The sequence below is a fragment of the Diadema antillarum genome, unplaced genomic scaffold (assembly GCF_040938485.1).
Source record: "Diadema antillarum isolate AM-2024a unplaced genomic scaffold, OU_Dant_1.0 seq00001311_RagTag, whole genome shotgun sequence".
NCBI classification, from domain to species: Eukaryota; Metazoa; Echinodermata; class Echinoidea; order Diadematoida; family Diadematidae; genus Diadema; species Diadema antillarum.
Genome location: NW_027272084.1, coordinates 331239 through 449972, shown reverse-complemented (window position 1 = coordinate 449972; position 118734 = coordinate 331239). Strand labels below are relative to the sequence as shown.

Sequence of the window (118734 nt, the reverse complement as noted above, 5' to 3'; positions counted from 1 at the left end):
GTATCTGATTTCTAATTGGCTGGGAGGATATGTACGAGAATGTTGTGTTTTGTGCGCATGCGTGTGCAAGGGACAGACGGTCATCTGTACGTGCGGGCTTGAGGGGCGAATTTGTCGAGCTGTTTTATAGTCGGTCGCTTGACTGTTTGAAAATATCTGAGATACAGTCCTTGGCCCTATTCACCAAAGCATAAAAGACATAATATCGCCGCATTTTTCTCTTTTTATATTAAAGAGGGGATTGTCTCTGGATATAGTTGTGGTAAGATTTGTAGTCATTGATTGGTAGCCATTCCCGAAAGAGAAAATGAAAAGATTAAAAAAAATGTAAGGAATCTAACCTTGGATGATGCAGCGATGACGGCATTTGTCAACGATAGTGGACCTCGTGTTAACACGAACGCTAATGACATTGCAGCTCACGACGAGATTAAACCGCACATAAGAGGTTTCCCTCTCAAAAAAGCACACTTTAGATGGGCAAATAGCAACGAATTTGTATTGTCATTTAATAGACGTGAGCTGTAACAGGCAACGGGGAAATATTTCAGATGATAGACGCTAAAAAGTGCTTCAATAACACGCAGGCCCGTAGCCAGGATTTTTCAAGGGGGGGTGCGGTCACTAAAAAAATGGACCTTCGGTACCAATACCAATGATGACACACACACACACACACACACACACACACACACACACAATTATATATATATATATATATATATATATATATATATATATATATATTCTTTGGACGACCGAACCACAAAAGTTGTATAAGAATTTGCGCGCGAAGCGCGCCGCAAATTGTGAATTTTGACTGTTTTAATGACGTTTTAAAGTATCGAGGAAATTTGTATTTTTGTCTGTTGCATGCAATCGCGTTACGGTATTTCATCTAGGAAATAGTAAAAACTCATTTTGCCAGGAAGTTGCAAAGTTTAATTGTGTTCGAGACTCTGCGCGCGTAGCGCGCCGCAAAATTGAGAATAGTGATTTTCCTGGTGTTGTTTTAACTTTTATTTTTTCTATTGTATACCCGCGTTAGCAGGCCTGAAGCCAGGATTTTTAAAGGAAGGGGGGATTGCGTTAATTAACAAAACGGTCCTTTGATACTGTCCCGGGAGGGGTAGCGACAATTAAAAGGTGGACACCATGCTCATACATGGACTTTCAAAATGGCCCCTAAACGAGTAATGATCATATGATTTTTTTGGGCCTTAAAAACAAGTATTCCTTAAATGTTTCCTGCACCCTAAAGAAGTACTTCATCATGATTGAACAATATACCATTTTCCCAAATTTCGGCCTTTTTGATACCCTTTGATTATATACGCTCGTACATCACACTTTCCATCTAATCCGTGAGAAAAAACGACCCCTATTACGCGTTTTCTTTAGCGAGTATGGTCACGGTGTCCACCTTTCAGTTGGAGTTTTCCATCCCATTGGATGCTGTTTGGAAGATGAAACATTCACTTTACTATACAGTATATCAGCCGTTGGTATGCGAGTTTGTCAAAAACGAAAATAAATAAGACAATTTTTAAAACAAAATGAATTGTAAATGTGAACCATTTATATTTTGCCTCCTTGTGGTAGGATATTTCCAGCATTTCCGAACTTTCAAATAATCATTTTAGATTTAATAATATTAAAGGTAGTAGATCCGATTCGCAAACATCTCCAATATCAGTCAAATGTCATATTAACCATCATGCTAAGAAGGTTTTCTTTGTGAAATTTGGAGGTCAGTGAAATTCAAAAATTAAACATCCGTTAGCCATTGGAAGAAGTTGAGTGCAAATTCAGACCTCAGGCTTAGTGCTCAGATGTTATCCTATTTGATTTGATCTGTCTTACTGTGCACACTAAGATACATACTGGAATGGTTATTTCTTATTTATTAAAGTAATTATAGTAGCATATTTGGTTACTAGCTGTCTCTAAGCATTTTCGAATTTGGGCTGCAAAGAGATCCACTACCTGTTAGAAGAGAGATAAGTAAATAATGATAAAATAAACAAACAAAAAAGAATGAGTTTCTTTTGTGATACTATCTGACAAACCTTTTACTTTACCATTTTACTTCATAGCTCAGCACTTTCCATTCTCTCTCATACCCTCTTACCCATTACATTTAAATGAAATACAACTAAAATGAGTTTGCGTGCCTGCATAATACTCTTTGGAAATTATAAGTGAGAATGTTCTTAAGTTTTGGCTCACTTTAAAATGAGAACCAATAGAACTGTCACAACATGAGAAAATGTATAAGTAATAATCAACAGTACATTTCCGAATTTGGCCTGCAAAGAAATCCGCTACCTGTAAGTTAGAAAAGAGATTAGTAAATAATGATAAAATAAACAACAAAAAAGAATGAGTTTCTACCGCCGTATCCAGAACAGAGCCTGAAACGGTGCAGGCTCAAGAAATCGTTTGTACTAATACGTCTTGAAGTACTGTGTGATACTGTTGACTCAGACTTCTACAAAGCTGTAAGTAAGAATTTTAACCCAATCCGGCTCATTACCTGTGTTTTTTATGAAAAAGATGAATAAAGAATGTAAATTAAATAACGACGCGTCACAATGCAGTCTAACGCTCTCACAATGTTATCATACATAGGGTTTTTCCCTGACTGTTTTTACTCCGGAGCTCTTGCAATATTCAGGCTTTTGTAATACTATCTGACAAACTTTTTACTTTACCATTTTACTTCATAGCTCAGCATTCTCTCTCATACCCTCTTACCCATTACATTTAAATGAAATACAACCAAATTGAGTTTGCGTGCCTGCATAATACTCTTTGGAAATTATAAGTGAGAATGTTCTTAGGTTTTGGCTCACTTCAAAATGAGAACCAATCGAACTGTCACAACATGAGAAAATGTATAACTAATAGAGAACTGGAGTAAGACAGGCCTTTCATTTTGTTTCGTCTCTCCTGATCGTTCGTAAGAAATGCTAATTCATGACCACCTTTTCACAATTTGATTGGAGCATGCATTCATAATGGAAAATAGTTGACATAATAATCTATCCCCAGGCATTATCATGCCAACATGTACTTATATGTACATGTACTATATCTTTGTGAGACGTAGATATAAAATGTCTCAGGTTTTCGATTATAGTAATTTCGAGGAATTTCTTTAATTTTTATCATAATATGTAAACTTGAGGCTATTAGATTTTCATCCACTTACCTCTGTACCTGTGAAAAAATGCAAGTGTCAACCTCAATGTCATCCACGAATCGCACGTACTCGGGCGGCCAGTGGAAAAAAAAAACACCGGTCACACGCGCCAAGGGCCATGGCATGCAGTGCCAATATAATAATAGCTCGCACAAATTGATACATAACATTTGTGTTTGTGTGCATGGGGACGATCCGATGGTTCATACAACAAAAGGGTTTCGTACAATTATTTTTAACATTGTTAAACGTACTCTTCCACATTTACGTAGCATATAATGTGTCTTTATATTTATTTGGATTGTTATCTTGAGAATTGCTAAAAACCGTTATTATGAAAAAGTGGACCTTTCAGAATTTGGGGGGGGGGGGTGCGTACGCACCCGACGCACCCCCCCCTGGCTACGGGCCTGACACGATTAGACGGGGTGCATGAACAATGTTTTCGTTGTTTGCTTGCTTATTTGCGCGTATATTTGCTTATATTTCTGTTCAGAATACTCGGCAAGAATGTTGAATGTGAAGCTATGTCATTCATTCTTCTTCTATTTCTCTACGTTCTCCTTCTTCTGTTCCTTCTATTCTTAATGTCTTCCTGATTTTCCTCGTATTCGCATTTCCAATGGATTAATTTTACCCTCATTCTACCATCACCTCCACCATCACCACCACCACTGGCAACACTAATCGACAAACAAACAACCAATATTACGACATCATTACCACTACCCATCATCATCATGCTAATCCTTCTGTCTTCTTCTTCGTTCTCTTCTTCCTTCTCATCATTCTAATCACCTATAACAGTACTATCAACTCCAACAACGCTAGCAGCTCTTAACTACTTTGCAATTCTCCCTCAATCATGTCAATAACTGTGTGTTTCTTCTCCTTTTTCTCCTGCTTTTACATCATCACCGTCATCATCACCACCTTTCACCACCACCATCAGTATTATTCCCACCATCACGTCCATTAAGTCCTTTGTTCTTTAAGGAACAATTCCCTCCTCATCCACATCTTCCTTTCTTTATTTCTCCCCCTCCTCTCCTAGGTTATCATCAACTCCAGCGTCATCGACAAAAATCACTCCTTCCCACTTAGGAGATTAACCTTATCCTTGATCTATTCTATTTTCTTATATAACATGGATCTACACTGTAGCTCCATGCAAATACCGTCAGAGGAGCCAAATTCCCGCCCCGTCGTGATCAACTTCATTATTGTCCCGTCTCCTTTTCCTCCTCCTCCTCCTCCTCCTCTTTCTCCTTCTCCTCCTCCCCTCCTCCTCTTCCACCAGCATCATCAAGTCCAACATCACTGGAGACATTCCCTTCCTCTCCTCTCACTGATCATTATCAGATCCTTCTTTACCACTCTGTTCCTTCTCTTCCCGTCCCTTTCCCTTCTTCCTCTCTCTATTCCTCCTCCTGCTGCATTATAATTATTATGATGATATGATGATATTATTATGGTGATATTATGACATTATGATGTTATTAGCCAATACTAATGTACGAAATTCTGCAATTTAGCCATCTGCAGGGCTGCAAATGAATTGTCAATAAACCATTACTACTCCTACTACCTGGAACATTGCCACTACTATATCATGCCACTTCCTCCCTTGCTAAAATCATCCGTTATCTTTTTTCTCTTATCCAGACGTCATCAAACCTTTCTACCTTTTCATCAGTCAGTTTAGCAGTCAATCTTCTCCATTGTGGCCCATTATAATTAATGTCATCCATTTCGTTCAGCTGATTCACAATACTTTAGCTTCTCCTTTTCATCTAGTCTACTTTGAGCTGGTGACGCCCTCGAGAACTGTTATGGTTTAGTTGATAACACCATAATTATAATCTGAATCTTGAGGTCTCTGGTTCATGTCCATCGTCTAGACATTCGGAGAGACCTTAGAACTGGTCACAAGATTGCTTTCTTGTTATGATCTCTTTATTACTTTCTCAATGACCTAAAATTAATCCAAACTCAACTCCGCTGACAAACCCAACTGATAGCTGCGCACAATAGATAAATTGATGAAGGAATTAATAGACAGATGAATAAAAGATTAAGAAAATGATAGTAATAGTAAGTAAGTCAGTAACACGAGTTGCAAAACTTTGTCCTAGATATACTTATTTGGTCAAGACAGTCACCCCTAAACACACACAAATACACAAAACAAGTTTGATCTGTTTTAATTTACTTCATAACTTGTGAAACAATCTTGTGAAATCCAGAGGTACTTCGAGGGCAAAGTCTGCCACATCTTTGAAAAAAAAAACCACACACACCAAACAAAACAAAGTCATCACAGTTAATGTTCCTCGTTATGCTATCAACGTACATGCCTCTATTCCGTTAAGGCTTTCAAACCATAATCAAGTTTCGTTATTCCTACAAAAGTGTTGCACAATCAGACACAGAGAATCCATCTCTTGTATTTGCTTCTTGGTAGTTTTAATCAATGATACTTGATGAATTCACATGGCCCTTTAATTTTTTTTTATTTTTTGAAGGGGGGGGGGTGGGGTACAGAGGCAGAGGAAGCTGACATTAAAGGAAAAGATAAGCAAATAGGCTATTCGTCAGCTTACATTTGATGAGCACTGTCGGTGTTTGCGTATCTAATACAGGATGATATTTACTCCCGCAAGAAAAGTTTTTACGATGAATTTTGACAAAGTAATGGTCTTCAGTGCAAAGAGTTTTTTTTTTCAACCTAAGGTGATAGCTAAAATGGAAATGTAGTGCCAACACTATATTAGGTTTGTTCTTTTATATGATATTTTGTGTATGACTGAAAGAACTGTGCAGGAAATCATCCTCTGAAGCGAGTCTAGTTTCATTGACATCTCGAGAATTCGTATATTAATGTTTCAATCTAATTTCGCTGGTGTGGGTAGACACAGCAGGATTCTAAGCGATGCGGGGTAAGATCTTAACAGGATATTTGTTGCAGTCACCCAGTGCTCGATTGTTATTATAATTAAGCCCGATAGATTTTCGTCGCACGCATAATCCTTCTTTACGTTCAATAATTCCAACAGAAACATGCGTGATTGCTTGAACAATGTTTACACGGTCATTATGATCTGAGGGGAGTCCCAATTTTGTATGGCTATCAGACTATACACGTCATCTGCTATGCGACACGAGTACAGTTCATTCGTTGTGATATTCCGCGAAAATTGGCGCGCTGTTGCGGCGATGCTGTCGCACGGACCAGCCTCCCGGCGCGTGGCGACTGGTGACAAGTCATTGTGATGGGACAACGAGAGCATTCGGGATGAAATGACAACAAGAGGCAGTGAGAGACGGAGAAAAATAGAACAAAAAAAAAAATACAACCGAAAACAATTAGAAAGATCTCGCCTCACGCTGAAGGATGCTACCTTGTAATGTTCAAATGTATACTCCGGGATTATTATAGCGAATAATCGAAATGTTCTACGCTCACAGGTGATCAGCGGGAGATGAGCTTCTCAGATGCCCACGACAGCCGACCGACACTCGAGCGGAAGTGGATGTCTGCTGATGCCGCGTGGTTCATTATCTTTAAAGCTTTGTTGCGCGTCTATTTCGTGTTATGCTTTTTTTTTAACCTTTTCCTTTCTAATTGGGGGAGGATGACTACATCCCAATATTTGCCCTCTACATCATGCAATATTTTGTTTGGTTCATCCTTGTCGGTCTTGCACTGTGCTGTATGTACCATATCTATATAGAGTGCACTGTCATGTATAATTGTACTTCGACGTTGACGTAACAGAGCATGATATAAGCTCAGATACATTGTATTTCTCTCTCTCTCTCTCTCTCTCTCTCTCTCTCTCTCTCTCTCTCTCTCTCTTTCTTAGTCAGCTATTTCTGTCTTATATGTTTATATGTTTGAATTATCTACCGTGGCTTTACAATCACTTCATGTGTACACACAGAAACACAACTATATTTACAGTTTCCTCTTTCTCTCGCGATCGTTACACACAAATACACGCACACACACACAGAGAGAGAGAGACACACACACACACATATATATATATTTATATATATATATATATATATATATTTATATATATATATGTGTGTGTATACGCAAATTCAGCATCATATTGCCTTCAATAACCATTTACCGATAGCTTATAGACACATCTTCAGTCATGCACGCATCTGTAGGCCTACATGTATCATGAGTGTGTATTCGATAGCCAGCTAGCTACAGAGATCAGGGGCAGACACAAACGAGAGGGAGAGAGAGAAAGGAGTACCCTTTAGCTTGTTTCTTAATCATTGACTAACGTTTTATAGCAAAAACTGACATTTAAGAACTAAAAAAAAACTCGATTTGAACAACACCAAAGCAAATTTCACCATAATCATGATATTCAGTGATAACTACATCCAGTGTCTGGTATGAGACCATGAAAGCTTCTCATTTTTTATTACCATTTGGTTACATTAACTTTCATAACGTAAGTGCACTGCAAAAAGTCCGGTGTTAAATAGTGAACACCGAGCTGGTGTTAAATTTTTCGGTGCTCATTTATGGTGTTAAATTAACACCTCCGGGTGTCATTTCCAAATATAAAATGTTTTTTGAAGAGTTTCTTAGTAACTGCACTTCTTGTTGATTTTTAATTTAAACAAGACGATCAAGAATTTTACATTAAAATACTAGATTTTTGAAAATATGTGAAAATAAATTTACACCACAGTAACTCCAGCTGGTGTGGTCTCTTATTGAAGCTGGACGGGTGTTAAACCATTGATATTAACACCAACAAATATCAAATCAACACCATGTGGTGTCATTTTTGAATTAACACCAGTACAGTGTCAAAATAACACCAGGTACAGTGTCAAATTAATACCACGAAGTGTCAGGTGAACACTTTTCAACACCATCACAGTGCATTTTCTACACCTGTAGGTGTGGTCCTCTATTGAAGTTTGATCGGTGTTAGATTTAACACCCATGGTGTTAAATCTAGCACCGATGTTTTTACAGTGTGGATTGAAGCTTGGGTTTCTCAATCACAATGTAGAAATGTTCTTTAAGGAGTAATAACGATCTTTGAACGTTGGCTCTAATCCGTATAAGGCTGACCCGTCGAAACAGTTTGTGCGCGCACCAAATTTCTGGCTGTACGCGGACGATAATTCTTCGTGAATTATGAGGCCTAATTTAAAGTGTATGGAAATAGATTGTCTCTCGAATGAGTGTTCTCGAGATGATCAATACCGTTTGGAAGGTAGTTAGCGACCGCTTTCTGCTCCTCTCAACTCCTGTATCTTAAGAATGATTAATATCACTCGGAAATCGATAGACGGGCATTAGGGTGCGAGAATAACTCAACGGGCGGACGTCAACAAAGGTGTGGGTCTCGGGCAAACTCGTTTAATCTCGCCGCTGAACAAGGTGTGAACTACGAGACGGCGAGCCGTGGTGATGATAGGTATGAAATTAACGACGTTGCGATATTAGCGCCCAGAAAGTCGTGTAACAATCGGTAATAGTCGAAGGCTATTCATTCCCAATTACCCGTGTCATAATTAAATTAGTTCAAAGGGGTGGGGATGGTATTACTCTGACCTTCTGTGCCATCAAAGAAGATGTCCGATTAGTGCGGCGTTATGACAGGTAAAAGGTAAATTGCGTCTCTTTGACACTGATACAAACACTGTTAATTACTCGCGAATCACCGTCGTAAAACCAGTGGCAAACTAACAATAGCTTTCACAATAGGGCGATGAATAGAGCGCCCCGCGGCCCGATTACGGCAAATATTGTTCACGACGAAATTTATTAAGCCCGTACAGCCTACCCTCACCAGCGTGCACCACACGGCGACCCGTCGGGCTGGATTTCCGCGCGCAAGCTCTAGCCGGATCAGGCATTGTCGGCAAAGCCGATTGAGGAAGAGAGTACGTGTGGGATGATAATGGAAGACCAGACCCAAACGGGTCCTCATTCGGCCACAGAGTGTGCTGGGAGAACAAACACTGTGGTCCCCTAATTAAAATGGTAATAGGCTGTCTGTTGAGGACGATACGTGAGTATTTACAGCCCTCTAATAAGCCTTAAATGGGTGGGTACGGAGGCTTCGCCTATTCTTGTAGGTGTAACTCGATGGGCGTTTTTTTTTTTTCAGGGAGAAGAAGTGGGCTCGTATTAGAACACCGTTACGTTCAAAGGAACAGGGGAAAGTAGGAGGTGTCAGTATTTAAAGAGCGGTACCATCTAAAGGTATACAGGTGGGTAAATTTGAACAAGCTAATAGGTGCTTAGCAAGATCCGGCGTTAAATCACTCTCGTTAAAAGAAGAAAAGAAAAACAACAGCAACGGTGCGCTGTTGTCCCAACGTTAGTGTAACAGGTTCGTATCATTTCTTCACCACCTATGTTTTGAAGTCCCCTTAACACAGATATGTATATAGGTCGTTATTAATCAATCAGTGGTATATGCAAGGGAAGAAGGGGAGAAATGAGAAGTTGAGCACATGAGGTCGGCTCGTTAGATTTTTTTTATTCAATCATAGACGAACTGATTTACTGTATAAAAGTATTTACTTGCTTTTCCTGCATTGAAGTATTCTTTATTCACTTTCCCTCAACACTTGTTGATAAAACTGAAACACGTCCAAATGAAAATATCAATCATCACTGAAATACATTATTAACACAGTCAGTGCTGCTCCTTATTCACTGGTATTTTCTTGCATTTTTCATCATTTAAGGTGAACGAAGACTGTTTTATACACATCCTTTGGCAAAAAAGATTATTATAAATATCTCCATGAAGACCGCTTGAAAAAAGAAGACTTTAAGTATAGGGCCTACATCAGAAGACACAATGATGTACTGTAAGAATACACACGAACGGGTCTGTATGGGAAATAACCATGCTAGAATTTCAACACGGTTTTTCCAAATAAGGGAAACGGACACTTCCAAATGATGACAAATGAAACAGCAAATGATAAAAAGAAACAGCCCATTGTTCAGCAAATGATGAAAAGAAACAGCCCATTGTTCAAACACCTATATAGTCTATTTTGTTACTTATTTCCACGCAGGGAAATTCATTCAAAGACATACTCTTCCGTTATAATATTCGGCGATGATTTACATTATTTGATGCGGTGTCCTAAAACATTAATTTTTTCCTGAATCCTCTTTAGATGATGAAGTGTATTTTTTTTGGGGGGGGGGAGGGGGTAGTAATCGGGAAGGAAAACGACGGTCCAGTTAGGTGCAACCTCTGTATGGTCAAAAGCTGTATTTTGTCGCATTTTTGCTCCGCGTATATACGATGCGACAAATTACCACGCCAAAGAGGTCATATGAAATGGAGGGGGGAAACATCTAGCGTTGTTCGATTCGCATCACGTAGTTTGCCGCCAACTGAGCATGAAGCGTTCTCTCAACCAGTGTTGGTAATACTCTAATGTTATAGCCAGGAAGATGAGGATAAGGTGTACGAGGCGAAAAAAAAAATATAGACGGGCTTGAGAAAGAAGAGAGGCAGAGTAGGGTTGGCGGTGGAGGGAAAGAGAAAAAAAAAGTCCAACGGAAAAGCTTTTAAGTGAATTAGTTTGCGGTAGACACCAAATGACAATGCAATAATCGCGCCCAAAACGGCTACCTGTTTGTGGACAGCTCATGCGTGCAACATACACTAATGCACGGGTATAGCACTTTGACTTAATTCCCATAAAATCCAAATCATATTGTAATTATGCGCATCCCCTCCCAGTCAGCAGCGGCGTGGAAAAGGCGGAGTGAGGGGCTTTGTTTTCAGAGAGAGAGATTGGAGCTGTGGAGCCAGGGGAAGAGCGACACGTACAACAGTGATGAATCGGCTGCGTATAGAAGAGATCGTAGATGACCTCACGCTTTCGTCATACACGTATACGTGTGTGTTTGTGTGTGTGTGTGTGTGTGTTTGTGTGTGTGTGTGTGTGTATGTATGTGTTTATTCACACACACATATATAAACACTTGTGTTTTCTATTATTTTCTTTATTTTACTTGAATTTCATTCGATATCAGCATCATAAACACAATGAAACAAATATCAACAAAACAAAGTAGCTATCGTCTTCTAACTTGTGTTGCTAAATCAATTCTTTTTTTTTACATGGAGAGAAACATTTTTTTACGTAAGTCATACCATGTATACAAAAGTAATGCAAAATTCTATCGTAATGCAAAAATCCACCGTGATCAATTTGATTAAATTCATCAATGTCTGCTTGAAATTAATTGTGCAAAATATACAAACGAATAGACAGTGAATATCCCTCCAGTCCATATCCTCTCATTCAACTTAAACACAATGCTCAATAAGGATTTGCCATATCGGCTTAACTATGACACAATGTAAAAATGAATGTGAATAAGTTTCCAATTTTAATTGACAATAGGAACAAAGGTTATCATTTGCAATACCAACTTTATAAGACGTTCCCTAGTGTATTTCACCCCGTGTAAGAACTGGAACAGAAATTCTCTGTGTTTACTAAGTAATGTTATGTTTATTGGTCTAATATAATTCTGATTTCTTAATCAGTAAAATCAAAATTCCCATCGTCATCTTTCATTTCCAAACTACACAATTCTTGTAAATCTGTGACAAAATACCCATAAATTATCTTTGACTTGATATTTTGAAAATTTGATATGTTACCAAAAATCCTCAACTGTATATCATAAGTGAATAAAAATCAACGTACTGAATTCTCAGGCTGCCTGTGGACTCTTCCCAAGTCATTGGGAAAGCATTAAAAATATAATTAAATGCACTATCTTCTGCAATACCTAAACTTTGAAAATACTAAACGGGTTTATCAAGACACCTTTATAAGATGTGGTGTACATAAAAACTACCCATTTCATAAATATGACAATAGAAATACTCTTCCCATTATTTTGCACAAATATTTTTGTTGTTCTATATCATTGAGTTCATCTGGGTCCATCCTCGGAATTCCTACATTACTCCATTTCCAGCCATGCCATCACAATTTCTATGTACACAAAGGTGGGATTGGGTTATAATCAGCGTCAATCTAGACAGCTCATAGTCGTATAAATTATGAATCTTCATCCTACTGGTCGAAAACAATAATCGAAATTCGTTTTCCATCCAGATTTCTTTTCACCGTACATGAACGTTTCAACCCCCATAATACGTTGCGTTAATAACAAACAACTGTCTCTTTAAAATTCCGCACCCGTAGTTTCCCATCAGCATAATCTTGATACATAATCATGCAGTTACATAGGTATATATATTTATATATGTATATATATATATATATATATATATATATATATATATATATATAGTTAGATAGATTGATTGATTAATAGATAGATAGATTAGATAGAGCGATAGAGCAAGGGATAAAGACCGAAAGTAAGAGAACCAGTATGACTGTGATGTATAATATATGTGTTTGTTTTATTGTTTGTTTGCATCCATTCTGCTTCTGAAGTCAAAGCCAACTAGAATTATAATGCTTTGACGAAATTACAAACAAGCAAAAAAAAATACATGTACACTGTATAATAACATGCAGTTTGACACTTATGGTCTTATAAATCAATAGAGGCAGTACATTTGAATCAACAAAGAAGCAGCAAACCATCAGCAGAAGTATGACTTGACTGGGCCGACTGCCTCATGGGCAATTTAGCTCAGGTTTACCTCTCACTAAAAGATCATTTTTGCAATACTGTAGTTGTGAGGGAAAGATGTAAGGTGGTGATGTACGAGTGTAGTATGTGTATTAGACGGTTAAATGTTCGTATTGGGGGCCATGTAAGAATCTAGACAGGGTTGCGTACTTGTTTATAGTAACAGGTGCATCTGGAATGCATCTGGAAAGAATCTCTGAGAATGTAGAAGCCGACGAAAGGCATATTTTGAGTATTGATAAGACAATAGATTATCGTGGCTTTTGGACTAGATTTAGTTGGAGACGACTGAAGAGTTCCCATAATTTCCTAAATGTGAACGTAAAACATGAAGAAAGATGAAACACTAGCACTTAGACAGAAATTATTCCTCAAGCAGCACGCGTGAGTAGAATTAATTACTCTTTTACTGTTTTATGTCTCACAAATTAATGTGAAACATTACGTCTTCTTATTCCTGTTACTCTGACGGAAATAACATCATGTCATTAAATTGTTATTGTCTTTGTATGTCGCTCGTATAAACCTTAATGGAAAGTACAGCTATGTTTAATGTCATTTTAAGACGCTGTTTAAGATGCATCTAATAATATGCTACTACCAATCTCTTTAAAGGAGGAAAGATGCCTAATCCTGAAGACAAGAACGATAAAACAAAAACAAAAACAAAACGCGCTTTTGATAGCATTTCGCGGGAGCTCTTAGGAGGTGTTCTCACGCGACGTCGTGATCATGCTATATGCATTATCATTGTCGTCGCCATCATCATCATCATCTTGTATTTGTAGGAAATCTGTGGATTTTTTTTAATGAGGTGACTATCAAAATCTAACGAGTTCAACACTAAGCAAAAAGGACCCAGGAGTTCGACACTAGGATAAAATGGCCCACGAGTTCGACATTACATCATTAATGGTCAATGTGTCCAACTCCTAGGCTTTGTTTGTCTAGTTTCGGACTCGTGGGCCTTATTTACCTATAGCGTCGAACTCATGGGGCTGTGTAACTAGTGGGCTGTATTACTCATGGACCTTTTTTTTTTCAGTGTCGAACTCGTGGGCCGTATATGACTCGTAGGTTTCAGTCTCGTGGGATGACACCAGGGGAACTGGGGTATAGCCGCGTATACGGCTTTGGCCTTTTGACCAATCAAGTCCCAGTCATGCCGTTAACTGCGCGACTACCGCATCTCTGTAGTTTGACGCTGAGTCTTTTTGTTATGATGATTTGTATTATTTTTCGTTAGTGGTTTATAGGGAAGAGCGAAAAATTCTCTCTTATGTGAGCTATTTCTTGCTCATCTATATTATGCTTTTTTCGGTTACAGAGGTGTTTTTTATCAGCTAACCTTGTAACTGATTATCACATTTGCATCACATTTTGTAGAAGACTTGAATTGCCTTTTCTCTCGCAAATTGGCAAATGTTTGTAAATTTGTTGCGTAGGTTTTTTCTACTCTTTCCCCAGGATGGAGTGATTCAATTCAATTCAATTCAATCATAGTTTATTTCCAATCAACGAAAATCAAAAACATAGTACAATGTATACATGTCATTAAATGATATTGTTCAAACGCTTGCAAAAGATTCATGTAATATACGAGACAAATTATAGAACAACATATATGTACAATAATAAAGAGGAACATATCTATAGGTGCTTATTTACGAAATATTAACGAAGACAAATTGATAATTGCTGTAGCAAAGTTTAACAAGGACATAAAGTCTTAAATAAGAATATATCATCCATGATGTCCCTCTTCATCTTTTTTTTTTTTTTTTACAAACGTGCACCTCTAAGGCATTATTTACCATTTGCAGATGAAATAAAAACTCAGCATTAGTGCTTCAAAATAATTCTTAAATGTGAGTAAGGGATATACACAACCAATGTAAGAAATTTTAATCAGTATAATGAACGTTAAATATTGTTAAATATACAAAATGTGAATAATAGTTATAATAGATATCATTTCTATAGACTGAACCGTCAACAGTTTTTATCTACTCTTTCCGCAGCATAATGTATGAATGACATTCATTGGTGCTTATTTTAGCGAAGACAATTATTGATAGTTACTGTACTGTAGCAAAATTGTCTAAAGCTACGGTCACAAAGGTTCGTACGAACGATGCGTTCGTACGAATGTCACTGTTCATACGAATTCTGGAGTTCGTAGAGATTCGTAGATGGGGCACAGATTCTTACGGCCTTCTTACGAATTTCGTACGAACGCTGTTTAATTCGCAAGAACAACTTAAGACCTATTAGAGAAACGAAATGATTTTCAGTTATACAATGGCCCTAGAATTCGTACTTTTTTCGGAAGAATGCCTTGAGTTATTATTTCGTCAGACTTACGGCCATCTTACGATTTCTTTTTGTCGTAAGATGGTCGTACGTGCAACTCACGGCACTCTCAAGTCATTCGTAGGAAGATTTTACGATTTTTTTTTTGTATATTCTGTCGGGTTGTTAAAAAGACGCTGACGTGTCCTGTCGAAAATTCTGTAACAGTTGAAAGTTTTATACTTCAAGATGGCAGTAGTGCTAAGGAGACTACAACTGCAGCTGCTCAAACTTTCCCCCTCTCGCTCCTTCATCCTCATCTCCCTCCTTTCTTTTCTTCCCCTGTGCCACCCTTTTCCCTTTGATTACCTTCCCTTTTGGTCCCATATTTAACAGAGATGCTTTCTGGTCGAACACCTAGAACAGAGTGAGGATTTGAACTTCGCGCGTTTGGCTTTATACCCCCTAAAACTCAACAGTTGCACATTTTTTTTTTGTACCTACGCCTTACGAGTCCCTTACGAACGCCTTACAAACTCGAAGAGTTGTTCGTAAGAACGCCGTACAAATCTCCGTTCGTAAGGCATTCTTACGAAAGACGTAAGAGCCCTCTATCAACGACTTAAGGCGTTCTTACAATCATCGTAAGAATTTAAGGCTTCTAGAATTGTCTTTCGACCCTACAAAATCTTGCGTAGTTCTTACGATGTTCTTACGACGTTCGTACGGCCGCCTTGGAAGACAGGATTTCGTACGAAGTTAAAAAAAAAATCTTGGACAAGACCATCGACCAGGCTACGAACTTACGAACGGTCTACGAACGGTCTACGAACGCTGGTTTCGTACGGCCTTCTCAAGAAGATCTTACGAAATTGTCTAAATATCGTTCGTACGGCGTTCGTAGCAGTTCTTGGTATTTGTGACCGCACCATAAGCAGTCAAGTGAGAACACCTCCTCAGAGCCCTGCACGAAATACTAGTAGTATCGAAAGGATGTTTTCTTTTTGTTTTTGCTTTTACCATTCTTATAGTCAGGATTAGGCGTCTTCCCTCTTGGAAATAGAGTGGTAGTAGCATATCATTAGATGCATCTTAAACAGCGTCTTAAAATGACATTGAAAATTAATGTAGCTGTACTTTCCATTAAGGTTTATGCATAATGCATCCTGGATTTTTATGCATTAGTCACTACCTGTTACCACGTATTATGTGCCAAACATTATTCACATGTGTTCACTTTGCTACGAGTTATGTGTGTCGACTTATGTCTCGGTCACAAATACCATTAAGAACTGCTACGAACGCCGTACGAACGATTTTTAGACAATTTCGTAAGATCTTCTTGAGAAGGCCGTACGAAACCAGCGTTCGTAGACCGTTCGTAAGTTCGTAGCCTGGTCGATGGTCTTGTCCAAGATTTTTTTTTTTTAACTTCGTACGAAATCCTGTCTTCCAAGGCGGCCGTACGAACGTCGTGCGAACATCGTAAGAACTACGCAAGATTTTGTAGGGTCGAAAGACAATTCTAGAAGCCTTAAATTCTTACGATGATTGTAAGAACGCCTTAAGTCGTTGATAGAGGGCTCTTACGTCTTTCGTAAGAATGCCTTACGAACGGAGATTTGTACAGCGTTCTTACGAACAACTCTTCGAGTTTGTAAGGCGTTCGTAAGGGACTCGTAAGGCGTAGGTACAAAAAAAAATGTGCAACTGTTGAGTTTTAGGGGGTATAAAGCCAAACGCGCGAAGTTGTTTAAAACTTCATACGAAACCCTCTGTTCGTAAGGCGTACGAACTCCAGAATTCGTGCGAACAGTAACATTATACGAACGCAACGTACGAACCTTTGTGACTGTACCTATAGTGAAATGTACATATAAGATGTTAATTGGACAGATGAATACAAAGGATGTAACGAAAAAAAAAAAGGATCATAGTTTGCCTTTTCATTTTGCTCTCTTCTTCATCGTAGATGACGGTATGGATAGAAATAAGATGAAGCAAGTTATGCAAGCATACATTTCATCAAAAAGCAAACAAACAGCAAATAAAAACAAAACAATCACATAAGAGGACAAAAGAAAGCAGGGAGACACTCTTTGATCCAGACAGACTACATTAGAACCCAACCGTGTACAGTCATACACAATGGAGATATTGATGATATCATGTATTGCAACTCCACACCATGCTCGTGCTTCACATCTATTCAACATCCAAAACAAAAATGGGAAAGACATCCCGACAAAAACGAGTTTTTGTCGGGACTTGTCGATCGGCATCTACTGTCGGTTGGAGCGGGGAACGACGGGAGGAGACGATCGAGCCACAAGCTGCCTAACTCCACGTCGCTCAAGCAAGCCGCTCAATCGTGCGCATCACAATTAGTATGATTAAAATCTTTTCAAATAGTGTACAAACGGGCTGTTCACACGGCTCATTGTGCGGAAGTGATGATCTGCTCCTCTTTGCTTTTGTGCTCTATTCACTATCCAAAAACATCCACTGTATTATATCCTCATTCCGTCTTTGTTTTCTTTGTTTCCTTTTTTTCAGTTACAAAAACTGAAATGTTCATCGTAATAATAATATGTCATGGTTCGGGAGCGAATCTCGACATGAGCGAAGCTCGTAACGTAACTGAAGAAAGGACGATTTCCCAACCTTGAGCACAGACAATCATGTACAGATGTTGTAAGATTTGAAACCATCTGCTTGATTTTCCTGAAAGCTTACATTGTATTGATAAAAGAACAAAAGACACAAGGAATAACGCGCCTTAAAACACAAAATACAATTCATAACAGGTTAGCCTTTCTTTGTGTGTGTGTGTGTGTGTGTGTGTGTGTGTGTGTGTGTGTGTTCAAAGCGATGACAAAATAAAAAAGAGTACTTCAAAAAGAGACGCTAGACGACAAGAAATGACTTTGCCGATGAACATGAATCAGACAGTGAAACTCGGTATAGTAGCTGAATAAAAGGGTTATAACAGCTTTATCGGATCTGCTGCAATAATTTGATTACACGTGTTTACATTCGAAATCATTTTCCGTGGTGCTAATCAGCCGGTGGATTCATGCATCGATGCTGCTTTTATTTTGAGCCACACCGATCAGAGTTATTATGTACGTAAATGAGGGCACTATAATGAAACAAAGTAAGACAAAAGCTTAGCTGATCATTGTGCCAATTACAATCGCTTAAAATTACAAAAGCAACATACATGTATTTCAAAATGGATAAAATATTTGGAAAGTCGAAGACGATACACGTTAACGACAGGTCCTTGTATATTCATTAAGCTCTGATTTGACATAGCATGCTGCACTATCAGTAACAATTATCAAAAGAAAAAGAATTCGCACGCTATGAGATGCACTTGCAAAAGTGTAACTGATAAGTATACAGTGCAGCAAACATGATATTGGTTACCCTCCGTTTTAAATGAATATAGATATCGCTTTGTTCGCACATCGTCTCTGCAAAAGTAAATCTATTACTTATGGTGTGAAGTGCATGGTACTGTACACCAGCGGAAAAACAGCAACGCAGCTATCTCTTTCTGATTAAGTACTCCTGAACCCCCCTCCCCTCCCCAAGCGTTTATCAGTCATGTTTTAGTAATACAGATCAACCTCTCGTTTGGGAAGGTGAATCTGATTGTCAAATATTAATGATTACCCTTTCAAAGCCAATACAAAATTCATGCCTAATGAAAAGTGATTCAAACCGCATGCATTTTATCCCACTATCATTAACATCTAGGTACGGTAACTACGGTATATGCATTGCGTATCGGCCTCCCTTTCGGATATAACGGCACAAAATAATGGAAAACAGTTATGGGGCCAAAAATATAACAGAGGTTATTGTTGAAAACAGGATATTTCTCCTGTAACGGCTGGGACTGACATGATATAAATCCCAACCATGACAGAAATATAACATATCATGGCACAAATGAAATGCAATCAAAATATTCCCTCACCATTATACCGGATTAAAAAAAACACAAACAAACAAACAAGCAAACAAAAAACCCTCAATCTGCCATATTTTACAATGGACCTAAATATTCTTTGGAGTAACCTTCTTCCATCAGTCAAAAATACTAACGCATTAAATCAAATTAAAAAGGTTTTATTGCAAAACAAATTTTTTTTGATGAAATGTAATTGAAATTACATGTATAAGTATGCAATGTTTCTTCGTCTGCCTCTTTTCTTCTCTTTTCATTGTATCTTCCAAATTTGATTTATCATCAAATTTGTCTGATTATTGTTTGTTTGAAATGTAATAATGATTGTTTGTAGGGGATCAGTTCCAACAGGCCTCGTGTGTACTTTTCATGATCTCTCCATTCAAAATGTATACATTGTATTTAACAAGGCGATAGTAGTTTGAATTTTGAAAATTTTGTTATGTATTGAATTGGAAATATATAAATGAATGATTTAAATTGCTATCAAACCTAAAATATACATATATACAATACATATAAAATACATACATATAAGTATATATATATTTCTAAGAAAAATACTGTGCTACAACTTATTTCTTTACTTTCATATCCAGTACATTTTGTTAAACCAAACATGATACACAAGTCGCTTCTCGATATATCTAAGGGTAAATCGGCGAAGCTTAAAGCACACAAGGCATTAAGAATTTGATGCGATGAATTGAAGGAATAAATTGTTGAGAAGAGTGGGAATTACAGCGATTGATGTTCCTTTCTTGTTGCTCTCTGTTTTATGTTTGCGTGCTCATGCCACGTTAATTGCATCAAGGATCACGGAGGAAGGAACGTGAGAGCTTGACGATTTTAACTGTTTATTCCCTTGCTGGCGTCAACGGACTACGTGTAATACGCGTGGAGACTGGCCCCCTCAAAATAATATGTCTTTGGTGATTATCATACAATTACTGACACGCTCGCTTACACACAGACAAACCACAATACACACACACACACACACACACACACACACATACACACATACTTTTTGTTTTCCTTGATATCTATTGATTTCATTCAAATCATTCATGAATTAACCCATTCTGGGTTGTAACCTGAACAAAAACAATACAAATACAATTCAAAACACAAACAAATCCATTTTTCAATTTATACTGCAAACAATCTCTCTTCAACATAAATATCTCGATTGTGAATCAATACCACTGATAATTCAGTCACGAGAAAATACAGACACACACACACACATACACGCACACACACACACACACACACACACACTCACATGTGTGCATAATAACTATACAAACCCAAACAAACGCGCACGCATCCGCGCATGCGCCTTTCGCTTTGTCTGGAATAGCAAATCCAGTCACTTTTTGGCACCAACCAGGAAGGGCTTTCAGGGAGAAGCAAAAGTTGCATGAACCCAATGTTGGAAATTTTATTACAGAAAAGAAAAAAAAATACAAAACAAAACACAGATCAAGTGTTTCTGTGAAAAGTGTGAGGTAACTGACATAGGGAAATATCGTGCGGGTACATTGCAAAAAGACACTCATCACTAACCTAAAGTCACGCTTGAGCATGCATCCATTTTAACCTCCAGCAAAAAGGGTTAAAAGGCGGGGGAGACAAACAAAAATGCATTACAGTGGTTTTAGTAGTTTAGCAAAGCATCTATGAAAGAGTTTACGCATTTTCTATGACTTTGTCTCCTCCATGAAAGTTCCTAATCATACCAGAGTACCTCGCAATTTATATCACCCGCTTTAACACTTTATTGTGGAGTAATTGTGCGTTGTTAATAAAAAGAAAACATGCACATCGTTAGATAAAGCTCTCACGCTGCGCCGTTCTGAAAAGTCACGAATTGATCTATCGCGAGAGAGGGTTTTCATGCCGGAAAACACGCGTTGCTATAAAGCGCACCATGTAATCTGTGAATTACATCGGGGCACCGGCACGTCCGTTCTGAATTATAAATGGTAGCGCGCACACAAACGCACGTAAGCTTGCATCCCGCACACGCTCATTTCTCGTCAAGATGGGGGGACAACAATAGTCGCACTAGGCATTTCCATGGATTAAATAACGACCAACAGTTTATTCGCCACTGCTGTGCCATTATAATATCTATGAACATTGAAATAATTGGATGTATTAAGCATCGAATGCGTAGCTGTTCGATGCAACCCTTTCGTAGAACATACACTCTCTTTGCTTTTATCTATTCTATAGGTGTATTCACATCACCCAATCACCGCTAAACTCGGGTAGCTCGCCCATCTGTTTTCTGTGGTGGATGCGCCATTGATAAGTCACGTCTTGTTTCACTCTTTTATGCTGCTCTTTTTCTTTAAACTGTATAATGACAGCCCATAAAACGAGGGGAGACATGTTGTGTAGCCACTCGTACTATCGAGAAGAAGATGGAAAGAACTGAGGCGGAAAGCTAATACATCAGACGCTAAGATGGCTAATTTATACAATTAACTGGCGACTGTGTTTAGCATCGGGTCAAAGGCCGTAACTATGGTCATTGCACAGGGTTGGCAGGAAGCTTGGTTACGTTGCATACTAGTAAGTTTTTCTTTTTTCCTCTCTCTCTCTCTCTGTTCGATATTTTAGTCCCTTTTTTAACAACCATCAGTGGAGAGCCATTCTTCTAAGGACTTATATCAATTATTGCCATTATACACATTATCAACGGGCTCCTTCTGAATGGAAAAAAAAAAGAATAATTATATATGATGGTAAAAGAAAAGACGGGAACAGAGTGACACCAATAACAATCGCTCGATTCTTTCACCTTGCTAAACCTGACAGAGTAAAGTTTAAAATACAACCATGTTCAAGAAAGTCAAAACGCTTTTGAGAGTTAGAAGGGATTACATTCACTTGCTAGAATAATTCAGAATACGAGATTCACGAAAAATGTATATATTCTTTCATTCTGTCATAATGGATGAATAAGTGGGTGCTGGTAATAATGAGTATCATCACAATTAACAATGATTCTGAAGACAAATTACAAACTGCAAGACTTCAAAATAAAACATGGGATTTAACTTCATCTCTTTCCAAGAGTTCATGCTATTTCTATTCGGCATCAATTCTTCTTGTATCTGTTGTACTTGTTTTCAAATGCCATTATGCCCCCCCCCCCAAAAAAAACAAAAACAAAAACAAAAACAAAAACAAAAACAAAACAAAACAAAACAAAACAAACAAACAAAAAAACACACACATAATATTATCATCAGTCTCATGTCAGTTCGTAGAAATTCTAATGTAACAAAACAATATCTATATTACGGGAATGTGTGTAGTGATGTTTTCGTGAGCAGTGGTTATACCTCATTACATGCATTATTATAGTAAAAAATTAAATTGCTTTACGAGAATCAAACCAATTCATATTTTGTAGGATTTTTGTGCACCATTTGAATCTCAAAAGCAAGAATAAAATCACTAATTATTAAAGGGATGGTAAAGTTTTGGTGGAGACGAGGATTGGGCTTTTAACTTTTATACCAAGAAACCACTAATGAAATAGTACAGAGCATGCTATTCTAAGAGGAATTGAAAGTTTATTTGATGAAAATCGGGTTTGGAATGGCTGAAACCTCCAAAAAAAAATGTAAAAAAAAGCGATCGTAATGAAAGTTTTATTACTATCGCTCTGTTTTGGATATCTCAGCCATTTCAAAACCAAGTTTCTTCAAATATCTCACCTCTCACAAAAAGAAAAAAGAGAAAAGAGAAGTTAAATCTTAACCAAAACTATACGATCCCTTCAATGTAATGTTGATATCAATATTAATTAATACGAAAGCGTAGATCTAAGAAAACATGTTTCCCACTGAGGAAATCTGACCTGTATATTATAGTTCCAAATATTAATGCCACCTGATAATGTGTTCATGAAGCTATAAATTATTGCTGTTCAAACTGAAAGCAAACGTGTCAAGAAAGTTAATACGCCTGTACATCATTTGTGAGTGACTGAATGTACCGTACACAATTGTTCCTTATTATACACATTAAAGGGATGGTACAGTATTGGTGGAGATGAATTGGGCTTTTTAACTTTTTGTGAGATACCAAGAAAATACTTATAAAATAGTACAGAGCATACCATTTTGAGAGGAATTCAAAGTTTATTTGATGAAAATCGGGTTTGGAATGACTGAAACATCTAAAAACAAAGTAAAACAAAGTGATCGTAATAAAGTGTGGGTCCCACACTTGTTAGTCGCTCTGTTTTGGATATCTCAGCCATTTCAAAACCAACTTTCATCAAATAAACATTGAATTCCAAATGGAATTACATGCTCTTTCATATTTCATAAGAGGTTTCTCATTATCTCACCAAAAATGTTAGAAACCTGAAATTAGGTCTCAACCAAAACTATACGATCCCTTTAAAGCTAACATTATACCATAAAATAAACACTGTATTGAATACTCAGCCTAAAAGATTCCAATGGGCATCTTTGATTTCAATATTGCAGGGAAAATCAATTATACCACGAAACCAATGTCCCTTTACTGATCCGGAATGTATAATTGAAGAGTATAGTTACTGCACAGATAACAATGTCAGTGCCGTGTGAAGGACAATACTGATTCAGTGAAGGCCTGAATATTTCGAATCTTCAAACAACCAGACCTATATTCAACGTATTGGGAAACTGAGTGCGCCCCGTTCTCTCTTCCACGGTAGGGGACAAGACTTGAGGATCAGGTCAATATTCTAGGCAACCGGTTAGCACCTTAAAGGGATGGTACAGTATTGGTGGAGCTGAGGATTTGGCTTTCTACTTTTTGCGAGATACCTAGAAACCATTTATGGAATGGTACAGAGCATACCATTGTAAGAGAAATTCACTTAACTTTACTCGATGAAATCGATTTTGGAATGGCTGAGACATCCAACAACAATTCCAAAAACAAAATAATACATGACGATCGCAATAAAATGTGGGTCCCATATTTTATTAGTATTGTTCTGTTTTCGATATCTCAGCCATTTCATAACCAATTTTCATCAAATAAACGTTGAATTTCTCTTGGAATTACATGCTCTTTCATATTTCAGTAGAGGTTTTTCATTATCTCACCCCAAAATGTTAAAAACCTGAAGTTAGGTCTCAACCAAAAGTATACGAGCCCTTTAATTTAAACAGCGCCCTCTTTGAATCCCGGACCCGTCTCCCTTTAAAGTTTAAAGGGAGACGGTTCCGGGATTCAAAGAGGGCGCTGTTGCATGTGCACCCAACTGCTCTCGCAAACAATGAACCCCTGGATTGAACCCCAAACTTTCTTATAGAAAATTCAGTGTGCGAGTTCAAAAGATCATGACTTTTCTGCAGCAAAGGTCACTGTCACGGAATAGCCTTTTAAGACGAAACAGACAACGAAGTTGAAGAACGGTCAGCACCATTAATGACTGCAACGGATCTGCAACATTTCACCTATACTTCCGGGTATTTTGGCGCAAAGAAGATTTTCCTTCTCACGCCCTGCTTCCGTATATCGGGTGTTTGTAACATGGTTAGGACATCGCCCGTTTCAGTGATCATTTGTGCAGTAAGGCTGGTTACCCGCCGTGTCACCTGTAGGTTATGTATAAGAAGATTACACTTGCGTGACATTCAAGGGCAGGAGACATGGTAAAGTGGTGAGTCGAAAAAGGCAAGACAAGGGGAACGAGGGTTCACAGAGATAGTCTGGTGTGACTTGGAGAACAGCTTGAACGTATTTCACGCCACTAGATAATTCTCAGACCAGGGGCCCGTTGTATAAAAGTCACCATTATGGTAACTTTGCCATCCCATGGTAACTTCATGGAATTCTCGATTTTGATTGGCTATTGAGTATTGTTGCCATGGTAGTTACTATTATTATGGCGAAGTTACCACAATAGTAACTTTTATGCAACAGGCCCCAGGTTTGTTCCTACAGTAGCCCTCTACATTTCAGTTTATCGGTCTGTTTTTGTCGGGAAATATGATCTCATTAGAATCGATTACGCAAGTACATTAGAGGACATGAATGCTAGTACACTAGATTGGATTAGACTGAAACAGATCAGATAAACTTAGATTACATATCTTAGATTTCACACGATTAAAGTCATATTTGAGTTTTACATTGAGACGAGGAAAACAAACACCATTGCCCATGCAAAGCACATTTCAGGAAGTAGCAATGAATCACTAGGTCAATAGTCCACATTGCTTGGAAATCGGATAGCACGAATAAACGAAATGTTATATCCGCATACCTCTAGATTAGTTTATAGAAAAGTTAAGACTTGCTTCCTTCTTGGCAATGTGATATACTGGGCAACACTTTGTACATTCACTCGTTTGTGTAATGAAAAACATTCCCTCGGTTTTTTTGAATGGATAGCGGGCACAGATTTCAGACTTCTTGCCATATCTAAACATCTTCAGCTGAGCATGCATAAAATGGACTTACACTTTCCATCATTGTATCAAGATCGTCCACGTGACTTCCGGCAAGGAACTCCTCACAAATTGCCTGGACGAACCAGGTTCCTTTCTCCTTGTGTCTTATCGAAAAATATCCTGTGGGGTGTAGGGAAAACCACATATCACAGGAAAGAGACGACAGTATGATGAATCCTCTGTGTGAACACACAAGCCGCACAACCACACACGATTCATAACAGCACACAGCGTTGGCCTTGCTGTCCGCACGTTTAGAATATAATGTTCTTTACGTGTGCCACAGGCACCTGATTAGAACTTAATATCGTAAGGGCAATTTGTTGCAAGTGCGAAAACGGCATTGGTTTTGAAAACGGTATTCTTGTTTAATTCTACCATGTCAATTTCCTGATAGATCTCTATTGTTGAGTAAAATCATTATTACCTTTATATTTGCGTGAAGTCTTTGAAAGTGAAAACAAAATGTTACCATTGTGAAGGAACGTTATTTCTATGAAAGTTCAAATGAAAGCGTTGCATCGCAGATGATGAAAATAACCATGATACAGAACACTGCCTATAACAAAACGTTGCCCGAGAACAATAATCATTACTTATACAGATTTAATAAATCATTACTGTATGTTCTCAAAGTCTGTATTTTCCCAACAATGAACATTAAGTCAACTTGATTCTGCTCATGGCGTTTAATGATTGAAAGAATTGACGTAAATGTTGTGAACGATTTCATGCTTTGGTTCACATGTAATATACTGAAGTGTCAATTTATGTGTTTCTTTACATTGTCATGGATGTATGTCGCAAATACAACACTGTATACTATAATTTGAGTGGAATCTTAATGCATGAAACGGTATCTTTGCGCTCATACCATCAGATGTCGCGAACGCAACGTAGATGTCGCTGTTGTCGGGGATACCATCGGTTACCAGGGGCTGATCTGTCTCGTGTCCATCGTACTGAATGTTGGCGCTGTTATCCGTGGTAATGGCATCGCCATCACCGCTTGCTCTTGGTTTGATGTTTTCGTCATAGACCATGCCGTCGAATGCACTTTCTTGCACATTGGCTGCAATATAGTATGTAACAAGAGACTATTTTCATTTCATGTTATTGAAAGAAAAAAAGTCATCAGCATTGAATTCACGTGCAGTTTCGAGCAAAGTGCTTCTCTTAGCCAAAGGACTTCATGAAGGATTATTCTATTTGTGTTTTAATGGGGGTAGAGGAATATGAATGAACCTGTGATTGACAGGGTTGAGACTACGAAAGGGTCCTTGCGGATTAGGGAATGTGAAGTCTAAGTTTTGACTAGTTTCTGGTTGTTTTCAGTGACGAAGCTGCAAGAAGGAATAATTTCCAAATAAGGAAACAAAAAAGGAGGGAGAGAAAAAAAGGCTCCTTGGAAATTATCAACGATGCTGTAGTAGAAGAGGTTTCATTTGCTGCAAACGGAAATTTCATACCTTGCGTACACGTTGTAAAGAACTTTAAAAAAAATACGTAGATGCAGTTTGAAATTGTGGTAAATTCGTAAATACAGTGCACTCCAGTTATAACAAACACGGTTTTAACGAATTGCGGTTACGACTGAATAAAAAATTAGGCTTCAACATTATCAGCTCTATGTTCTTTACTGTTTTTATTTTTTTTTTTCGGTTGTAACAAAATTTCGATATAACGAAAGAAAACTGCCGGTCCTGAGCACTTCGTTATTTTCTGAGGGTCCCATATTGTACAAGCTTTGCTTTATAGTGGGACGCTCCATTTCCATTCCCGTCCTTATTCAATTTTTACTTTAAAATTATGTTTTCTTCATATTGTTACTCATTATCACAAGTATTTTGTTAATTTACGTTTTTGCAATATCATCATAAACATTATGTTTGCTTATACATTGTATAATCATAATCATCTCTGTTTATCTGGTGGAAATGAAAATAAATTTGAACTTTAAACTTTTAACGGGAGTCCACCGTTGTTGTACAAATTGTACTCACATCCCCTACACGCCTGAATGAAGACCATCTTCGGCTTGTCGATGAGGGCTGGACACCGTTTTCCCGACAGTCGCGCCATAATTTCTTTGATGGTGACCACATTCTCGTCCGTTCCCAGAATACCGTCCTGCCTGCCGTGCGTCATCACGAATACGGCGGCAGAGCTGTGACGATGGGCGCCCTCTGCGTTGATTCGCAGAATAAAGGCATCCAATGTACTCCTGATCGCCTACATCAAATTAATAAAAAGTAGTGACTACTACTAGTCAAGATTAATAATCCGTGATAAAATTTCTTTAAAAAGAAGAAAAACGACAAGACCCACAAGAATCAAGAAATGTAGATTTTAAGTCATAGTAGTACATGAGGCGACTATAAGCACATGATAAGGAAGGGAAATCAAATGTTGATGATCTAAATAAATGGTCGTGATAGTTGGATAATGTGTCAGGAAGTCACTACATTTTAGTCTTACTCAAGTGACCACCTGAAGAAAATATCGAAACGTAATGTTGGGTCGAGGGAGAAACTCAGTCATCACAAGAACATTTATAGGTAGAATGTATAGTGTTTTACCTCATTTTGTACATGATAATGATCATGACGAAAATAATTACCATGTTTGATGTTACGCGGCATTTCCCCCTCAAGCACAGAATATGCGATAGGACATTATCAATGACGATGATAACGATAATGATAGAGAAAAACATGGATTTATAAAACTCAAAACCTATGTACATAATACATAAGATTCTGCAGCCTTGCAAGAGCTGTTGATAAATTTTGAACAATAGTTGCAAGACAGGATGCTTTTTCAGGTTTAATCTAAATTATGTTCAATGAATAAAATCTACACTCTATTTTGATTATGCTTTAATGTCTGTTATTAAGTTCTATACGGGGTACGATGTCAAAGTCGAACGAGTGTAAATCGTGTTTGTCTGAGGGGAAATAAACTTACATGGGTGTCCCATTTCGAGCGCGCGCGCGTATGTATGTGGGTGTGTGCTTGTGTGTGTGAATACCCTGTATATTTTCTAGACATTGCTATCCTGTCAGAGGGCGAAGGAGGGAGATTACTAGTAATGATGTCACACTCACATCAGCCGTCAGATCCTGGTGAATCACTGGCTCGTACCCGAGCTGGGTGAAAACGTGTTTGATGTTTTCGACGTCAGCCTTTGAACCGGTTCGTTGACGTGACCGCTCGTTGGGGGCGCGCTTGAAGAATAGGAAGTTATTGAGAATGTAGACCAGACCCTTTTGCCGGGAATTGTACAACGACGCATAGAACTGTCGCAAAAACAAAGAAAAACAGAAACAAAAACAAAATGCATCGGATGGTTACTCTGTATCGCAGACTGTGCTGGACTAATAGTGCAATTATTCTCGATACTAAATGGTTTTGACTCAATCGACTCCTCATTAACCGTTTCAGTTTTCGTTTTAGAAGCAGTTGAGGATTAGACAAATCAATCATAATCAAATAAAAACAAATAAATATAGAATTATGACTGATAATAAGAAATACTATGTCATGAAATGAATTCAAATCAGTGCCACAATGAAGGAAAAAAAAACTTTAAATAATTCTATTCTTTTTTTGAAAAAGGGAATTACTATATATTTCTATGTCTTGTATCATTTCATTAGTTTCGTAAGCTCTGTTATTTACTGAACTGTATACGAAAATGTAAGTATTATGTGAAATCGTGTCGATCATGTCGCAATGAGGGTGGTAATGTTAGCATTATGATAGGTCCAACCCCCCTCCCCTTGTCTCTATTGCAACATCTAATATGCGTCCATAGCAGCATCAATGAAACGATTCTGTTTATGTGTATTCGTGCGCACATAATCATGTGAGAGGAGGGGGAGGTCGAACATAGTGTGTTCACTGGCAGGTCTATTCTACATTGCCAAAACTAAAGGCCCTTAACTGAATTATTTCGAACAAAATCTGGATCCGCGCGAGTTCAGTATTAAAGCAAGAATACAGCACTGTTTACCTTGACTGGATTGAGCTGCTCTGTAGTCGGTCTTGCCGTTCCAACAAAGCGGTGTTCATATAAACCATTGCCATCCGGTTCAATATCAACTGCACAGAAGACATAATCATAAGCAAGTCTCAATCAAGACTGGTATTGTTATAAGTTTCTCTCTTCCACTCTCACCCACTCCCCTCTCCGCCCCCTTCTCACTCTTATTCTTTTAAGGCTCTTTATGAAAGTTGACATCGCAAAATAAAGAAGAAATAAACGAACAATGAAATGTCCACTTTGCTTACATATTATGGTCTGGCCAAAACATACATTTGAGACACAATTTACAAAATTACAATTGCCAATAGAAATAACACTTTACATGAATACGAGAACAGGTCCGTAAACTAAAGGGATACAATAGAAATAAGGATAAATTATATCAATACACTTAGTTTACCTGCAAGAAGTCTGGCCAATGATACCTGTAGATAAAGGGAGTCGGATAATAGTGTTAACTAAGGTCATGACGTGATAGCATGTACGGCACCTTAAAGATTATAGTATTAGGTTAATATAGGGATATTAGCCATCATGAAATTTAATATCATTTATGAAAATTACATACCAATAATGAAATAGGACCTATCATTTTTATAAATAGGAAAGCAACATTAGACTATTTGATTAATTTGTCTTCTGTTCACGAGCTCGAGAAATGACAGATTTTCAAAACATCTTTGGTAACTTTTAATCAGTTTTCAATGCAGATGGGTAGCTCTGGTTCTTATTTTTATAAGCACATTACAGTGTTGGTACTTTCGCTCGTGTGTCAATAGAATAATAAATGAATAATGAACTCTTCAAGCGATCATCATCATCATCAGTATTTTGGTTCTCACAACTCAAGTAATCCATTACGTACCATTTTGTGCATGCTCTCTTTACTGGACTTGGAATATCTCACGACAAGCCAAGCTATTACACACGATCCGATGAAAAGTGCGAATTCCTTTACGCCGCCCTCTACCGTCAAGTACTTCCAGAAGAATCGATAAACCGTGAACGTCCACTGACCTGTGAGATTATGAGATTTATATGCTATTTTGCTTGACATATAGTTACGTGGTCAAATTTGTATATTAGATAGAAAGATGGAGAGGCATAGTTTTATAGATAAATAGATAGATAGATAGACAGACAGATAGATAGATAGATAGATAGATAAATAGATTGATAAATAGATAGATAGATAGATAAATTAATTAATTAATAAATACATAAATAGACAAATGGAAAGGTTGTATAAGATGAATAAATAGATTATGGGTTAAAGATGGATGGACGGATTAATAGAAAAATTGTCACGTGTGAATTTTTACGGTCACTTTTTGGATATAGGGCCTGCCAAGAAAAATTAATGTACTGTTCACACTACGTTAAGTAGTGGTTGTAGACACGATTGATACAAGCTACTGAACTCGTCGAAAATACTTATGAAATAAAAAATGTTTCCGTCGTTTACAGGTATCTAGGACACATTTACACACACTCCCATTCCGACTATTAATCATATTACTACACCTCCCATTTGTTTGCAAAGTTTTTAACAGTTGGCGGTACCAACCTGACTCTTGGTTGGCTGTGTCGGCGACTTTACTTTGGTCCAGCGTTTGCCCATCAGCTGCGTCCTTTTGCCTGGAGTTAGGATCTGTCTGTGTATTGATGGGTGCTACGTCATCAGTTGGTTGTGAGGGCTGCCTGTCTGATGGACTTGACGTTGTTTGTGGGGTATCAACATCCGGGATATGGTCAGTCTGGGAACTATCGTCATGCACATTACCTAACCGCAAAATAGCGTGGAGAAGCACACAAAATAGCGAATCAAACGTGGTAAGCTTACGGCTGCCCCTCGACTGTCACTATTTTGCCCTTCATTACACTCTTCCATGTTGCTTTCCTCCTTCACTTCCTGTCTTTCTATTCTACGGACTTCTTTCGCCATACAAAAGTCCTCTTTCAAACCAAGTCTACATACATGCTGGCACCGCTACCCTCTCTTCCTCAATAACATACATCACCATGCAAACTTTCAAACACATCATGGCTTATTATACTAGTACCCCCATCATGAACTGCTGATCCCAGCTCACTGAAGAGTTTTTCGACAGCCTTCTCGATGGCGTCGCTCTCACGCTTCTCGTGTCTGACTTCCACTTGGGTGCCGGTGACGACGTCCTTCATTTTGCAGTCGAACACCCAGCCGTCGTCCCAGCTGTGCAGGCGGTGGTGCGTCTCGTACACAATATCACGCCCTCTTTTGACCGCCTGCATTGCCAGAGTCAACAACAACAACAACAACAACAACGATGACGAAATAATCATGTTAAATGAGTAGTAAATTACGGCAGTTTGCTCACTTCATGTTTGGTGCATATGGAATTAGTGACAAATATCTGGATGTACACTGAAAAGGGCGTGGCATCCAAAAGCATAGCTTGAATTGAGCACACCTTTTACAATTTAAATCGAGAAAAACGACAACGTCTTTTTGGCAGTCTAGTTGTGGACCAGAGTGAACAATGTGAAGATTATACCGGCTGTCTACGCTGAGAGTGTTGGTGCAAAGATTTGTGGGGAAAAGAGAGAGAGAGAGAATTCTACAAAATTTCAGTTTCTACGGCATTCGATTTTAACAAACTCCTTTACAGAGGATACTGGATGATTCTATCCTTGAAATATCTCAGTGACAAGTCAAAAGAATGTGTATGGGATAGATTGTTATTGTTGGAGATGAGAAATAGGCTTTTAACTTTTTGCGAGATACCACGAAACCACTTGCGAAATACATGTAGTACAGAGCATACCATTCTAACAGGAATTCAAAGTTTATTTTATGAAAATCGGTTTTGGAATGGCCGATATATCCAAAAACAAAGTAAAACAAAGCCGTCGGAATAAAAGGTGGGTCCCACCTTTTATTAATATTGCTCTGCTTTGGGTATCCCAGCCATTTCAAAACCAATTTTCATCAAATAAACGTTGAATTTCTCTTGGAATTGCATGCTCCTTCATATTTCATAAGAGCTTTCTCATTATCTCACCCAAAAATGTTAAAAATCCTGAAGTTTAGGCCTCAACCAAAACTATATACGATCCCTTTAAAAGGGGGAATCCAAAACTGTAGTAGAATTAGATAGGGATAGACTGTACTGACTTACTCGTTCGTTTTGAGGGAGAGGGAAACTGTGGAAGAGTTTCAATGTACAGGCACATTTTCTCAATGAGGGAAAAAGAAAAGGACACACACATAGCACATGCAACGGTAATCACGGTAACGAAGGCAATAAATCAAACTCACCTGTCCCCTCTTTCGCCCCAGGTTGCTGATCTGACCAGCAATTCCACTGAGAATATCAGCAACATTATCCGATTCACCAAAATCTGTGAAGATCAGAGATAATTGGGTGTGAAAAGAGTGTGAAAATTGCTTTATTCCTTCTGCGATCTGTAGTCCAAATAAAACGAGTCAGAAACGATTGATTAGAACAAATTACGTAAAGTGCACTAAAACGAAAATGATTACTGTCAGTGCAATATCGTTTTCATGCATATCAGAACGCTAGTGTGTTCAAACATCAAATTACATAAAAACAAGTCTGAATTGTCGGAAACTCACAAGGTCCGTGGGGTGGGGGCTACATTGTTAGAAGAGGATCTTATACACAGACAATAAGAGGTTATCGATCATCACAAATTTCTTGTTATTTTTGGGGAAAACAACTGATTAGCGCTGTGCTCAAGACGAAGACGATGAATTAAAATGAAAAGGAAGGACCATTTACCAGGAAATATGTTTCAAACTTTTTACTTTTTTATTCCTGGGAACCACAGTCACAATGAGTGCAGACTGTATGATGTAGACAGATAGATGAAAATACTATGTAATAACTTCTGCGCATACGCAATCGTCAGTAAAGGAAATAAAAATATGACATTTTGAGCGAATCTCTTTGCAAGAATAACCCTGTCAGGAAATAATAATATTATGTCATTTTTTTTTTCTGGGAACTACACTCACAATGAATACAGACTGTATGATGTAGACAGATAGATGGAAATGCTATTTAATAATTACTTCAGCGCATACTCGAACGGCAGTTGAAAAAAAAAATATCATGACCTAATTTTGAGGGAATCTTTCGCAAGAGTAGAGCCCTGTCAGTCAATATTCACCGTCATTCGCGCCACCTGTGATCCAGTTCTCCCTTTCCGAATCTCCTTTCCTAGACTTAGAAACTTTCTCCGAGAGTTCTCGAACAAAGTCAGCACTGAGCTGCGCTGACGTGGCAAAAAGCAATCCACCTTCATGTGAGGGAAAAACACATAAACGAACATGTCTCATATATGAGTCACGTTGGCACTCGCTTGGCGTACTCATGGTATTAAATTCATTTATTTATTTTCATTCATTTACTTTCATTTTCAACAAAGAATATAAATATGCAAAACAAAGGTAAAAAAGCAATGTTTATACATATTCGACATATATGGGAATAATAATATATACACACAATAAATTGAGAAGCCTAGATGCATGATATTTACAACAAAACGTTGGACATGTTTGAAATGTATTGATATCGATTATTTACTTGCTGCCACTCCGTCTGTTCATTTCAGAATACACATTTGATATTCAAATTGACATGTCTGTCAAAATACCTTTTTTTTTTTTAGTTTCCCTGGTGCTTGCATATATTATGCCATGTCAATGATTGTGTACAAACACTGAAAACATCAGTCTAACCGTGCATGCACCTTCGAAGATACAGGCAAAATAAATTGACAGGAAATAGAAAGGTAGTTCCTTAATGTCTAGTGCTGCTGCACTGTATGAGGACGGGTAGGCCTACCTACTTCACGTTACCACAAAACACTGGAAAGTGATGACTTACCAACGATGAATAACATACAATGAAGACCTCTCAGAGGGACCATGGTGAATAATGTAACACGCCGGCATTAAATATTTAGATCTCTCAGAATCACCACTTCATAGTAATGTCACAATACACACTGTCACACGACCCCATGCTGCTAGTGGAAATGAGAATGATGATAACTAACGCCGATGACGACGTGTATAGCAGCAAAGTACAGCCTTTCGCAGCAACTGAGAGCAATCTTTCGTGTTTGGTAGACCTACCACAGCGGTGTTTTATTTGGGAAGATAAACGCATGTGTTTACTACCACTGCTGCTGACTGGCGCATGGCATGGCGAGTACTTCCGCTGACCTACTCACAGGGCAATACAGCGTGCAGAATGTACTGCACCAGGGAGGTGACTGTAGTTCCACTGTAGTAGTCCCAGTAGTAGTACAGATATATAGCTACTGTGTATCCGTTTCATAGTGTACATACGAGCTTGAGTACTCAACCGTAACTTTCTAAGGGGAAACCCCTTTGTGTTGTAATCTGGTGCTCGTGTACATGACTGTATCGGTCACATATTGACGTAGGTCTACAGCTAAAACGAAGAAGAGCTCCCCCTTTAAATCCTAAAAAGACTGGGCTATTTTGATGCCTAGCAAGACTGGGGGCCGAGTGGGGGGCTGCCACCACCCCCCCCCCCCCGATTTGGCCGTTGACTGCGTGATCGCGAGAAAAATTGGCACGCGCGTCACCCACAAGGTAATCTACAAAACTGAATAGGTAATGATTCCGCAATTATTCAATTTCTTTTAAATAAATTAATTATGCGAATTTATGCATGAAATAGAAAAAATGGCTGTGAATCTGTAAATAGGTCCAAAATTGCTAATTCTTTTATCTAGGTACTCTATTTAAGATTCTTATTGAATGTACGTAAAAAAAAATGGCCGTATCAATTTTTTCTTATGTATTTTAGCGTTTTTATAATTTCTTATTTATTTGATTGTTTTCTACTTATCATTTTTATTGTTTCTTGGATGGAAATCATCGGCGACACTATTCCGATCATAAACAACATGAAATTAATTGATTTTAAGCAGTGAAAGTAAAAATAATGATACATTTATGAATTTTGGCTAAAAACAGAATTTTTGCATGGATTTGTACATGTTTTTACTTTTTTTTTAGGAATTTCGGGTCCGACATGCACTTGCGTAACTTCAGAACCGCGTACCCGGGGGTTGCAAATTTGGTCTCAAAAGTTGCGCAAGACTTCAAAGAAAAAAGTCACGAAACGTCGTGGCGCGAGATTTTTACGTTACTGATTTATCGTGAAAAATGTCGAGGGGGGCCAAAAGACCTATAATCTGCATTCTCTTTTTTCATTCATTCTCTTTGTTATAGAAATCATAATTTCTGTGAAAAAGCACCCAAGTTTCGTGTGTACATGTACTATTTGCACTGCAGTTGACCATTACTTAGATTACATGTGCTCATCTCGCAACGAATCTATGATGTAGTCTCTGAATGTATCCGTCATTTTGGTGAAAATCTGAACAGCTATTGCCCCCACAACATTTTTAAACCCCCTTTTTTCTGTATAGACTGGTATTACATTTTCAAGTTGTGTGATTAGTAAAGTAGCAAATTTAGTTTGCATTTTGCTTATGTCTTGTGTTTACTAATTACATTTCTTCTTATCCCGGTGTGAGAATAATAATAGGCCTACGTGGCATTATCCTGATATCTGTCACCCCTCCGTTCACTGTATACCCTTTCTTCTGTACTAAGTAAGTTATTGTGTATGCGAGCGCTATCCACCTCTGTAGACTTACGACACAGTGAAGATGCACATAAGAAACCAAATGTAACAGATAAAATTGTCTAGCCATTTTCCCTATTTTTTAAAAATTTTTCGTCCTTTTTGCTTTTCCACAGGGATCATGATTTTGTTAATATCAGTAAAGTTATAACTAGAAACTCTGGAGTCAACAATGAAGTGAAGGGTATTTTTCCTCGTCCTATTGTGTTCAAACTTAATTCTACTTTGATTCTTCCTCATTTACATTACAGACTTTTGGCCTGGGGTAATTCAGGTAAAGTTTTGATTAATAGAATAATTTACGTCTTACAAGAGAAAGTTCTCCATGTTATCTGTAACACTGACTTTTATTCACTCACCAAGCCATTATTTCATTAACATGAAATTCTCAAAACGTAAGATTTAAATGATTTTAGGACAGCTTAAAATGCTTAAATTCAGTTATAATGATCTTCCAATAATATCTGAAATGTTTATCAAAAATAATTCTGTTCACAATAACATTACCCAAAAGACAGTCAAACTCATTGTATTTACCTTTCATTTAACTACAAAATTAATTGGTCGGGTATTGTTTTCCGTGCAAGCTGCCAACTTACATTTTTTTCACCTAACAATTTCAAGATATTCCGCCCAAAGTTTGCACAAGGTCATTAAATTTCAATTCTACGAATTGATGCAGGAAGATCGCCGAGGTGGGAGCGCTCACCAAGGAAGACAGTTACACCTTCGAACCTGTTCATTGTCTAAATGACGTAGTCTGGTTTTTGTTGCCGATTCCATTCAGTGAAGTCAGGAATATCAGGCATGTTCGGCGAATTTCGGTAGGTTTTCGAAATAGAAACGAGAATGGTATTCTCCTCGACGATTTATTTTTCACAAATCTTTTCCGTGAATTCGGGAATTGTGATAACTTTAGCTGGCTTAAACTCTATTTGCAATTTCATGAAATGTCATTCAAATTTGATATCTTGGAATGGGCAGTAGCAGTGGACAACAATATTTCCATCCATCGACATCATTCTACTCGTTTGCTTTTTTTTTTTTTTTTTTTTTTTTGCTATGGTGGGGGGGGGGGGGGGGGTGGAGTTGCGCTTTAAAGGCGACCAGTGCTTACACCTTAATTGCTGCTATCACTTGCAGGCCTACCAAGTAACAATGAAAATCACGCCTCAGAGGCCTGTCTCACTCTCACAAGCCTTAAAAGTTTTTATCTCACCTCATGCGATGTCGATTTTCAACAGTCGTAATTTAAAATTTTTAAAAATCTTTATCTGTAATCAAACTAAGCGGAAATATTACATTTTAGTCTGCATAATCAGACCGCACGATTCAGAGCTTTAAAATTATAAAGCAATAATATGGTTAAGAGGGAGGGTGACTCCCTTCTTTCCTCCCGCTCTTTCCAGTCTCAAAATCTCACTCCTACTTTATAAGAAAAAGTTAAAACAAGTTGAACTTACTGTCAAATGTTGGCGTATGAGAAACCTTTCACTTATTGGGAAAATATGTGTGACTAAAACTCTTGTATTGCCACAATTTCTGTATCTTTTCTCGGTGTAAGGTATCAAAATCCCTTGTTTTTTTTTCAAAGAATTGAATAAGATATTTTATAGTTTTATTTGGAATGGTGGTAAGGATAGGGTGAAAAAGAAATTAATGTGTAATGATTATGCCCAATGTGGTCGTCGTATGATTGATCCCTATACATATGCCCTTGCTTAAAAAATGACATGGGTTAAAAGTTTATTAGACAAAAATTATGACAGTGTATGGAAGAGAATTGAACTCGCAGTTTAAAAAAAAAATTCACGCAAACATAGATATTTTGTGGATTTCTCATGCTCCAGCATCCATTCTGAGAACTCTTAATAACATCCAGTTGGCAGATTCCCTCCGAACTTGGTATATTTTTAGGGATGGGGCTTTTAGGGAAATCTTAGGGAGAACTTTCTCAGATATTGGGAATTGTCAGTCATTGTGGTTCAATAAAAAGATAAGATCCAAATCAAAACAATATCTGTATTATGATGGATGGTATGATAAAAATGTTTCAGATGTGTTGAACCCACCTCTCCTTGGACACAAATTATTAGAAGAATTAATTTTAGACTTTGATGTTTCTCGTAAAGATAGAAGAAAATATACATTTTTGTTGAAAAGTATACCAATTTTTCGGCTGGAATCCACTAATGCAGAAAATGCTGACAATGATGTTGTTGGTATGATTGTTGATAAGCTTGTTCAATCTAAAAAAGTCCCTAAGTATGCATATTATGTAATACAAGAAAAATGTACCCCAGATGACCGTTATGAATATTGGAAAAGAAATGTAACTATTCCACCAGACTTGAATTGGGAAGTGGTCCATCATGTGAATTTCAAGTGTTCAATCGATACTCGTTTACGCTCTTTTTATTTTAAAATTTTTCATAAAGCTATTGCTTTAAATGATTTTTTGTTTAAGATAAAGAGAGAAGATTCGCCTAACTGTAGCTTTTGTGGAATATTACCTGAAACAATTGTTCACTTGTTTTGCGAGTGTAATGTAGTAATGCCTTTATGGAATGATTTGTTGCAAATAATGTTAAAACATGATAGTGATTTCAGTCTGGATAATTTCAAGAAAATGTTTGGAGTTTCTTCAGATAAATTCTTATCTTTTTTGTTTTTGTCGTTAAAATGTTTCATTTATATGTAAATTTAAAAACATTATACCCAATTTTGAATTTTTTGTTACACTTGAAAATTAAGAAAGAAACAGAGTATTATGTGGCTAAGAAACGAGGTAAACTTCATCTTCACTTAAGAAATTGAAATTTGAGTTGTTAAAGCCAGGAGATGTTTAACCTGGACTGTATTTGTTAGGGTAGAACCTGCAAGATGTTATACTGGTGACTACCACAATAATTTGTGTATTGATCAAAAAGATACTGCGTTTTTATGTCTTATTGATTATCTTATTTTCATTTTCATTTTTTGTTCCATATTTTCTTGATTATTGTGTAATTTGTATTGTTTGTAATCAAGAAAATCAATAAAACATATAAATACAAAAAAGTGAAGGTTGAACGAAAGTTCAAGAAAGGGAACCTTGTCTCATGCGTAGGTCTATGATACACGTGCGCTCTCCACACAAGAACTTTGGTCCGACATCACCTATGTTTACATTTAAACGGTTGACCTCACCTGGCCTTGTAAGCTCTACCTATTACATGAAAGCAGATAACATCTATTCCCTAGGTCTATACTGAGACCTTGGATAACAAGCTCATTCTATTCGCACCAACATGGCAGCCACTCGGATCCTCTCTTTCGGCCTTGTAATCACATTCTTCGTTTGTCTTCTCCATCTTTCTTCGGCAAGTATTGAAGAAGACCGGCAGCCGATTGTGCAGGCTGGTAAAGCCACCTTTCGGGGGAAGTTCATCGATGTCAGGTCTCATCACCTACCCGATTTCAGCGAAGAAGTGGCAGCGTTCACTGGGATACCGTACGCGGAGCCACCGGTTGATGAGCGACGTTTCAAACGCCCTGTGCCGAAAGTAGTTGAAGGGGACTTTGATGCAACCAGAACCGACATATTTTGCGTACAAACCTTGCTGCCTATCCTTAATGCGGACTTTGAAGCGCCACAGACGGAAGATTGTCTTGTTCTTGATGTCTATGTGCCACAGCCTCAGGTAGAAATGGTTGTATTTGTGGTAAAATATGTCAATGATCATGTGGAATTGCCGCGTTTTTTTCACCCCTGTTATATATAGGCCTAGGTAAAACTTATAGGTCCTAGTTCTACAGAAGAACTCAAAATTCACCTTTTCTTATGTGGAATTTGTTTTCATATTTATGTCGAAAAGATCTCCTGAGAAACGTGTCTGGCTGACGCGATTTGCCGGGATACTGAGTTGTTTTGGAATATTTAGAGATCAAAATTGTATAATAATTTCGGTAGTGGATAACACACGACTTTCATTCCTGAGGAGTAGGTACTTAAGGTAGGTTGAACGTTACGTGATGATCGATTGTGCCCTAGTACATTGTCCTCTTAATAGACTGCATGCGATTCACTCTCGCATTGTAGATCGATGGATATTGCCATAGCGTGATCAATAAGCAAAGATGTACCAACCACTATCGGATATATTCTCAGATTGCAATTTTGTCGACGTACCTTTTTCGTTAACATATCGCATTTTTCGTCGTTGCTCAGTTGAAATCGTGTTATTACCGACAGTATTATTTCACACATTTGTTATGCATATTGTGTCCACTTTAGAACAAAAAGTGACAGTTTCTGCAGGCGAGTGGAAAGTGTGGTTTACCTTTAATTCTAATCTCCATCATATATTTGTTTATCTTGTTTAGTTTTATTGGGGATGGCACTATTCTCTGGGTTATAACTGGTGCTGTCAGAAGTTCAATAATGCAATAATAATTCAATAATTTTTCCCCTGCTATCTTCGCAGCAGAATTTGTGTTGTTACCAATTTACCTACCTAACTTTTCCTCGGGCCGGCCATCTTCTCAAGCAATGCTTACAATGGCGGCCCTCTGCATTATCGCTTCTTAAATATAATATTGTTATTGTAATCCCAGCTGCATAGACAGGCATACTGTAATACCATTAATTTCCTTTTATATCGTTGTTTATGCAAGTCAAACGACTCTGTTTCAAATATACTTTGTATGTTTTCCATGTTCATGATTATGCAATTTATGTATATATTGATTTGCAGAAAATAAAGTATCTACCAAACAAATAATGCTTTCATGCAATGTGACAATGTGACATACATTTTAAGGAAGTTTTGAGTTGATTTCTCTACTTCCATGCAATTGTAAATTTAGTACTTGAACGCTTTTGTGCAATATTTTATGCTGACAAACGTGATGACCAAGACAATATCCCGACATGCAATTTGCCCCTCCATGAAAAAAAAAAGTTTAGTACAAAAACAAAATTTCTTCCCAATATCTAGGATCTTTTGCTGAAATGTAATTTCGTACACGTCAGCGAATCATCTGTAATTACATGATATTACATAAAGAAATACTCTCAAACTTATAATAGATATCCTTCAAAACAAAGAAGGAATGCATCGTTAACCCTTGAGTAATTTTTCTCTCTTTGTCACTGTAACTTTCACTTGTAGACTATTTCAAGCTATAGAGGTACGTGACATTTATCTTGTTTATAGCTCAGTGTATAAACGTATAAAGTCACTATGCTCGGTTCTTGAAAGAAACCTTTACTACAATTCAAATCTTATGGAAATCATTTCATGTTGGATATCAAGGTACCGACTTGATCTGTACAATCGAAAGGTCAGAAATGTGAGAAGATCATTGATCCTAAAGTTCAGGGCAGACCTGGCAGACATATGACGCTCTGTTCGAAGAGTAGACTGTGAGCAAATACGGACTCTTACCTCGACAAAAACCATGAGATGGCAAACATTGGCAAATACGCGGAGATCTCTTTTTTGAATGTGGCAGAAAAATATTAAGAAAATTGACTGTAGAGTATAGTCTCAATGCATATGCACGATACACTTGATTCTCTTGCACAGAGAGAACATAATAAACGGATACACGAACCCAGAAGTGGTCTTGAGTGACGACTAGGTTCTGATGGAAGCCTGAAGTCTGCTTTGTGAATTTTGATTGCCGGATGACGTTATGACTTGATGTTTTGGAAATATATCTGAATTGACAGTTTCTTGATAAGAGGAAAATTGTATTCTTTCCCAAATTTTGCAAGACTCAATATTATAATGTTATGCTCTATACGATGTATAGATAAAAAAAAGTTACTCATCTCATGAGAATAAGAAAAAAACAGTATAACACTGACCAAATTTTACAAAATCGTAACAACAGTAAGAAAATGTGGAAGAGCTTGAGGGAACTTACGCCTAAATCATCACCCATTTCTCCCAATACCATAAAGGTTGATGATGCAGAAGTATCGGACAACGCAAGTATTGCTGAAGCATTCAACAATTTTTTCATATCTAATGCTACTAAAATTACAAAAGACCTGCAGAGGAATACTCCGCAAATGATATTTGATGAGGACAAAGGCTTTGTTCCATCTCATTCTCAATTTAATTTAAGTATGATAACGAGAGATTTTGTATTGAGACAGATCGAGCTTCTTGGCATAGATAAAGCAACCGGAGAAGATCACATCGGCTGCAAACTTTTAAAGATGACAAAGAATGTTATTGCAGAATCTCTTTGCGATATTATCAACAAGTCCCTGTCTACGGGAGTTGTTCCACGTGAATGGAAAAAGGCTCGGGTAGTACCGATATTTAAAGCAGGAGATATTTCTTCGTTGAATAACTACCGCCCCATCTCAATCTTACCAACAGTGAGTAAAATTATTGAAAGGGCCGTACATCAACAACTGAGCGAATTCATGAATGCGAATGATTTACTACACCCTAATCAATCTGGTTTTAGACCATTTCATTCCACATCAACTGCTCTTGCAAAACTTGTGAATCAGTGGTCTTTGAATATAGATAATAATCAAATTTCTGGAGTTGCCTTCATAGATCTTCGGAAGGCATTTGACACTGTAGATCATGACCTACTTTTACATAAATTAAAGTGTATAGGGTGTAGTAAGACGACTGTAGATTGGTTTAAATCCTATTTAAGTGACAGACAGCAAGTGACGCAATTCAAAGGAGCCAAGTCCCACCCTTCAACTATTAAATTGGGTGTACCTCAAGGGTCAATTCTTGGTCCCCTTTTATTTTCAATATATGTCAACAGTCTACCCGAGTGTACTTCAGAAGGTGTTATAGATATGTACGCTGACGATACGACCCTCACTGTCAGTGCTAATGACGCAACAGTTTTAGAAGAAAAGATAACTGTTGCACTAAATAAAGTAATGGGGTGGATTAAGAAAAATCGGCTCGTCCTTAACACTGACAAAACTTCTGTCATGATTATCGGCTCCCGTGCTAATCTCGGGAAAATTGAAAATTTCAGTATTTCATTAGATGGTAGTCGGATTAAAAGAGTTCAGTTCACTAAATGTTTAGGTGTTTTAATAGATGAAGAACTGAAATGGTCTAAACAAATCGAAAATGTATGTAAACGTACCCCAAAAAGTGTCTGCATGATAAAGAGAGCGAAGGCCTTTTTGCCCCAACAATCCCTAAAATTACTTTATAATTGTCTAGTGTTACCACAATTTGATTACTGTTCTGTTGTTTGGTCAAACAGATTTCAATACCATACAACTAAGCTAGAAAAAATTCAAAAGAGGGCAGCAAGAATAATTTTGGACAAAACATATGACACACCGTCGGCTGATTTATTCAAAAGTCTTAAATGGATGACACTAGACAAACGTTTTGATTTCAGCCGCGTTATGATGATATATAAATGCGTCCATAACTTAGCACCTTCGTACCTTCAGGTGCACTTAGTTAAGCCTAGTGATGTACATGAACATCATACAAGGCTAATAGACAGTGGAAATCTATGTGTGCCAAGATTTCGCTCTGATTGTCACAAGTGCAGCCCAATCGTATCCTCTGTACTTGAATGGAACAGGCTAGATCATTCAATTAGATCAGCTTCTTCCATATATTCATTTAAGAGATTGTTTAAGCAAATTTGCTATTTGTAAGTAACACACGAAATTCATTCTGGGCTTTATCATTCCTGTATAATAGCGTTTTTAATTGGTATTTCGGCATTCTGGTGAACTCTTGCTGTGGCATGTACTTTTTATGTTACTTTGCAATGTACAGTATGCTGGTATGTATCTACACTGTATTATGTCATCTTCTGTATATACGTTTTGCTATTTAATGTACATATGTTCATCAATATTATTCAGGGCTCCATGGAAGACCACTATTTATTGGTGAATGGACTACCCTGACAAAAGATTAGAAATATACACTGGGACGGGCTAAAATGGACAAAGAGAAGAAATTATCTCGATTGACATGCATAATTACTGCGCAAACACAGACGAAGAAATATTTGATTAGCTCATATGTACCCCATGATTAGTTTGACTGTTTGGAATTGTTGTTCTTTTTTCTTCACCCTGTATCGAGAATGTTGACCTGCCCTTCGCTCTCTCTACTCCCCCTCTCCCCCTCCCACCCTCTCTTTCCCCACTCTCTTCTATGTGTGCACAATGTATGTGTGTGTACGTGCGTGTGTGTGCGTATGTGTATGTGGGTACGTGTGTGTGCTTGTGTGTATGTGTATGTGTATGTGTATGTGTGTGTGTATGTGTATGTGTATGTCTATGTGTATGTGTATACATGTGAAAGCGTATACACTGTACTTCATGTAACCATCCGATTTGATTGAATGAAAACTGTATACTTTCAATGATTAGCTTGTACGGTACATGTATCGTTGTATTGTGTTATAAAGTCATATATAATTAATGTATTGTAGTAATGTAACGTAAGTGAGGGGACTGCAATCTACAAGTTCGCTTTTTAGCAGCCCCTCAATTTCCATTTCCATGAAGTTCTTTTAAGAACCAATATGTATTATTATGTTCCAATATATGTAATCATGTCAAAGTGTATTACCTGTGTTTGATTGGAAATGAAAATAAAAAAACATGCATGTGAACATGCATGTATGAAATGAAAATGAAATGAATATGGAAAAGAGCTAAGATTTACAGACGACCTGAGGGATAGCAAAATAAATTGGTTATGGCCAGAAAATCAATACAAATGTACTGATTTTCAGCGACAAAGCAGAAGAAAAAGAATTGTTAAATCTTATAAAAGATATATGAAAAAGAAAAAGAATTGTTAAATCTTATAAAAGATATATGAAAAAGAAAAAGAAGTTGTCAAGTGCTATAATTCTTTATAACTTTACGGTCTGTAACTTTTTGTCAGAAATTTCAGAATATGACGCAAAGCACTGCAATATTTGTTCCTTTAGTCAGTAATACGAACCCATTCCTCATTTTTTTTTTCCAGCCAAGATCGGCGGCTGTGATGGTCTGGATCCACGGAGGTGGTTTTCAGGCTGGGGCTGGGGCCATCCCGACAATGTTACCAGTACCGCTGGCTGCCTTGAACGATGTCATCGTTGTCACCTTTAACTATCGACTTAGCATCTTCGGTTTCCTCACAACCGGTGGGTTGACATAGGACATATGTTAAGGATCTCAGGGGAAGGGGCAACAGACACAGAATCAGACAAAGAATATCATCAATTTGCAAATGTGTTCGTACATCTACTCATTTTGGTTAATACCGTTTCTTTATTTGAATCTTGTTCAGTGGTATAGAGAGAACGTTATTCAAAGAAACCGAGATGAAATAATAAGATCTAGTATTCTACTCACTGATGATGTTTGATCATATGAATATGTTTACAAAAATGTAAAAATGACACAGATTTATGGAAAAAAGAATAACTGAAATGTTCGCGATTGATGCATTGATGCATGATGCATTTTTATCAACTTCATTATTTTTGATCGTAAAAAAAAAAAAATCATACATGCACGCACACGCCATACACATGAACACGTACACCCGTACGCACACGCACGCACAAAGTAACAAGTAAACAAACAACAGACACATACATATAAACACACATCCGGTCTTATACCCGGGATATACCATCGGTAGGTGCCTACCGTATAATGACAGCACTGCTTTCCATGGGGGTTAAGGGTCAAGACGGAGTGTAATACCTTCATTTAAAAGAGAATTTTTCTCATCGTCGGAAGCAAAGTTTGTTGCTTCCGGCCACCAACCGAAGTGTATCGGATAGCAGTCTGATGAATCCGACTTGTGTTGGTCGACTATGGGATCAGTATCAAGCATGTCGCGCCTCATGGGACAATCTTGCCCCGTCGGATCATACCCGACATATCCGACGCTGAGCCGATACTTTGCTACCGACGAGTGACGGAGGAGAAAGATATCAGTGGAACCTGGATATAAGCAAATACACGTGACACAACAAAACAACAGCATTTAACAAAGATGTAATAATTTTCGAGGTAAATAGTCACCAAACACCTCATATTATGAAGGGAGAACTCCAATTCATTTTGTGATGATTATGATAATTCATTCAGTACATTTCAATATAAACAGTTGCCTTTCCTGATGACCCCATTACAATAGCAGACATATTTGACAATACGTACGTAACAGAGAGATCAGTTAAACATGTTATTGTGAGGGAATTGGACTGGTTTGGATCGAATATAATCGTACTATTTACAGTTTTGTTTTCCAGCTTGATATTTTGATTTTGCCGGGGTAACATTGATTCATTTGTGTTGTGTGTCTCGTATTATGATATAAACGCACAACACAAACTCTCGTGTGTGTAACGTCTCTGGAAGCTTTTGAATGCTGGATCGTAAACAAGATCACTATTACGTAACAGAAGCCCCCCAAAAAGGAGAAAACGTTGTTATAATCATCTCTGTTTCTTTTTGATACAATTATCTATGGCTCTCTTCCTTTGTATGTGACATTTTCCCCGTTGTTTTGTCTTTAGGAGACGACGTTATCCCTGGCAATCTCGGGCTGCTTGATCAGCGGCAAGCGCTCATATGGGTTCAAGAAAATATCGCAGGTACAATTATCATTAGGCTGAGCCATTTTGCCAGTAAAGAAAAACAAAACAAAACAAAGAAGTCCCTAATCCACGTGATTGTTTGTCTTCATCTGCCAGGAAGATGTAAGGCCAAAAATATGTTTTGATACTAGGAAAGTGTCTTTGTTTGATTTTTCTCTTTCGTACATTTTTTTTTTATTCTGATATAATCATTACCGAGTGTCGAGGGGTGCAATGACAAGAAAAGAATAGTACGCAGAATATAGAAGACGGCTATACAATCCTCATAACAATATCTCGCCGCAAGGACTTGCGACAATACAGGCTTTCTGAAATAATTTCTTCGAATCTCTTTCTTTAAGATTGGCGAAGTTCAAACCTGTGTATTTATACATTGGCTGGAAATACTAGTATCATCTTTGTCGAAACACTTGTTTTAGTTTTAGTTTTATTAAAAATGGTTCACGGAGACACTGATGATTGACCTATCTTTCGCTCGTTGTTTCCAGTCTAAGGATATTATTATTCAATCAATTGTCTGAAGGCAATAGACAAAATTACATGATAGATAGAGGTGATAACCGAATAGGCCCTAAATAGTTTACACTTTGTAAGTAGCGAGATTAAAGACACTTATTTTCAACATTTTCAGAAAAAAAAACAGCTTCAGTGCTTCATCTAGTTCTAAAATTTGAGTTAGGGATAGAAACAACCAATGTAAAAACTGTTAACCACTTTAATCAATGCTAAGTATTGTTAGATATACAAAATGTGAACAACACTTTTATTAAGATCGGTTTTGTTATAAATCCTCTAGAAATATGGCTTTTAAGAAAATTAGTGATGTTTCTTTTTTTTTTTCATTGTGGCTATATTGTAATATGTTTTGTATGGTTGTATGCATTGTATTTTGTGATACAACTGAAATATTCATATCCGTGAAATGTGATAACTCAAACATTTTTATCAATCACTGCTCGAAATGGTAAAGAGTGCCTTCAAGGTGATGCTATATACAATATGAACGCAATATTACGTTTATTTTTGTCAGCCTTCGGTGGTGATCCCACTCGGGTGACTATCTTCGGTGAGAGTGCCGGAGGGGCGAGTGTCAACTTTCAAGTACTATCTCCTATGAGTGCTGGTCTCTTTTCAGGCGCCATCATGCAGGTAATGCCTCAGAAACCATTTATTTCTTCTTTTTTTTTCAAAGAGATCTATTAGAGTTGTAGAAACCTTGGTTTTACAGGATATCATTTCACATCATTCTACCAGAAGTAAATGTCACGTGTGTTCAGGAACGTTTACGCATGCAGTGCTAAAACACTATAACAGATGAATGAAACTTTTTTCGTATAGAAGGCACTTGCCTACGCATGATAGAGCCCTCCAAAATGCTACAAAATAGATTGAGAAACTTTAAATGCACAAAACATACTCTAGAAAATCGATTTTTTAGTTCGGGAATTCGTCATGTATGATGGCGGAAGTATTCAACTGATTCCCGATAATGAGATAATAAGATGAATAAGTCATTCTAATATGTTAGGATTTATCTTGAGATTATTCATCATGACGTCATTGACAGAGTGGAGTGGCGTCCGACTGGGCGTCAGGGACTAGAGAGGAGGCGAGAGAGAAGGCGTTTACCCTGGGCTCGGCGCTAAACTGCGACGCGGTAACAAGCGAGGAGCTGTTGGAATGTCTCAACAGCAAATCGGTGGAAGAGATCGTCGACCTCCTGGCACGAGTAAGTGTAAGGTGCCATTTGTGCAATTACACCAAGCACCTTACAAAGGAATAGAAGAAATTTTGCTAAGATGATATTCTGAATTGTTGGTTTGTTTGTTTATTTCCCCCCTGTATTTGAGGATAATACATTTTTTCAGTCCTTTCCAAAACGACAAGGTCAATTTTCTACGAATCCTTATATCACTAATGACTTGACGTACCACTTATAATTTAAGGATGTCCTCATAATTGTACAGACGTCAACCATACATTTATGACTTTCCGGATTAGAAAAAAAAATCACAATAAAAATGATAATACTAGAATTTTTAATGTTCATTTGTATTGGATTATTCGAAAAACAGAAAACATCAGAACAAAGCACACTAGCATATCCTAAGAAAACGTATGCATCCCAAAACTGACAGTAAACACACATTACTGTATACATTCACGTGTAGAATAAAAGCCTTGTATAATGATCGCTGACGAAAAGCTTCTGGTGTAATCCCTGTCCACGCTTTGCTAATGTCTTTATATGATATTGTAAAGTTACGATACATATCATACTAGCTTCAGAATTAGATACTGTGTTTTTTAATGTCCGTTAAATTATTTTCGTACTTTCGTTCCCCTCTCACGCTTTCTGCCTCTGTTCCTCTTTCTTTTTCTTTCTGTTTTCTTTTTCTCTAACTCTCTTCATGGATCCATGAAAAATCAGATGTGCCAAACATAGTGGCAGCCAAAGTAGGGCTATCTATCCTATGTCTTTCAGTCAGTACTTCGTTACATGGTGTGGACTTGTATATGATTTGCAGTATCCATTTACGTATGAGGAGATCAACAATCAAACAAACATGATACATACCGTGTGCAACTGGTCCAACATAGAAGACCAGCAGCACTAAATACAGTCTAGCATAATGGGTTATCCCGCTGTATTGTCTTGTCTTGTGTTCAACATGTTTCGCTTTCCAAACATTAGGAAAGAGCATGGTAAATACAAGTAATGGTAAAGGCCCTGGGCATAATGAAATTGGTACTCTGGCTGTTAAAAATTTATTCATATTCTTTGTATTCCTCTTTGTAAAATTTCTACTTTATTATCCATGTCAAGTGGTGAAGTTCCTAATGATTTAAAAAATGCATAAGTTATACCTATTTGTAAAAGTGGAACTAAGGAAGATGATATGTTTTGAAAAGATGATAATTTTGATAATATCTTTGTAAACTTTTGAAAATAAAAAGATTATACATGCGCATAAGGGGATGATTTGATACATTATTTGTATTATATCAAATTGTATATTATATGAAATTCGCCTTAAATCTAATCTCTTTAATTTCAAAAGTTTTTATAAGATGTGTTTTTAATGTAGTCTCATTGTTATTCTTTTATTCTATTTTTTATCTTTTTAGAGAAGTATGTCATTACTGACAATTAGTTTTGGTTTATGTTCTCATTATATGTCCCCTGTATCATTAACAAATTATTTAAAGCTCAATAGCCAGGTTCATACATGCGTAATAAGATTGTAACGTGGCTCTCATTTTCAATATTTCATGATATAAAACATATAATATCAGTGACAATTCGACGGAATCTCTATTTTCCGTTAAAAATGGAATTCTTTGGGATCCTGCTTATCTTTTTAACGTTGTCTATAATGTCGTCATGAAGTGCGGTAGTTTCTTTATCAGCGATATAACGGCATCGGAACTTTAAAAAAAAATCATAACTTTTGAATCGTTTGTCAATTTTCCTTAAATTTTCACTGATATGTTATACTAATATTGCTACTTTCAACCAATCCACATTCATGTTTGGGATTTGGTTTTCTTTACAATATAGAGCTAAAATCCTACAAGCCGTGATAACTGCACAAAGATTTTAAAAAACCCTTTAATATTAATCAATGTGATTTCATGAATTGATAAAAACTGCACATTTGAACAAAAATTGTGCACATCAACAATAGTATTCATCCCCTTTCCTCTCCTTACATTTTTGCTTTCACTTTCTTCGTAGGATATGGCTTTCGCGGCAAAAATCATGTCTCGTCCTGCGGTCGACGGCCAGTTTATCCCACGAAATCCTTTCAACATGGCCGCCGATGGTGAATTCAACCGTGTCGACACCATGATCGGCTACCTCAGCGACGAGGGGAACGTGTTTATGCTGCCACGACATCGGGGCCTAGAGGGAAACGATAAACCAGTGATGAACAAGACTGTCATGCAGGACGCCCTCGCTCTTAACCTGATTTTAGGCGAAGGTGGTGTAGACCAGCAAGTATTTGACGCCATCACATTCGTCTATTCAACAGCTGATGAAGTAAGGAACCTAAATGTTTCAGGCTTAAGAAATCTTCCTTCGGTAATTGTTCTATTGTTTCTATCAGTCAACGTCATCTGAGCTGAAGTTCCCATAACAGAGATTAAAGAAATATATATATTCTCCTACAGAATTACTGTCGTTTCATTCATTAATACTTTCAGTGTTCATATCAGAATTATCTTACTGTATGATCATCAGCTCTTTCTCGGTCATCTTTAGTGTATTGTATGGGCCATAATTATGATGCGTAGCTCAGGTTTGCTACAGGTCCTACTGAAGAGTATGAAGATAATTATCACAAATCATGATTTTGCTTTCATAGCTGGGCGATCCTGACCGGAATTACTTCGACATGGTAGCCGAGCAGTTCGGGGACAATTATTTCCTCTGTCCGGGCTTCAACATGGCGGAGTACCTTTCCGCAAGAGGAAACGCAGTCTACATGTACGTCATGTCTCATATCCCCTCCTATTCCTTCTGGGGAAAAGAAGCAACTTGGTTGGGAGCGACTCATGCAGAAGACATCCAGTTCGTGATGGGTTCGGCCCTCACTGTTGCTCCCGACGACGACATTGTCGGATTCGGCAAAACGAAATTCACCGACGAGGAGGCTCTAATATCAGTGCAGACCATGAAATACTGGTCCAACTTTGCAAAGACACGGTAAGTCGAGTTTAAGCATGCGATCGTGTCCTCAAGCGGACTCTCTATAGACCGATCCAACCTGACAGCGAAATCCGCCATTACTGCGATGCCCCATGCGCGCACACGTATGATGATTGTGAATGCATTATTTTGGATGATGACTGGCTCACACCCGCTGCATATTTCTATTATATATATATATATATATATATATATATATATATATATATTCAAATTCAAATTTCAAATTTATTTCACATGCTAAAAAGAAAACATCACGTTCACAATCAAACAGAAGAGAAAAATATACAAATAAACATAGCACGTGAGGGATCAGTAAAGGCCGTATGAAGCCTATCGAGGCCGATTCCCTTACAAACAATAAATAGTACGCAATTTCCATCAAATATACATCAAGGAACAAAAACAACAAAGAAATATATATATGTATATATATATATATATATATATATATATATATATACATACATATATGTTATAGGCATGTTAGAAAGGGGAAAGACGTACTTTTTCATGTGATACAGAATAACAGATTTTTGTTCAATTGTCCAAAACAACTACATGGGTTGTCACTTTAAAGAACAGAAAGATAGTTTTTTTTTCTTTGCTTTTTTTCTTTTTTATTCACAGAAATCCCAATCTTTCGTCGGTAGATGGCAACGATGAAGTTGGCTCTTTGTACCCACCTTGGCCGAAATTCAACAAGGAGACAGTGGCGTACAAAGACCTGTCGTTGTCCTTCGAGAACCACGTTGGTCATCCAAAGCCTAACATATGCTTTTTCAATGACAATATTTTACCACAACTTCGAGCAAATGCAGGTAAAGATATGTACAATGTTGTGACCAGTGTTCACTCTTTATTTCAACAATCATGTCTCTGTCATTTTGAGAGGTTCTACTGTAATGATTTCATGAGGTCAAACTGCCTTATTCCACAACCTTGAAACTGATCCGATTCCATTTATATTTACTTGAGCATGCATATAATAGTACTACATATCATGCAAAATGCAGAAACAAATAACATAAAATATACCATGTAGTGCCTACGTGCACATTTTTCATATCTTACGCTAGATTATTTCCATAAAAACAAGCAGGTCAGAATGATAGTATATTCAAACGCATGCACAGAGATTCATCTTGCATCACATAATCGATGAAACACGCACAGTGTCCAAATAAAATCTTGTAGTGTAGTTCAGATTTTATAGTTGTCATACAATATTTTGTAGTATGGGTCTGGTTCACATATCGAATTGTTTCATGCATGCTTACATTTTCACATCTAACATTTATCTGACACATAATATGTAATTCAGACTTGGCGTCTTCTCTTTGCCATTGTACCTGATTTTAGACAGAAAAATAAACGAATCGTTGATTGAATTAACAGAGCGAATAATAGTGATGATAAGCTGTGAGTTTCTACTTTTACTTGCTTTACTAAATTATCATGTGTGTATATTCATTGCAAATAACTTTTCAGCAATTGTACGCCTACTACCATGATTCCATCCCGCTTTCCTTTATCTTTATACAGCTGAGATGCAACGTCTGCGGTCCTTAGTAGGAGAAGGAAATAATCAGTAGATTCTTCCCCAGCGTCATTGGACCTATTTGACCGAAATGGAGCAGAAAACAAGCTACATCTTTTTTTAAAGTTTTTAATCAAGTTTGTAATACTGTTAATGAGCTGTTAACCTTGAGGTAGCAGTAATTTTGAAGTGACCATCAGGAAATATACTGTTTGTTTTTGGATGGATAAATAATATCATGTACTCGCTAAATGTTCAGGATTGCTTTTATTCAATTGGTGACAGGAACTGCATTTCTATCCATTCTCACCCAAGACTAGAATTTTCAATAGCTTTAGAAAAGTATCACATCACTTTGTGCGCTGTGTCTGTTTCCTACTTTGATGTTTGTTTGTTTGTTTGTTTGTCTTTTCGTTTTCAAATGCTTTCCTGCATTTTGTTTTATAATAGGTTTTAACAATAGTCATGATAGTATGAAATATAGATGACAAAATAATCAAATGAAGAACAGACAAATAATGCATTGTACATATACAGTCAGCACTAAACCTTGTTAAAAAAATAAATACAATTTTGTTCATGCAGAGGGAGAGACAATCATGAACAGTAGGAGTAGAAAGCTCTAAAACACTTATGTATGGGTGTGGAAGATTCAGTGATAAATGTCATTGTAATAATTTGCCCCTCTGTATAATTTCAAAAGAAATGTGAACTGGTGCATTGTGCGTACTGCTTGGAATACTTAACTCTGTGTGAAGTAATATCTCATTTTGCCATTGTTCAGATGGGGACTTGTTTTGTATAATAAGAAATGAAGAGAATAAGGACTTGACATTCGACTCGATATTATTCATAGTTTTATTACAGCTGAAATTGCTTCTTCATTCGAGCCTTAGAGAGAAGCAGCTTAAACATATTCGGGTAAAGACTTGCATGAAATGCAACTCTATTAAACATATCATCATGGACAAACAAGCAGTTAAATGCAAATAAAATGAGATTTACTTAAAATAAATGATATTTTATTTTACTTTAAGATATTATTAATGATTGATTGCGTTTCAGTGGCTTCAATGAGCTCATCTAAATTACTCTGGGAACAGAATAGATTACCGGTATTGTCATCTGCATTATATTAAAGTATATGATAATAATGGTACTGAGAGAATAGTATCATCGTGAAAATGAGAAAGAGGAGCGGACCCTACTAGATAGATCCTTGGGGAATACCGCATGCTATGGTGCATTCTTTCGAATCACTACCGTTACACAACACAAATTTTGATGCTTCATAAATATAACTGCTGTAAGAGAGGTGTAGACTGTATGCCTGCTGTGTAAACGTTTCTAGTCGTTGATACAATTTTACAAAACGCCAACTTCAGAATTAAACATGGATCCAGGTAGGACTTATAGAATTGATTAAAAAAACCATGATATGCCAAGTTTGAATGAATGGGTGCGTAACCCGGTGAAGCAGTCTCACCTCACATCAAACTTGACCATATGGAATACCAGCTGGTGCAGCTGAGCATGGATGGGGTATCCAGCCATCTTCTCAGCTGTAAAAAAAAAATATATAAAATAAAAAAAAGTTTTACATTTTCTCGTTGTTTGTTGTTCTGCATGAATACAAATTTAATGTCCTTGATTATTGATGTGACGGAATTCATCTTCTGTATTGAAATACATATCTCAATTGTGCTTTGGATAATGGTTTTTATCTATCTTATTCATTCTTTGCCTGCCCCGTGTTTTAGAATAACCAATTCCCTGATGTGTTGGCACTTGGTGGATGTGTTATGATTAGTAATTGGAGAACTCCCTTTACTTTCTACAAAATGATTAGCAAACATTTAGTTATATTCAAAGTTTATGTATTTGAGCTCTGAACCTGTTTGCAACAACATAAGCACTGGCTCGGAAAGAAAGATCTGTATTTATTTTTATTTAACGTATATCATTCACAATCTCCATTGTGAAAATCACAACAGGTGGTCATAACAGGTGGTTACATTTTTCTTGTTCACATACATGCACAAATGCCGTCTATGGGAAAAAAAAAACTACCTAACAAACAAACATACAAACAAACAGAACTGCAGACCAACAGTCCAGGAATAATTGCGTTCAAAACATATGAAGCCGTTTATTAATAATATTGTTTCATTTTGTTTGATTGGTTTTGCATTACATTCTGCGTTTCAAGTCGTACAAAATTAATTCTGTACAAAAATATTAGAGTTAGTAAGCAAGACTGCGCAAAGTAATTCTTTTCAGTGAACCCCCTAACAATATGCAGTATTGATGAATGTTACCTCTCAAACATCTCTGTCTTCCACCCATAACATGTGGAAGTGTGTATGAAAACCCTGTATACACTTCTCAGTTTGCAGGAACTATGATCCTATACGACATAACAAAAACTAAGATATCAACAACGACAACAAAACAGTCCTGCTAATGAGTATAGCAAGTGTCAGAGTGTCAGATAATAATGTGTTAACTCTTTATGTGCCACGTTCGCACTCCAGAGTTTGCATATTCTGCTCAAACGCACATAAACCCGCCCAAACCGATCGATAAATCGCATAATATAATGAAAGTGTTTCTCGCCATTTCAGTCCTGTCACATGTAGCTTGCATTTTATGTGGTGATTGACTATCAAGCCGTGTTACCTACTGGATATGTGAGTAAATTCTCAGTGTCTGTCACTGTTTTGTGTGAAAAAGTCGTGCCTGTACAAAAAAAAAATGTAGATATTGGTCATTAATTGACAGAAAACCAATCATAGATTTGTCATACAATTCACATCGAGGCAAAGCTTGGTATTTTCTCTACAACTTTGCTCATTACATGATTGGGTATTAAAATCTATTTACATAGTTTTGGAAAACAGAAGTTTTCCAAAGCATGATTACATGTAGCTTATATCGCTCTCTCAGAATATTGTGGCTCACAAGGGGCTTATACACCACTGCACATAAAGAGTTAGTCGTTTCAGAGGGGTTACCACGGAGATTTAAATTCCTTGTAGATTTAAATTCCTTTGAATGCTTCAATAGTATAGGATTTCCGGGTAAACTGCAAATTTTCTCCGATCAATTCAATAACATTTCGAACCATAGATTTCTTTCGAAATGCGATCACGATAAAAAAAATCAGGGTTCAAGTTCATCTTTGGGCGCTGACAATCAACAACTCAGCAATTAAATTGCAACTTGCTCCAGTCAATTTGACTCTATCAAGATGACAAGTCATTCAAATTCGCCCGTGCCTAACATCTCTTTTACGTCGGTCATTCAAATTCGTAAATGGGCAAGCATAATAAACAATTGCGCTTAACTTCAAAACTTTATAAAAGTTGAAACAAAAAGAATGTTGTTAATTACAGGCCTATTTTGGTACTCTCCCATGTAATGAAAATACTTGAAAAACCTGTTTATGGTCAGTTGTACACTTATTTTGAAAACAATAATTTGCTAAGTAACTGGCAGTCGGGCTTTCGACCAATGCGTTCCACATACACTGCGCTAATTGATCTGAATGATTATTTTCTGAAAAATATTGATGAGGGGTATCTGACCAGTGCAATTTTCCTTGACCTTAAAACGTGCTTTTGACTCAGTGAGTCATAGTATTTTGCCTGATAACCTGTCAAAGTATGGCTTTAGTGAGGGTGCGCTCTCATGGTTCACCAGTTACTTTACCAGGAGGGAACAATGCGTATCTGTCAATGGGGTACTGTCGGATTTTAAGTCTGTTCAAACAGGTGTACCACAGGGGTCACTTCTGGGCCCGTTGTTGTTTTCCATCTTCATCAATGACATGTGTCAATTGCCTTTTGACTGTAACATGAAAGTATGTGTGTATGCGGACGACACAGCCATGTTTGTCCGCTCGAAGAATGGCAATGTTATCTCAGAGCTGCTTCAAACGGAAATGAGAAATGTTTTTAAGCGGTTGGATAAGAAAACAAAAGTATTGTTATTAGGCTCCAAACGGAAAACAAAAGGGCATTTCGCTTTCAGTGAAGCATGGAAACGAACCCATTGAACAAGTGCATGGTTTTAAGTAACTTGGTGTGATAATAGATAGCCACTTGAATTGGGCCAATCACGTTGACTACACCGTGCAGAAAATTGAGTATATGAATATAAGAACGACCCAAGTCCAATTTTTGGCCAAATTCAGTTTGACATGGGATATTGTAGCTTATGCATGGACTCATCTTGTGTGTAAATGATAAATCCTAATTACCCCCGGAAGTGCCTGAAATGAATGAGTTAAATCTTATATTAATGTAAGAATGAAGGACTTGGGTCATTCTTACATTCATATAATAGCGCCCTCTCTCATCCCTCTCCCATCTCTATAGCAGAATATCATGTATATGAATCAAAGAACGACCCAATTCCATATGAATCAAAGAACGACCCAAGTCCACCACACAAAATCGTGGCCTCTCCATAATTAATGTAAATGATAATTGTCATAATAATATGTTCTAATTTGTATATACAATGTTGCCTTCCTATCACAGTTAAATATAATATTATTGGACAAATAGAAAAGATATGAAGTTTTTTTTTAGTTTACTCGAAATGATCTTCCATGGACTTGGGTCGTTCTTATATTCATATACTCAATTCCTAGGACGATCTGTTACCTCTCAAGGACAAAGAGTTTTATACCGGGTGAAATACTTAAAATGTTATACTATAATAGGCCTAGTATGATTTTTACCTCACCTCGATTACTGCAATGTTGTATGGGGAAGTACAGCCATAACGAGACGAGGTTATAGAAGCTTCAGAACAGATTCGCTCAATTAATACTTTTTTGTTGTTTATTTAATACGATTTTTCGACCCCACACAAGATAATGCTTCAGAGATTAGACAGCCAGTCAGTGACCCAGAGAATCCAATGTAAATATTGTGTCCTTGTATATAAAGTTGCCAATGGACTGACCCCAACGTATTTGCAATCGTTGAAAACAAAACGAAATCCTTTTTTTTTTCAAACTAGATATGCAATTAGCTGTCCTCTCAATATCAATCTTCCTAGAACTGAATATTATAAGAAATCTTTTCCTTATCATGGATCTAAAATTTAGAACAGGTGAAAGTGTGTGTGTGTGCGTGTGGGTGTGTGTGAGTTTTGTTCTTTATCATTATTTTCTATCTCTCCCGGACTTGATTGTTGTTGTTTTTTTGTTTTGTTTTGTTTTGCTTTGCTTTGTTTTTTTGTTGTTGTTGTTTGTTTGTTTTTGTTGCTTTTTTTTTGGGGGGGGGGGGGGGTCGTTGGCTTGTGTACAACCCTTTTTCTCGTGTACGCTCTATATGGACATCTTGTCTTTATGTTTCCTCTGTGTTACTATGTTTGTAAGTTTGCGTTTTTTACTCAAATTGTATTTTGTATGTGATGCAGGGACCCTTAGCAGAGCAGTTCCGAGTGAGCTGAAAGGGCTTACCTGCTAAAAGAAAACAGAATAAATTGTAATAAATGAATAAATAAATAGATAAATGAATAGATAAATGAATAAATTAATTAGTTGATAAATAGATAAATAGATAGATAAATAAATTGATTAATTAATTAATTAATTAATGTGGGACTCGTATCAAGTAGAAAGTCAAAATGGGGAGGAGATTTGGGAACTTCAGCTCAGGTCAATACTTGACATTGGTGATGTTATGCTCATTTGCCAAATAACATTATACATTCTTCTTTTGCTGTAAAATCCGGAAAAATGCGGAAATCTGAGCTCTAATTTAGAAGTGGTGTTCTGATTTCCTGAGTGGGTCTAAACCCCTTTCCCCCGTTATTAATCGTAAATATTCTTAAGATTCATTGCGTAACAGATCTTTCTAATGTCATTTGTCATCAGGAGCAGGTTAAGGGAAAACTTGTTACCCGACCCATTTACATAAATTATTTATGAATTTGACTGCATTAGTACATTCGATGGAATAATCGCTTACGCATTACTCTTGTCAGTGTTCTGTATGTCATTCCACTTCATTCTACAAACTTGACGATGACAGGCAATATCATGTACTGAACTACTAAGTAACTGACAATGTAGAAAAAACAAAACAAAACAAAACCCAACAACATGGCCGACCCTCATGCAGTACGCTACTGACAAACTACCAATGAGGACTGACAGAGAATAATGGCGGCTTTTGAAGACAACACAAACTAAGCCTACGAAGAGACTTGATGTCAGGCGCTAGACAGGTAGCTACGATAATAAAGACGCAACACACACATACACACACACACACACACAAAGAAATGCAATGTCACGAAATGTGTACGAAGCACAAGTACAGAAGACATTTGCACAAACGAATGAAAAAAGTAAAGAAAACGAACATGGAAAACAAAAGAAACAGGACAAAATAACCAGTCACAAAGAAAAGAAGTTAAGAATAAAAGTGTGGAAAGGAATACACAAAATTTAAATGTAAATTGTATACACTTTTGTATATGTATACATGTGATCAATGTCTGTCGTGTCCACGCGGATATGTCTAATACAGGTCTGATTTGTTTTTTTAAGAAACCTCTACTAAATCTATTCAACCGGTTTCACTCTTTTTTAAGGCCGACTGGACGCCATGGGACCCTGGTATACCAGGTTTTCGGAAGGAACTGGTTAAAATTCCTAGGTTTTATTATTGATAATAAACTTACCTGGAATCTACTCCAATTAATTTCATTTCATTTCATTTTATTTCATTTCATTTCATTTTATTGTATTTCCTTTCCGACGAAAGTATACAACATGACATTTGCATATAAACAAAGTAAAGTGCAATGTGGCTTTTGCATATTCAAATGAAATTTAAATGCACGTCATTTGTTTGCAATGAGACAAAACATACTTTTAGATAAATAAATGCATGGACAAACTGTAACTGAATCGTTACAAAGAAAAAAAAGTCGGGAATGGAGGGGACTGCTAAAAAGCCTATTATCTTGTAGAATGCAGTCCCCTCGTGAGTAGTAAATTGTAGTAATACTCAATCGAAACGATTTTTTAAGACATGTTACTTGGGAAACAGAACATCAAACAAATGCGCACACTAACGCACACACACACAGAAACAAAGCAGCTCTCTTACATACGCGTGGAAGAAATAGACAGGAGGTCAAAGGTCAGAAAAGGGACAGGAACAGGAAGACAGGGAAAGGAGCAAAGGAGGAAGAGTTCAAGGGTCGATGCCAAAGCACATAAGACTATAGTCTTACCGAGATATGGACTATGATTATGAATAGTGTGTTACAACGATTATGAAATAAATTAAACAAAAGTTAAAAACGTTAAAGCAAAGAAATAAATTAACGGCCTTCAAAGATGCAAATCCCCAGTGATATAAGAATTACTGAAATATTTCTTTAATTCAAAAGTAAAGGTGTTAAAGCTTAGAGAGTCTTTTATGCTGCTATTCTATATCGTATTATCTCAATAAATATGAGGTGTTATAAATGAAGTCAAATATTGTTTTCCTGAAGACGTTCTTTTGATAGTACACTGTTCACTTTGTTATTGTATACCTTAATCAAACTTCGACTAAGCATTATTTGTAATGAATTATGGAGAAGCCATACTGTTGTTCTATTTCATGAAAATAAAATTTTAAAGATTTACAATAATTTGTGTCGTTTGCACTTAAGAAAATATATGTGCAAACTTACCAACCATTTTTTTTCTCTCTCTCTCTCTTTCTCTCTGGCAGTGTCTGGTATTCGATTCCATGTTGGTTAAAAACAAAACTGTCCAATTATATCATTTTCATTCATTTCATTTCATTTATTTCATTCCTTCTTTCTTTTTCGTCAAACATAACACGAAATGAATCAGAAGATATAACATAGGCATGTATTCGACTTTACATGGTAGATAATGTTTAACAAATATGAAATTATACATGCATATCGGCAAAATACAAAGTTATGTTTGGAGGGAAAAAAAGAAAGAAAGAACTGAGAGGTTCACTGAAGAGCATGCTTGTAAATTGTGAACCACTCAAAGGATTCTTATGAATACATTGAACTTTTTTTGTTTCTACAAAGACAGGAGAGAACAAAACAGGACAGAACAAGACAGTAGAAACACAACGACTTTACATGACTTTACAGTAGGGTATACCATGACAGTAATAAAACACAAAAGAACAATGGAAAGAAAGGAGAGAAAGAAAAAGGAAGTGAAAGGAAAAGCCAACACGCTGAACATCGGGATCAGAAGATGGAATTGAGGTGCTGTACATCTGGATCAGAAGAGGGAATAGAGGTGTTTTAGCTCGATCAGCCGAACAAAGTTTATACAAATAAGATAATGTAAACAATGATGAAATCAATGATTGACGATGAACCCTTAGGCTGTAAAGACCAGCTAGGTAATGAATCGTATATAGCTTAATATGAGTTCAACAAAAAAAAAGTTAACTTACGCTTAAACGAATTCAAAGATAAAGAATTTTTTTATATCACAACTTAAAGAATTCCAATCCTACCCAGCAATCCAATGAATTTTACTTGCCATCTCATTTTGGGCTTATATTTCAGAATTCTCTTGATAACAGCATAAAGGAAGACTTATATCGTAGTACTTTTACTTTCAAGTTAAAGCCCCCCCCCCCCCAGAAATGCCTGTATACATAGCAGAATGAGCCCTACTTTCAAGTTCCTTTCTTTTTAAAATCATAATCGTATGTGGTCTGTTTATGAACCTTTAACCCCTCTTCCTTTGTCCCCTTTTCCTGACCTTTAAAACAACTCGTTAAGTCTGCCATTTCCTGTTTGTTTGATCGCGTTTATCCTTCGGTCAGTGTGAAGTTGTGAGCTGAAAGAACGTTCAGGACTGTAGGAAGGAGGCCGGGGTCATGCCAATGGTACTGTATACGTGCGCTCTCCACACAAGAACTTTGGTCGGACATCGCCTTAGATGTTTACACTTGAACATTTGACCTTAAGCCCTACGTATTGATTACATGGAAGCAGATTACCCCTATTGTGAAGGCCTAGACTGAGACCTTGGAGAACAAGCTCACTCTGTTCGTACCAACATGGCTGCCACTCGGATCCTCTCTTTTGCCCTGGCAATTACATTCTTCGTTTGTCTTCTCCATCTTTCTTCTGCGAGTATTGGAGAACGTCAGCCGATTGTGCAGGCTGGTAAGGCCACCTTTCGAGGGAAGTTCATCGATGTCAGATCCCACCACCTACCTGATTTCAGCGAAGAAGTGGCAGCGTTCACTGGGATACCCTACGCCGAGCCACCGGTTGATGAGCGGCGTTTCAAACGCCCTATGGCGAAAGTTCTTGAAGGGGACTTTGATGCAACCAGAACCGACATATTTTGCGCGCAAACCATACTACCTATCCTTGATATTAACTTTGAAGGGCCACAGACGGAAGATTGTCTCGTTCTTGATGTCTACGTGCCGCAGCCTCAGGTAGAAATGGTTGTATTTGATGTAATCATGTTTCTTTCGCCCCCTGAATAAAGGTAAAACATAGTTCTCAAAAGGACTAAAAACTCATCCTGCACCATTTGGAATTTGTCAATATACCGGAATGTCAATGATGTTGATTCTGTGTCATCTGTGTTCATGTTCGTTTCCTTGTTTTGTCTGTGTTTCATGTTTCTCTGTACGCATTTCGGTTTCCTTTCTTCTTTTAGGTCTGCATATCCCCACGTAGCTGCTGAGTTGGGACCAGGCTGGAGGCCAGTTATTAATTCCCGAATGTTTTATATTCTAACCCATGGCTGACACAATAAATTTTGCTTTTAATTCTTTGAATAATGATGAATTCTATAACACAGTAAGGCACTCTGAATCTGATCATGCAAATATTATCTCCAGTTTATATGAAGATTACATATCCGATAAATACAATACCTCAGCACAAGAATTTGAATATAACTTTGACTCAAATGATCCAGTCCAGAGTCCATCGTGTGTTTATTTGACTGAAAATCAGTATAAAAATCGGATCACGAATACAGTTGATCAAACATTTTTGTTAGCTCACTTTAACATACGCAGTATATATATCAATGAAAATTTTGATAAGTTGCGCTTACTCTTAGAAAACCCAGATCATAAATATTGCTCCATCATAGGGCTAACAGAAACATGGTTGAACTCCAATATCAGTCATTTATTTCCTTTACCCGGATTCGAATTTGTATTTATAAATAGAAATGAGAGAGTTGGCGGAGGAGTTGGTTTGTACATCTCGGAAAAATTTAAATATATTATACATGAGGAGATTAGTGTTATGAGCGATGTACTCGAATCCCTTTTTATTGAATTGATAAATCCACATGGAAAAAACATTATGATTGGTCGAATTTGAATGATTTTTTGACAGTTTTGCAGGATTTAGTACAAAATCCCATGATATCTATTAAAGATACATTTCTGATGGGCGATTTTAATATCGATCTCATGAAATGTAACTCCCAAAACAGTTCAAAAGAATTTATAGAAACAGTAATGTCTGCTTCGTTTTTACCATTAATTTCCAAACCTACCCGTGTCACCAGCCAATCGGCTACCCTCATAGACAACATTTTTTGTAATGTTCTTCCACTTCCTGAGTCTGGTATTGTCCTCTCAGACATCACTGACCATTTTTCTATATTTGCTCAGGTTCCAATTAAACTGACTAAACAAAATAATTATCATAAGCGTCGTAAGATTACTGCAGATAATCTTACAAGTCTCCAAAACAGTTTAAACGAACTCGATTGGTCTTCTGTATACAACACTACCGATGTTAATTTGTCTTATGATTATTTTATATCTACTCTTACCTCCGAAATCGATAACCATATTCCCCTGCGTAACATAAAAAATAGATATAAGCAAATTCCAAGACTCCCGTGGATAACCCAGTCTATATTACGATCTATAGATAGGAAAAATGATTTGTTTTATAAATATAGATGTAATCCCACTGAAAAAAAATAAGAAAAAATATGTTTCATACAAAAACACACTCACCAAATTATTGCGTACGCAGAAGAATTTTTTTTATGTTAATCAGATAAGCAAATATAAAAATGACATGAAAAACACATGGAAAACATTAAAGAATGCTATGAATACACCTAACAATTCATCTAATATTTTTGAAGTTCGAAGGGGCAATGCCTCCAGCAACATTCCCGCTGGCATGACTTCTTTTCTTCAATTGGAAAAAATCTTTCTCAAAATATTCCTCTTTCTAGTAAATCTTTTAGTGATTTTTTAGATACACCTAACTCCAAAACTATATTTTTGACCCAACATATAAAGAAGAAATAATAAAGATTGTTGCCAATTTGAAAGAAGGTAAAAGTCCTGGCCACGACGGAATTGACAACTATTTGATAAAAAACATAATTCCTCAAATAGTGGATCCCTTAGTACATATTATCAACTCATCGCTTGCAACTGGCCATGTGCCAAATAGCATGAAAATTGCGAAAGTAATTCCTACTTATAAGAAAGGGGAGAAGGATGATGTCAATAACTACAGACCCATATCTTTATTATCTTCTATTTCTAAGATTCTTGAAAGAATAGTCTACATCAGGACAGTACGTTTTCTTAAAACCTGCGACATATTTTCAAACTTTCAATTTGGATTCAGGGAAAATCACAGCACAACACACGCACTACCTGCCCTCATCGACAAAGTCACACACGCACTCGACACACTTTCACACACAATAGGTATCTTCTTGGACTTCTCCAAGGCCTTTGACACGATTAACCACGGAATACTTCTCGCCAAACTGTCTCATTATGGAATACGTGGAAAGGCCTTGGAGTGGTTCACGAGTTACCTATCAGAAAGATCCCAATTTGTACATGTCAACGGCTTTGACTCTCAAAGTAAAACAATTGCATGTGGTGTTCAACAAGGGAGTTTATTAGGCCCATTGTTATTCATTATTTATATTAATGACTTTCATAGATCCTCGGAGAAACTATCATTCATATTATTCGCGGATGACTCTAATCTTTTTTTTCCCACCCTGACCCAAATATCTTAATAAGAACAGTCAATGAAGAATTGATAAAGGTCATACAATGGATATACGCAAACAAATTGTCATTAAATATTCAAAAAACAAAAGTTATGCTTTTTAGTAATTCTTTAGATAGCCTCCCAGGCAATATAACATTTGATACTACTCCCTTAGAAGAAGTTTCTTCTTTTAAATTTCTTGGTGTTTGCGTTGATAACAAGCTTTCATGGAGGAATCATATTGATAACATATGTAAAATTATTTCACGTAACATTGGCGTAATGAATAGATTAGAATATTATCTTCCTTCATCTGCATTATTAACTCTTTATTCTAGTTTGATACTCCCTTATTTAAACTACGGGATTCTTGCTTGGGGTAATACATATCAGATGTTACTTGATAAACTTCTTTTATTGCAAAAGAAAGCGCTTAGAATTGTTTTTAATTTACATACCCGAGAACATACAGATGCTTTGTTTTCTGACCATAAAATATTAAAAGTAAATGATTTGTATGTGTTTCAACTTGGTCAGTTTATGTTTAATTACAACGGTAACTTTTTACCTAAAATATTCCACGATTTATTCCATCGAAACAGTCATGTTCATAACTATCCCAAGCGACGATCCGACGAATTCCATCTTCCGTTAATGAGAACCGCACATGCCCAAAATACATTTCTTTATACCGGACGCAGACTTTGGAATAATTTAGATAATAGTTTAAAAGATTCCCCCAAATTCGTCACATTTAAATATAAACTTAGAAAATATTTACTTTTTACTTATAATCTTAGATAATTTAAATTGCTATAATTTATGCTTGAGCTTTCACCTGTCCTGATGTCGCAGCACTTGGCGTGTCCTGTGTGCAGACCTCTCTTCTTTCTTCTCTCCTTTTCCTTTCCTGTCTATTGTTCTTCGTAGACTTGTATTGTTACCGTCTTCTCTCCTCTCGGTACTGTCTCGCGTCCAACAGTGTATATGCGTGTGGGTAATTGAATGTGTGTACGACTGTATTGTCCTTGTCATATTTTCCCGGTACACGTGGTTCAATGAACAGTGTCCGGGCACTATAGCATTGGTATTCTATATTTTTTTCCCGACCTGTGTATCTCAAAATAACTACATCTATATTGTTATAGAATAGTATATCATTCACTCATTATTTATCTAGCGATCCACGTCCGACAAGCTTTGCTTTTTAGTGGATCACTATTTTCCATGATCGAATTTATTTTCCGCTCGCCCACGTAGTATTTGTACAGTGTTCCTCTTTATTATTGTACATATATGTTGTTCTATAATTTGTCTCGTATATTACATGAATCTTTTGCAAGCGTTTGAACAATATCATTTAATGACATGTATACATTGTACTATGTTTTTGATTTTCGTTGATTGGAAATAAACTATGATTGAATTGAATTGAATTGAATTGAATTGGCCCGCTGAGAAATGCGATTTGCCAGGATATTGAGTTGTTCTGGAATATTTAGAGATCAAAGTTGTCAAATGATTTTGATCGTAGTACACGATTTTCATGCCTGGGGAGCCCTCCTCATTCAGTAGAGGTGGGTTGAAAGTTACGTGATTGCCCTATAGCACTTCCCAACAGGCTGCATGCTATTCACTTTTTCACTGCAGATCGATGGATTCTGCCACAATCTGATCTGTCGATTATCGATAATCAATCAAGAAGCAACCACAATCGGATATGTTGCCGGATTGTGAAATATTGTCGACGTAGCTTTTTGGCTAATATTTCGCATTTTTCGTCGCTACCTCAATGAAATCGTGTTATTACAACGTTATATCTCATATATTTCTTTCGCAGATTGTGTCAATTATAAAGCAAAAATCGACGGATCTGCATGCAAGTGGAAACTATGGTTTACCTTTAACTCTAATCTCCTTCATCTATTTGTTCATTTCGTTTAGTTTTGTTGGGGATGGCATCATTTCTTGTGTTATAAATGGTGCTGTCAGAAATTCAAAATTGCTGTCATGCAATGTGACATATGTGACCGTGCTTCACAAAACCAACAAAAAGTCGCAAACCCTGATTTTATGTTAGGACTCAAAATGGGTGACACAGGTCAACCTAGTCAATCTTAATTTTTGCATATTTCCGGGAAAAAAAAACCCAATTCTTCTTCTACATCATTCTTAAGATTGGGATGAAAAACGGAAAACGAAGTCTTGTTTTAGCAGTTTTTCTTGAACACCTTTTCTGTAGAATATTGTAATTGGGTGCGTGTTAGAGTCCCCTTTTCATTTCTTAAAAACCCTTTACACAATTTTTTAACTTTCAACTGCAATAACTTTTGAAAGGATAAGGCTACTGCTTTGAAAGTTCGTATCAGTCATGTGTAGAATGTGTTAATAAATCATGCTAATTCTAGCCCTTCATTGCTGTTACTATGGAGTTTTACATTCTGTTATTGTCCCATTCGTTGCCAAAGAACGGCTTGTCAAGTTTAAGCACTTGAATAGACCCTATATTGCAAAGCCTCTTTTCTCATTAAACACTTTTCTAGAGTGTGTATCTTCGTTTCATTATTTGGATAGGTTAAGAGGTCCATTTGTGATGTGTTGTACATCATTTTAAAGCTTAGAGACTGCTCTTTCCGAATATAGCCTAAAATAAAATCCATGTTTTGCGATTTTTTGTGCGTTTGTGTTTTGTGGTGCATGCATCATCAGATACATTAAAAAAGTTCTGAGTTGATTTCTCGACTCGAATGCAATTGTGTATTTGGTACTTGGGCGCTGTGGTGCAAATTTATACGCTGACAATTGTGATAACCAAGACAACATCCCTGGCACACAATTTGCCCTTCCATGAAAAAAGTACAGAATCGTCATTTCTTCCAAATTTCTTGGATATTATGCTGAAATGTAATATCAAGACATCAATAAAACATATCCAATTAGGCCTAAATGACATTACATTACAGAAGTACAGTAAAACTTGTAATAAATATTCTTTAAAGTGTTATAATTTAATACATCGCTGTACGTATTGCGTTATGCTCTGTCTATTTGAATGAAACCTTTACAAGAATTCAAAGCCTAAGGTAAATATGGAAATCATTTCTTTGTTTTATAGATAACGATTTGACCAGCACAATCGAAAGGTCAGAAATATTGATCCTAAAATTCAGTGCAAACATGTTCTCAAAGAAGACTGTGGGCAAATAGTCCCTACGGACTTTTACCTCGACCAGAACGCTGAAATGACAAATATGCGCAGATTAAGAACATTGCCTTTAGGGTAGTTTCACTGCATATTTACAGGGCAGGGATTATTGACACGCTCGATTCTCTCGAGCAAGGTGAACACAATTAACACATGAACCCAGAAAATGGCTCTTATATGACGACTAAGTGCTGATGGAAGTCTGAAGCTTACCTTATAATTTTTGATCGCCGGATGACGTTATGACTTGATGTTTTGGAAATACATAAGGTATTGTCAGTTTCCTGATTAGAGGGAAATTGCATTCTGTCATATTAAGTTTCTCAAGATTATCATCAGCATATAATCTCAATATGCTGTTCTGTACTGACATGACAGAGACAGACTAGAATGGTTCAAGAGAGAAAAAAAGAATAGGAACTTGTTAGATGTTATTATAAAAGAGTTATAAGAAAGAAAGAGAAATTACGAGAGTGTTATCACAGAGTTGTAAGAAAGAAAAATATGACACAAAAATATGACACAAATATGATTCTTTAACTTTTCTGTTTTTAACGTTCATGTCAGAAATTAATAAATATGATTCAAAGCAGTGCAATACCTGTTTTTTCCGTCAATAACATAAAAAATGAACCCCTTCTTACCTTTCTTCCAGCCGAGATCGGTGGCTGTGATGGTCTGGATCCACGGAGGTGGTTTTCAGTCCTGGGCTGGGTCCATCCCTACATTGTTGCCGATCCCGTTGGCTGCCTTGAATGATGTTATCGTTGTCACGTTAAACTATCGACTTAGCATCTTCGGTTTCCTTACAACCGGTGGGTTGACATTGAAGGAGCAATAGACACAAAATTAGACGCAGAATATGACGAATTTTATCGCAAAACGAGCTAACTCCATTCTTGCTAAGTTGAGATATATGTGATTAAAGCTGCTAAAAACGAAGACAAGGATATTTGTAATCATAACTTCTAGAATATTCCTTATTATGTTACAAGTGACTTATTACTGAAAAGGTCTAATTTTGCTTTGTCCGATGCTAGACTTGCTTTGAAATGATTTAAAATAGCGCTCAGCTCATTTACAATAAAGCTCTTTGTGAGTGTCTTCATTCAAAAACACATACAAACACTTTATTAATTTCGTATTCTTTACTTCACATTTGACTTTTGTTCAACGGAAAAGCAGAAAGTACCATGATATATATATATATAAAAGATGAAAATAAATGATAAAAGCTGGCATTCTAGTCACTGATGCTGTTTGATCAAATAAATGTCTTCACGAAAGAGGCAAGCATAATATAGATTCATGGGAAGAAAGAATAAATTTAATGTTATGATATCTGTATGGCTCTCGTCCAGTGTAACTGACATTCTGTTTCATGTTGTTCTGTGTTTTAGGAGACGACGTTATCCCTGGTAATCTCGGGCTGCTTGATCAACGGCAAGCGCTCATATGGGTTCAGGAAAATATTGCAGGTGAAATTATCACGGATTATAATGATACTGAACCATGCTTTGTCTGCAAACAAACAAAGAAGTCTCCAATCAACTTCATTGCTGGTCTTAATTTAATGTGATAGGAAGGTTTAAGGCCTTAAATGAATATATTTCGACATTAGTAAAGTGTCTTTGCTTGATTTTGTTTTCATGCAATTTATTTTTAGATCATCATTACCGAGTGTCGCGGGCTGAACGGATGCTTCAGACTATCTGTGTTTCCATAAAGAACCACAAGGATAGCAAGAACGAAACTCTTATTTAGACAAGAAAGGAATGACACGCCAAATGTAAAAAACGGTTATACAGTCCTCATAACAATATATAGCCCCAAGCACTTGCGACAATATAATATGATATAATATATATAATATATATAATTTCTTTAACACTTGTTTTTAACTCCTTCATAATAGTTTATACATACACTGAGGATTGACCTATCCTTCGTTCGTCATTTCCAGTCTAAGGATATTATTAGTCAATAGATCATTGTCTGTAAATAATAGATTAAAATCACATAATGAGTAGAGCTGAAAACTGAAAGATAAGTTACTTTTGTGAATAGCGATTGAGATTAAGATGATGTTATAACAGGGACGTACTTTTACGTTCATTTCCGTCAGCCTTCGGCGGTGATCCCACTCGGGTTACTATCTTCGGTGAGAGTGCCGGAGGAGCGAGCGTCAACCTTCACGTATTGTCTCCTATGAGCGCTGGTCTCTTTTCAGGCGCCATCATGCAGGTTAAACCTTTTTATGTGATTTAAGCGTTGTATAACAGTCATGGATACCTTGGTTTCACAGGATTTCATCTAACATCATTGTACCAGAAATAAATGTGTATGTTCAGGAAGGTTTATTCACCGTGCTAACACAATAATACAGATGAATTACATTTTTTTCTTTTCGTAGAGAAAGCATTATACCCTGCGCATTAGAAACTCCCTCAATTGCTCCAAAATAGTTACGAAACTTTAAGTACACAAACCATGTAGAAAATCAATTGTCTACTTGGTAATTTGCCATGAATGAATGGCGTAAGTCTTCAACCAATCCCTTGCAAATTCAATCAACCTTTTACCCACATGAGGTGAAGAAGTCATTCTAATACGTAAGGATCTGTCTTGATTTCATTTCTTATGACGTCATTGACAGAGTGGAGTGGCGTGCGACTGGGCGTCAGGGACTACAGAGGAGGCGAGAGAGAAGGCGTTTACCCTGGGCTCGGCGCTAAACTGCGACGCGGTAACAAGTGAAGAGCTGTTGGAATGTCTCAACAGCAAATCGGTGGATGAGATCGTCGACTTCCTGGCAGGAGTAAGTGTTGGGTGTCATCTGTGTAATGACACCAACCATCTAACAAAGAAAGAGAAGAAAGTTCGCAGAGAAAATATTTTGGATTGTTTGTTTGTTTGTTTGTTTGTTTCCCTATATTGGGGGATAACGTATATTTGTATCCTTCCCTAGACAACAAGGTCAATTTTCTGCGAATCCTTGTATCAGTGATAGACCTGATATACCATGTACAAACTTAACGATTGCTGATAATCATAAAGACCTTACACCTTACATTTCTGGCTCTCCGGATTAGAAAATTCAGTCAAATAAACGTAATCAATAAAATGAATTAGAATTGTTAACTGTTAACGGTTTTGTTCGAGAATAATTCGGAAAGCAAAAACATTAGGACAAAGCGCACTCGCACCCTCAGAAAGCTGAGAGCAAACATATAGTATAATGCATATATTCACTTGAAGAAGAAAAACTTTGCATAATGGACGCTGACGAAGAGTTCAGAGTAGTCCACGTCCACGCTTGCTGATGTCTTTATATGATACGATATTAGCAAAGGTACCATGCTAATCGAGATCTTGAATGGGACAGACAATCAACTAGCCTTCGCAATTCCGCTTCTGTGTGCGATAGCAGTGTATAGCGTCATCAACGAACAGCATTTCTCGGATAAGAACCTCTCTAAATTCAGTATTGGCGTGCAGTTGGGCGATATTAAAGGCTTCCCGTCCGCTTTGATAAGCATGTAGATGCTTTCTGTGCAGTCATCAAAGGCATAATGAAAGAGCATGGAGAAGAAAAATCCGAATAAAAATGTCTGTGCAAGGGCTCGCAGCCTTGCGTCACACATCTGTTCACAGCGAAGGCATTAGAAGTTCTCTCGTTTTAGCAGACTCTACTTTGCATGTCCTTGTGAATGGAAGTGATAATCTAGAGCAATCTCGGGAGGCATCAAAGCTTCTGCAGGAGACTAAAGCGTCCACTCCGGCTGACTAGGTCCAAGATTTTGACCAAAGTCACTGACTCTCCTCCAGACATCTCCATCAATGACACTCATCTGGAAGAAGTGGACTCCTTCACCTACCTTGGCTCAGCCACCTCCAGTTCCCTCTCCCTTGACAATGAGACAATTGACAATGGAATAGGGAAAGCTACCACAGTCATGGCCAAACTGAACAAATAAATGTGTATGGAACAACAGTTAGCTGACCAAGAACATCATCCTGCGCTCTTACCAAGCCTGCGTCCTTATAGCACATAAAGTGGCAGGACAGCTAGACAAAAGCAAAGTTCTTCGAACGTGCCGGCATTCTCAACATTTTTTCGCTCCTCAGCCAGAGACGCCTGAAGTGGTTGGATCGGGTGCGTCGAATGGAACCAGGTCGCAACGAGGGGACGGTCTCGTCCCATGAGAAGGCCTCATATTCGTTTCAAAGACTTGTGCAAACGCGACATGAAGGTGTTTGACATCAACACCAGCACATGGAAAGGTGCAGCTGACAATCATCAGCTGTGGAGAGGCACCGTCAGAGAGGGCGTCAAGAGGGCTGAAGCTGCAAGGCACGTTCATCAGATTAACAAGAGAGCCAGACGGAAGGCAAGGGTAGTCTCGGTATCTTCATCCGTTGCATGTGCTCCAGAGATTGTCATTGATTAGAGTGGGAATATACAACCACTCAAGGCGGTGTAAACTTCTTGTCTAGTCCTACGCCATTTTTTCTCGAGACGAATGGATGCCAACAACAACGATCATGCTAATCGGAATAGCTTCAGAAACAGATAGGGGCCTACTTGTTTTAACTTGTGTAAATAGTTCATCAGTTCATTATAAAAACAGTTCGTATCATTTTAAGAGCGCCTTTCTGCTGGATACAAAGTGTTATGAGATGTCATACATGGTCATAGGAGATCAAATGTATACAAACTACCAGGCAGTGACAGCACAAGTGCACTTCATATAGATTAGAGGGATTCAAAACAAGTGTGTGTTGTTTGTGAAGTAAGAAGCCATCTAGTGTAAGGATGAACCTTTGATACCAAAAGTATAAGATATCAAGCAACATTAAAAGATCACTTGTATCGTCAGCATCATACAGTTCAGCCGTTACCAGCATCACTCCTATCTTTTTTTTTTTCATTGCTGATAAGGATACCATCTTGGACCTTGAGGAGGGATGTCTCGAAGCTATATGGTCGCTCTTATTAGCAGACTCAAAAGACTGAGAGATATTGTAATCGTCATGTACTGAACGAGCTGAGCTGTGACTTTACATTCAATGATCTTGTATCTGACCTCGATATTGGAAACTGGTAAGTAGTTCTTAAGAATGTTTTAGTCACTGGGGATTTCTTTGTCACGGAATCACAGTAGTATGCTTCAGCGAGTCTGAGGATGTTCCTGCCGATGGAAAAAATATTTACCATAGCAGTGATCAAAGGAGCAAGAGTCGGAAGATGTTTCTTCAGCAACCATGTATAGCTAAAGGATTAAGACGGCAAATCTTAGATGGACTCTTCATGATAATCCGCGTAAGCTTTAATAGCAATGGTTACCTCACACAATTCAAATTCATCGCTGAGTTCGCTGATCTGTGAGCACAGAATTAAAGACCTAGTTCCTGCACTGATGAGTAAGATCACGGCTGATATCACTTTCCTTATCAGCAAAAAGGATGCAAACTGGTCGCTCATTTTTGCAAGTGAATCTTGAGCTGGTAAAGCAGTGCTCTTGCGATTGAGGGGAGAATTGATTGTTCCAAAAGCAGTCTCGTGACAGTTTGGAAGCTAATTCCTTGCAGTATTCAGATAATGCTTAAGGAGAACCCTCCTGACCATGCCATTGAAGTCATAGTAAGATTCTAAGGTTGTTTTTTTTTCAGGGGATTTCGCTTTGCCCCATATCTTTTCCGCTCTACGACGCTCACGATGGGCAGATAATTATATCCTCGTTATACCTCAAAAGGGTGACATCTGTGTCTTAATGTCCGCTCTTTAACTGGAGCACGATGATCAAGTGCAGTCCCCACAGCTGAGTCAAAGAAGTCGACAAGTTTATCAACATCTCTACAGTCATGAAGAGAAGCACCCTCGTCGAGCAATGTATCAAGATCCTTTGAAACCTTCTCATGGCTTGTGTCCTTGTATAGGGGTACTCTCTAAATGTGAGAGTTTCACAACATACTTCTTGCTTCATTGTTGCAACAGCCTGTTGACTGCAAATCACTACACTCCACTAGCATGATAACTTTGTTGAACCATGTAATCTGGCTTCACTGAGTGCCTATAGGCTTATGCTGGAAAATGTAGACATTCAGAGCATAGACAAGGTACCCATGCAGGTCCAAATATTGTTCCTAAAAATCCATATTGCAGAATGATGAAAAATGATGAAACTTGTCCTGGAGTATCACTGCACTGCACACAAGTGCTGGTTTATGTTAAATGCAAACTTCCATTTCGGAAATTAGATAAATTGGATGACATTCAGGGAGCAAGCTTTGCTATGTGGCAGCAGAAATATGTAATAATTGTAAATCATAATTATGTGGTTTCGTCCCCCTCTCACGCTTTTTGTCTCTTTTTCTCTTTTTTTTTTTTGGTCTTTTTCTTCCGTTTTCTCCTGCTCTCTTCGCGGAATGTAAGAAAATATGCCAAACATAGTGACAGCCAAAGTAGGGCTATCCATCCGTTTTCTCTCCGTCAGTACTTTTTTTTTCATTAAATGCTGTGGACTTGTATTTGATTTGCAGCATCCATTTACGTATGATCTTAACGGGTGTAGATACATGTATCAACGGTTACAGCTCGTTATACCGAAGGTTCGTTATTCCGAAGATTCTTTGGTCCGAAGGGTCGTTATTCCGAAGGTTCGTTAATCCGAAAATGTGGTGAGGTTTGTTATTCCGAAGGTTCATTAATCCGAAAATGAGCTAAGGTTCGTTATTCCTAAGGTTCGTTAATCCTAAAATGAAACAAAGCTCGTTCCGAAGGTTCGTTACGGACCCTATATCACTTCGGATCAACGAACCTTCGTAGAACATTAAAAGTATTTCCCCCCTCCTTACATTTTGTTTTTGTTTCTTCGTAGGATATGTTTTTTGCGGCAGAAATCATGTCTCGCCCTGTGGTCGACGGCCAGTTCATTCCAAGAATCCCTTTCGACATGGCCGCCGATGGCGAGTTTAACCGTGTCGACACCATGATCGGTTACCTCAGCGACGAGGGAAACGTGTTTGTGCTCCCACAACATCGAGGCTTAGGGGGAAACATCAAACCACTTATGAACAAGACTGTCATGCAGGATGCCCTCTCTCTTAACCTGCTTTTAGGCGATGGCGGTGTAGACCAGCAAGTGATTGACGCAATCACATTCGTTTATTCAACAGCTGATGAAGTAAGCAACCATAAATGTTTCAGGCGTAAGGACTCCTGAGGTTATTGTACCATTCTTTATCGGTATATAGACGTCATCTGAGCTGCAGTTCGTAAACAGTTGAAAGATATTCTACAACAGACTTGCCATCGTTTCTTTCATTCCTGTTTTTATTGTTCATGTTAGCATTTTCTCTGTTGTCAGAATTATTGTGGTGGACCATAAATGATGCATTTCGCTCCCTCTCTCTCTCTCTCTCTCTTATTCGAATATCATGTGATGCTGACACGTTAAGAAGATTAATAGAAATGGAAATCGGTTTTTTTTCCCGGTCGGGGTAATGCTACAGTCACACACGGCCAGATTTCGAACCGGGTCCATAAGGAATTAAAACCTTATCGACCCGGTTCGAGCCATAGAGACCCGCATTTACCCGCATCGTAACCCATGTCAATTCCTGACGGATTCCGGTTGCTACGATACGACGGTGAAAAAATTTGGTCATGTTCAAAATTTTCTCACGGATTTCAATTCCGTATTGATATCCGAATTGACCCGGTTCGAACCGCATTGACTCGCATCGACCCGCTGCAACCTGCAGCGTAAAACCGTATGGGCCCTTGCCGTATACCGCATTGCCTTCATGCAATGGATGATGACTTATGACAAGGTTTACATCCGGGTTCACTGCGGGTTGAAGGGGGTTGACACGGGTCGATAGGGGTCGAAAAGGATTCATCAAAGCGAATTTTTATACGGTGCAATACGGGTCAATACGGTTCTCTACGTCTCGAACCGGATCGATACGGTTTTAATTCCTTATGGACCCGGTTCAAAATCGGGCCGTGTGTGATTGTAGCATAAATTACCCTCCATTTCGGGCCTAATATGGCTCATTTTTACCCGGATCAAATCCGTTTTGTGACCCGGCCGTGTGTAACTGTAGCATTAAGAATCGAATGCGATTTTCCACTCGTAGTTCAGGGGTGCTTAAGGTCTAGTGAAGAGCATGCATGAAGATGATTATGACAAATCATGATTTTGCTTTCAAAGCTGAGCGATGCTGACCGGAACTATTTCGACATGGTAGCCGAGCAGCTCGGGGACAATTATTTCCTCTGTCCGAGCTTCGTCATGGCGGAGTACCTTTCCGCAAGAGGAAACGCAGTCTACATGTACGTCATGTCCCATGTCCCCTCCCATTCCTTCTGGGGCAAAGACATTACTTGGATGGGAGCGACTCATGTAGATGACCTGCAGTTCGTGATGGGTTCGGCCCTCACTGTTGATCCAGACGATGACATTGTCGGATTCGGCAAAACGAAATTCACCGACGAGGAGGCTCGAATATCCGTGCAAACCATGAAATACTGGTCCAACTTTGCAAAGACGCGGTAAGTTGAAATCAGGTTGTTGCATGCCATCATGCCATTGGAATTTACTTGAAAGAGTGTCCCTCTTGCAAAAGAAAGCCCTCTGCATTATCTGCCATTTCCCTGTACGTTCTCATACAAACACGTTGTTTACCTCCAATAAGCTCTTAAAAATTAAAGATTTATTTTTGTATAATTTAGGCCAATTTATGTATAAGTATTGTAACAATTTGCTTCCGTCTATTTTTAATTCCATGTTCCTAAAAAACCAATCATTTCATGAATATCCCACTAGGCGTTCCAATGAATTTCATTTACCCCTCTTACGCACGATTCTTGCTAAAAATACACTTATTTATATCGGCCCAAATTATTGGAATTCTCTGAATCATGATATAAAAAACGCCCCATCCATACATTCTTTCAAGAGGAGACTGAAGTCCTTTCTATTGCAGTCGTATGACTTTCCAGGACAAAATTAGCCATTTGGCCTTCTTTCTCACATACAGACTTACTTTTTCCTCTTTGAAGAACTCTAAATTGTAATCTTTTGGATGTCTGCTGCTATCTACGCTTTCGCCAAAAGAGTCAAAGACATGAATGTCTGTCTTATTCCTGTTCTCACGTCCCTTCATTTCCTTGCTTTTCTCCTTTCAGACGCTACAATCACTTTTTTCCCCTCCACAACCATTATCTGTTTCTCTTTATACGCTTCTGTCGAAGATCGCTGTCTCTGTTGTGCACTTTCGTTTGCTATTTTGTCTACTATTTGTTCATCGTTTCCATTCTGTTTTGTCCCATACAGCATTTTCTTCAGTAGTTGTTTTGCTGGCTAGTCTTGTTTCATGTTTGTTCGCGTCTGTTAGTCTTGTCCATCCCGTTTTGTCCCGTACAGCCTTTTCTCCAGCAGTTGTTTTGTTGTCTAGTCTTGTCCTATGTTGTTCACGTCTATAATAGTAAGTGTATTTATCTGTGAATCTAGTTCTCAGTGGGCTTCCAGACTTGTTCCTCTTTTTTTCCCCCTCTCCTTTGTATTCATGATGCTTCAATTAATCTTTCCATTGATGTTATTATTCCAGAGGGGCCCACATTCTACAAGCTCTGTCTTTTTAGTGGGTCTCTCCATTTTTCGCGCTTTAAGCAAAGTTATACATGTACTTTATTTCGATCACTTCTGTTTTTTTTACTACATGTACAATGTATAATAACTTTAAGGTCCTCCTCAATTGTTTTACATTCTTTTCGATACATAATGTTCTGTTTACCTTATTCTCTGTTGTCAAAAGAAGTGTAACTTATATGTTTTGTCGAAAAATGAAATAAACTTTGAATTGAATTGAATTGAATTGAATTGAATGTCTTTCGGATGAACTCTATAAACCGATCCCTTTGACAACGAAGTCCGCCATTACTGCGATGCCCCACACTCGCAGGCGTATGGTAATTGATGAATACGTGATTATATACTACGACCGGCTCGCGCCCGCCGCAGTCTGTATCATGCATTTAGGAAAATCGTGCGCAACTGGGACACCACAGTCATAACAGTTATTGGCGGGTGTTTTAGCCAGATAGGATCTGTACATAAGGAATAGACACTTTTTCAAGTTGCTCTGAAATGCCAAAAGAGCTCTAGGGTATCACATGCGGTAACAGCCGTGACTGCAATGTGTCTCGGACTCAAAACAAATGTCTAGTTTGATTTTGTTCGTCGATCCAAAACATGAATAAGTTTTACGCACATGTTCTCGCAGCATTTCCTTTCTATTCAATTACATCCGAATGGCATGTTTTACAGATATCTTAAGCCCGCCGCACACTATACGACTCACGACCTTACGACTGACGGACTTTGGATCTGAAATAACCAAGAGGTGTTTATTCTGAGGATACTGTGATTTATTTCGGATCCAAAGTCTGTCAGTCGTAAGGTCGTGAATCGTATAGTCTGCGGCGGGCTTTAGGAAGAGAGAACGACGAAGGTGTATCGTTTCATGTGATGAGGAATAACAATTACATATTTGTTCAATTATGCAAAACAACAACATTCGTTATGACATTGAACACCAGGAAAATGGTTATTTTCCTTTGATTTTCTGTGTTTTTTTTCCCCACAGAAATCCCAATCTCTCGTCAGTAGATGGCAACGATGAGGTTGGCTCTTTGTACCCACCTTGGCCGAAATTCAACAAGGAGAAAGTGGCGTACAAAGACATTTCGCTGTCTTTTGAGAACCACGTTGGTCATCCAAAGGCGGACACGTGCTTTTTCAACGACAATATTTTACCGCAACTTCGAGCAAATGCAGGTAAAGACATATACCATGATGTGACCTGTATTGACTCTTTATTTGAACAATACTATTCCTGTCATTTTGAGAGGTACTACAGTAATCATTTCATGGAGTCGATCTGCTTTTATAGGGCATCGCGTACTCTGCCTTTTTCCACAACAACCATGCAATTGATCTGATTCCATTACTATTCATTTGAGCATGCGCGTACATATCATATCGAATACAGACACAGAACATGAGGCATCATGTATACAGCTTTCATTTCTCATTTTGCACTCCATATTATTTCCTAAAATATATACAGGGTGGCCCAGAAAGAACGGAACACATAAGATCTTTAATTTCAGCAATATCGTTGCAAATATTTTATTATTTTGCATATTATTGAAAAGGCCATTTTTTCTACAATAGAATGACACCAAGTTCTTTAATTTTAGTCAATGCGTTATGATTTTAGGGCCATTTTTGTCAACCCTTCCACTTTTCTAAATGTGATCATTTTGCACTCTCGGAGATACCGAAACCAGCGACAATTCGGCTAACCATGGAACCACTAGCGTTCACAGTGTGTGGAATGTGGGGCAGACAGTGTGGTTGGCATTGTCCGTTATCATTGTGAATGAGACGACCTGTTAGGCTCATTGAAATGCAAAATTTAGCTGGAAAAAAGTGAAGTTTATTCAAAGGCATAATTGGCAGTGACATGAGCTCATAAGTGGTTTGGGAATAGAACCCATACTTATTCAAGTATGATAATACATTGATAAATACAGTGAGAAGTGAGAATATTGCTGCGTCGGTTTATGAACGAATTAACGGGTATCTCACCGGGCTTGAAACTAGCTCGCGACTGCAGATTTTGCTAGTTGCAGAGATCTCTTCGCTAGCCTACAACTCTGAGATGTCTATTGTGAATTTACAGTGTCTCCGAGCAGTCGCAAGAAATCTAAAGACACGTTTTAACACTGTGGCTGACTGATTGTAAAAATTCTCAATCTGAGCTGTCTGATCTGTATAGTTATGTTCAGATGAATGAAAACAACAAAGAAAAGCAAGCATAATGAAGATCATAAATCAATTTAATCATAAAGCGACACAACAGTATTCTTTTCAGTTCTCAATGTATTTATCAATGCACACTTAATTAAAAGTACGGGCTTTATTCCTAAACCACTTATGAACTCACGCCACTGCCAATCATGCCTTTGAATAAACCTCGCTATTTTCCAGCTAAATTTAGCATCTCAATGAGCCTAACAGGTCGACTCTTTCACAATGGTGATGGACATGACAATCACACCGTCCGCCTCACATTCCACACATTGTGAACGCTACTGATTGTATGGCAAGCCGAATTGTCGCTGGTTTCGGTATCTCTGAGAGTGCAAAATGATCACATTTTGAAAATTGCAAGAGTTGACAAAAATGGTTCTAAAATCATAACGCATTAACCAAAATTAAAGAACTTGGTGTCATTCTATTGGAAAAAGAATGGCCTTTTCAACAGCATGCAAAATAATGAAAAAAAAACTCATAAATATTCATTTTTTATATTTTTTCAGTAATTGTACTCTATCTCATCTTTCTTTATCTCTACACAGCCGAGATACAACGTCTCCGGTCCCTGGTAGGAGAAGGAGATAATCAATAAATGTTTCCCATCGTCATTGGGCCTGTTTGAGTGAAATGGAGCAGAAAACCTGCTGGAATTCTTTTTCTTCTTAATTCTACGCTCTCGCCTCGTATAGCTTTTGATACTGTTAGGTAGCTCGCAATTTCCACTGAGTTTGTGATAATTTTAAAGTTAGTTACCAATAGGAGAATAAGCTGTATGTTTTTAGATGGCTTGGTATGTACATCTTAGATCTGCAGGTATGATTTGATTAATTTGTCGACAGGAACTGCATACATATCCATTCTCGTCCAACGAAGGAAAGGAATTACATCACTTTAGGCCGGTTGCGCTGTATCTACTGTGTCTGTATTGAACTGTAATCATGATAATGTTGGCTTTTCTGCTTTTTTTAAATAATAAATTGAGTATCTGAATATAAGAACGACCCAAGTCCATGGAAGGCCATTTCGAGTAAACTTAAAAAAAACCTTCATATCCTTTTAATTTGTCCAATAATATTCTATTGAACTGTGATGGTAAGGCAACATTGTATATACAAATTATAACATAATTTATAATGACAATTAACATTTACATTAGTTGTGGAGAGGCCATTTTGTGTGATGGACTTGGGTCGTTCTTTGAATCATGTGGACTTAATTGGGTCGTTCTTTGTATCATATACAGGATAGGCTGCTATATGAGTTGAGAGAAGCGATGAGAGAGGGCGCTAAGATATGAATGTAAAAAAGTCCTGGACTTGGGTCATTCTTACATTCATATAAGATTTCACTCATTGATTTCAGGCACTTCCGGGGGTAATTAGGATTTATCATGTATACACAAGATGAGTCCATGCATAAGCTATAATTTCCCATGTCAAACTGAATTTGGCCAAAAATTGGACTTGGGTCGTTCTTATATTCAGGTCTTCAACTCTAACAACAGTAACAAGAAATACAGATGACAAAAAAAAATCTACTGAAAATCAGACAGATAATACAGGGTATATAGAAACATACTTACAAAAACCTTGCTAGAAAAAAAAAATGGATACAATTTTGAATAATGCAAAGAGCGGGCTTATCATAAGCAATTGCCTGAAAAAGTAGCAGCCCGAAAGTTTTAGGGCGGTGATTTGTCTCTGCCTCCAGATCCAAAGAATCAAGGTTCGATTCCCCTGTCTAACTGAGCAATATTGTGTGTAATCACACCGTCCCCTCTAGCACATATTGTCTAGTAAGAGGCAAAACATTCTGTCCCTCGGATATGACAAAAAAAAAATGGATGTCCCGTGAGTAATATGGCGTGTGAGAGAGTCACAACTCGTGCACGTAAAAGACCCAGCTTCTATTCACCGCAGGGACCAGGATGCATATGATAACACGCCTCATAACCGACTGGACCCTATGGAAGACCAGCTGGACTAAATGCAGCTGAATATGCATGGGCTGTTCGGCTCTCTTCTCAAATGAAAACAAAGTGACACAAATAAAATACCTAAGTATAAAAGTGCAAGATTTAGTTGATAAATAATGTCATTATGGTAATGATTTGCCACCTTGTATAATTTGAAAAGATATTGTATACGTTTGTGATGTGAGTGCAAAGTGAAATGGTGCAGTAAACATGCTGCTGGGAATATATTTCTGTGGAGAGTGATGACACAAGTTGCCATCGTTCACATGGAAACTTGTTTTTACTATGTACGAAGAAAAAGACAGAAAAGGTGTATCAGGTCTTTAGCATTAAACTTAATTATTCATACATGTATTTGAGCAGAGATTGCTTCTTCAGTTTGGCCTTAAAAAAAAACAGCAAAGAGGCAGTTTATACGTATAATTTGGGTAAAGACTTCCTACATCAGGACACTTTACGTGTCTTCGTAATGTTGCTTTTTGCGCTAGCAATATATATATATATATATATATATATATATATATATATATATATATATATACATACACGTGTATATATATCTTAGGTTGTTCAAGGGACTATAAGAAGAACCACAAGTTGGATAAGAATATACACTGATGTTTTATAATACGCAGTATTTTGAAAAATTAAACGTGGGTAGTATTCAGAATTTAAGCACATAGCAATGATAGCCCATTTGAATACATGTATACCCTCTACTTCAAGCGTGCCCGCTTTCCAAATAGTTGTATCCTTCTTTACTTCCACTAGTCAAGTGCTGGCGTCGAAGCACAATAAAAGTGAAAACCCTTAAACTATGCCCAAGTCTTGTCTTGTAGTGCGATTTAGCAACTAATTCACCTAACCCCATTTAAAAGAAATATTCCCATGCTCATCTGATGCAAACACCAAAACCTAAAATTGTTAATTTCATGTGAGAAAAAAGAAAGAAGAAAGGAAATATATTGAAGATCAACGTACAGGTCATTTACAGATACCCATGTGAGGTGATGACATCATCATTAAAGTATGCTTACGAGTAGTGTTTAATACCAATTTTATATCCGTCTTTTTTTTTTCTGTGGGCCGTCTTGAACATAATGTAAAGGTTTAAGGTTATAGAGCAAGCAACCCGTCGTGTCGTCTGCATTTGTAAAAAAAAATAAAAAAATGACTCATAGTACAAACGTGGCGCTCCTAATGGCAATGTTTTACGTCATGATCTTTGAATTTGAATTTGAATTTGAATGTTCTGTTTTTGGCCCTGAATTTCATAATTCTGTTGATAGCAGTCCAACTAAGCTTTAAATCTTAATACTTTTACTTTCAAATTAAAGTTGCATTTTCAAAAAAATAATCCGATATATGGCGGTATGAGTTATGCTTTTGTAAATCCTGCTTTAAAGTTTTTTTTTAAATTTTTGTCGTTTGTTCGTTCTTTTAATACAATCTATTACCTCTACGCCTCGGTGAGCCCATGCATCTCTTGCTTTGTGTGTGTTGGTTTTGACCCTTCATCTCCGCTTCCTTTTCCCCTTTCCTTTTCATCTTCAACCTCTTCCTGTTATTCCTTCCTGGGTACTGAGTAACCTCTTTTTTATTTTCATTTTTTCTTTGCCGCAACGGACCTGCCTTGTCTTCGTATTTGTGTGTGTGCGTGTATGTGTGTGTCCGCGCGCGCTTACGTGTGTGTGTGTAGGTGTGTATTACTTTTTGTCTCTTCTTTTGAAGGCAATACCTAGTCAAGTCTATCAGCTCAGCAAGTAAGATATCAGTTATTGTTTATGAGGAGCCAGCATATACAAAATCGGGCTTTTGGCAGTCCCCTCCTTTTTCATTCGATTTTGATTTGAAATTTAATTCAAACCATTTCAGTTCCATTCTATTCAAATTTAAGGGGCGCACAGACATTTCATTTTCTTTGGTAACGTAAAATAAGGTTTCATTAGCATAACAAAGAAAACTGATAAGAATTTTGTCCTTCGAGATTTACCACCGAAGTCACATTTATTGCATGACAGTTCATAGCAGTTTCTTTGATGGCAATATTGTAACGATTATGTTTAATTTTGTGAATTCAAATTGCTATCTGCAATTGTATTTTTGTTGGAAATGAAATGGAAATAGTATGCAATAAAATCTTCTTCTTTATCTGAGTATAACTGCATGGAGTACTGGTCTCCTTGGTTGGTACACCCTTCTGCCAGTCACAACATCTGACGATATTAAAATATCTTGTTAAGTCTGTCATTTCCTGTTTGTTTAATCTTGTCCGTCATTTGATCAGTATGGAATTGCACGTTGAAGGGTGAACAGTTGAAGGAATTTCAGGAAGGTGGCGGGGGGGGGGGGTGCTTTTATGTCAAACGTATTGAATACGAGCGATCCTCCGTGCAAGACCTTTGGCCCCACATCATCTCTAGATACATTCAAATGTTGATCTCTCATGACCCTTCACGTGCAGTCACCTAAAGTCATAATACGTTCCCAGGCAATTTTGCAATCCTACGCTGAGACCTGGGAAACAAGCTTATTCTAGTTATACCAAAATGGCTGCCACACGGATTCATTCTTTTGTCCTTGCAATTACATTCTTCGTCTGTCTTCACCATCTCTCTTCTGCAAGTGATGGTGAAGACCGGCAGCCGATTGTGCAGGCTGGTAAGGCCACCTTTCGGGGGAAATACATCGATGTCAGGTCTCATCACCTACCTGATTTCAGCGAAGAAGTGGCAGCGTTTACTGGGATACCTTATGCAGAGGCACCCATTGATGAGCGGCGTTTCAAACGCCCTGTGGCGAAAGCCGTTGAAGGGGACTTTGATGCTACCAGAACCGACATATTTTGCGTACAAACCATACTACCTATCATGGATGTGCAGTTTGGTCTCCCACAGACTGAAGATTGCCTCGTCCTTAATATCTATGTGCCACAGCCTCAGGTATTTGTTTTTCCATTTCCATTTCAATATCACTTTAAATCCATTGCTATGTGGGCCCTTTTTCTTTGAAGGCAATACAAAAACGATAAAACAGTAACGAATATCGAACTAAAACAAAAAAAAAGTTTTTAGGGCCATATTCAATAAATTCTTTAGATACGAAATATTCAACCAATTGTTGCATTATCTCTTTCGTGATATCCCTTGGTACATAGGCAGTCGCAATAATCATATACTCAAGTGATGTTTGAGGTGACATCCATTTCTTAACGAAAAAAAAATCGAGAGAAATTATCCACGGGGCTTCACACACAAGGGTCATAAAGGTGCAAGTGCACGGGGGGGGGGGATTACGAATGACCTTATTTGATTTTATTACAAAATATGATTGTGCTTCAAAGATCTTCGAATTTTTATGTAATTTCTAAGTTAGTTGTAGAAACGACGCTACGTTTGTGCGAAATTAATATGATTACTACTTGACAGAAATATCCTTCATCATTGACTTGTATCTACTTTTTATCTACTTTTTAAAGGTTTTAGTCGTGAATTGATGCAGATGGGAGGTACATTGTCAGGTCCATATTGTGACCATAAGTTCTCAAGATTCACTTATTTGCTTTACGACATGAAGGATTGTATGTGTGTGTGAGAGAGTGGATAGAAATGTTTTATTGTACCAGAATTCCTGTTCCTATATAGCTATAAAATAACTTCTGCTGAAACGGATATCAATTGATAAACATGAACTTCTTAAACAGTGTCATTCCTTTTGTCTAATGATAATGCACGTACGCACGTACAAAGCATTATCATTTTGAGGATTAATATTGGAGTGTGTCATTTAAGAATAAAAGGAATGTGCTCCAATATTCAGAGTACATGTAATTTTACTGCATTTATGCAAAGGCGCTTTAATCATCAGTTCTCATTTTAATATCTGAATGAAGGTATGGTGGTTCTTACAATGAGTTAGAACAGTGATGTCATCCGTAAAAACATAATGACACAAAGACTCGACTTTGGGTACATCAACAATGTCGGATATCACATAATGGATGAATCGTGACCTTATATGCATACAAGTGGTTTGCGTGTTTAGAGAAGAAACGACCCTCTCCAACACCCCTACCCTTCTGTCAGTCTCCTGAGAGTTAATACATTAATTATGGGCGGGGGGGGGGGGGGTAATAGGGGGAGGTGGAGGGGAGCAAAAGCTCACTCTAATTTAGGGGTTTGTTCTGCTAACATCCACCTGCCCCCCCCCCCCTCCGCTACTCTCCCTCGATTGCGTGTTCCCACTAAATTTTGAATATTTCTCCCCCTCCCCGCCACATATTTCTGCGTACCGCCATGCCTTTTCTCTCTCCCTCTTTCTCTCTCTCTCTCTCTCTCTCTTTCTATTTCTTTCTTTCTCCAAAGTCCAAAGGCTTGCAGAATATATGAGAGTAACATACATACACTATAACCACGTTTTACCAGATGTACTTGGAACCTTTAAGAATTGATCGTTATCTACTGTGCCGATTTCATCAGTACAATCGTCAGATAAGTGAGACCATTGACTTTGAAGTGCAATCTATACAAGACACTCTATGAAGAAAATAATGCATGAATTGATAGGTAAATACAAACTTCTACCTTTAAACATGCACATTAAACAGGATACATTCACTATGCTTTCATTTCCATGTAACAGGTAAATATTAACAACATTGTTTATTAAGTAATCTACCTGAATATGCACGAAGAAGAATTATTTTGACTCTTTAATTCACTTTCGCCACGAGAATGATAACCTTAGCATTTTCAGCATCATGTTAGTTTTATGATAATAAAACAAACATTTACCCAGAAGGCGCAATCTTGATATGACGTATAGATTTGGCTGTAAAGTATAAAATCTGCCCGATGAATTATTATCGCTGAAGCCATTATGTCTTCATGTTATGGAACTGTAACTAGATTTTGAACTTTTAAGATGTTCTCTCTGACTTTTATTTCTGTAAGGCGACTGCGCGGAGACAATGAAAAAGTTACAAAAAGAACAAAAGATAATCATCTTACTAGGCATCAGATACAGTTATCAATGTGAATCACTTGCGTAAGGACAAAAATAATCAGAAAGGTCGAATGAGTTATAAATTACTTAACAAGCTGACAACTAGAACGATAGATTCCAGCCAATAAGAGTGATTTCCGTTAGAAAGAGAGACGGAGAAACTGGGACCCATTTCATATGAATTTGATACGATAGCAACCATTGCTGTAATAGCACTTGTCATAATAACGACGAGAACCCAGTTTCAGAGCTACCAAGTCTCACGCATTGTGAGTGAGACTCAAGCATTTAGGGTCTGTCTCACGATCTCAGGCATGACACCCATTTTTCTCACGCATTGGGAGCATAGCTTAAAGGATTAAAGTGAGAGATGCGATTGAAGGCATATTTCCCTGTTGTCTTCCAAATTAAGTAAAAAATAGTTACGTATGCACCAGCTTGCACCATTAAGAGCTAAAAATTGAAAAAGCTCCCTACCGTGGGAGGGGGGACACTCCCTCCCATACCCTCCCCTCGCTCAGTCGCTTCGCTTCCTCGCTCACGCACATGTGGGCGCGCCGAGATGCTGAGTCATGAAAATCTCACTCATTAAAAAAGAATGAACTTGGCATCTATGCAGTTTTCTGATTAGATGTTGCTATTGGAAGTTGCCATTCCAGGTAGAGTTGCTAACCTAACATCTTTCATGAAATGGGACCATGGGCTCTTAACTTCACCATGTGTGATATAATACTGTATAGATTTACTGTTTACACAGATACAGAAGAATATCCAGCAAAACTGCCTATTTAGCCAATAATATGAGCTCCTTCGTCCTCCTTCCTCCAGCCGAGATCGGCAGCGGTGATGGTCTGGATCCACGGAGGGGGTTTCCAGATTGGAGGCGGGTCCATCCCGGCAATGTTGCCGACACCACTGGCTGCCATTAACGATGTCATCGTTGTAACGTTAAACTATCGACTTAGCATCTACGGTTTCCTGACAACAGGTGGGTTGAGATTGGTTTCGACGTTTCGAAGCTTTTCAAATTAGGAGGGTAGTGAAAAGATACAGAAAGAGACCGAGAATATTGTATTTGTGTTCGTTTGGAAGCACATTATACACACTTTGTTCACTCTGTACTTTTTATTCCAAATTCCAAAGATTATAGAAATTTTCATTCCAGTAAAAAAAGAAGGAAATACACAAACATATGAAATAATAGCAGATAGTATCTTTTCTTTTCAAGAAAGGTTTGTGAAAAGAACGGCAACCAATAATAACATGCAACATTGTATGTCAAACTGTTACGTCCTAGCGCATAATATTATCATAAAGGTACATGCAAACACAAAACCACCTCATTCACACACATAATGCAAACATGAAAACACGAAACCACTCGATAGCCGGATAACGCAGCTGTTTTTCATGTCATGCGTTGGGTCGAGTCGGAAAACAAGGGAACCCGCGTGACATAAGATTACATCTACAGTGTGGATGTAATTTCAAAAGGAAATCTAATATTAGTTAAATAAATTCAATTAACTACGCTCTAAACAAAGCCAACTAAGCGGCAAAAAGAGAGAACAGATTTTACTCTAAACATTTACCATTCTGAATACCAATTGCAGCAGGTGTACTCGGTATATTTGGCAGCATCTCTGACCCAGAAGGATAAGTGATTTTTTTATTGTCAGGGTCTCGGTAGACTTAAGTTGTTAGTAGTCTGGCTTCCAGACCGTCTGCTCGTACTGATTTCCTTCCCGAAAATATTAACGCCCTCTAACGACAAAAGAAGTAGCAGGTTCAGCTTGATAGTCCTGCACACGTTCGGCAAAGGAAGCAACTTCGTCGCCGCGGAGGACGGATTTTGTAAAAGGAGTACAGGTGACAAAGGGTTTAGAAACCAGACTACGATAGACGGGATTCTGACCAACTCGGTGAACGTTTAACATACTCATGTTGACATACTGTACAACTTGGTGTTTCAATTTCACTGGAGTAAGGTTGATTATAGATGTCATGCATGTGTGTGTCAAACGTCTCAGGAATACCATTAGCAAGCATATATTACAACAACAATTCTATTTATTCAAACCTATATATACAACTAATGTACCTTTTCTTATGTACCTTTTCAAATTTTGTTCTGTATCGCAAATATCCCGTGTATATGCAATGTACATAATTTCTTTGTTCATTTTGATGGAGGTGAAAATTAATAAATATATATATATATATATATATATATATATATATATATATGTATATATATACATATTATATATATATATATATGTATATATATATATATATATATATATATATATATATATATATATATATATATTATAAACGAAGAATCAAGAAATAAACTAGTAATGCATTCTTTTGCCAATAAAGAATGAGTTTATTGTTCTCAAATTTTCGGTGGCCTCCACCTTCTTCAGGAGTCTCGACGGGGAATGACGGTACCAAAACACAAATTGAACACGAAGAGCTCGCACTCATATACAGACGTGGTTGCTATGAGAGTGCTCGATTCTATTCACGTTCAATTTGTGTTTTGGTACCGTCATTTCCCGTCGAGACTCCTGAAGAAGGTGGAGGCCACCGAAAATTTGAATACAATAAACTCATTCTTTATTGGTAAAATAATGTATTACTAGTGTATTTCTTGATTCTTCGTTATATTGGAGCCAATACGTGAATTCGCAACATTTCATATCTATCTATCTATATCTATCTATATATATATATATATATAAATATATAAAAACATATATGGTTTTATATACTATATCATACATTATGTTGTTTCTTTCTCTCTCTTTCTCTCTCTCTCTCCCTCTCTCTCTCTAATATACCGTTTTGCAATATTTTCTCTCTTTTTTGGTAATATCTTTAACAATGATAATGATAATAATTCTGACAGATACTTTGTTTCCTGTTGTTTTGTCTTTAGGAGACGACGTTATCCCTGGTAATCTTGGGCTGCTTGATCAGAGGCAAGCGCTCATATGGGTTCAGGAAAATATCGCAGGTACAATATCCTAACGTTCAGCCATTTCGCCTGCAAACAGACAAGAATAGATAAACATATCCCAATTTACACTTGTCTTCATCTTTAATGCATAACAGCAGGGTCAAGAATAGAGTATTAGTAGTAACATTAATATTAAATTAATGAATTAGGAGTAAAATGTAATTGAGATGTTTTATTTTCATACTTTGTACTCATTCAAGCAAATGTCATAATGTGCCTGGTTGATACCTTTTGCTGACTATTGCTAGTCACCTGGGGCGAATCAAGAGGGGTCGTTATCTTTGACCCGTTATTATCATCTTATTAACAATTATTGTTTTCTTTAACATGAGAATTCGACATGTTCACTTCGGTGCATCCAAACCGAAGTATTGCTGGGTGAATGGTTGATTCAAACAATTAGGCCTAACTAAGAATGGGAAATTTGTTTTCTAGTGAAAAAAAAAAACAGACTTCATTACAATGACAAGAACAAAATACTGCAAAATAATGCAATATATAAAAGAAAACTATTCAATCAATAACAGTCTTTAAATCTACAAGTACTTGTTACGCAACTGTGTGTGTGTGTGTATGTGTGTGTGTGTGTGTGTGTATGTATGTTTTTCCATCATAGCAGGGCTGTTTCAAGGTGATGCAATCAAACGTGTGTTTCATTCATATTTGTAATGTGCGAATATGTATAATCATGTTTTACATCCTCCGTAATGGCTTTGCCAGACATAGACTAGTGCTCTATCTTCCGTCCCACATTTCAAGTCTTCATATCGTTCAAGCAATCATTTTCATTGATCATTGTCTGAAAGCAATGCTTGTTAAGTAAAATACTTGTTATGAAAAAGGAGGTTATAAATGACTTATTTTGTTAGTGCAGTTTACACCTTTAAAGAAATGAGTATATGAATATAAGAACGACCCAAGTCCATGGAAGACCATTTCGAGTAAACTTTAGAAAACTTCATATCTTTTTTATTTTTCCAAAAATGTTCTTTTTAACTGTGATGGGAAGGCAACATTGTATATACAAATTAGAACATACATTATTATGACATTTAACATTTACATTAATTGTGGAGAGGCCATTTTGTGTGATGGACTTGGGTCGTTCATATACATGATATTTTGCTATAGAGATAAGAGAAGGATGATAGAAGGCGCTATAATATGAATGTAAGAATGACCCAAGTCATTCATTCTAACATTGATATAAGATTTAACTCATTCATTTCAGGCACTTCCGGGGGTAATAAGGATTTATCATTCATACACAAGATGAGTCCATGCATAAGCTACAATTTCCCATGTCAAACTGAATTTGGCCAAAAATTGGACTTGGGTCGTTCTTATATTCAGGTTTTCAAATGCATGTAGTGATAGTGAATGACTTGTAGTGATGTCGGAGACTAGCTTTGGCGTGCAAAATAGGAACAACTTCAATTTTTTTTTCTTTCCTTTTCTTCAGCCTTCGGTGGCGATCCCGCTCGGGTGACTATCTTCGGAATGAGTGCCGGAGGGGCGAGTGTCAACCTCCAAGTGTTATCTCCTATGAATGCTGGTCTCTTTTCAGGCGCTATCATGCAAGTAATGTCTTGATTCTAAGCCTTATATAGAATATATATGATATATATAATATACATAATATATTCAAAAACTATTAAGTAATTAATCTAATATGGATTACCTGGTTGACCTCACACCAACTTATCAACTTATCAAGGTCTCATAGCATTTACTTTTACATTAACTTACCAAAATCAATGTGACATAATGGTCAGAGACGTTTGAGCAAGGTGATCATACACTTTTACAAAAGAATTATCTTTTTTTTAACGGGGGGAGAAGACATTTTCTCTCTCATTTCAAAGAGACCATCATAGTTGCTCCAAAACGTTCTTTTCCCGGAAAGTATTGAACAACATTGTGTCGGCGTTTCAGTCACTCTTTCGTCCGCATTTTCACACACTTATCCTCTTGTTCTTATTCATTATGCTGGAATGGACAGAGCGGATCGGCTTCTGAATGGTCTACGAGGACTAGAGAAGAGGCGAGAGAGAAGGCGTTTACCCTGGGCGAGGCGCTAAACTGCGACGCGGTAACAAGTGAGGAGCTGCTGGAATGTCTCAACAGCAAATCGGTGGAAGAGATCGTCGACTTTCTCGCACGAGTAAGAATAGGATGGCATTTGCTGTGGCACCAGACAAAGGAGGAGGAAAAAAAAAACTTGCTACTCGATGAATTATAGTATTATGTTTATTCTACTGTTTTAAAGACACGGTAGCGTAGCAAGACATGAGTGGCCTGTCTGAATCCATCTTTACTCGCTGTCCACGAATAGCGCCCGTCAGCGTATGCGCATCGAAGCGTATGCTCTATCGGTTAGGACCGACTACGTGAGAGATTCATTGGTCTTCTGACTATTTACAAGGAATTCAGAAAAAAAAAATGACAGAAAAAGAGGCTGTATATGATATATTATATAATATATATTTGACCAGCGGGCCAGGCTTCTTAAGCAATGGTATCTCCACGCTACCTGGTCTTTAATGCATTTGTGACTTTTGTACATCGGTCCCTAAAAGAGTATAAGCGTGTGTAGTGGACGCCCTTAAAGGAAAACATTACTTATTAACGCTTGCTTATGCCATTATAAAATAGTAATGATACAAATTATGATAATCATAATAACAATTGTTATGATTGGAATGATAATAAATCTAATGATAATAATGATGATAATATATCATATCATGGGGACAAACTTAAGGTCTTTTACTTACGCCTGCCCCAAACTTGGAAAAAGCCTTCATAAGGACATCAAAATGTTTATGACATGTTACACCTTTAAAAAAAAAATGTAAACAACTTTTTGCTTTTGTCTTATTTTGGCTCTGGATTCATGTCCCTTATGCACTCTACAGAGGGCCTGTGGGCAGTAAAAGTTAAATGTGTTATTATTATGACTAATATCATTATCATTATTATTATTATTATTATTATCATTATTATTATTATTATTATTATTATTATTATCATTATTATCATTGTCATTATGATGATGATGATGATGATGATGATGATTATTATTATTATCATTATTATTATCATTATCATTATGATTGTTATCATAATGAAAATGTGTACTAATGTGTTGATATTCTTTTCGTGCGAGTAATTTCTTTTCCCTTACTATTTTTCTTGAGCCTTGAAAAGTAATTTGTGACAACAAAACAAACTGTATACATGGGCGTGTATGTTTATCCACTGGTTATATTTTAATCCGCATTTTGATAAATAAATTCTTAATTTAAAGTTATACATTCTATTATTAGGTAGAGAAAATTGGAGAAGATCCCTGCCCTCTCGCAATCACCTCCCAAGCCCCCCCCCCCCCCAAAAAAAAAAAGAAAAAGAAAAAGAAAAAAGAAATCTTGGTAAATCAATTTATCAAATGTATTGTTAAAAACATCATCTTTCAACAAAATTATTGACAAATAAATGCGATAAATCATTTTCAAATATTTACAATTACTGTTTTGCTTATGGCCACTTATGAAGTAAAGACATGAATTTAAACATGTTAATTGAGAAATCATGGAGGTATTTTGGTAAGTACAAAAAGTGTCATTCTCTCCTCTTCTGTTGCAATATTTTTGCTCTCATATCCCTGATAGGATATAGATTTCGCGTCAAAAATCATGTCTCGCCCTGTGGTCGACGGCCAATTCATTCCACGAAATCCTTTGGACATGGCTGCTGATGGCGAGTTCAACCGTGTCAACACAATGATCGGCTACCTCAGCGACGACGGGACCGTGTTTATGCTGCCACAACTTCGAGGCTTAGAGGGACACCATAAACCAGTGATGAACAGGACGGTCATGGAGCGCTTCCTCAGTGATAACCTATTCTTCATGGACGAAGGTGGCATAGACCACCAAGTGCTTGACGCGATCACATTCGTCTATTCAACAGCTGATGAAGTAATTAAACTAAATCATTTTTTTTTTATACAGGCGTGCCAAAAAGAAAGAAAGAAAAAGAAAACTTTCTCTACATCTATCGCTCTATCCATCATTAAAAAAAACCTACAAAGTGTTGAGTCAAATGAAGAAGAATATCATTCTGCTACTGAATTCGCGGGTGTTTCTTTTAAGCATATTCTAGGTCTTTATGTTAGAACTATCTCACTGCACATCAGCTACTTTTCTGGTATGATAATTACTATTAGGGCCATGATACGTTTCTCTTTCTTTTTTACACTGACGTATGAGATAATGAAACATTAAAAACATGATAGCTGCAGACAATACCTCTTTTTCGCCCTTTGGTCAGTAATATCAGGGTGAAGAGTCGTATAGTCATGTTTGTGTTTCTTCTTTAGGCGTATGGTAAAGAGTATGAAGATAAATATTTCAAGTTACGATTTTGTTTCCACAGCTGAGCGATCCCAACCGCGACTACTTCGACATGGTAGCCGAGCAGTTCGGGGACAGTTTTTTCGCTTGTCCAGCCTTCGACATAGCGGAGTACCTTTCCGCAAGAGGAAACGCAGTCTACATATACGTCATGTCCCATGTCCCCTCAATTTCCTTCTGGGGCAGGGACGTCACGTGGGTGGGTGCGACTCACGCAGAAGATATCCCGTTCGTGATGGGTTCGGCCCTCACAGTGTCTTGCGACGACGACAGCCTCCGAGTTGGCGAAACAAAATTCACCAGCGAGGAGGCACGCATATCATTGCAGATCATGAAATACTGGTCCAACTTTGCAAAGACGCAGTAAGTTGAGATTATAATGTATAAAATATTGTTACAGCTTGACATTAGGTATTACAGTGTATTTCATAAATCACAAGATGTCAGCTTAATGACGACAGGACTGATGGCCCTATTTGTACACGAATTCAAGATGTAAGTTAATCTTACGCACAAATTCTAGTTTGTATTTTTCTTTCTATTTGATCTCATCAGTAGTTGCACATGAGGGATATGAAATCAGAGCCATAAAAATAACGGGGATATGTTGTTTCATTCAATGATATATATACAGACGGACGTTCATTTTTCTCTTTTGTTTTCGTCCCAGAAATCCCAATCTCTCGTCAGTAGATGACAACGATGAGGTTGGCTCTTTGTACCCACCTTGGCCGAAATTCAACAAGGAGAAAATGGCTTACAAAGACATCTCGTTGTCCTTCGAGAACCGCTTTGGTCATCCCAAGCCGAAGAAATGTTACTTCAACGACAAAATGTTGCCGCAACTTCGAGCAAATGCAGGTAAAATATATGATAATGTGAAGTGTGATCACACTTTAATTTCAATAGTTCTGTTCCACTCACCATTCATCTTGCAGAAATCATAGTCATGGAATGCCCATGGCTTCATGCACATTTACCGTTACTGCATGGTCCAACTCCATTGACTAGATGATGCATATGCACACGGTACAAAACACATCATACATTTCTCATGTTTCGTTCCAACTCATTCCCATTATCTTATGCCAGAAAAACAACAACCAGCAAACCAGTCAGAATGATATGTGCACATACGACACACACACACACACACACACACACACACACACACACACACACACACACACACACACACACTCCTGAATGCTTCCGTGTTATATTTTATTTGACTTTGACATTTTGACATAGTTGGGGCGTGCTGTAGGAGCCTGGCGATTCATGGCAATGACGTTTACATATTTCTTGCCCCAAGGAGCCCTGTTTAATGTGCCCCTGTCGTATTTTCTATTTCTGCTTAGTTACTGTTTTTATGTTTCATTCCCTTTCTCTATCATATTGCATCGAAATAGGTCTGTGACTATTACAGTTCGCACATATAGAACGGCTTAATGCTCGTTAACATCTGACTTTTCATAAACTTGTCTCCTCTTTGCCTTTGAGTTTTTGATCTCAGAAAGAAAACTAAACAAAGGAATGAATGAATAAACAAAATGAAAAAGGAGTGATAACCTTTTAAGTTTTTACTTTCTTTCGCGAATATATGCTCAATGATAAATATTTTGCACAATTTTGCACAGTTGCACAATGTAACTAAACTCCATTCTGTCTTCCCTCATATTTTACACAGCCGAGATCCAACGCCTGAGGTCCATGGTTGGAGAGGGAAATGACTAATCCGTGATTCCCAGTACCATTGGGTCTGTTCGGAGCATGGAACATGCTTGGATATTTGTTCCAGATTTCGCCTTTTCGCGTCATACTACTTTTTCATACTATTACTCAGCTCTAACTCTTCATTCTGCGACAGTTCGTATTACGAAAAAAAAAATGTTGGGTGCGTGTTTTCTATATTTTCCTGAGATCAGCAAGATTCATGTTGATTATTTGACTTACAAGTACTCAGAAACTTTACCATCCCTTCTCTGATCCCACACGATTATTATACAAAGGGATGATGTTGTGCACTGTGCGCTATCTCTGTTGTGTTGTGTTGTGTGTTGTTTTTTTTTTACTGTAATGTTTGGTTGCCGATATTTTTCTGTATTTCCTTCATGGTAAGTTTTAACAGAAATTATTTGAAATGCAAATGACAAAATAATCAAATGATAAATATAGGTTTTCCCGGTCAATACCCTAATTTTGTCTTTCAAGTTGAAACCCTCCTACGAAGATAATAGGGCCTACACTTCAGTTAGCCACAAAACCCCCAAAACAGTGAAGGGGCTCCTCTTTCAGCCTTCGATCTCTTGTCGAGCGAGACATCGCAGCATGTATAGACTTGAGCGTGGCGGTACCACTGTGCACATTTCTCTTGGGTAATGACGTCGACTTCCATTCTCCCAACCTGCTGGATGAGTTCACACCTCCATTGCTGTAGGTTCATCCGTGCTTGCTGAGCTGCTTCCTGGTCCCCAATCCGACCTTGCCATTCTGGACGAGCAAGAACTCTCTTGAGTGCAGCCTTAAATGCTGAATAAGCCATTTCGGTTGGTTTCAGAAAGGGCGAATGCGGTGGCAGGAACCTGAGCTGGATCCGTCGGTTGGTACCTTTAGGGAGCTGTGCCGTGACGTGCGGACGCGAGTTGTCATAGCTCAGAAAGATGGAATCATCCGGTGGAAATACCTGCTCGTATTGACGAGCTGTTTGGGCAAGAAAGGCCTCGAACGTATCCCTTGTCACCGTTTCCTGCGATACTGAATAAAAACGAGGCCGATCTCCGCAGATACAGCGAAAGTTATGTTGCGGTTTTCCCACACTGCCTATGCACAACCCTTCTTACTTGAACGCCACACGGTGCTCTGCCAAACGATCTCTTCGTCCAGTGATGCTGTGGCCCGTCTCGTCGATGTACACACAGTGAGCCACAACTCCTTGTTCCATGAACCACTGCGCGTATTCAGGCGCAGGTCCATTACTCCAGTACTCGGAGAGAATTTATCGGGAATATCTTCTGTGAACTTCAACGGTGATGAGCACTCCACGTAGGGATCTGGCTATGGGGCTTGTGTTCACGGGCAGTTTCTCTGTTTCTCAAAGAAGCTTCGAGGTCTGCTTTCAGCTGTTATAGAGTCATCAGGGGATTAAGGCATGCTGCAGACGTTTTCTGATCTCATCGTCCATTTTGTGATGTCTGTCACCCCCCTTGGTAGCTTATCAGGTCGACCATCTCTCAAATAGGTTGCTACTGTCGACCTGGCCGTTGCTTGGAAAATTCCAAGCGTGTCTGCCAGGGCAATGTAGTCCTGATTGTCGTTCTCGAAGGCGTCGATCAACTTTCCCCTATCCTCGTTTGAAATGCGCCTGTATAACGCTGAGCACGTTGAGCTGCCATTGTACCTGAATGAGCTTAAACTTGAGAATGAACAGATATAGGCCGTAGCCAAAGCAACTGTATTGAGCCATTTTATTCAAAACTAACGAAAAAGAAACAAAGATACATGTAAACCCCTAGTTCACGTTATGAAATGATTCATTTAAACTAAATGCACTTATTTGGAACTTGATCGCCTTTTCACGAATATGAATAACTAATGAGGTTCCGCCGCCGGCTTGAAATGGATTTGAATGCTCATTGCTAAAATGCATGCTCCTATCTGGGGTTTGAATGACGCTAATAAACAATTGAATGCTCGGATGGTGAATTTGAATGACAGGATTGAAAATTTAAAAGCAGATTCAATGCATGCTGCGAGCGTGAAATACGTGAAATTTAATGCTTGAGACATAAATTTGAACAACAAAAGTATAAAATTGACGGGGAAAACCTATATTAAAACAAACATCAAATTTTACATGGATATCTTTTGTACCAAGACAGTAGCATGACAAAATCAATATTTTTTTTATTACTGTAGAGGGCGAGGCTATTCACAAGGAATTGTTGAGAAAGAAATATATAATAGCTCGCAAAATTCACATTAATCAGAATGGATGATTCATTTGATATTTAGTATAATTATGATAATACTTTGCCACTTTGTAATTTGAAAGGAAAAAAATTCATACGTTTGCCTATGCGTGCAAGGTGTACACTTAGCCTTTTGACAAGCTAGGCCATCTGTTTTATGGCTATAATTGGCGAGCGAAGAGAGCCCAGCTGAGCCCGACTAATTCGCTTCTACTTTTGGAACAAAAAAAAAAAAGAGGTATATATTTTCATACTGGAGTATTCTCATCCTTTAAGAAGTAAGATGGATAAGGAAGAACTAGTATAATTCATAAATATTATCAGAGACAGACTCGGTGGCAAATGCGTTTTAGTTTGTTTGATGTGTATAATACTGAAATACCTCTGATATGCATTCACAGGACTCCATTCTTAACAAGTTCTTTGCTTTATCAACTTTGTTGTATTTTAGAATACTCAATCGAATGATGTGTAAGCAATTGTTGGGTGTGTTCTAATTGTTATAATTATTGATAGACCATTTAATATGGTTAACCAAATGAACAACATATTACATCATCTTATTGCCCCAGCATTTCATATGTTTATCTGACAACTGTCCTTGTTTAAGCCTGAACCTAGCCTATATCTGTATATCTATGCACAACGTGTGATAAGATATTTCATTTTTCAGATCCAATGTACAGCATACCATAATAACTGTTACTTCTGATATGGCTGTACACTTTTAACATCTTAGTGCTAAGTGTATAATATTGTTCACATTTGAAAAAAAAAATACAGAAAATGCCTACTCTATGGGGTATGCATGCTTACATTTTCGTATTTTATCTGATTCATCATAAATGCATAAGTTCTGTCATTTGAAATGATTATAACATAAACAATAATGATAACAATAATGATAATAATAACAATAATAATAATAATAATAACAATAATAATAGTAATATTATCATTATTGCTATCATGATAATTAGTAGTAGTAGTATTGGTAATAACAATTATAATAATGATAATATCAAGCTAGGATTGTCGACATAACAGACAAGGAAAGGTTGCATTTAAATTTTGAGGACGTTTTTTTTTGTAGTTGTTGTTTTTCTTTTTGGTGTGTTTGCTTGTTTGTAGATTTCCTTTGCCGAAGTGTAAAAGTCAAAAGGTAAAGTTTTTGTTTTAACATATTACAGAACAGAGCAATTATTATTTTCGATGAACTCCCTGCCAAAAAAAAAGGAAAAAAAAAAGAAGAAGAACGTGAATATGAACTATTAATGATTACCTCACATAACCAATGCATGCTATATGTAAATATGTGTATGAAACTATACATACACTTTCCAGTCAATATGATGTATTATCCTATAATGAATTGACATGATTTCTGCATTAATTGCTAATAATAGCATAGAAAGTGTCAGGTTACTATGATAATCGTTTCACAGTGGTTACCATGGAGATTTGAATTTTCTTTTAGTTCCATACACACACACAAAATCCTGACGTCAACGGATCCTTTTCTGAAAAGTGACAGATGGCTTCGTGGATATGTAATACTAAGTATCCTGTTTTGAGGGGGTTAATAATCATGTAAAGGCTATGCAAGGTGGTTTGTTTCTTCCAGAATGTTACCTTAAAATGATAATGAAATTCTGAGTTGGCGTTTTTGTGTCTTCTGTGTGTATGTGTGAGACAAAGACTAGTATCTGTAATGACCAATTTCCTTCCCATGTTTGTTTCAGGTTTGTTTCTGAGTGTACGTGTTTGTGTGTGCGTGTTTGTGTGTGTATGTGTGTGTGCGCGCGCGCGTGTGTGTATGTGTGTTTTTTTAATGAGAATTCCTTCATTGCAAAGACGACTGCTGACTGAGGTTACGCACATAAATGCCCTGTCCTGTACGGAATACTTAAGTACTTCAAAGTCTCCGAAGTAAACACATTCCCACAGAGTGTACTACCTCAACATTATACATGTAGTTGGGATAAGAACTGATAAGAGAGAGTCCATTGGCATTATGACTGTATCATATAAAGGTTAAAGACTGATTTTTCTTAATCTATCCTTCCCTAAAATGTTTGGCGAGCATTTGGTGGCTTTGTGATGCAATGGTCACATTAAAGAGGCTGGATAAAACACTGAATATTAATAATCCGGGAAATGCAATTGTACATCTGCATGGATGAACACAAAACAACTAGTAGTCCCTTCGAATGACATAATGCGGGAATCATTGCATTTCGTTAAGCAACACATCGTCATCCATCAATCTGAAGCCCATTCTAGAGCTTTATTTCTTTGTCACTAATGCGTAAAAGTTTGCAGTGCTTGATACAGTTTTGCGGAAGGTCAATTACAGAAGCATGGATCCAGGTAAGACTTATAAAATAAACCTGCCGAGTTTATATCATTTTGTCGCTGTGTTTCGTTTCTTTTTTTTTTCTTTTTTTTTCTTCTTAGTAATTGCATGTTCAGTGTTCCGATATTTTGGTCCTGTGTTTTTTCTCATGCGATTTCACTAATGTTACTGGACGTGTTATTTATTTGTTATTTATGTTTCAATACTGTGCGTGGTTTAACAATTTGAAAATTAATGCAAGGTTTAAGAAATGGTGCAGCCAGAGACGTAAGAAAGACCAGAGGTGCACGGCTACAGAAAACCACAAATCTTGGCTCCTTCCCTGCACACACGGGAGACGAAAAAAAAAAAAAAAAAATCTAGACATCTTCGAAATTGAGGCGTTTAATTAACCATCAGCAAACCTTTTCTTACGTCATATTTCAAACTTAATATGCATTTGAGGTCTGAACCTATATACATAGACGTAGCACAAGTATAGGTAAGATATGTAATCATAATTCTGTCATTAATGTTATTGTGATTATCATTACAGATATTTGAAAATGAAACATGATTTGAAAATATTGTCTAGTTACGGTCCCAGTGGAATATATTATGCAAGTTGAAGAAACACTCTGAGGAAGTCCTCTATTTTTTTTTTCTTTAATCATTTTTTTTCTTTTGCATCATATACCACCTACTTAAGCAGGTATGCCTTCTATATTACAGTACTTCCAAATCGTAACAATTGCATATTTGCATCACAAACCAATAAAAGGTCGCGCGCCCTGATTTTGCGTGAGAACTCAAAATAGGTGAAATATGTCGACCTTGTCAGTTGTCAGTTTTTGTCGAGCCCACTGGAGGTGAGGGAAGACTAAGGGATCGCCTGCGGCGTCTGTCCGTCCGTCGTCCGTCCGTCCTCCGTCCGTCGTCAGTCCGTATCTCCACAAAAACTTCAATAACTCTTTACTCTGGGCTTCAATTGCAATCAAACTTCAAGGGAAGAGGGGTCATATAAAAAGTTTCACATTTTACCATATATGAAGGTCACCTCAAGGGTAAAGCTCACAGGCAGGGGCCAATGAACTTTAGGGCCCAAGGTTAAGTTTTTATGGCGCGTTTCTATTATGGGTCATAACTTTTGATCCATAACTCCATTTGTGACCAAACTTGGATGGTAGATGTCCCTTGGGGAGTGGATGATCACCACGAGGTCAAAGGTCACAAGCAGGGGTCAACGAACTTTTAGAGCCCAATGTTAAGTTTTTATGGCGCGTTTCTATTATGGGTCATTACTTTTGATCCATAACTCCATTTGTGACTAAACTTGGATGGTAGATGTCCCTTGGGGAGTGGATGGTCACCACAAGGTCAATGGTCACAAGTATGGGTCAACGAACTTTTAGAGCCCAATGTTAAGTCTTTATGGCGCGTTTCAATTATGGGTCATAACTTTTGATCCATAGGTCCGTTTGAGCCCAAACTTGCATGGTAGATGTCGCTTGGGGAGTGGATGGTCAATACAAGGTCAAAAGTCACAGGCAGGGGTCAACGAACTTTAAGGGCCCAGTGTTAAATTTTTGTGGCACGTTTCTTTTTTGCCATGAATTTTTACCCTTTTATATCTCCTTTTATCTGTTATATCTCTTTCTGTTATATCCGATTCGCGTACAATTTCTTGTACGCGAATGGGCGAGACACATTATGGCACTTGCCTTGTTTTTATACTTTCTGAAAGAATCATATCAATCTTTGGTTTTTTTAAGTTAGGGTTTATAATATGAATAGGAACTGGTTGTTTATCAAAAGCGGTTTTTACAGAACACCATTTTCATGTCATTAGGCATGTCGTAGAGGTTCTTCTCCATCGGTAATTTTCATCAAAACCATTTACACACAGTTCACTTTCACTTCTGATAACTTTTGAAAGGATACGGCTACTACATTTAAAGTTGGTATCAGTCAAGAATAGAATGTGTGTCATGAATGTGAAAAAAAAACCAAACAGCTTTACCTGATAGAATCCCTTCATTATCGATATCACCGAGTTTTACATCCTGTTTTTGTCCCATTCATTGCACGTAGCACAGTCCATAGACCCTACTCTTCAAAACCTCTTTTTCAGTAAACACTTTCCCATAGTGTGTACCTTTTTTCCATCATTTAGACAAGTTAGAGAGGTCTTGCTGTACTGAATCATACATCATTTTAAATCTTAAAGCCTGTTCTTTCAGAATCTGCCCTTAACTGAACATCCATGTATGGTGACTTTTTGTTGGTTTTGTTGCGCAAGATAAAAATTGTTTCCACTGGCTTTTTGTTTGCTTCTGTATTAATGGTAGGCCCTTTACACCCATCTTGTTAAATGTGACATTAGTTTTTAGTTGTCTTCTCAAGAATTGATAAGAAGAAAGAAAGAGAAAACAACCATAAAAATACCTCTGGACAGAGACACATGCATCAAAAAGGAAATACAACAAACAAACAAACAAACACGCAGATGAGGAATAGGTCAGAAGTTGGAACACTTTGTACTTAAACTCAATATAAATAACATAAAGCAGTGTTATACAACATGATATAGGAAGCGCATTCGCACGATTGATCTTGAGCTTGTTTGTCATGACGCTAGTTTTGAGATATCATCATGACGAATTTTATGCATACAAAGAATAGATAGGACCCAAAAAGCATGAACTATGAGAGCGAGGTATTTGCTTTTGTAGTATTTGATTGGCACATACAATGATAAAGAGTCCGTTCCAATTAAATAACGCTGATCCAAATCAAACAATTCGGGAATTAAGTTTTACAATATATTGACAGTCGTCATTACGAAATCTGAAACCGTAGTATATTCTGGTAGGGGGGGGGGGGCACAAATATAATTACCGTTTCTTATCGATGGTTCACGTTGAAATGGCACAAATGAAATCATGAAACTGATGGTCTTGCACCGAGTGGACCTGAGTGTCCTATATGACCTTAGAAATAGAAATATAATGGGTGATCATGGTTACATGAAATTCTCTTCAATTTCCTCAACATTTTCTGTTTACGAATACCTTCTCTGCATTAATCCAGCCTACGTCTTTATCATTTTGTCTGTTTCGGCAATCTTTTCATCTTGAAGGTGTCTCCTTTTCTGAGACTACTGCACCATGCAACACAGTCATATTATTATCATAACATAGCACTTTCAATGACAGATGAATAAAAGATACAATGTATGGAAAACATGCGAGGACCTCAGTTTCCTCAGGAAACAAGCTGAATGACATCCCCCACAAGCTCAGTTTGTTATCTATCACAGTGCTTACATACTTTGATAGTATACTCTTTGACAATCAACTTCATGAACTTTTATCGGGCTTACCACCTGTTGATTGGACATCCTAAAATCTATAATCATTTCCTTTGTCGTATTTTCTGTCAGTTTCAGGTTGTTACCATCACACTGGTTTACAAACGAATCAGTAGAATTGTTATTATCCGTCTCGTCGTACGAGGCCAACAAAGGCAGGCTCGTGAGCATTTTCAGAATTGAAACATTTTCCAAGGGCAGACTGACATAAGTATCCGAATACCGTACCCGAATGAGTGCCTGACATCTGTTTGAGTTCTGTCACGTTAAAAAAAAGAAAAAATAAATGTAAAAAAAAAATGGTGATTGATAGTAAAACTGCAGTGTGTTGCCTTTGTTTAATTGAGGAGTTGCAGAACATTACTTTTAAAACACTTCTCTAAAAGTCTGAAATCATTTAACTCTTTAAAAAGCTGTCTTCCTGGAACAGTGTGTGACTTGAGGAAAAGCTGGCTTAAAGAAAGAGGCCACTATAAATGAGACCTTCAAAAGTTTACCGCTGATTTTCCTCGGTGTCCTGGAGACTATCAGCATGGTGAAGTGTGTGAAATTGCTGGCACAATTCGTCGTCAAACTAATCATTTTCAAATAGACCCCCCCCCAAAAAAAAAAAAAAAAACAACAACAACAACAACAACAACAACACACACACATAAATATATATTTAGCTCATTTGCTAGTTAATATGGATTATACAGTATGTACGAAAAACAGAATTATACTTTTGATGTAAAGCTGGTTATCTTCTGTACACAATTCCAAACATACATTGTTGCCTGTTTTGGAAAAAAAAAATCTAAGTGTAGATTAAGCTCTGCCTTTTTTTTACTTACTTTGCAATTCAAACTTTGTAGGTTTTTATTTTGAATTGCTTCATATTGGTGTCACAGAAACGTTTTAACTCTTTTGTTAAGCACGGTTTAGTATCAGGGTATATTTTGACTCGTTTGGTTGCCAAATAAAGCTGTTCACAGAAGAGGATGTAATTGCTGTAATGTCACTTACCTCACTCCTATCATCGGAACTTCGGGGGAAAAAAACTGTTATTCAAGTGAGTGAGCTTAAACCAGTGCTGCAGATTTTGATCGCTAGGTGTTTCATTCAAAACGTTGATTTCTTCCACTTCAACTTTAATGATATTCAGTTTTCGGTAATAGAATGACATTGTGATCTGAGTTTCCCATTCAAAGTGTAGCACAACTTACATCAACGTGCAATGATTGATATTCCCTATTAGTAAAGATAAATTTGTGTGAGTCTGGAGAAGCTGTAAATACGTCATCATTACAACATTTTGCACAATATATGCTGCTAGGATTGCATAGGCATCTGGGGAGTGTACATTACATATAGTTGCTCAATACATCCCGCAGGATAAAGCAACAACAAATGGAATTGAGTAAATAATTGGGTTTGCGGGAATTTCTGAAATTCATTTCATGTCTACTCCCCGTGTATGGATATATCCCAGGTAAGATAGGAAACCCATAAGCCCACAAGACCTGTGTGGCAGAAGACACCCCGACACCAAAGGAAGCAGTTGTTGCTCGCGGGGTAAACACAGATGGCTTATAATCTTTGGTGTCAATTCATTCTTCGTAAGTGGAGTCATAAGGTCTATGGGCGTCATCTTGAGTGACTTGACTTTGGAGCTGCAGGTATCCACTTCATGTTTTAGAACTGTCATATCTGTGTCCGTCGGATTTATCTATTGTTTGGGTACGGCGCCAATACCATTGGTGAATATCACCCAGAAATAAGTGTGTCTGATCAAGTTTCAGCTGTTTGGTAATATGCATGTAGCCTTTTACGCGCCAACAACTTATAGAAAAGCAAAATAGATCATGAAATATTTTAGGAAGGTTCATTTACTGCTTACATTGCTTGATGTGATTAGCTTATTATTTTGTTGTTTGCACCATATTTGATTTGACATCAAAAGCTATCCTTGCTGTGAAGTTACATTTCAAGTTATTGAGGACAAAAGACTTCGGAAACATTTAAAGTACAATGCAGCAACCGGGCATGTCCTTACATAGTGAAAGTGTGACGCATGAAGGGATATTATGGGTAAACATCTTTAAGAATTACTTGTTTATTTATGTGGAAATAAAATCATCTAAATAGAACTGAACGTAATTTCTTTTATTGAGTAAATCCCATGAACTCTATTTTGCGCACAGGCAAACGTTCCTCTGTAAATCTATTTTCTTGTAGCATACCCTAAAAATTCATTTTTATTTTTTTTTTTCAAATGTTTCAAATTTCTTATTTTTTTGACATATTCATGAAGAGTTAAATTTTGTAACTCGTTTGTAAATAAGACGTACATCAATGTGGGGAGATTTTCGCTATTCTGAAGGTTCGTTTAAACGAAAATCAAATAGGGTTAGTTATTCCAAAGGTGCGTTATTCCGAAACTCACAAATCCGTAAATCTAGATGTTATAATGGTCACGTTCGTTAATTTAAACATTTTTTACGCTATTCCAAAGGTTTGTTACTCCGAAAACAAAATTGGTTCGCTGTTCCGAAGGTTCGTTAATCCAAAAATCAAAAAAAAAAAAAAAAGTTCGTGATTCCGAAGGTTCCTTCATCAATGGAGAGTCCATGCATAACGAATCTTCGGAATTACGAACCTCATGTCGTTCTATGATTTTTCCTACTTTGTTGTTGTCATACTACAACATATATATGTGTATATATATATAGTTAACAAAATCATTCATACCCCACGGGAAACTTTTAGTTTTAGGCAGTTTATATTGTTATGCAAATGAGGTGAAACTGGAATTAATGTCAATTTATAGCGGACGAATAAGAGTAAAAAGTTAACAACAAATCACCATCAATCCATCCTTCACTTGTAAGAAATCTGCTTGAAACTAATAATTTATCAGGAGTATGAATAATTGGGTTAACTGTATATATACACACACACACACACACACACACATATATATATATATATATATATATATATATATATATACATATATATATATATATATATATATATATATATATATATTGATGAATTAGAGTTGTCATAACCGGTTGGTAGCGTATCGGACCAAACCACCACAAAGTGCCTGAAAACCCATGTAAAGCGCACCATTAATAAAAGTACCCCAATACGCATGTGCATTGAGGATTATAAGCAGAACACATCAGTCAAAGTTTGAGAAAAATTGGACGATTCGCTCAAAAGTTATGATTTTTAAAAATCATTTTTAAAGATGCCACTGCTACCATGGATAGATGAGAAGACTACGGCAGCTTGTGATGTCGCATGTGTAGAATGATCTAAAGAAAATGAAAATAAAACTCAGCATGTATTCACTTTTCTTGTATAATGATTAAACGAGCACTTAAATGAATTACCTATCTCAGAAGGAAGGGAGAATAACATTGCCTATGTCAGCAACAAGAGGAGGTAATTTGTTGTTGTTGTTTTTTTATGGGAGGATTTTTGTAGGATTCTCTTTTGAATGTAATTATATTATTCCATGCAAGTATCATCATATAAAAACATATATACAAATATGTAAGGGAATGAACTTGTCCTTGTCCTTAAGTTATATCCTATATGTAGTTATTATCATTACCACTGTGATTTAAATTTTTCATTTTGTTCATTATAATTGTTTACATCAGAAGTTATAAAGCAGACGGAACAGATAAGAAAGATAAACACATTTCTACACCACCAGTATAGATAAGAGAACAAGACTTTTGGGACACATTTTTCTGCAGCTTAGCAGAACGATCCATGCGTATTGGCGTCATCATTATCTGATTATCAGCATTGTAAATCTGCATCATTTCTCATCTCCCTATATTCCCTACAGCCGTATTCGTTACGCCTTTCTCGCGGAAGTTCAGTATTCGACAGCTTATGATGTTTAGTGGAGCTCTGGCATCATTGGTAATCATTCTATCGTCATGGCATCATACGCTGTAGTAGTCTTCTCAACCAGCAGTGACTGAGCAAAAAACTTCAAAACTTCATAACTTTTGAACGGATTGTCCGATTTACCTGAAAGTCTCACCGATGTGTTCTACTAATATTGCTGCATTCACTCAATCCACATGTCAATGAAGGTGGACATGTCCTTTGAACAGCAGTGGTGTAGAACCCTAGAGAGGTTCTTGATTCTACTTTTTTATTCAAAACACTCATCACCGAACAGTTTTACACTAATTGTGTGCACACACACAAAAGAGGGGGAGGGGGTGACGGAAGCTCAGTTGTTCCGCATCTAAGGTGTAAAACATGATGCTATTCCTAGATGATAAAACACTCGCAAAAGCAAGTAGTAAGTTTCTACGCTGAGGCATAATTACGTTTGAAGAATAAGACTGAAATGTTTTTGAGATTTTATGAATAAAGTATATCAAATTGTGAGGCCATGATAACATCTACTCACCATAGTATTTTGATATCGACTGTTGAAACTTTTATGAAAACTAGCCAAATTTTGAATTTTAAATATTTGTGCTAACACTTGTCCAATTCTGATCAGAAAATATTCATTACTGTGCTGGTAAAATCGCACTCTTCCTTTATCAGGGAGTATTTTGATCTTTTTTTTTTTAAAGCGAGAGACACCTTTTGACAGTTTTGTCAAAGCAGCTCTAAGTTTGTACATGCGACAAAAAAAAAAAAAGACCGGGAAACTAACAGTTGAAATATTTTTTTTTGTACGTTTAAACCGAATCGACAAGATGATAATGTGTACATTATCGTATGCGTATACCGTGTATTAATATCTTAGTACTGTAATTTATTTAGACAGAAGACAGACTGCGTTTTCTCTTAATTAGTATGCAGTATGAAGCATGTGGTAATGTCAAAGAATTGTACAAAGTAAGACTGGTGAAAGGATAAAATATTTCAAACTTGATTGAGATAACCATTGACATTCTATTAGTAACCATACACTGCATGTATATGTTCTATTCTAGATGTCTATCATTATTATAAATAATCGCCAAAAATAGCACAATTAGATAATAGATATATATGAACTTTGTTAATCAAAACTTTGCTGTACGATTTTTCATTGTTTACTCACAGTGATAATTGATCCGCATGCTTGGAAATGGGACAAAATAAGTTTATCAACAAGGAAAAATGGATTTATTAACTTGAAATAGTGTTTACATTCTATTTTCTCACGTATCAGAGTCCGCAAGTAAGACTAAGTACAATTTTCACAATGTTGTATCAGCAACAAAAATTACAAACTCTACGTTTTGCGTTGATCTAGATGATGTACATTACTTTGAGTAAAAACAAAAAATAAAAAAGAACAAAAAAGAAGGGGTACAAAAATAATGAAGCCTTGCGATACACCGCGCCTAATTCACTAGATTTAGGGCATTAACCAAATGTTAACAAAAAAAGTGTACATTGAAAAAAAAAGTGTCTAACTGAACTAACAAAATGTCTCAGGGGATAACTTGGATAATTTTTTTTTTCAGTTTGGATTCTTCAAGAAAATAATTATTTCCATAGATTCAATGCAGAGTGTCCCTGATATTCTTTCTTAGAACCGTGTATATGTTATCAATATATTTAAAAAGTATTCTATCATAGAAAAGTATTTACCAAACCAGTGTATCATAACATTATACCAAGGCCATATCCTATTTACATAATGGCACAGTATACATTCATGATGAAAGGTTACAATTTCTCTAAGAAATATTGACATTAAACATGCTAAATATCTGAAAATATTGAACCAGATAAGTTTGGTGTTCTACTCGAATTGCATTTCAAGTTCATAATAACTTATCGTTAAATATAGTACTTGGATAATGTTAAGTCATCCGGCAAGTTCATACAGTATACTTAAACAAAGATTCCAAAAGAGGCATTGAATCTAATATTGCATTGCTATGATACAAAGTACAAACAAATATGCACACATAAAAAGAAAAGATATCATGAACTTAGTTGACGAGGTGTAATATTCTTCAATGGTTATTTAACACAGTGAATTCGGAAAGACACATGTGGCTAAATAGGTGTTTTTAGCCACTTGCAGTCTCTTGTGGCTATTGTGAGTACGTATTCAAATGCATCCCATAAACCATGTTCTATAATACTTGAAATGTTAGTTTAAGTGTTATAGAACACAAACACAAACAATGCTGTGACATAAATGATACTGATTTAGAAAGTTACGAATGCAAAAGGTTTCGTACGTTTTCACTAATTGAGAAGTAATGTTGGGCATATATATGCAAATGTAAACCAGCCGACCATGTGATGTCAACTACTCACAGCTGTACCGTACAAGAATTCTGCACAGCATATGAAGTGTTTGTTCGCAAAAACCGATAAGTCCATATTTGCCAAATGGAAATATTTGCGATTAAAGGTCAAGTAAAATAAAGAAAATAATAAGCAAATTTTTGCTTATTTTGACCATAACTTCAAAAATGTACTTTTATATGTAGTGACCAATATACCATTTAAAAGGTATTATTTTGTACGTTATGACAGAGACCGTACTTCAAAATCTTCAAAAATGGACTTATCGGTTTTTGCAAACAAACTCTTCATATCAAACTTGTCTTTGGTCGACGGTTTTGCATCTTTAACATAAATGTTGTGCGGTTTGCTCTGATTTTATACCCTTGAGTACCACAGTGAAACCCACAACATTGTTGAATTATCAATTAATTGTTAGCGTTGTAACCGATCTCACAAAAAGAGTGGAATTACTATCTGGTGTTTTATGAATTTGTTGTTGTTGTTGTTGCAACAATAAGCTCAGCAGTACAGCAGTGCATATACAGCAAGGCTTATTACACGCACAACACCAGTGATATCATGACAAACGACACAAACGCCAAACTGTGACAGCCCCTCCTTTTTTCTTTGTACAGCGAAAATGGTAGATGATGAAACGCTATTTGAAATCAATATCAAGGCAATAATGATTGTACATGTATTGTTTTTTTTTTCGTCTTTTCACACTCGTTGTGATGTCCCTGATATAACAGTAATTTGGTTGGTAGAAAATTGTTAGCTTATTACTAACAAAATGTAATGTGAATGCGTTTCTACTTCTCATTCTTCTTATTAGCCGCCTTCGGCGTTGCGGGCAGATGTATAGGTATGAATGGTGCTATGATCCGGATTTTCTAAAGAAAGATCAATTTCATTATGCTGGGATGGGCTTCCAACTTGCCGAAATGAAAGTATTCAACACATCCACTACCTGAGAAAAAAAAAATATCAGTTATTGTTTCTTCATAAGTCTTTCTGGTGGGAAAACGTTTAACACGATGCTCCTTTCACCGCAATCGAGACTTCTTTTTCATCGTCTGTAGATGGTTGGCGCTTTCTCTCGACGTGTACGGCAGTAAACATGAAAAACCCTTGTAGGAGGACAAATGCAGCGAGAACCCAAAACGCCTTGTCGTAGGACTGCGTCCTGTCATAGATGGTGCCTGTTAAATGATAAAGAATTAATGACATGAAAGTTATAACAGAATGACACGAACTCATCGGGGTGCTCTGGCTTCAGTGTTTGCCATTCCTGTATACAGAAACAGCCTGGTCAACGACGCCATACTGCCCTACTTTGGCAAAGGAAGGGAAGTGGCATTTTTATGAATATTGACCTTTTATTTATTTGGCATATTTGAGGCATGCTCTATTAATTGAAAAAAAAATCCATAAGTTACAATTTTGGCCCATTTCTTAGATATCGGGTGGCAAATGGAGGCAAGTGCACAAAATTGCATGAAAAAAAAAAACAATTGGCAAAAGGAAGCAAGTTACAACCTCATGATATGATTATGACTTGTTTCCCTTTGCCAAATCATTTATATTTACACACAATATGAAATACTCTGGCAACAGGGAGCAAGTAACATCCTTATGATATGATTGTCACTTGCTTCCTTTTGCAATTTTTTAATGTTTGCTACAAATCTTTAATGCTCTGGCAAAAAGAAGCAAGTAACATTCTCATGAAATGATTGTCACTTGCTTCCTTTTGCCAGATTTTTCATGTTTGCTAAAAATCTGAAATACTTTGTATTAGGAGTTTTTGAATCAACCTTTCCTTCTAAGACATAACATTTTTCTTCTTTTGGGGACTGTAGTGTTGAGTAATTTCTGCTCATGGAAACTTCCTTCTGATAACAGTTCCATACCCTTGTTAAGTGAATTTGCTTGATAAATTTGTTAATCTTATCTCAGTTATTTATCTTTCTCCGATTTAATGAGTGGCACACATTTCTAAAAGCTTGTCCTTTACTTGAGCCTTCCTTTTCAAATAACACAGGAATTTTGGATAGTTTTATATGTATGATATATATATATATATATATATATATATATATTTGTATTACATTGTACGTTTGTTTTTCTCTAAACTGTATCCAAAAAAAATGTGCTATTTGAAATGAAATATCATTTCATTTGAAATTGATTGAATTGAATTGATAGATATGAAGAGGCTTCATGTTAATTATACATAGGAAATTCAACAAAAACACAAGACGCAAAATGTCACGGAGTATTAAATGCGAAATAACACCATGCGTTTGAATATTTCCAACGTGGTGCCGAAATCATATGTATATAAATATGTATATAAAACAGTAATGTTGGAAATAGCATATATCTTGTTTTTCACTAAAATTGTCTCATTCACAAACTGTTAATAAAGCCATTATATAAGGAATTAATCCAACATGTGGAGTTTGTTTATTTTTTGGTTTTGATTAATAAAGCCATTATATAAGGAATTAATCGAACATGTGGAGTTCGTTTATTTGTTGTTCTTATTTTTTTGTCCATTCTTTCTATCATAACATTTTTTTTTCTTTTCACTGTAGCAATAATCACAAATTAGGCATTGAAAACTCCTCAAGCTTGCTGTTTTCGTCATATTATCATCTTTTTGTTTGTACCACCTTGTTTGAAATTGTATTGAACTGTATCAAAGGCTATTTCAAAAGATTTAACTCAGATGTATTCACGATCACGGCAGTGCCTTACCGAATAGGGCCCCGCTAATTGGTGCTCCTAGGCCAAGGGCGAAAAAAGCCAGAGCAACCGAAGACTCATACTGATGCGTTCCCAAAAGTTCTTTCAATATGATAAAAAGGCCTGACACCATAGCACCGTAGCAAAGTCCGCATGTGAAGAAGACAGCAGCGACAGACAGCAACGATGACGTCAGAGAGTTAAAAAACATGGCTGTCGCTAGGAAGATGCATGTTGTGAGATACACAATCTCCACGCGCACGTTCTTGTGCGAGGTGACCATTGCGAAGCCTAATCGACCAAACGCGTTTCCGATGCCCTCGGTCAAAGAGACATACACGGAAAGGCCTCCCAACCCTTTGGCTAAGGCGTTCGGAATAATAAACAGAGTAAGCGCGTTGTAAGTCATGCCGAAAAGAATGGTCCCAATGAATGCAATTAGAAAAGAAGGGAACTTATCCTTGAATAACTGGAAGTGGAAAAAACGAGCTGCACGCCTAAGACAGCCGATTACGCTTATTGTGTTTTCCTGACGTCTTTCTGATACCGTCGTCTTCGTCGATTCTGCTTTGAAAGGATGGTCTTTCGTTGTTTTTGAAACGCTGTCAAGAAATGGGCAAGCTTCAATTTCTTCTTTGACGAGTACAGTTCGTTGAGCGGAATATGGTTGATCGGATTCCTTTCTTGCGGAAATTCGTCTAGAACTCCCTGACACCAAGATAACGTTTCTTCTTGGTCTTCTCCTATCTTCAATTGTGCTGACTTCAATTTGTTCGTCATCATCGTAGCCCGGACTTGTAGGTTCTTTTCCAGTAGAAGCATCATTCCTGTTTCTCGAAGTCCTCGGAAGTTCCTGCAGACTGGTCACGTCAACTGCAGTGATATGTGAGGATGTTTCGTTGTTTGTAATGCCCTCCTTTCCTTCACATGTCTGTCCAGACAGTGGTCGGAGCAAAGCGCCAAAGGACACTGAATGGAAATTCACTGCTCCAAGAAGCAAGAGGGCGCCCCTCCAACAGTAAGTCTCGTAGAGTTTCTCCATTATTACAGGCAGGACCAACACGCCAATCGCACCGCCCGACACGGTTATCCCAGCAGCAGCCTCGAATAGATCCGGGAAGTACCTTGCTGGGACTGAGTATGAAATCACGATGACATTGCAGAAGCCTAAACCTACAAGAAGTAATAGAAAAATAAAACGTTGAAAACATATTTTAGGATCTGCTTCAATTTAATTGTCTCTGTAAGATTTCTCCACAAGGGAAAGTCAGAACCCGATTGGTTTGCTTTAGCTTGCTTTATCAGATATAAGAGTTCGTAATTGACAAAGTCTTTAAAAGAGAGTATTTTTTTTATTGTAGCAAACATGTTATTGATTCCTCATTATGCTATGATAAGTTAACAAACTCCCAGTGAGCTTCAGTTCAGATAATAATTGAGTATTACTCGAATTCGAATTTCTCTCATCTTGTTTATCGTTTTCGTTCATGTCAACTTGCTCAGATTTTGATAAAGAAATTCATATTTTAACTTATCACATGATACTTTCCATTCTGGCGAACTACTTAAAGTTTTCAAACATTTTGCTTGTCAAGCAAACCTCACTATTTCCAGATTTTTTACCAAGGGTTATTGACCTCATGAGGGTTGTGCAATTGTCGATTCATGTATACATTATTTACCATAAAGAGTGAACGTTGCAGCAAATTGACCACCAGTCTGAGCGAAAGACGAGAGCACCAATCCAAGCGATGACAGAGTCCCACCAAACATGACCAGCTGTCGTGGACTAAACTTTCGCAGCAGAGGTGTGACGAATATTGCTGCGGATTAATAGTAAGCAAGTCCGATTAAAAGCATGTCAGTCATAGATCAAAACAGCACCCTCTTTGCTGGCATTACTCTTTTGAGGATGATTTAGATTTTATTTCTTAATTGATACAGTTACAGATATTCCATTCTTATCCATATTTTGATGTTTTACACAGAGTCATGTTCTTCGATATATACATACGCTATACATAGAGGTATATCAACTACCGTACTTTGAAAGATCTATAATGGTGTAGTAGGTCGTAAACATAGAAATGTTTTGTTTGTATCGTTTTGGTAACATGGACGCACAACCATGAAAAAGGAACTGCCAAGAACCGAAAAAAAAACGAATTAAGTGCTTTCAGACATTATGCAATTACACGAAGAAGACAATAAAATATTGTTTGCTCCTTGGAGTTCTAGTCTTTGTACCTCCCGACCTACCCATACATCCACTATAGACATCCATCGTGATGCAGAGCGAGATTTCCCGACCAACTGTCCTCCCCCCCCCCAGCGGGACTTCTCTTTTCTTTTCTTTTCTTTTTATCCCCACAAATGAATAAGTTTAACAGGAAACATCGAAGTTTCCGTGCATGCTGTTTGCATCTTCCGTCATGACGCTTTTAACGTTGGAATTTTATCGTTTTACGTGGTTTTTTTAGGTTTTACGTAAATTTTTTACGTTTTACCTGCAAATCGATGAAAAACTTTTCAACATAAAGCGTGTTCAAACCATTTGGCTCTTGCGTGCATGTCTCTCACTCGATGTTTGGTATGTCACTCGGTTACTCAGTCTTTATATCACCTTCCACGTACTTCATTTTTGTTTTTGTTTTTGTTTCCTTTTTTTGTTAAAAAATGCAATTATGGTAACAATACTCAGACTGTAGAGAATGTCTGCCCTTGAAGCAACAACTCTAATGTTAGCACCTGTCATGTTGTTCTTCATCCTGAATGAGGTCATATTAACTTATTTCTGGTCTTACATGGTTGTTACAATAACGTTGAAATTGACTGATATGTCTAACACGCCTACATTCATCTAGCAGTCTCACCACAACATTGATGGGACATCTTTTCATCCTGACTCATTTCACTTCTTAAACTTCACGTTTTCCCAGCTCTGGGAGGAGGTGATCCACACGCAGTAACGATTGAATTCTATTCAATTTTTTTAACCCCCCCCCCCCCCCCCAAAAAAAAAAAATAAAATAAATAAAAAAAATAAAAATAAAAAAAAACAAAAAAAAAAACAACAACAACAACAACAACAATCAAACAAAATAAAACAAAAACAAGAACAGCAGCAGCTAACAACAACAACACTGTCTTCGGTGTATTCGAATGTATCAAAACCAACTTCACAGCAACGTTAATTAACATTCATTTGTATGTTTGAAAAGGGCGCTTGTGCGACACTCTCTTACCCAGAGAGAACATAAGACCAGCGGATATCGATATCACCGTTCCCGTAAACGCTGTCGATACTCCCAGCTCAGCAGTTGCATCGTTGATAATGACGCCCATAGCCCTGACGTTCCCAACTTCGAGGAACGTAATGAACCAAGCGCTGAACAGTATGATCCATCTCCTCACACCTTTGCTACAACAGGTCCTTCGCTGGGATTCTTCTTTACTTTGCCTTCCCGCCATCTTAGAGTCACTTCGCACTATATGAGACAATTAATAGGAGAGAATTACGGGTGTGACACCGTCCATTATCATAATCCCCCCCCCCAAAAAAAGAAAAAAAAATCCATTTTCGACTTTGTTTGAGGCGCAGAGCAGCTATCAACCTTCCCCCTTCTTTGAAAATCAATTGAAATGATTCATCCCAAGGCAGGCTAGGAATGTTCTGTATCATTTGTGTTGTTGCTGTTGTTTATTCTCTGCTGAACATTTCTAAACGCAAAATGTCGTAACCGTAGAAATCTGAACACACTGTCCTTTCCCAATTTTAAGGTGATTAAACAAGGACGATCAAACTGTCTTATACATAGGCAAACTATGGCTTCGCTTACTTTTATAGACAAGGTAGCTCATACTATGTTCAAGTTTAAACAAACAATTGCAGTTTTTCTAGATTTTTCAAAGACTTTCGATACGATAGACCATGAAAAATATTTTATACACTTTGTCATAGTGGAATCCGCGAGAGGCCTTTAGAGTTAAAGAACTACTAAACAGACTGAGAGCAATTAAAAGTACTTGCAAACTGGTTAATAAAACAATCCAAAATCTGTTTTTTCCGTTTGTATTCGCAGGTCGAATAAAGTCGCATAGGCTTCACGGCTTATGTTTCTCTCCATACAGCGGGCAAGATACTTCGCAGCTCGATCCCTTTGTCAACTATTTAAAATAGTGAGCTTAGACAATGTTAGATCTGTGCAATGTTGGCTTCATGCGAACAATTATCTTTGAAATATATAGAAAAATATCATATGGTATTCAGTAATTCGTTGAATGTTCTTCCAGATGAATTCAAAACAAATGATAAAATTGTCATTTATTTTAACACGGGTTGACAACATAAAGCGTTTAGGGCTTTGGATAGACAGGGAATTCTCCTGGAAAGCTCACATTAATTCTGGAAGTAAACTTTGGTCCAGGCATATATTAATTCTAAATAAACTTGAACGTCTTTTTTTAAGTTACGTCTTGCAAAGTATTATTATACTCTATTCTAATATCCCTACGTTTTAAGAATGGAAATTGGGCATGGGGTAAATGCAATCAATTTATTTTTAAACTCTTTTTTTTTTAAACGTGCTTTAAGAATCAGAAGCTGCGATGGATATCTATTTCATGTAAACTGTTTTTCCCTCACCAAAACGGAATTCTGAAAATCTCAGATCATTTTTTAAAATAATTTTTGAGTTTTACTGTATACAAACTATAAACCAATGAATACTTTTTTTCTTCACATGCTTTGAAGAAACCGTTCCATTTATTGTCGTCCCACTCGCCTGAGTGACGCTTATCACCTTCCCCGTACTCGTACAATTCGCAAAACAAAAACAAAAACAATTATGTTTACTGGACCCAGATAGTGGAACGACCTTCCCTAGGGTAAAAATCCAATTGAATCCACATTTAAGATCCCCTCCAAATTCAGTGCCAATTGACAACTGGAAGTATACGGAAAGTGAAACGCAACTGGTCCCCATTGAGACCAATTGGCAATTGGTCCCAATTGAAACTGATTGGCAATTGGTCCCCACAGAAATGAATTGGCAATAGGTCCCAATCGAAACTGATTTGCAATTGGTCTCCATAGAAACTTATTGGCAATTGGTCCCCATTGAAACTAATCGGCAATTGGTCCCCATAGAAACCTATTGGTAATTGCTTCCCATTATAAACCAATTG

The 118734-nt window shown here is 37.3% G+C and overlaps 4 protein-coding genes across 4 annotated transcripts; 3 read left to right on the top strand and 1 right to left on the bottom strand.

Moving 5' to 3' along the window:
- Positions 1–24412: 24412 nt before the first annotated feature.
- On the bottom strand, positions 24413–35085 carry LOC139708128 (uncharacterized). Its single transcript, XM_071620105.1, has 13 exons — positions 34617–35085; positions 33895–34023; positions 33020–33102; positions 31782–31986; positions 31286–31501; positions 30584–30735; positions 30119–30143; positions 29686–29774; positions 28778–28969; positions 27674–27902; positions 26545–26742; positions 25681–25790; positions 24413–24812 (listed from the first exon to the last, which is right to left on the bottom strand). Exons 1-13 carry the CDS (start codon positions 34657–34659, stop codon positions 24672–24674), a joined length of 1812 nt encoding a protein of 603 aa, XP_071476206.1. The 5' UTR covers positions 34660–35085; the 3' UTR covers positions 24413–24671.
- A 4517-nt stretch (positions 35086–39602) lies between these two features.
- On the top strand, positions 39603–55049 carry LOC139708135 (acetylcholinesterase-like). The gene is made up of 9 exons (XM_071620111.1): positions 39603–40099; positions 45407–45566; positions 46956–47033; positions 48067–48185; positions 48604–48765; positions 50776–51081; positions 51407–51747; positions 52381–52571; positions 53296–55049. Exons 1-9 carry the CDS (start codon positions 39707–39709, stop codon positions 53343–53345), a joined length of 1800 nt encoding a protein of 599 aa, XP_071476212.1. The 5' UTR covers positions 39603–39706; the 3' UTR covers positions 53346–55049.
- Positions 55050–62373: 7324 nt separating this feature from the next.
- LOC139708127 (cholinesterase 1-like) lies at positions 62374–81023 on the top strand. The gene is made up of 10 exons (XM_071620104.1): positions 62374–62763; positions 69193–69352; positions 69938–70015; positions 70663–70781; positions 71194–71355; positions 72791–72934; positions 75419–75724; positions 76757–77097; positions 79194–79384; positions 80974–81023. Exons 1-10 carry the CDS (start codon positions 62374–62376, stop codon positions 81021–81023), a joined length of 1941 nt encoding a protein of 646 aa, XP_071476205.1.
- A 3932-nt stretch (positions 81024–84955) lies between these two features.
- Positions 84956–96590, top strand: LOC139708126 (acetylcholinesterase-like). Its single transcript, XM_071620102.1, has 9 exons — positions 84956–85348; positions 88239–88398; positions 90358–90435; positions 91901–92019; positions 92441–92602; positions 94110–94418; positions 94876–95216; positions 95524–95714; positions 96544–96590. The coding sequence occupies exons 1-9, from the start codon at positions 84956–84958 to the stop codon at positions 96588–96590; spliced, it is 1800 nt and encodes a 599-aa protein (XP_071476203.1).
- The last annotated feature ends 22144 nt before the right edge of the window (positions 96591–118734 follow it).

What these genes read in the sequence shown, in the direction of transcription:
- LOC139708128 (XM_071620105.1), bottom strand. Translation starts at nt 34,659, where the DNA reads ATGGTCCCTCTGAGAGGTCTTCATTGTATGTTATTCATCGTTG. An exon ending in ATTGGCCAGACTTCTTGCAG is followed by an intron (nt 29,775 to 30,118) that starts GTAAACTAAGTG and finishes TCTTCTGTGCAG; the next exon opens with TTGATATTGAACCGGATGGC. An exon ending in AGCAGCTCAATCCAGTCAAG is followed by an intron (nt 28,970 to 29,685) that starts GTAAACAGTGCT and finishes TTTTTGCGACAG; the next exon opens with TTCTATGCGTCGTTGTACAA.
- LOC139708135 (XM_071620111.1), top strand. Translation starts at nt 39,707, where the DNA reads ATGGCAGCCACTCGGATCCTCTCTTTCGGCCTTGTAATCACATTCTTC. An exon ending in TCGTCGACCTCCTGGCACGA is followed by an intron (nt 48,766 to 50,775) that starts GTAAGTGTAAGG and finishes CTTTCTTCGTAG; the next exon opens with GATATGGCTTTCGCGGCAAA. An exon ending in TCTATTCAACAGCTGATGAA is followed by an intron (nt 51,082 to 51,406) that starts GTAAGGAACCTA and finishes TTGCTTTCATAG; the next exon opens with CTGGGCGATCCTGACCGGAA.
- LOC139708127 (XM_071620104.1), top strand. Translation starts at nt 62,374, where the DNA reads ATGGCTGCCACTCGGATCCTCTCTTTTGCCCTGGCAATTACATTCTTC. An exon ending in TCTACGTGCCGCAGCCTCAG is followed by an intron (nt 62,764 to 69,192) that starts GTAGAAATGGTT and finishes CCTTTCTTCCAG; the next exon opens with CCGAGATCGGTGGCTGTGAT. An exon ending in TTTATTCAACAGCTGATGAA is followed by an intron (nt 75,725 to 76,756) that starts GTAAGCAACCAT and finishes TTGCTTTCAAAG; the next exon opens with CTGAGCGATGCTGACCGGAA.
- LOC139708126 (XM_071620102.1), top strand. Translation starts at nt 84,956, where the DNA reads ATGGCTGCCACACGGATTCATTCTTTTGTCCTTGCAATTACATTCTTC. An exon ending in TCTATGTGCCACAGCCTCAG is followed by an intron (nt 85,349 to 88,238) that starts GTATTTGTTTTT and finishes TCCTTCCTCCAG; the next exon opens with CCGAGATCGGCAGCGGTGAT. An exon ending in TCGTCGACTTTCTCGCACGA is followed by an intron (nt 92,603 to 94,109) that starts GTAAGAATAGGA and finishes TATCCCTGATAG; the next exon opens with GATATAGATTTCGCGTCAAA.